The sequence below is a fragment of the Vombatus ursinus genome, unplaced genomic scaffold (assembly GCF_900497805.2).
Source record: "Vombatus ursinus unplaced genomic scaffold, bare-nosed wombat genome assembly UNPS02005236.1, whole genome shotgun sequence".
In the NCBI taxonomy this organism is placed as follows: domain Eukaryota; kingdom Metazoa; phylum Chordata; class Mammalia; order Diprotodontia; family Vombatidae; genus Vombatus; species Vombatus ursinus.
Genome location: NW_020945014.1, coordinates 2042285 through 2186463, shown reverse-complemented (window position 1 = coordinate 2186463; position 144179 = coordinate 2042285). Strand labels below are relative to the sequence as shown.

At 37.6% G+C, this 144179-nt stretch overlaps 1 pseudogene; it reads right to left on the bottom strand.

Annotated features, from left to right (window-relative positions):
- Nucleotides 1-52085: 52085 nt before the first annotated feature.
- LOC114030404 lies at nucleotides 52086-114763 on the bottom strand (annotated as a pseudogene).
- Between the last annotated feature and the right edge of the window lie 29416 nt (nucleotides 114764-144179).

Genomic DNA, 144179 nt, shown 5'->3' with positions numbered 1-144179 from the left:
CTCTGTTTCTTAGAATCCCTCATTTCCTCCAAAGTTATACACTGGTGCTACTTCCTACATGAGGTCTTTGCCCCCACTCCCAGTATAATTACCTTATGTTTATCTTATGTGTTATTTGTATAGAAAGGCAACAGGCTGCAGAGAACAGGCAGCAGACATATGAAGCAGTAAGATCTGGGTTCAAGTTTTCCTCTAACACTTACAGGTTATGTAACCCTGGGCAGCTCAACTAACCTCTCAGGATCCCCAGGCAACTTTCTAAGATTCTAGGTTATAGAAAAAATGCTGAATTGAATTGGAAAAGGGCATTCTCTCACCTGTAGTTCCTTATACTGATGAAACTTTTAAAAAACTTTATGAATATATGTTTATCTAAAAGTTATACACACAGACACACGGGTGTGTGTGTGTGTGTGTGTGTGTGTGTGTGTGTGTGTGTGTTATCTTCCTCTATAAAATGTAAGCTTCTTGAGGCCAGGAGTCGTTTCCTTTTGGTCTCAAGGAGCTAGCACATAATAGATACTTAATAAATATTTGTTGACTGATTGATTGATGTAGTCATCTCCAGCAATTGCCCAATCTGGTGATTCTTAAGAGGACCTGGCCTCCATCCACATAATTAAAACTCCACAGATCTTTAAAAGTCCTGATTTAAGGTAATAAATGACCACCCACCACAAGAAGACTCCAAACCAGCCCCTGATTTATCAGTCCACTAATAGAAGTTCCCTGGTTGCTTGTGTTAACCTTTAGTAATACATGTTCTTAGAATAACAGTCCCTCTCATTCCCAGAGTACCTTTATTTTCTCACAATGCTTCACCTTCCATTTTCTTTTCCATTTTGAGATAACCACCCCAGAACACATTAGAGTATAGTGGGACAAGCATGGCCTTGAAATTAAGAAGTTCCATTTTTAGTCCTGGCCCTGCCTTTACCCCACAGTGTGACATTGAACAAATCACTTTTCTCTGATCCTCGGTTTCCTTCTTTTGTTAAATGAATCAGTTGGGAAGCTCTAATTATTATTGAGTTTTCTTTATATTAAGCTGGAATCACAAAGCTCACAGACTGTCAGAGTGGGAAGGGACCTTGGAGGTCATTTATGAAAAGTTCATTTTACAAAGGAGAAAACTGAGACCCAAAAAATGAAAGTGATTTACTAAAAGCCATATAGTGAATAAGGGTTGAACCAGAATCTAAACCTTTAGGCTCCTACTTCAACTCATCTTCCATTACATCTCTGCAATCATTTATTAAAATAGATGTTTATTGATATGCTTTGTTTTTATAATACCTACATTTCCTACTTTATCTCCAATTCCTTCACCATCCTGGTAGTCTTTTTCTGGATCTTCTCCATGGCATCCAGGATGGGGCCCAACCTCCCAAATGGGATCTTGCAGGGACAGATGAACTATCACTGTGTTTCTCCCAAGGCAGACTAAAGTCAAGGGTTTTTGTTGTTGTTGTTGTTGTTTGTTTGTTTGTTTTTTTGGCTGTCATGTCACATTATTGACTCCTATTGAGCTTGGAGTCTATTAATGTCCCCTTGTCTTTTCACATGAACTCCTTCTTAGCCAGAATAATCAGAGTTCAGCTCTACTCTCATGTCCCTGGCCATGAAAAATTGAGACTTTACATTTTCTGGGAAAAATGTTTCCCTAATCCACAGAGGTCCAGAAAATGGCCCCAGGATTTGAAGGAGATCCACAGTCAGGGGGCTGTTATGTGATTGCCTGGGAACAGAGAAACACTGCTGCCTATATTTACTACAGCCATATTCTGTGTTTAATGCATTCGTAAGTTCTCTTGCTAGACTTTGGGAGTTTTATCATAGTTTATATTTCCCCTCTTTGCTTGCTTAAAATAAACACCTACCCTGAAGGTGAACTCAAGAAATCCACAACTTGATTATATGCGAATAGAACACCAGGAAATAGGTGCCATTACAGTGGGAATCTATGACCCAGTTTGCACCCTCATAGACTATGCTTGAGGAATGGAGAAGTTCACACAATATTTCAGTGGCCAGAGGGATTTGAGCCTATTACTTTGAAGCACTAGGGGAAAGAGTATCAAGCTTTGAATGACTTAGGGGCCCTGGGTTTGATTATCAGCATTTCCTTATTACCTGTGTGCAACTCCAAGTGAATTAAGAGAGACATTGTTTTCAGGAATAGAGGTGATAGTCTACACTGCTCTACTCTGGTCTGACCACATATTCTGAAGAATTAGGTTCAATTCTGAGTGCCACAATTGAAGAAAAACATCTTAAAGCTAGAGAGTATCCTGAGGAGGGAAACCAGCATGATGAATGACCTTGTATCTATAAGAAGACTGATTGAAGGAACTCATAAAACACTCTCTAATACAAATACCTTTTCAGGCTGTCTATGGCTCTCTATTTGGATAAAATCCAAAGTCCTTTTCCTTCAAAATGTTGCCTCATTCCCCCTTTCACGCAGATTTTCTTTCATGTTTTGTACTTCCAGGTCCATTGGACTATGTTCTGTGGGCAGTGGAGAAGCTAGAGATGGAGATACACGTTTAAGAGACTGGACAACATATGTTCAAGAAATGTGTCCCAGTACTTAGCAGAGTACCTCGTGCATAGTAGGTATTTTATAAATGTGTTTTTTATTTTAATTATTAAATTGAAAAGGATATTCCTCGGACTTGTTTTCTTTGTTAAATGAATCAATTGATCAACTTATAGGAATTGATTGTTGTGCTAGGTATCACGCTAGGTATCAGAGATACAAAAACAAGAACAAAACAGTCCCTGGTCTCAAGGACCTTACATTCTTTAGGGGAAGACATTATGCACATGTACTAATATATTTACATATATATGTAATATATGTGTATGTATGTATGTATGTATGTATATGTATATGTGTGTGTGTGTGTGTGTGTAAGTGTTTATACACTCAGAATATACGAAATACAGAAATTTAATGGGAAGGTCATAGCAGCAAAAGTGACCAGGTAAGGCTACATGTACATTTAGAAAGGGATTTTTAAGCAAATTAAGAGAAGGAAGAAGAAAAGAAATAAACATTTATAGAGTACGTGCTATGAGCTAGGCACTGTGTTAAGTATTTTGCAAATATTATTTCATTTGATTCTCACAACAATCCTGTGATGTAGGTGCTATTAATATCCCATTTTACAGGTGAGGAAACTGAGACAAAGGAGGTCAAATGACTCACCCAGGATCACACAGCTAGTAAGTATTCAAGGGTATATTGGAACTCAGGCCTTCCTGACTCCACACCCAGCTGCCTCCAATTAAGGATTCAGAAAGGTTAAGGAAAGGAGGGAGTACATTGCATTTGTTGGGGAATTGCCTGTGTAAAGACATGGAGAAGGGAGATGAAATGTTGGAAGTTAAAAACAGAAAGAAGCCCAATTTGTTGGGACTTGAGTGTGTAGAGAGGAATAATGTGTAATAAGGCTAGAAAGGTAAGTTGGAGGGAATTTGTAAAAAGTTTTAAATACTGAATAGAGGAGTTTGTATTTGATTTTAGGATTACTAGGGAGCTAATAGAGTGTATTAAGCAGGGGAGTAATATAGTTCCCATCTTACTCCCTTGTAATGTGCTTCTTTCTCCTTAATGTCTCAACATCTCATGACTTAAAGTTGTGTGTGGAAAGCAGAAAGCAGAATTTAACCACAGGATTCACTCCTATAGATGAGGATATCCCTGCTTCCCACTTTCAGCTTTATGTTTCATCTCAACTATGAGCCCCTTTTTTCACATATGGGGCAGCACGTTTCAGTGGAAAGACTGCTGTGTTTCTTCTTTTTCCTAAAATCTTGGGTGGTTTTAGTCTTATTTTCCTCACATTGTTCTATGACTGAGTTTTTAATTCCTTCATCTTTGATGGTAGGCTTATCCCAGTGGCTGGACCTCAAAGTCACCTCAGTCTCCTGTCTCCTTGAGGAATTTACTTTTCACTAACCTGAGGCCACATCTCAAATAGCTTATGAGGGGACTGAACTAGCTCCAACTGGATTCCAGTGCCCTTTCTATCAGGCCTGTTGCAGCTTTGAATGCTGGCCCCTCTCTCAATGTTCTCTGTTCTTTAGTTCTCTCAGGTTGATTCAATGTCTACCACTTTTACAATCTTGGTGTAGGGTGGAATTGGTAATCTAGGCAGTTTCCACTACCTTGTGCCTTGTGGTGCCCTAAGTTAAGGGGTGCCTGGGGCAGAAGGATAGCCTGTTCTCTCTATAGATAAGTTTCATACTGAGAGAGAGAGAGAGAGAGAGAGAGAGAGAGAGAGAGAGAGAGAGAGAGAGAGGCAGAGAGAGAGAGAGAGGGAGAGAGAGAGAGAGAGAGAGAGAGAGAGAGTTAGTTGAGGTTCACTCTTTATTGAAATAGGGTGCTAGAGTAAGGGCAAGGGTGTGGAGGGCTGACAGAGATTGCAGCAGGAGGGAAATCCCTTAGTAATTCCCAAAACACAAGTCTATATACCCTGTTAACATGTGGAGGCTGGTGGGGGAGGGCTGCTGAGTGAAAGAATTTAGGATTAGCATTCCCCACTATTAATTTATAAGGCTGTTACCTTGTTGAGCTTCTTGATTTTTCATCCTGTGGAAAAAGCTGTCATTGTTTAACCTCTATTTTTTAAAATTATATTGGGGCCTGGAGAAAATATTTATTCCTTTATCTTGTTGGTCATATGACATGTAATCATACTATTATTTTATTGTATAAATTATTCTCCTAGTTCTGTTCACTTCACTGCATATTTGAAATGTGTGTTGAGGTACCAAGAACTTCTTGTATACATAAAAGAAATGTATAACCACAATTTGATTAGTTTGTCTGGGACTATAGTTTTTATATCAGCCACAGATATAAACAAAAAAAAAAAGAGTTAATAATAACCTGTTGGTGTAATGGCTGAGTTTTTTGGCTAATGTAGTGAGGTGCAGTGGATTGGTGCCTCAGCTATGGTCTAAAAGTGTTGTCATGCTTAACTTCTCAAGGAGACATTGTCTAGTGGTCTCTTAACTGGAGTAGATCAGAGTTAAAGATGCCTCAGATGGAAAATGAAATGCTTCTTGGAGAGAGGACATACAAAATTCAGCACATGAATTGAATAATAGGGAGGAAAGAAGGAAGGAAGAAAGGAAGGAAAGAAGGAAAGAAGGGGAAAACCCACTGTGGTAAGTGCCAAGGATACAAATAGAAGGGGGAGGGGCAGAGTCAAGATAGCAGAGTAAAAGCAATGACATGCTTGAGCTCTTCCCTAAAACCCTCCAAATACCTGTAAAAATGGCTCTAAACAAATTCGAGAGCAGCAGAACCCATAAAAAGACAGAGTGAAACAAATTTCCAGCCTGAGACAAGCTGGATGGTTGATTAGAAGGGTCTATCACACCAGGCTGAGAGAGGAATGCAGTTCAGCATGGGTGCATAGGCTAAACAGGACTCAGTGAACCCAGAGCAGGCCTCAGAGGACTGAATCACAGACAGCTGTGGCAGTTTCCAGATTTCTCAACCCATGAACACCGAAGAGAACTTAGAAGGTCAGTAGGAAAAATCTGTGACCCTGGTGAGAGAGAAATTCGGTCCCAGCCCCAGTCCCGGCACAACTCCTTGGGCAGCATCTGGCCCCTGAGCTTCCAGCCCACAGACTGAGGGGGAATCTAGTGGCTGATTGGAAGGAGATTTCAGGGATCTCTTTGCTGGTGCTGAGGCAGGATTCTCTTGCTTTGCCTGTGCTTGGACCTGGGTCACAATTCTGGGTGGCAGTCCTGGTGTAAGGAGGAGTGCTGGCCTGGGGGGAGCTTGTGGCAGTGGTGGAGAGGGAATCCTTCTCACAGTTCCAAGGCAGAAAATAGTGCTTGTGGTCACTCATGGACCAGAGCAAAGGCCAGGAAAGGAGTAAATACGTCACCCTTGATCATAGCACCTTGGAAGAACTGAAAATTTACAGGTCCCTAGAAGTATCTCTGAAAACAGCTGCACAAAACCCCCAAAGCCAGGAACAGTACATTCTCCACACTGGAAGCAGACCCCTACTTTAACAAAGAATTTATAACTCAAGTAATCAGCTGGGATCATGAACAAACTGTGCAAAAAAAAAAGGCAAGACCATAGAATCTTTCTTTGGTGACAAAGAAGATCAAAATATACAACCAGAAAAAGACAAAAAAGTCAAAGCTCCTACATCCAAAGCCTCCAAGAAAAAATATGAGTCAGTCCCATGCCATCAAAGATCAAAGAAGATTTTGAGAAGCAAGTAAGAGAAATAGAGGAAAAAATGGGAAGAGAAATGAAAGTGATGCAAGAAAATCATGACAAACAAGTCAACAGCTTGCTAAAGGAGACCCAAAAATACTGAAGAAAATAATACCTTAAAAAATAGACTAACCCAAATGGCAAAAGAGGTCCAAAAAGCCAATGAGGAGAAGAATGCCCTAAAAAGCAAAATTGGCCAAATGGAAAAGGAAGTCCAAAAGCTCACTGAAGAAAATACTTCTTTAAAAAATTATAATGGAGCAAATGAAAGCTAATGACTTCATGAGAAATCAAGAAACTGTAAAACAAAAACAAAAGAATAAAAAAATATAGAAGACAATGTGAAATATCTAATTGGAAAAACAACTGACCTAAAAAATAGATCTAGGGGAGATAATTTAAAAATTATTGGACTACCTGAAAGCCATAATCAAAAAAAGAGCCTAGACATCATCCTTCAAGAAATTATCAAGGAAAATTGCCCTGATATTCTAGAAACAGAGGGTAAAATGTAAAGAATCCACTAATCACCTCCTGAGATTCCCAAAGGAAAACCCCTAGGAATATTATAGCCAAATTCCAGAGTTCCCAAATCCAGGAGAAAATATTGCAAGCAGCCAGAAAGAAACAATTCAAGTATTGTGTAAACACAATCAGGATAACACAAGATTTATCAGCTTCTGCATTAAGGGACCAGAGGACTTGGAATTTGATATTCTGGAGAGGAAAGGAGATAGAATTACAACCAAGAATCACCTACCCAGCAAAACTGAGTATAATCCTTCAAGGGAAAAATGGATATTCAGAGAAATAGAGGACTTTCAAGCATTCTTGATGGAAAGACTAGAGCTGAATAGAAAATTTGACTTTCAAATACAAGACTCAAAAGAAGCATGAAAAAGTAAACAGGAAAGAGAAATCATAAGGGACTTATTAAAGTTGAACTGTTTACATTTTTACATGGAAAGATGATATTTGTAACTCATGGGACCTTTGTCAGTATTAGGGTAGTTGGAAGGAAATTAGATAGATAGATAGATAGATAGATAGATAGATAGATAGATAGATAGATAGATAGATAGATAGATAGATAGAGGGCATAGGGTGAGTTGAAGATGAACGGGTGGTATCTAAAAATAAAATTAAGGGGTGAAAGATGATTATACTGGGAGAACGAGAAAGGGAGAGGCAGAATGGGTAAAATTATCTCACATAAAACAGACAAGAAAAAGCTTTTACAGTAGAGGGGAAGCAAGGGAAGGTGAGAGGTAATGAGTGAATGTTATTCTCATCAGTTTTAGCTTAAGGAGAGAATAACATACACACTCAATTGGTTATGGAAATCTATCTCACCCTACAGGAAATCAGGAGGGAAGGGGATAACAGAGCAGGGGAATGACAGAAGGGGGGGACAGATTATTAGAGGGGTAATCTGAAGCAAACACTTCTGTGGAGGGACAGGGTTAAAAGAGAGAATAGAATAAATGGGGAGCAGGATAGGATGAAGGGAAATACAGTTAGTTTTTCACATCATAACTACTATGGAAGTGCTTTGCGTGACTACACATGCATAACCTGTATTGAGTGGCTTGCCTTCTCAATGACGGTGGGTGGGGAGGGAGGAAGGGAGAAAATTAGAAACCCAAAGTTTTAAAAACAAATGTTAAAAACTGTTTTCACATGCAACTGGGAAATAAGATATACAGGCAATGGGTTGTAGAAATATATCCTGCCTTTCAAAAAATTGAAGGAAAGGGGAAGGGGATAAGAGAAGGGGGAGTAGAAGGGAGGGTAGATTAAGAGAAGGGGTATTCAAAATGCATGCCATCCTGGGGTAGGGGTGAGACAAGATGGAGAGAAAATTTGGAACTCGAAATTCTGTGTAAGTGAATGTTGAAAACTAAAAATAAATAAATTTTTTAAGAAGTGCTAAAAAAAATTCACTTAAGGCATAGAAAACAAACAAACAACAACAACAAAAAACAAATAGAAGGGGCAAAAGCAGCCCCTGCTTTGAAAGAGCTCAAATTCAATTTTGGAGATTCAACACATATAAGAAAATTCAGCTGCAGGGTGAATGGAAAAAGCCAGAAGTCTATCCTGAACATTTTTTGTTTGTTTGTTTGCGTTAGTAGGTGATATGGAAGTGCCAGGAGAATCTTAGGAGTATACCAGGAGGGTAGATGGAAGACTTGATGGTTCTTCATTTCCCTAGAAGGAAGTTTGTGAGTCTTAGCTTATCCAAGTATTAGGAAGTCATATTCATCTTCTGTATAAGTTCTGGGCAACTAGGGGTTGGAGAAGGGGGAAAACAAAAGAACAGAGGAATGACACCTCTGATGACTTCTTTCCTGGTCCTTTGGTCAACATACAACAGAAAGGATATTCCCAACAAAAATGATGTTCCCAGTATAGAAGATACTTCCATTGTAAAGACACAATACCCAACAAAGAGCTGGTGTGTATACACACACACACACACATACATATACATATACACACATGTATACATACACATATACATATACATATACACATACATATACATATACATATGTATATGTATTCATATACATTTATATGTATGTATGTATGTATCCTGTGTATGTTCATTCCATGAGTGTACCCTGACCACATAGAATTCAAGGATATAGGTGGCAGGGTTTAATTCAGGTTGGTCCCTAGATACTTTAGGTATGAAATTAAAACATGAGACACACATAGTTCACCTAATGATTAATAAAAGAGATAATTTTTGTCCTAAGGATTGGTTTGTTTCTTAAAAAAAATTTTGGTATGTTTATTCATTGCTGTTATTATCTTTAATGAAATTATTGATCATTTCTATGATTTGTCCTTTGACTCACCAATTCTTTTAAGTTAAGTTTTTATTGTTGTTGGAGTGGAGGTCAGTATTTGGCTGATTTTAATACTTTCATTCTGTATTGTTAATACTTTCCCAGTTTAAAACATTATTTAATATGTTTTTTAATTGTGATCAATAAAAGATATCTATAGTATTCATGCTTTTCTGAATTTGTGAGGTTTTTTGTGTCCTAAGATATAATTAAGAGCCGAAAATGTTATATACTTGTTTTTTATTTCCATCCAATAATCACTTTAGGTCTATCATATCTACAATTTTTTTTTCTAAAATTCTATTGAGATATTTGGCTTTTTTTCTTGTTTATTTTTGGTTAGATTTACCTAGGGCTGATAGGAGTAAATTTGGGTCCTCTACTACTATAGTTTTACTAATTCTCCCTATAATTCATTTAGTTTTTCCTTTAAGTATTTAAATGCTATGTCACTTGGCAGACATATGTATTGGAACCAATTCATTGCCTATGCTACCATTGAGTAAAATGTAGCTTCCCTCCTTTATCTCTTGTAATTAAGCTTATATTTCCTGTGGCATTGTCAGAAACCATAACTGATCCCTCCTAATTTTTTTATGTTCAGCTAAAGAATAATAGGTTTTTCTTTAACCCCTTATTTTAATTCTGTACGTCTTTATGTTTCAAATGGGTTTCAAGGATGTAAATAACATCTTGTTGGATTTTTCTTTTTAATCAATGTTGCTAATCTCTGGTTTTATAGATGAGTTCATCCAATTCACATTCACAGTTATGATAGCTAAGTATTTACTATTTTCTTATACTTTTTCTTATTTCTATAATCCTCACTCCCTGTTTATTTCAAGTTGATACACTTTCCCCCTCTTTAATCTTCTCTTCACAACCATTTCCCCAAGGTTAGGGTTTATGCTCTTTATGATTACTTCCTTTCCCCTTCAGTACATATCACTTTTCTTTCCTCCTGTTCCTATCTGTATGCATGTTGAGTTGAATATATTCTTACACTAAATTTTGTATGTATGGTACACACACACACACACATGTAAATATATATAAAACTATAATATATAGTTATACTTATATAGAATTCTAGGTATATAAAGGTTACTATCCTTATGTTTTCCCTGTTTGGGCATGCTTCATGCATGTTCACTGGTCATAATAAAAGCTAGTCTTTGTATAGGACTTTGCAATTTACAAAGCCAAAGGGCTTTGTAATATACATATACATAATATATACATAAATATACATAAAGATGTATATTATCTCACTGATCCTTACAACAACCCTGGGAGACCAGTACTATTAACATTCACTTTATAGGTGAGGAAACTGAAGCTGAAAGAGATCAGGTGACTTATCCAGGATCATACAATTATGTGATGGAGGCAAGGTTCAAACTAGTTCTTCCAGCACTATGCCACCTAGCTTCTCATCTTTTTTCTACATGTTTACCCTTCCCCATTAGTGTGAGATGAGAACCTATTGGAAAATATACCTTAGTGTGCATGAGAAAATGTATTTTCTTATTTCTTTTTCATCTGTGCTATTGAATTCTTTTTTTGTTTTCAACTAATATTACTAGTCTTGTACCTCTGTAATAAAGTTAACCATATTAATAGTGACTTGTCAACTATGGTTGTGAGATTAGGGTAAATATTCTGGGGGGATTCAGGTTCTACAAGCACATGATAAGTTCATTAGATGGCAAGGTCCATGAGGATAGGAACTTTGTCATTTTTTATCTCTATATTCCCAGCCCTAAGCAAAGAGCCTATGTCTAGCAAACACTTAATAGATGGTTGTGGAAATAAATTGAATTAGGGCCAACTTCTTGTTTCTTCCCTTCTCAACCCAAATGGAAAATTGCCCATTTCCTGAAGCTATCTTGGAGCTATTCCAAAATGAAATGGGATACTCTAGTAGGAATGAGTTCCTTGTCACTAAAGATGTCTAGGCAGAAGTTAGATGGCAATTTGTTAGTGATGTCATAGAAGGCATTCATGCTTCAGGTAAGGATTAGACTCAATGACTTATGAGATTCCTTCAAGCTTAACACTGTATGATTCTATTGTATAATCTATATCAAATTACTTGCCCTCTCAAGGAGAGGGAAGGGAAGGAAGGAGAAAGTTTGAAACTCAATGTTTTTAAAAAATGAATGTTAAAATTTTTTAAAATGTAATTGAGAAAAAATAAAATTAAAATTAAATGTAAAAAAAAATCATATGATTCTATGCTCTCATTTCTTCAGTATCTCTATCTATTTCAGATGGAAAAAAAAATTCCTGCTGGCCAGCGCAACAAGGATATACTGCTTGGAAAATTGTCAACTGTGTTTACAATAGACCCAGCTCCACTGAACTATGGCACTAGTGGCAATATGCCTCTAGTTCTTGACATCTCCCCTGTTGTTTTTTCTTTCCCTTCAGACACCCTGGGTTCACCTTGCAATTACTCTCTCCCACACCTGATTTGAGTCTAGTTTCTGGAGAATGTCTGTCCTCAGGGTATAGTACATCTCCATGAGGTTGCTTCAGGAGAATTGTCATTTGAAAATTCATTTATGATAAAATAAAAATAGATTGTACTCCCATGAGAGAAATTCTAGTCAACTAATTCTTTTCTCCCTCCTTCCCTATTTTCTTTCATCTCTTCCTCCTTCTTTCCTCTATCTTCTTTCCTTTCCTCTTTTCTTTCTTTCTTTTTCTTTCTTTCTTTCTTTCTTTCTTTCTTTCTTTCTTTCTTTCTTTCTCTAAGTGTGTGGGAATGAAGACTCAGTTCATGTATTTGTAGACTGTTCAAATTGGAAACCACCTTAGAAAATAATGTCTTGGAACCTGTTCTTAAAGAGCACTAGAGGTCAAATAGTCCAATCCCTTCAATTTACAGAGGAGCAATATGAGACCTGGATTAGGACAGTGATTTAACCAAGGTCACATAGTGAGTCAAAATCAGAGCCAGAAAAAGAATTCGGGTCTCCTGATACCTAAGCCTGTTTCTCTGTCTACCACACTGGCAGCAGAAGAGTTATCACTTGAGCAGATGGTGTTTATACTTTAGATAGAAACAACACATGGTGTGGAGGGAGGTGAATGACAGGTCCAGTCCTCTGGATTCCCTGTGGCTCATTAAATATAACCTCTGGTGCAAGAGAGACAATAGTTGCCTGACCTTTTTGCCTGTGGCCAATGTCATAATAAATAGGGAGGCTGGATCTGAGAAATAGCCAATTCTGACCAAGCCCTGAGCTGTCCAGGGGTGCTTCCCAAATCCCTTCTTAGCTTATCCTTCATTTTGTCTTTCCTAGGTCAGACAGTGAGCTCCCTGAAGGCAGGGCCTGTGTCTTCTATGATTAGATTTTTAGAGATGCAAGGAACATAAAGAGGTTATCACCCAGATTTCTATCCTAGTGCTTGTTGCCAGTGGAGCCCCAATGATTAATGATTGACACATGCTGGGCTGCCGATAGTGGAAAAAAGAGATAATATTAACATAGCAGCTGAAATTCTATATGATTTTATTATTTTTGAAATATTTCTTAGCCAGGATCTTATTGGATCCTCATAACAATAATTCTGCAAGAACCATTATCCTTGTTTTAAGAGATGAGTCATCTGGAGCTCAGAGAAATCACATACATCTTCTAAAGTTTGTTAAGTGACCAAGCCAAAACTACAAGTCAGAACTAGAGACTCAGTCGATGATGTTTACCACTGTACCATACCACTTCTTATCACCCTTGGTACTATAAAAGCAACATTGACAAGACATTTTCCCCTACTCAAGGATAGTCTTCTTGAGAAGTTGAGTCATCAGCTCACAAAATAACTAAAGTCTGCAGCAAGGCGGCATAACTAAGCAACACCTGAGTGTATTGTATGCTTGAAACTAGAAGTACTCTAAGAATTCAGAGAATAATAATAACTTAGAGTTATATAAATGTGTCTCTTACAACACCCCTCTGAATTAGGTAGTGCTAATATCTCTAATTTATAGAGGAGTAACAGAAGCTCTGGGAGTTTCAGTAATTTGCCCATAGTTAAATATCTAATGAGAAAGATATACTTCAGACCCAGCTCTTTTTCCCTCTTTCTGCTTCACTAGTAGTGTCAAACTCAAATAGAAAAAGGAGGTACATTGACTTAGAAAATTACAAATTGACATCATATTGTATTATATTTTTATTTATTTTGTTAAACATTTCATTAAACATTTTGTTAACATTTGTTAAACATTAGATAAGATATACTACATCTAAGCAAGCGCATAGATGGCTGAGAATTCATTCTAAGATATCCTCAACAAATGGTCACAGAACCTGTTTGAAGTCTTCCAGTGATGGGTAATAAAATGTCTCCCAATGGTAAATCATTGATTATTAGAAAGTTCTCCCAATCCCACTCTTCACTTAAAACCAAAATCCCCCTCAATGAAAGTGAGTTCAAAGGTGAGTTCTATTTTCCATCAGCAGCTCTGCTTGGTTTCTACTCCAAGAAACAACATATCTCAATCAGGATAAGTTGATCATCTGAAATGTCTCACCATGCTTATTGTCTTAGTTTTAGATACTCAACACCTTCTCAGCTCTCTCAGTTGTCCCACATCTTTGATTAAAAGACTGGGGGGAGAGCACTAAAGTCCTCTTGAAACATTCTTTTATGGAAGACTGGAACCTGAAATTTCCAGATAACTTTCCATTTTCCATCAGCAACTTTGATTTTGAATCCAAGTAACATTATGGCCCCCTAGTGTTTACTCCTTCACCTCTTTTCAGCTTCCTTTTTGTGCATTGTTTTCCTGCAATACATTGGCCATAATTTTGACACTCCTGTAATTCATCATTATGACTCTAAAGAAGGGAGAGAGTAGAAGATAAGCTCCTTGAGGGCAAGGACTACTTTTTTTTCTTATTTGTTTCCACAGCACTCTTAGCACAGTGCCAACCTACATGGTAGGCATCTAATAAACGTTTGTTGAATTGAATCAAAGTAGAACTAATTTAATCCTTCTTTCAAATGATAGCCAATCAGGTCCTTGAAGATTATTATCATATCTCCTGCGAGTTTTCTCTTCTTTTTCCCTCCTTTTTATTAATTTATTTTTAATTTTCAACATTCACCCCCACAAGATTTTGAGTTTCAGTTTTTCTCCCCATCTCTCCCCTCCCCCACCCCCAAATGGCATGCATTGTGAATACCTCCTTGCCCTAATCTGCCCTCCCTTCTATCACCTCCCTTCTCTAATCCCCTTCCCCTTCTATTTTCCTATAGGGCAGGATAGATTTCTATACCCCATGGCCTGGATCTCGTATTTCCCAGTTGTGTGTAAAAACAATTTTTAATATTCATTTTTAAAACTTTGAATTCCAAATTATCTCCCTACCTCCCTCCCCACCCACCCTGATTGAGAAGGCAAGCAATTTGATATAGGTTATACATGTGTAGTCATGCAAAACAGCTCCATAATAGTCATGTTGTGAAAGACTAACTATATTTCCTTTCATCCTATCCCATCCCCCATTTATTCTATTCTCTCCTTTGACCCTGTCCCTCCTCAAAAGTGTTTGTTTCTGAGTCTTCTCTTCTTGATGCTATTCATCCCTAGTTCATTCAGCCAATCTTTAGATAACATGGCATTTTGTGTGAGGATGCCCTGGACAATGGGAATACATACACACAAAACAAATAAGCCCCCCAAAAAACTGTATTTGTAGTCATATGACCTGGATGCAAAACCCACCTGTTACTTACTGTACAACCTTAGGCAAATGATTTCCCTTCTCTGATCTTTGTACATTAAATGAGGGGGGAGTTGGATTAGATTAATGTCTCCATCTCTTTTTTTCACATAAGTTCCTTTCTAGAAAGAACAGCTAAAATTCAATGAAATTCAGCTATTCTCCTGTCACCATGGCCATGAGGAATGAGGCCTTTACATTTTGTGAGATCAGTGCACTAAGACCTTTTCCAACTTTAATTCTTAGAGGTCCACATCTCTAAACCTAAGTTTTCTCCTTTGTAAAACTGGGATAATGATACATGCACCACTTATTTCAAGACTTGCCATGAGGGAAGTATTTGTAAAGTTTAGTTCATGATAGAAATGAGAATGATTGTTATTCAATTGCTCCAGAATTTCTGGATATCATTCAAGTGCTTTCAGTATCACAGAATTCCTGAGCTAGAAAGGATCTCAGGGGTCATTTGGCCCAATCCATCCTTTAAAACAAATCTCTTCCACAGAATACTGGAGACTTGGTCAGAGCTGTAACTCAGATGAAGCAACTGGGGCTCTGACTCAGGGTGACAAAATGTGGTGAGAGTTAACAGCAATTATATACCTTCAATAGGTAGAAACAATTATGATTGACACATTGCTATTGAGATAAATTAGTTAAAATAGTTAATAGAATAGAATTCCTCCCTCTACCTTCAATCAGTAGCTATGTTCCAGGTGACTACTTCTCAGGCTCAAGGTCACCTTGCTCCCTACCTTGACAAGAGCCTTGTATGTAACATCATTGTCCGGCCCATTGGTTTGAAGACACAGGATCAGTGATGATAATAATAATGATAAAATAATGATGATAATAGCATTTTATAGCACCTACTACATGCTAGGTACTTTATAAATATTTTCTCATTTAATCCTGAGATGTAGGTGCCATTATTATACATTTTACATAGATGAGGAAACTGAAGCAAACAAATATTAAACGACTGGCCCAAGGTCATCTAGCTAGAAAGAGTTTTTTTTTTTTTTTCCCCAAATTAGTCATGTTGAGAAAGAAGAATCAGAACAAACGGGAAAAACCAGGAAAAAGAAAAAAAAAAAAAGAGAAAATAGTATGCTTTGTTCTACATTCAGACTCTGTAGTTCTTTCTCTGGATACGGATAGCATTTTCCATCATGAGTCTTTTGGAATTATGGTAGATCCTTGCATTGCTTCGAAGAGCTAAGTCTATCAAAGTTGGTCATCACACAGTGGTGCTGTTACTGTGTACAATGTTCTCGTGGTTCTGCTCACTTCACTCAGCATCAGTTCATGTAGGTCTTCCCAGGTTTTTCTGAAATGTGTCTGCTCATCATTTCTTATGGAACACTAGTATTCCATTATATTCATATATCATAACTTGTTCAGACATTCCCTAATTGATGGGCATCCCCTCTATTTCCAATTCTTTGCCATCATAAAAAGAGCTGCTATAAATATTTTTGTGCACGTGGGTTCCTTTCCCTATTTTATGACCTCTTTGGGGTATAGACCTGGTAGTACTATTGTTAGATCAAAGGGTATGCACAGTTTTATAGCCCTTTGGGCATAGTTCCAAATTGCTCTTCAGAATGGTTGGATCATTTCACAACTCTACCAACAATGCATTAGTTTTCCAATTTTCCCACATTGTCTCCAACATTTAACATTTTCCTTTTTTGTCATGTTAGCCAATCTGATGAGTGTGATGTGGTACCTCAGAGTTGTTTTAATTTGCATTACTCTAATCAATAGTGATTTAGAGCATTTTTTTTTCATGTGAGTATAGTTAGCTTTGATTTCTTCATCTGAAAACTGCCTGTTCATATCCTCTCCAATTTATCAATTGGTAAATGACTTATAGTCTTATAAATTTGACTCAGTTCTCTATATATTTTAGAAAATATGCCTTTATCAGAGACACTGGCAGTAAAAAATATTTCCCAGCTTTCTGTTTCCCTTCTAATCTTGATTGCATTGGTTTTGTTGTGCAAGAACTTTTGAATTTAATGTAATCAAAATTATCCATTTTGCATTTCATAATCTTCTCTGTCTCTTGTTTGTTCATAAATTCTTCTGTTCTCCATGGATCTAACAAGTAAATTATTCCTTGTTCTCCCAATTTACTTGTAGTCTCACCCTTTATGTCTAAATCATGTACCCATTTTGGCCTTATCTTAGATGTTGGCCTTAACATAGATGTTGGTCTATGCCTATGTTATTTTCCAGTTTTTCCAATAGATTTTGTCAAATAATGAGTTGTTATCCCTGAAGCTGGGGTGTTTGAGTTTATTAAACAGTAGCTTACTATAGTCATTGATTATTGTGTCTTGTGTGCCTAACCTATTCCACTGATCCATCACTCTATTTCTTAGCCAGTACCAAGTAGTTTTGATGTTTGCCACTTTATAATACAATTTTAGATCATGTAAGGTGAGGCCACCTTCCCTTGCATTTCTTTCATTAGTTCCCTGATATTCTGGACCTTTTGTTCTTCTAGATGAATTTTGCTACTTTTTATGGCTTTTTAAAATAAAATTTTGGTAGTTTGATTGGTATGGCACTGAATAAACAAATTAATTTAGGTAGAATTGTCATTTTTATTATATTAGCTCATCCTACCCATGAGCAACTGGTATTTTGCCAATTGTTTAGATCTGATTTTATTTGTGTGAAACATGTTTTATAATTGTCTGCATATAGTTTAATATTTTATATAGTTATATAGTTAAATATTTTATATTGTCTATAATTATTTTAAGTGGAATTTATCTTTCTATCTCTAGCTGCTGGGCTTTGTTAGTAATATATAGGCATGCCAATGATTTCCTTGGGTTTATTTTATATCTTTTTATTTTATAACTTTGTTAATGTTATTATTTCAAGTAGTTTTTTTAGTTGATTCTTTAGGATTCTCTAAGTATACCATCATATCATCTGCAAAGAGTGATAACTTTGTTTCTTCATTGGCTACTCTAATTCTTTCAATTTTCTTTTTTTCCCTTTTATTGCTAAAGCTAACATTTCCAGTACAATATTGAATAACAGTGGTGGTAATGGATATCCTTGTTTCATCCCTGATCTTATTAGAAATGCTTCAAGCTTAACCTCATTATATATAATGCTTGCTGATGGTTTTAGATAGATGTTACTTATCATTTTAAGGAAAACTCCATTTATTCTTATGTTCTCTAGCATTTTTAATTGGAATGGGTGCTGTATTTTGTCAAAAGCATTTTCTGCATCTATTGATATAATCATATGATTTCTGTTAATTTGTTATTGATATGGCCAACTGTGTGGATACTTTTCCTAATACTGAACCTGCCCTGCATCCCTAGCATAATTTCTACCTTATCATAGTGTAGTATCTTCATGATAAGTTGCTGTAATATCTTTGCTAATATTTTAAGTTTTTTGCATTTACATTCATTAGGGAAATTGGTCTATAATTTTCTTTCTCTGTTTTGTCTCTTCCTGGTTTAGGTATCAGCACCACATCTGTATCATAAAAAGAATTTGGTATAACTCCTTTTCCAAGTAATTTTCCAATTAGTTTCTATAGTTTTATAATTAATTGTTCTTTAAATGTTTGGTAGAATTCACTTGTAATCCATCTGGCCCTGGATATTTTTTTTTCTTAGGGAGTTTATTAATTGCTTGTTTAATTTATTTTTCTGAATGGGGTTATTTAAGGGTTTTTTTTCCTTTTCTGTTAATATGGCTAACAAGAGTTTAAGGCTGATTTTGGATGTATGTCTTCCTGTTTCCAGGCCCAGTACTGTATCCACTGTGCCACCTTTCTGATGTGGCACATCCCTCAGAAGTCATCTAGTTCAGTTTCTGCATTTTACAGGTGAGCAAACTGAGGCTTTGTTAGGTAAAATTTGAGGTCACATCATCAACCTAGGATCTTGTTGTCTCCTTCATCTGGCCTTTTTAGAAAGTCTAAGGTATCATCCAGAGTTCTTTTTGCTCCACTTGTTTTCTTCCTTTGACTGCTTTCCCTGGGCTCTTTTAATGGTATTTGCTTGTGTCCTAAGATAGTTGGATGCTGTTCTGCAATTAGTCATCCAGACTTTCCCTGAAGACCTTCAGTGAAACTGGTTGGATCTCTCTTAAGGCAGCCCAACCCCCGTTTGAATAGTAATATATGCCTGTTGGGACATATTCCATTTATGAAGAAATACTACCAGGGACCACTTTCCAGTATGAAATTGGCAATGAATAGGGTACAAAAGAAGAGTCAATTCCTCCAATTCGTTCATACACTATAACTCATTACCGCAAGAGTATGTCTACCCTTTACCCTTTGAATCAGTGGATTCTTTAACTGAAAAGTGAACACTTCTGACAGCTAAAAGATCAAACATCCCTGTGCACAAGGGAGGTCTCCAGAGGTCATTAGGAAGGTTAATTTCCTGGCCTTGGGGGTTTTCAGTTGGCAGAATATCTGAGACTTAATTTCATTTGTCATTGGGGATAAGCAACCAAATTAGATGTGAAAAGTTAATATATTCAATGATACATAAATTGATTGTGAGAATAAACACAGTGAGGAGAGACTTCTCTGCAGAAATTAGGTTTTAACCTACTCACTATTTCCACCAAGGACTGTCCAGTTTCCAAAGAGCTGCCTTTTTGGTCTTTTAAACTGGAAATGTCTCTGCTTAAATTATGCCTTTACTTTGGGGAATTTATCAGTGATTGTGGTCTCAGGTTATTAGAATATTATGTATCAATGAGGTCAATGTGAAAGGTGAATTCACAAAGTTTTAAGAACCTAATAAGGGAAAAAAACCCAGACTACAGTTATGATCTAATAACTAAACCTAGTCATAGGCAGAGTCTTAATCCTGATGAACAGATTAAAGCTGAATATGAATCCTGATCAGAGACTAAACCCTAAATCTGGTTACATCTTGAACACTGACCCTGACCATAGACTGAGGTGTAATCCTTGCTATTGATTGAAGTCTGGATAGAGGAGAAGAAGAAGAAGAAGAAGAAGAAGAAGAAGAAGAAGAAGAAGAAGAAACAAGAAATGAAACAAAATGATAGGGCAATATCATCTGTACAATCATAGGATTACAATTCAGAATTGGATGAGATTGTACAGGATGTTGAAGCCAACCCCCTCATAATTTACAGATTAAAAATGAGAGATGGAGAGGCAAAGTTAATTAACCATAGTCTCACAGATGATATATGTATCAAGGAATACTTGAACCAAGGTCTTTCTTCTTTTAAAATATTATATTGTTTCCAATTGCATGTAAAAAAATTAACTTTCTTTTTTTTAAATTTTGAGTGTCAAATTCTCTCCCTCTCTCCCTCCCTCTCCTCCCTTTTTATTGAGAAAGCAATTTATTGATCTAGCAGCTTCTACATTAAGGGACTGCAGGGCATGGAATATAATATTCTGGAGGGCAAAGGAGATATGATTACAACCAAGAATCACCTACCCAGCAAAACTGAGTATAATCCTTCAGGAGAAAAAATGGTCATTCAGTGAAATAGAGGACTTTCAAGCATTCTTGATGAAAAGACCAGAGCTGAATAGAAAATTTGACTTTCCAATACAAGACTCAAGTGGAACATGAAGAGGTAAACAGGAAACAGAAATCATAAGAGACTTATTAAGGTTGAACTGTTTACATTCCTGTATGGAAAGATGATACTTGTAACTGATGAGACCTTTGTCAGTATTAGGGTAGTTGGAAGGAAAAATCGTGTGTGTATATATATATATATATACAGAGAGAGAGAGAGAGAGAGAGAGAGAGAGAGAGAGAGAGAGAGAGAGAGGCACAGGGTGAGTTAAAGATGAAGGGGTCATACCTGGAGAATAAAATTAAGGGGTGAGAGAGTATTATACCAGGAGAAGGAGAAAGGGAGAGGTAGAAGAGGGTGAACTATCTCACAAAAAAACAGAAAAGAAAAGCCTCTTACAGTGGAGGAGAAACAGGGGAAGGTGAGAGGGAATGAGTGAATCTTATTCTCATAGGATTTGACTTAAGGAGAGAATAACATACACACTCAATTGGGTATGGAAATCTGTCTTACCCTACAGGAAAATAGGAGGGGAAGGGGAAAAGAGAGTAGGGGGATGATAGAAAGGAGGGCAGATTGGGAAAGGGGGTAATCAGAAACAAATACTTCAGAGGAGGAACAGGGTCAAAAGAAAGAATAGAATAAATGGGGGGGCAGGATAGGATTAAGGGAAATAGGGTTAGTTTTTCATAGCATGTCTACTATGGAAGTGTTTTGCATAACTGCACAGTATAACCTATATTGAGTTGCTTGCCTTTTCAATGAGGGTGGGTGGGGAGGGAGAAAGGGAGAAAATTTGGAACCCAAAGTTTTAAAAACACATGATTAAAAAAAATGTTTTCACATGCAACTGGGAAATAAGAAATACAGGAAATAGGTTACAGAAATCCATCCTGCCCTACAGGAAAATTGAAGGGGAAGGGGATAAGAGAAGGGTGGGGGAGAGATAGAAGGGAAGGCAGACTAGGGGAAGGAGTATTCAGAATGCATGCCTTCTTGGGGTGGGGGGTGGGGTGAGATGGTGTAAAAATTTGAAACTCAAAATCTTGTGGAAGTAAATGTTGAAAACTAAAAATAAATAAATTTATTAATAAAAAAAGAAAAAAGAGAAAGCAAACGATTTGATATAAATTATGCATGTTCAGTCATGAAAAATGTATTTCCATATTAATAATGTTGTGAAAGAAAACATAGATCAAAAAAGAAAGAAAAATAAAGAAAGGTTTTTTTTAAGTATGTTTGACCTGTAATTAGACTTCCTGAGTTCTTTTTCTGGAGGTAGATAGCATTTTTCATTGAGAATCTTTTGGAATTGTCTTGGATGATTGTATTACTGAGCATAGTAATGTCATTTACAGTTGATCATGACACAATATTGTTGTTACTATGTGCAATATTCTTTTGGTTCTTCCCACTTCATTTTGCATTAGTTCGTGTAAGTCTTTCTAGGTTTTTTTTTTCTGAAAGCATTCTGCTTGTCATTTCTTATAGCACAATAGTATTCCATCACAATTATATACCACAACTTATTCAGTCATTCCCCAGTTGATGGGCATCACCTCAGTTTTCAATTCTTTGCTACCACAAAAAGAGGTGTTATAAATATTTTTGTATATGTATATATATATATATATATGTATGTATATGTGTCTTTTTTCCTCTTTTTAAATCTCTTTGGAATACAGACCTAGTAGTGGTACTGAGTCAAATGGTAAGCATGGTTTTATAGCCCTTTGGGCACAGTTTCAAATTGGTCTCTAGAATGGTAGGATCAGTTTACAACTCTACCAACAGTGGATTAGTATCCCACTTTTCTCCTATCCCTTCCGATATTTGTCATTTTCCTTTTCAGTCATGCTAGCCAATCTAATAGGTGTGAAATAGTAACTCAGAGTTGTTTTAATTTGCATTTTTTAATCAAAAGTGATTTAGAGCATTTTTCTCTTTGGCTATAGGTAGCTTTAATTTATTCATCTGAAAACTAGCTGTTCATTTTTTTTATTATTATTTCTCCATTGGCGAATGACTTGCATTCTTATAAATTTCACTCAGTAGGAAATTAGTTCTTTATCAGAGAAACATGCTGTGAAATTTGTCCCCAGTTTCCTGCTTTCCTTTTAATCATTGCTGCATTGGTTTTATTTGGGCAAAACCTTTTTAATGGAATGCAATCAAAATTACTAATTTTACATACTATAATGCTCTCTATCTCTTGTTTTGTCATAAATCATTCACTTACCCATAGATCTGATGGATAAACTATACCATGTTCTTCTAATTTGCTTATGGTATGACACTTTATGCCTAAATCTTGTGCCAATTTTGACCTTATCTTGGTACATGGTGTAAGATGTTGGTCTATACCTAATTTCTGGGAAACTACTTTCCAGTTTTCCCAGCAGTTTTTTCTCAAACTGTCAGTTCTTATGCATAAAGCTTCATTCTTTTGTTTAGGAAACACAGGATCACTATGGTCATTTACTGCTGTGTTTTATGTAACTAATCTATTCCACTGAGCTACCACTTTATTTCTTAGCCTGTACCAGATTGTTTTGATGATTATTGCTTTGTGTTACAGTCTGAGAGCTGGTATGGTTAAATCAACTTCCTTCATATTTTTTAATTGATTCCCTTGACATTCTTGAACTGTTGTTCTTCCAGGTGGATTTTGTTATTATATTTTTCTAGCTCTATAAAGTAGTTTTGGTAGTTTGACTGATATGACACTGAATAAGTAAATTAATTTAGATAGAATTGTGATTTTTATTATGTTGGCTGGACCAATCCATGAACAATTAATATTTTCCCAATTATTTAGATCTGAATTTATTTGTATGGAAAGTGTCTTTGTAGTGTTCATATAGTTCCTGGGATTGTCTTGGCAGGTAGATTTCCAAATATTTTATATTGTCTACAATTATTTTAAATAGAATTTCTCTATCTCTTGCTACTGGACTTTGCTACTAATATGTAGAAAGGCTGATGATTTTTGTGGGTCAAGGCCTTTCTTGCTCCAAATTCAAGCCCTATCTATCCTACCATGCTTTCTTACGTGGGAACAAAGAAACAACAGGGGAGGGTGGAGCCAAGATGGCATAGAGAAGCCAGGAAGTTCCTTGAGCTCTCCCCAGTTTCCCTTTGAAACAACATTAAACCAAGCCCTTAAACAGATTCTGGAGCAACAAAACCTACAAAAAGATGGAGTAAAACAATTGTCCATCTTAAGATAACTTAAAAGTACTTCAGGGAGGTCTATCTCACTTGTATAAAAGAGGAGCATAGCCAGTGAAGACAGTGTCTGGGTAAGCCAGTGGGAGGATCCTAGCCACAACACAGATCAGCAACCAAAGCCCCTCAATCCTGGATGAGCAGACCTGTGGCACAGAAGGCCAGCTGTGTGACCTCCAGCCCCAGGGCAGAAGGCAAATTGTCAACCCTGGAAACCAGGCAATCACAGGCACTACTAGACTGGGCCATTCCAGCACAGAGAGCAAGATGAAAAAAGCCAGTGACCAAGCCCCTGGCCTCCAGCACAAAAAGCTTGAGACAATGCCCCTTGTGCTCCAGGAGGAAACTTCAATTTTAAAAGCCACAAAATAGGCCAATAAATGAGCAAGAAGCAAAAGAGAACCTTGACCATGGAGGGCTAATACAGTGATAGGGAAGACCAAAACACGAACTCAGAAGGGGCCAACAATGTCAAAATGTTTACATGTGAAACCTCAAAGGGGAATATGAATTGATCCCAAGCCTAAAAGATCCCAAGCTCTTGAAAGAGCTCAAAAAGGATTTTAAAAGTCAAATAAGAGAAGCAGAAAAAATGGGAGAAGAAATGAGAGGTATTCAAGAGAGTCAACAGCTTGGAAAAGGAGGACAAAAATTGACTGAAGAAAACAATTCCTTAAGATATACAATTGGCCAATTGGAAAAATAATCCACTAAAGAAAACAACTCCTTAAAAAGTAGAATTGGCCAAAAGGAAAATGTGATTAAAAAAAGCTAACTGAAGAAAATAATTCCCTCAAAATTAAAATTGGGCAAGGGGAAGCTAATGACTCTATGAGAAATAAAGAATCAGTAAAACAAAATCTAAAGACCCACATGTACAAAAATATAGCAACTCTTTATGGTAGCAAAGAATTAGAAATTGGGGGGTAGCTAGGTGGCACAGTGGATAAAGCACCGGCCCTTGAGTCAGGAGGACCTGAGTTCAAATCCAACCTCTGACACATAATACTTCCTAGCTGTGTGTCTCTGGGCAAGTCACTTAACCCCAATTGCCTCACTAAAAAAAAAAAAAAAGAATTGGAAATTGAGAGGATGCCCATCAATTGGGGAACAATTGAACAAGTTGTGGTATGTGAATGTAATGTAATACTATTGTGCTGTAAAAAATGATGAGAAGGTAGATTTCAGAAAAACATGGACTTAAATGAACTAATGCGGGGTGAAGTGAGCAGAACCAGGAGAACATTGCACATAGCAACAGTAACATTGTGTGATGATCAGCTTTGATAGACTTAGCTCTTCTCAGTAGTACAATGATCTAAGACATTTCCAAAAGACTCATAATGGAAAATACTGTCCACATACTATAGATTCTGAATCATATCAAAGCATTCTATTTTCACTTTTTTGTTTTTTTTTCCTTTCTCATGTTTTTTTTTTCTGGTGTTCTGATTCTTCTTTCACAACATGAATAATGTGGAAATATGTTTGATAAGATTATACACATATAACCTATATCAGATTGCTTGCTATCTTGATGATAGGGGAAGGGAGGAAGGGAGAGAGAAAAAAATTGGAGTTCAAAATCTTGTAGGGGTGAACACTGAAAGCTATCTTTACATGTAATTGAAAAAAAATAAATGCTACTACGTGGTGGAAACAAAGAAACATCAGACAACACAATGTACATATTTGTTTATAGAAATTGGAAGGATTTATGGTAGCAGAACCAGGACATTATCACAGAAAATTATAGAAGAGTTATCCTTAGACTTATAGATCAGTGCAGATTATTCAAGGAAAGAGTAGAAATTGCACAACATATCACTACAGATTGCAAAAATTTGGTACCTACCAAATAGCTAGAAAGAAACATTCAATCTCCAGAATTATATACCATAAACTTTCATATACTAATAGATGATAAATCCTTCCTTAAAGGCATAGATTCCCTCCATCCCAAATATCCTTGATAATTCAACAAATAAACTGTATTGAAACCAGAACTTTATCATGTCCTAAAGCTGACTTTAATCATACAGCTAGTAAATAGGGATGGAAGGAAGTAGAGGGAAGAATTTCTACTCAAGCCTTCCTGATTTCAAGTCCAGTATTCTATACACTAAACTACACTGCTTCTTAATAATTAAAACCTTCACTGATGTTAATTAACAATTCAACCAGCCAGAAACACTAGTGGAAACAGGGAGAGGGCTTGACATCCTTTCACTATGTTCATATGTATTCCATAATCTCTTGTCAGGGTCCAATTCAATCCAATAAACATTTATTAAGCACCTACTATATGCCAGGCACTAGGCTAAGCACTGGGAATACAATTAACAAAAAGAAAGACAGTCCCAGTCCTCAAGAAATTCATAATCTAATAGGGGAAGAAGCACACAAAAGGAGAAAAAAAGCAAGAGTGATTGTAGGATGCAACACAAAGTGATATCTAGAATGGGCCATTTTGTTCTGTGGAGTTAAAACCAGGCAAAGAAGTAGATGTAATATGGAGTGATCCAAGAGTCTGGTTTCTGTCCTCTGTAAAGGAAGGCATTGGAAAGAGTTTGGTACTTTACCAATCTAGCCCTCCAATCAGATGGAAAAGAAGGCTGAGGGAAGTGGTATCAACTGAGGTTTGAATTAGTAGCATAGTGTTGAAATGAAAGGTGCCCTGAGAGGGGCATCTTGTTCCTTGGAGTTGAAATCAAACAAAGCAACAGATGCAAAGTGGAGAGGTTTTTTTTTTTTATTTTATACAAAATTCATGCAGTGGCCTTCCTTGTTGATACTGTCTATCTGAGTTTCACCATCATGTACCGGGAGAGATATAGGTTCCTTAAGTCAGAGAAATGACATACTTATATATGTCCCAATAAATTGGTTGCTACTTTCATAAATATCTGGGGAATTAAGTGGCCAATTGTCATGTCATCATTGACACATGAAGATGACCATTTCTAGTCACACTGAAATGTGTCTCCTTCAGAGGAAATGAGCAATACAAGGTAATGCAGTCTCTTGGCCCTTCTCCTAGTAATGCATCTATTTGGCATCATATGCAAAATGCTAGACTAGGAATCAAGAAATCCTGAATTCAAATCCTGCCATAGATATTTACTATTTTATGACCTTGGACAAGTCATAAACCTTAAAATAATCATTACTATAATGCACGTTTGTAAAGCAGGTTGTGGGGCTAGGGCTAAATCTTTAGTCAATACAATAGAATAAATATGTATTAAGTAGCAACTGCCTAGAATTGAAAGAGTTAGAAGGTTCTGAGAAGACACAATAAAATATCTTCAGGAAGCTCAATTTAGAAAAAAAGAATTAGGCAGAAATTGATCATTCCAATATGAACAATTAGATCTGGAAGCCACGTTAAGTGTTATTCAATTCATGTTGCTGGTTTTGAAGTTGACAAAACTGATGCCCAGAGATATTAGGTGACTGGCCCAGGGTTACACAGCAGTAATTATCTGAGGCAGGATTCCAACTCAGGTCTTCCTAACTCAAAATCCAACATTCTAACCAATACACCAGTCAACCTCACAAGATAGGTGGAAAAGAAAAATGAAAACAAAATGCTATATGAAGTATTAAAAGAAAGGGAAAGTATGAGTGAGGGGAAAAGGCAGAGGCAGAGGGGACCAGGCAGCCTTTGAGTTGAATGCTAAAGTATAGCTAGGAACTGAAGAGGTAAAGGGAAGACATCCTAGTCTTAAGTGAAAGGACATTTGGTGCCTTGATTTGGAAAGACACAAGTAGGCTCTACTTAAGGGAGCCCAAAGATCACATAAATAAAATGGAGAAAAGGATAAAAACTAACAGCACATTTCTTGTAAAGGAAGAGTATGTTGTGAGCTAATACCTTTTGAATGGGCTTTGTGAAAAGTGTGGGTTTGGGGATGGACCTTAAAGGACAATTAGAATGTTAGGTAAAGAGAGAGATTAGGGGCATTCTAGGCTGTGGGGAAAAGGCTGAAGGTACTTCAGGAACAAAGTCAGCAAGAGGGAATGAAGAAATCCCTAGCCTCCTGGACAGGAGAAAGTAAAGCCCCAGGCCCCAGTTCCACAGGGAAATCTGATTTCTTTTTCCTGGAAAGAAGGTGCCCCATTAGTTACCCTATTATTTGTAATCTTTCTGTGGATTTTCTACCCTGGTGAAGGCTTCCTATCAAAGCCAATTGAAATTCTCCTCACAAAGCTAAGAACTGGCAGTGTGAAATGGTTTATTAAAATCTAATTAGCCAAATGGATAAATAATCACACGCAAGCTTAACTCCTTCCTCTGTTAGAGGGAAACACTGCCATTTATTTGGACTGGTTAGTTCAACCATTTTTTTCCTTATCGGAAGTTCTGCCAAAATTGTTTGCAGCAAAGGGGATTGAGGATCAATTTGAATAAAATCAACAACCCACCTGACTAGGACTCAGAAGAGGCAGATTTCGCTTTCAGCATTATCACTTTCTGTAGTGATCTTGAAATCATTACTACCCTTCTTTGGGCTTTTGTTTCCTTATTTTAAAAAAGAAGACTGGATCTCATCCAGCTCTAACATTTAATGAACAAACATTATCTTATCCTCCTCCTTCTCCTCCTCATCCTCTTCTTCTTCTTCTTCTTCTTCTTCCTCTTTCTTCCCTACTGTGGGAACTTCCTCCATCTTTCCAACAAAGTTTGGCTAGTCCATTTTAATTTACAGTCAGAGAACTGCCTATGGTTCTGAGAGGTTAAATACTGCTTATCCATAATGGCACAGTTAGTGCATGTCAGAGACAGTCTTGTCTTGACTTCAAGACTGGCCCTCTATCCATTATGCTATTCTTCTTGAAAATTTATTAAACACCTCTTATGTGCAAAACACTACGGTTAGCATAGGGGATACAAAGCCCTAGATCCTGCCCTAAAGGAAAATGAGCTATATCCACCAATAACTATAATGTATGTAATGATAGATGTAGAATAGAAGTTGAAACAGAGAAGGATTAGAATCTCAATGATGTGAGAGATTACGTGGATAGCTTGGAGAAGAGATGATAATCAGGGAAAGCTTCACTGGGGAGATGGTATCTAAGCCGCATGTACAACTGTTTCTACATGTAATTAATTCTTTTCTCTGAACTCAGATTCAATGAGGGATAAAAGGAACTAGAGATCAGCTTTCTCCATGGACGATAAAGACTTAGCTCTTGCCTCCTACATAAGCTAGGTTCTATACCTTCATCCCAAATTTGTTTACATAAGTCCTACACACACACACACACACACACACACACACACACACACACTTAGACATAAATGAATGGAAGGATTGCAATAGACGTTCTCTAAGGTCTCTTTCAGCTCTGCAATTGCATGTGTAAAGAAATGTATCTACACACAGGACCTCATCGTTTTATATTAGCTCTAAGAGAAGTGGTTGGGTAGCCATTCAAGGAGCCACTAGAAAGTGTTCCACACCCTGAGCATACAGACCATGCATGTCACTGAACAAGTGTGGATGAAAAGCAGCAGGCCTCTGTCCTGAGCTCCTTTTAATTTGTCTGCATATGCGTGGACAAGACCTGGTTGGTCCAAATGTCTTCCTAGCTTTCCCTTTTTAATGTTAAGCTGGGTTTTGTGTCAGAGTGTGAATATTTCCAACCCTGATTTATAATTTATCAAATCATTCTAGTACCCATTCCCACAGGATACTAATCTCTTTCCCACAACAACATAATCAACAAAGGATTTCTCATTCACATATAAATTAAATGACATCTTTATTAGAGGAAAGTGAAGGTAAATGAAAGGACAGTTTTGGAACGGAAATGTGGATAAAACAACTCCTGAGAAGACAATTCTCAACCCCTATGCCTTTCTCTTCTGTGCTGGAATTTCCAAGAGGGAATCCAAAGACCTTTTCAAGGTTTTTTGTTTTTGTTTTTGTTTTGATTTTTTTTAACTATGTGGTGCTTTCAGTATCACTTCAAGATTATATGGAAGTTACAGGCGGGGAGAAGAAGAAAAATCTCAATAAGTTCTAGCTCCATTTGTCCCTTGAAATGGCCAGAGTATATGATCTTCATCTTATAGCCAGAATACTAGAAGACATGTACCTTCCTCTTGAAGCATATGGCGTTTGACACTTTCTCTAGCTGTCCGATGTCCAGCCATCATCTCCAAGTACATGACCAGTGAAACTAAGAAATTTTTCTTGGTTTCCATCATGAAGTACCTCTATTATCTGAATTCTTGTCTTCAGAATTTCTTGTCTATTTCAAAGCACAAGATTTCTCTTTTTAAGTACCCCAGTAGTAGCCTGAAACAAAACAATCTCAGACAAATTTGTGTTGACTAAATGGTCTTCCTTCTCCTTTCTCTGCCCCTGACTTTCCAGATTTCAACACTGTGCTTCAGCTGCAGTCTCACCCTCCGATTTCCTTCAACCTAATGCGTCCTTATGCTGGAAAACTCATCCATCCCTGTGGTCTTTTCACCTGGAACATAGCTTCATCTTGCCATCCTTCTTTTCCCATTGAAGTGTTCCTCCTGAAAATTCCATTTGAGGGATGCCCAGTCTGGTTCATTGAAGGCTCAGGACTACTCAGGGCTCAAGCTTATATAGATTTCTTAGACAAAAAGCTGATAAGGCATTAATAAGAGATTCTCCAGTCGGCAGTGAAATGAAGCAATGGAGTGGTTCAGGCCACTGAGGTGAGAGAATTCTTTGAGTTGTCCAGGAAGGAATGAGGATCAGAAAACCAGGAAGCTTAATTCTAATTGATCCATATCAACCAAGTAGATGGAGATGTGTGGGGAGGACAGATGGGTCAATTCCTAGTCACTAGATAAGTTAAGTCTTAGCATACAAGCACCATGAACTGTCCTTTGGAAGGAAGCCCAACTAATCAAATCAGTTTTCACTGGCTCAATAAGCCTTGACTTATCACCTCACATCAAGATACAATCCCATATATTTCTTCTATTTCACTGCAAGATTCCTAAATAGCAGTAGCCACAGTTGATTTCTTTATTTCTTTACTGCCCACTCACTTTTGACTGTGTAATCTGGTTTCCTGAATCCACCATTCATTTGACCCTGCTTTCTCCAAAGTTAACAATGATCTCTAATTTCTGAACCAAATGACCTTTTCTTAATTCATATCCTTTTAAACCAATATTCAGCTTTTGACATGTTGATCACTCACTCCTGGATACTCTTTCCTATTTTGTCTTCTATGACACTGAAAATTTTCTGTCTTCTCAGTTCCCTTTGGCACATGGCTCAAAGACTGTCTGGGAATTTCTTTTCTTCTGTAATTACAATCTCTGTCACGGTAATATCACCTCCCATGGCTTCAATACATAGAAAATTCCAAAATCTATATGCCCAGCTCCAATCTCTTCCCTGAATTTTCATCAGAATGCAGCAACTGCCCGCTGAATTTCTTCATATCTCCTCCTGGATTATCTGCAGACAACTCAAACACAATAAGCACAATACAGAAATTATCATCCCCCTTCCCAGATCTGTGAAATTCTCATTTTTTCTATTAAGGACACCACCATTTTCCAAGGCATGTGAGTTCCTAACCTTAGACTCATCTTTGATTTATGAATCTCTCTTTTACCACCACCCCCAAGCAATGAGTTGTTAAGTCTTGTCAATACTACCCCCATATCCCTATCACTCAAATCACTTATGTGCACTCTCTCTCTCTTTATTTTTTTTCTTTCTTTCTTTTTTTTTTTTTGGTGAGACAATTGGGTTTAAGCAACTTGCCCAGGGTCACACAGCTAGTAAGTGTCAAGTGTTTGGTCTGAGACCAGATTTGAACTCAGATCCTCCTGACTCCAGGTCCAACACTCTATCCACTGAGCCACCTAGCTGCCCCCCACCATTTTTTTAATTAAAACTTTCAATATATCTTTCCTCTAAAACTCTACATTACAGGACAACTAGGCTACCTACTCTTCCCTGGACTCAACACACTATTTCCAGTCTATAGTAATTCATAAGAGAATGTACTTATCTCTACTCATCAGAATTCTTTTCTTCCTTTAAGGTTAAACTCAGGTGCAAATTTTCTGTGGAGCCTTTCTGTACATTGCTGCTTTTCCCTCGGCCCACTCATTAGTACTTTCTGTCTTATTCATTTATTTTTGCTTATTTATGTACATGTTATATGGTCAAATAGAATGAAAGTCCCTTGAAGACAGGGTATCTTTATATTATTTTTATTAATTTATTTTAAGTTTAAATACACAATAAGAAAGACAAAGAAACATTATACACTTGAATACTAAAACTTGAATACAAAATAAGAAAAGAAAAAGAAAACATTGCCACATGTACAGCAGAATGTAAGAAAGGATTCAAAATATACAGCAACAAATTTCCATTTCAAGAAAACCTACATAATAAATACTAAACATGGTGTTCTGAACTGTCCATCTTTTCTTTGTTTCCTTGTAAGTTTTCTTTTGTTCTTTGCTGTACACTTTTTACTTCATTCTTTTTTCCTCCTTCCTTCCCCACCTCTCTTTAGAAAGCTACAATTAAGCATACACACATACAGGTATGTATGTGCATGTGTATGTATATGTGTATACACATACATACATATATACATACAAATGTGTATATATGCATACAGACACAAACATACACTAACATACACATACATATATTTAGACATCTATAATAAAACTCATATATAGACATATACATTCATATGCATCTATGTAAGACCATACTATACCTATTTATCCTGTTTCTCTGAGGGTGGACAGCTTTTTCCTTCAGAAGTCCAAGTCTTTCCACATTTTTCTAAGTCCACCAATTCATCATTTCCTACACCACAGCAATATTCCAACTTTATACTATCTAGTTATTTTATATAGCCTAAAACAATATTGATTAATATGGTTGACATATAGTGTAGTTTCTCTATTTTTCTCTTTTGATTAAATCTCTTTTAGCTTTAACTTTGCCTGAGATCATGATTACTGCCCCTGCTTTTTTTCCTAATAAATTCTACTCCTGATCTTTATTTTGTTTGTGTGTGTCTCTTATTTCCTTTCCCTCCTAAATCTTCTACTTTCCTTCTACCCTCTACCATGCCCTTTTATTACTTAATCTGCCCTCTTTCAAAGATCACTCCTTTATCTTCTCCTCCCCACCCTTTCCACTTACCTTCTTGTTTCTATCTGAATTTAGAAGACTTTTACAGCCTTCTAAATATATCTGTTATTATCTTTATATTCATCATTCCTAGAACAGTGCCTTGCCCTTACTAGGTGTTCCACAACTGTTTACTGAATTGAATATTATGGTTACTCCTATGCTTCAATGGAATTGTGATTTTATCCATATGAGTTTTTTATGTCTTTAAATCCTTTCCAGTTCTCATCTCATGGGGTGTAAGGAGTGTTCAGGGAGGACTAGCACTTCTGTTGTGAGGGTTTGCTTAGCCCTTTTCAGTGTTGCTCATCCACATCTGATGTCCACCTTTCACCTAACTCTTGGCTTTGACTCCAAGAAGCTGTAGCATGCACAATGGTCACACCCTGGTAAAAAAAAAAATTGTCTTGGGAGATAGGCTAAATCAGGTTAAGGGTAACCAAAAGGCCTCAAACCTATTGGTGAGTTAGGGAGATGTCTACCTCAAGCATGGGAAGACTTCTCCTGATGGAATGGATGGCTGAAAACAATTTGTTCTAATGGCCATGAAGGCAACTAAAGCAAGCATTGTGGACCACTTAGAGTTTGGTCAGACATTGAAGATACCAAGATCATCTACTGCATCCTGGGCCATCACTAGTCATCCCGACTTTTTTCTTTTTTTCTTTTTTTTTTTTTAGGCAATTGGGGTTAAGTGACTTGCCCAGGGTCACACAGCTATTAAGTGACAAATGTTTGGTCTGAGGCCAGATTTGAACTCAGGTCCTCCTGATTTCAGGGCCAGTGCTCTATCCACTGTGCCACATAGCTGCCCCTCTGACCTTTTTCTTGATACTGGACTTTGATGACTCTGGAAGAGAGAGTGAGGCCAGTGACTTTGCACAACTCTGCCTCATTTAAACCCATTCATGTGCAAATCAATACACCACCCAGGGATGTCATTGGTCCTATTCAAAAACAAACAATGAACAGTAACAGCCACACTGTGCAATGATTTTGTTAGACTTGGCTCTTCTCAACAATGCAAGGATCTAAGACAACTCCAATGATGGAAAATGCTATCCACATCCTGAGAGAGGACTAAGGAGTCTGAATGCATATGGAAACATACTATTTGCTCTCCTTTTCCTTTGTTGTTTTATTTTATTGCTTCATTCTTATGGTTCCTCCCATTAGTTCTAATCCTTCTTTACATCATGACTAATGGGAAAATATGCTTAATATGAATGTATAAATAGAGTCTGTATCAGATTGCACACCATTTTGGCGGGGGGGGGAGGAGAAGGAAGGGGAGAAAATTTAAAACTCAAAATCTTATGGAAGTGAATGTTGAAAGCTAAAAATAAATTAATTAATTATTAAAAACAAACAAATGATGAACAACATTCTGTTTTCTGTGTCCTGGGGTCCATTTCATCTCTGAAACTTTTGGAATAATAGAATCTCAGAGTTGGGTGCCAACAGCCATTTAGTAGTTCAAATTTTACTCAAAATGAATGTTGTCAACATTGCACACAAGAGAGTATCCCATCTCTGTTTAAAAAAAAATGAGAAGGTACCTAGTTTCAATAAAGTCACTGTTTGAGAAAAATGAGAAGATACCTAATCCCATTAAAGGTGACCTATTTTCATTTTGGATAAGTGCAATTGTTTTTTTTTTTTTTCCCTATCACCAAATATAAATTTGCTCTCCACAAGTATCAAATAGCGGGCTTAGTCCTACCCTCTGGAGCCAAACGAAATATGTCTAATCTATCTTCCACAAGCATGTCCTTCAAATATTTGAAAGATTGTCATGTGTCTCCTAAGTAATTTCTTCTCTATGTTAAACATGTCCAGTTCCTTCAACTAATCCTCATATGACATTGACTCAAGACCTTTCATTGTCTTGGTTGTCTTCTTCTGAATATTCCCCAGTTTATCAATGTCCTACTCTAAATTGCAATAACTAAAACTGAGTACAATTGATGTCATCTGCCCAAGACAGAATGTAGCAGCTATATTAACTTCTTATTCCTGGAAGCTATGACTCTCTCATTGCAGCCCAAAGTCACAGTAGATAGTTTTTACTGTTGTTTTTGATCACTGTTTTACAGAGATGACTCATATTGAGCTGGTAATCAACTAAAACTCTCAGAACTTTTTAAAATCACCAGCTGTCTACTCGTGTCTTTTTCATTGTGTGTTTATAAAGTCTTTGAACCCAGGTTCATGACCTTACATTTATCCTTATTGAATTTCTGATTATTAAATTCAGCCCAAGGATCAAGTCTTTTGGTTCTAGATATATTTGGATCCTATCATCCATCTTGTTAACTATACCTTCTAATTTAGTGTTATTTGCCAACTTGGTAATCATAAAATCTATGTCTTTATATTAGTCATTGATTAAAAAAAAAATCTTAAACCACACAGAACCAAAGAAAGATTACTGAGATACTGTGTTGGAGATATCTCTCAAAGTTGAAATTGAACCATTAATGACTGTTTTTTGACATATGGTAATTCAGTTACTTATAAATGCACATGAATATAATATTTAATCTATGTCTTTTCATGTCTAAAATAGCATGAGATACTTTATCAAGTATTTTATTAAAGTCTTAGATAAGCCATATCATTAATATTCCCTTGGCTTAGCAGTTTAGTCATCCTGTCAAAAAAAAAATATGAAGAAATAAGGTTAGGCTCACATGACCTGTTCTTGCTGAGGTCATGTTCACTCTTTGTGATTCTTATATCCTTTTCAAAATATACAGTAACTATTTCTTTAATAATATGCTGTATGAAAAAAATAAAAAAATAATATGCTATGTGATTCCCCTCCCCTCCGAAATTGAAGTCACGAGCTCACTATTCTGTGATTTGTAACTACTATTCTCTTCCCTCTTTTGAAAACTGGAACATCTATCTTTTCCAGTCCTGTGGTGCGGCTCTCATTCTCCATGATTTTTAAAATATCATTGGTAATGACTAAGCAATTCCATCTGCCAGTTTAGTTTTGTTCTGTTTTCAGAATCAGCAAATGTAGAGCATCTGGGCCAGGTGACTTGAAGTCATTAAGGACTGGTAAATGCTTTCTTACTATCACCTTATTTAATTTAAATATTAACTCCTTATTTGACATTTTTTATCCTATCCTTTCTAGTCCAAAAGTCATTTTTCTTGGTAGAGATCTTTTTATTTTCATTCTTTTGGATTTGTTTTACAGTGTCTTGATTTCTCATAAAGTCACTAGCTTCCAATTGCTCTATTCTAATTTTTAAGGAAGTATTTTCTTCAGTAATCTTTTGGACTTCCTTTTCCATTTGTCCAATTTTGCTTTTTAGGGCATTCTTCTCCTCACTGGCTTTTAGACCTCTTTTGCCATTTGGGTTAGGCTATTTTTTAAGGTGTTATTTTCTTCAGTATTTTTTTGGGTCTCCTTTAGCAAGTTATTGACTTGTTTTTCATGATTTTCTTGCATCACTCTCAGTTTTTCCACTACTTCACTTACTTGCTTCTCAAAATCCCTTTTGAGCTCTTCCAAGGCCTGGGACTGGTTCACATTTTTCTTGGAGGCTTTGGATGTAGGAACTTTGACTTTGTTGTCTTCTTCTGGTTGTATGTTTTGATCTTCTTTGTCACCAAAGTAAGATAATATAGTCTGACTCTTTTTGTGCTGCTTGCTCATGATCCCAACCAATTACTTGAGTTTTAAATCTTTAAGGTAAGAGTCTGCTTCCAATGCTTGGAGAATGTACTGTCCCACACTTCAGGGATTTATATAACTGTTTTCAGAGATACTTCTAGGGACCTATAAATTTTCAGTTCTTCCAAGGTGGTATGATAAGGGGTTAGATGTTTCCTCTCCACCACCACAACAAGCTCCGCCATGCCAGCACTCCTCCTTGCCCCAGGACTGCCCCTCAGAACTGTGACCCAGATTCAAACACGGGCAGAGCAACAGATTCCTGCCTCAGCACTGGCAAAGAGATCTCTGCAATCCCCTTCTGAACAGCCACTCGATTCCCCCACAGTCTGTGGGCTGGAAGCTAAGGAGGCAGCCACTGCCCCGGGGGGCAGCTGAGATCTAGCTTCTACCTCTCACCGCAGTCACAGACTTTTCCCACTGACCTTCTAAGTTGTCTTTGGCTTTCATGGGTTGAGAAGTCTGGTAACCACCACAGCTGCCTGTGATTCAGTCCTCTGAGGCCTGCTCCAGGTTCTCTGTGGCCTGTGTGCCCACACCACACTGCGCTCCTCTCCCCGCCCGGCACAATATACCTTTCAGATCAACCATCCAGGTTGTCTTAGGCTGGAAATTTGTTTCACTCTGTCTTTTTGTGGGTTCTGCTGGTTTAGAATTTGTTTAGAGCCATTTTTTACAGGTATTTGGAGGGGTTTGGGGGAGATCTCAAGCAAGTCACTGCTTTCCCTCTGCCATCTTGGCTCTGCCCCTCTTGGTAGAGATGTTAAACAAGGTTTAAGCAATACTATCTTCTTTTTGTTGTGAGTTATTTATTCCATTGGCTCCAAGCAATGATCCTCTGCCTTTTCTGATTCTACTCTTTCTCACAATATACTCAATACTCAAATGGGTCTGGAATCTCATTGATTTGGAAGCTTCCTCCAATAATGCAGATCCCAACACATCCACATCTATCCTGTGTGACCCTTATCCATGTTCTTCCCATAAGTTTGTCACAGGAAAACCACCCAATATCCTAAAGGCTTCCTCACTTTCTCCTGCTATCATAAGGGTACCAAGAGAGGACTCTGGCTACTCAGCTGTCATCTTTCATCCTCACCATGTGAACAGTCCATCTCCTCTTACTGTCACACAGATCCTTCTCTTCATGCTTTACCTCTGCTCTTTGGAATTCTATATTAGTTACATATTGCTACTTTCCCCAATTCAGCTCAAATAAAACAAAACAAAGCAGCACCAACAATAATAATAACAATACAACAACAACAAACCTCTCGTTTTTAGTTTTCCTCACCAGCCTCAGCTCATTCTGAGCTTTAGCCCAGCCTTTAACCAACCTTACACTACCATATGACATATTAAAAAATACAATTGGACAAATGGAAAAAAAAAGTCCACTAAATAAAATAACTCCTTAAAAAATAGAATTGGCTAAATGGAAAATGAGATAAAAAAAGCTAACTGCAGAAAATAATTCCTTAGAAATTATAATTGGGCAAGTATAAGCTAATGACTCCATGAGACATAAAGAATCAGTAAAACAAAATCAAAAGAATGAAAAGAATAGAAGAAAATGTAAAATGCCTCATTAAAAAAACAACAGAACTGAAAAAATAGATCCAGGAGACATAATTTAAGAATTATTAGATTACCTGAGAGCCATGATCAAAAAAGAGCCTAAACAGCATTTTTCTTCCTTTTTTACTGTCTATAGTTATTTTATTTTTTCCTTAATAGAATTTTATTTTTTCCAATTACATGTAAAGATAGTTTTCAATATTCATTTTGTAAAATTTTGAGTTCCAAATTTTTCTCCCTCCTTTCCTTCCCTTTCACCTCTGCAACACAACAAGCAATCTGATATGTTACACATATAAAATCATATTAAACATAGTTCCACATTAGTCATGTTGTGAAAGAAGGATCAGACCTGGATGGTTGAAAGTAAATGTCTGTTGCACCAGGCTGCGAGAGGAGCGCAGTCTAGAACAGGCTAAGCAGGCACAGACCAGGCCCCAGCGAACCCAGAACAGGCATCAAGGGACTGAATCACTGGAAACTGTGGTAGTTTCCAGACTTTTCAACCCACCAACACCAAAGACAACTTAGAAGGTCAGTAGAAAAGGTCTGTTGGATCTGGGTGAAAGAGGAGTGCCAGCCAACCCCAGCCCTAGCACAGTCCCATGGTGGCAGCAGTGGCAGCAGTGGCAGCAGTAGCTGCTTCCAGAGATCCAGTGGCAGACAGTAAGGGGGTCAAGCAACTTATCAGAAAGAGATTACAGGGATTACTTTGCTGGCACTGAGGCAGGATTATGTTGCTTTGCTCATACTTGGATCTGGGTCACAGTCCTGGGTAGAAATACTGGGGCCAGGAGGAGCACTGGCATAGCACAGCTTGTGGCAGTTGTGGAGAGGGAATCCTCCTTACAGTTCCAGGGCAGAAAAGAGTGTTTGTGGTCATTCACAGACTAGAACACAGTACAGGGGAAGAGTAAACACTTTTTATGTATCACCCTTTATGTCTAAATCATGTAACCCCTTTGGCCTTGCCTTGGTATAGAGTGTGAGATGTTGGTCTATGCCTAGTTTCAGCCATACTGTGTTTCAATTTTCCCAGCAGCTTTTGTCAAATGGTGAGTTCTTATCCCAGAAGCTGGAGTCTTTGGGTTTATCAAGCAGTAGCTTACTATAGTCATTTACTACTGTGTCGTGTGTACATAACATATCGCACTGGTCTGCCACTCCATTTCTCAAGAAAACTGCACTGATATCCAGAACTAGAGGGTAAAATAGTCATTGAAAGAATCCACTGATCACCTCATGAAAGTGATCCCAAAACAAAAACTCTAAGGAATATAGTAGCCAAATTCTAGAATTATAAAGTCAAGGAGAAAATACCAAAAAGAGCCAGAAACAAACAATTCAAATACCAAAGAGCCACAGTCAGGACTACACAGGACTTAGCATCTTCTACTTTAAAGAATCAGAGGGCTTGGAATATGATATTCTGGAGAGCAATGGAGCTTGGATCACAACCAAGAATCAACTACTCAGCTAAATTTATCATAATCTTTTGGGAGAAAAGATGGAAATTCAATAAAATAGGGGGCTTTCAAACTTTCCTGATGAAAAGACCAGAGCTAAACAGAAAATTTGATTTTTAAATACAAGACTCAAGAGAGGCATGAAAAGGTAAATTGGAAAGAAAAAGTGATATTTAATATAATTTAAACTGCTTTCCCTTCACAGGAAGATGATACTTATAACTCTTGAGAATTGTATCCCTATTAAGGAAGTTAGAAGGAATATACATAAACAGAGGGTATGTGTATAAGTCGAATTTGATGTGATGATATAAAAACAATTAAGGGGAGAAGAAAAGGATTGTTCTGGGAGAAAAGGAAAGGCAGAAGAAGAATAGGGTAAATTACATCACATGAAAAGGCACAAAAAGCCTATTATATTAGAGGGAAAGAAGGGCGGGGGTGGACATTGTTTGAACCTTACTCTAATCAGATTTGGCTTAATGAAGGAATGATATGCACATTTAGTTGGGTATAGAAGTTTATCTTACCCTATAGGGAAGTAGGAGAGAAAAGGGAAAAGGGGAAAGAAAAGCAAAAGGGAGGGGGTGCTGATAGAAGGGAGGGCAGAAAAAGCAGGGGAAAGGGGAATAAGGAGGGGCTGATAGAAGGGAGGCAGATTGAGGGACATGGTGGTCAGAAGCAAAATTGTGGTGAGGAGGGACAGGGTGAAAGGAGAGAGAAAAATATAAACAGGGTTAAAAATAGGATGGAGGGAAATGCACAGTTAGTAATAATAATTGTGAATATGAATGGAATGAACTCTCCCATTAAACAGAAGTGGATAGCAGAGTGGATTAAAAACCATAATCCTGCAATACATTGTTTACAAGAAACATATTTAAAGCAGACAGATACACACACAGTAAAGGTAAAAGTCTGGCAGAAAAGTATGGTTCAGCTAAAGTTAATAAAAAAAAAGGAAGCAGGGGTAGCAATCCTGATCTCAGAGAAAACAAAAGCAAAAATAAATCAAATTAAAATAGATAAGAAAGGAAATTATATCTTGCTAAAAGGCACCATAGATAATGAAATGATATCAATACTAAACATATATGCACCAAATGGTATAGTATCCACATTTTTGGAGGAGTTCAGTAAATTAAAGGATGAAATAGACAGCAAAACTATACTAGTGGGCAACCTCAATCTCCCCCTCTCAGAACAAGAGAAATCTAACCACAAAATGAACAAGAAAGAGGTTAAGGAGGTGAATAGAATTTTAGAAAAGTTAAAATTTGAGACAAAAAAGTTAGAAAATTGAATGGGGATAGAAAGGAATATATCTTTTTCTCAGTGATACATGAACCTACACAAAAATTGACCATATCTTGGGGAATAAAAACCTCACAATCCAATGCAGAAAGGCAGAAATATTAAATGTATCCTTTTTCAGATCATGATGCAATAAAAATTACAAGTAATAATGGGCCATGGAAAGACAGACTAAAAATTATTTGGAAACTAAATAATCTAATCCTAAAGAATGAATGGATCAAACAAAAAATCATAGAAACAATCAATAATTTCATCAAAGAGAACAACAATAATGAGGCAACATACCAAATCTCATGGGCTGCAGCCAAAACAATTCTTTGGGGAAATTTTATATCTCTAAATGTTTACATGAATAAAGTAGACAAAGAGGAGAAAAATAAATTGGGCATGCAACTAAAAAAGGCTAGGAAAAGAACAAATTTAAAATCCCCACTTAAATACCATATTAGAAATTCTAAAAATCAAAAGAGAGATTAATAAAATTGAAAGTAAGACAAATATTGAACTAATAAATAAAACTAAGAACTGGTTTAGTGAAAAATAAACCTTTGGTTAATTTGATTTAAAAAAAAAGAAAGAAAATCAAATTGCCAGCATCAAAAATGAGAAGGGTAAATTCCCCAGCAATGAAGAGGAAATTAAAGCAATAATTAGGAGCTATTTTGCCCAACTGTATGCCAATAAATCTGACAATCTAAGTGAAATGGATGAATATTTACAAAAATATAAATTGCCCAGATTAACAAAAGAGGAAATAAAATACTTAAATAACCCTATTTCAAGAAGAGAAATTGAATAAACCATCAATGAACTCCCTATGAAAAAATCTTCAGGGACAGATGGATTTACAAGTGAATTCTACTAAACATTTAAAGAACAATTAATTCTAATACCATATAAACTATTTTGAAAAATAGTGGAAGAAGGAGTCCTACCAAATTCCTTTTATGACATAAATATGGTACTGATATTTAAATTGGTAAAAACCAAGACAGAGAAAGAAATTATATACCAATTTCCCTAATGAATATTGGTGCAAAATTTTTAAATAAAATATTATCAAAGAGATTACAGCAATTTATCACCAAGATAATACACTATGACCAGGTGGAATCTATACCAGGAAAGCAGGGCTGGTTCAATGTTAGGGAAACTATCAGCATAATTGACAATATCAATAACAAAACAGAGATGATATGATTATCTTAATAGATGCAGAAAAAGCTTTTGACACAATATAGCACCCATTCCTATTAAAAAAAAATTAGAGAATATAGAAATAAATGGAGTTTTCCTTAAAATGATAAGTTGAATCTATCTAAAACTATCAGCAAGCATTATATGTAATGGGGATAAAACAGGGGTGAAACAAGGATGGCCATTATCACCACTATTATTCAATATTGTACTAGAAATGTTAGCTTTAGCAATAAGAGAAGAAAAAAATGAAGGAATTAGAATAGGCAATAAGGAAACAAAATTATCATTCTTTGCAGATTATATGATTCTATACTTAAAGAATTCAAGGAATCAACTAAAAACTACTTGAAATAATTAACTTTAGCAAAGTTTCAGAATATAAAATAAACCCACCCACATCATCAGCATTTCTATATGTTGCTAACAAAACCCAGCAACAAGAAATAGAGATTTCATTTAAAATGATGGTAGAAAATATAAAAATATTTGGAAGTCTACCTACCAAGACAAACTCAGGAACTATATGAAGACAGTTACAAAATACTTTTCACACAAATAACATTAGTTCTAAACAAATGAAAAAAATATCAATTGCTCATGGTAGGCTAAGCTAATATAATAAAAATGACAATTCTACCTAAATTAATTTGCTTATGCCATACCAATCACTCTATGAAAAATATTTTATGGAGCTAGAAAAAATAACAAAATTCATCTGGAAGAACAAAAGGGTAAGAATATCATATCAAGGGAATTAATGAAAAAATGCAAAGGAAAGTGATATATCCATACCTAAAACTATAAAAAATAAATTATAAAGCAGCAATCATCAAAAACTATTTGGTACTGGCTAAGAAATAGAGTGCTAGATCAGTGGAATAGGTTATGTACACAAGACACAGTAATCAATCACTATAGTAAGCTACAGTTTGATAAACCCAAAGACTCCAGCTTGTGGGATAGGAACTCACTATTTGACAAAAACTGCTGGGAAAATTGGAAAATAGTATGCCTGAAACTAGGAATAGACCAACATCTCACACTCTATACCAAAATAAGGTCAAAGTGGGTACATGATTTAGACATAAAGGGTGATACTATATGCAATTTGGGAGAACAAGGAATAGTTTACATGTCAGACCTATGAAGAATGGAAGAATTTATGACCAAATAACAGGCACAGAACACTATAAAATGCAAAATGGATAATTTTGATTACATTAAATTAAAAAGGTTTTGTGCAAACAAAGCCAATGCAACCAAGGTTAGAAGGGAAGCAGAAAGCCAGGGAACAATTTTTACTGCCAGTATTTCTGATAAAGATCTCATTTCTAAAATATATAGAGAACTGAGTCAAATTTATAAGAATACCAGTCATTCCCCAATTGATAAATGGTCAAAGGATATGAATGGACAGTTTTCAGATAAAGAAATTAAAACTATCTATAATCATATATAAAAAATGCTCTAAATCACTGTTGATCAGAGAAATGCAAATTAAAATAGCTCTGAGGTACCACCTCATGCCTATCAGATTGTCTAATATGACAAAATAGGAAAAATGTTGGAGAAGATGTGGGAAAATTGGAATACTAATGCATTGATGGTGGAGTTGTGAACTAATCCAACTGTTCTGGAGAGTAATTTGAACTATACCCAAAGGACAATCAAACTATGCATGCCCTTTGATCCAGCAATACCACTACTAGGTGTGTATCCCAAAGAGATCATTAAAAAAGAAAAAAAAAACACATGTACAAACATATTTATAGCAGCTCTTTGTGTGGTGGCAAAGACTTGGAAATTGAGAGGATGCCCATCATTTGGGGAAAGGTTGAACAAACTGTGGTGTATGAATATAATGTATTACTATTGTGCTATAAGAAATAATGAGCAGGTGGATTTCAGAAAAACCTGGAAAGACTGACATGAACTAATACGGAGTGAAATGAGCAGAACCAGGAGAGCATTGCATGCAGCAGCAGTAACATTGTGCAATGATTGACTATGATAGGCTTAGCTCTTCTCAGAAATACAATGATCCAAGACAATTCCAAAATCCTTGTGATGAAAAATGCTAACTCCCTCCAGAGAAAGAACTATGGGGTCTGAATATAGATTGAAGTATACAATTTTCACTTTTTTTTTGCTTCCTTATGGTTTTTCCCTTTTGTTCTGATTCTTCTTTCACAACATGACTAATGTGGAAACATGTTTAGCATTATTGTATATGTATAGCCTATATCAGATTGTTTGCTGTTTTGGGGAGAGGGAATGGGAGGGAAGGAGAAAAAAATTAAACTCAAAATCTTATAAAAGTGAATGTTGAAAACAATCTTTGTATACAATTGGAAAAAATAAAATGCTATAATTGTGACCAAACCTTGTGATTCCTTTACAAAGTTGCCATGCCTTTAAAAGTGAGTCATAAAAAAAATAGGATTTAGTAAGCAAATAAATGGGGAGGGGGGATCCAAGATGGTAGAGTAAATGTGGGACTCACTTGAGCTCTCTTAATTTTTCTTCCAAACAACACTTAAAAAATGCCTCAAGGCTCAGATTCTTAAAATCTAGCCACTGCTTAGATTCTTATAATCTAACCACTGCTTACCCATGTTCAGACTCTTTAAGAGTCTGCCCAATATGAGGGATGTTCTAATAAACCTTGTCTTTGGCTGAAAGAAGGCTTGGGTTGAATTCTTTCGGGCAGGACCCACGTGTTGTGATTTTGGGGTCCCAGCACCCCAAACCCCTAAACTGCATCATTTTGGTGGCCCATATGGGGAAACTGCCTAACCCCAAGTCCTTCTCCAGCCACGACTGGAAGGTGTATAAGCCTCTTCTTCCTCCCTTTCTTGCTCTGCAGTTGGGGTTGCTCTCCAAGCACTAAGGCTTGGAGGTGCTTTTCAGGCAGACAGTTATGAGGCTGTCTTGTACTGGGTCTGATGCTCTCAGGCTCTCAGTCCACTGGGTTGGTTCAAGGCCATGGACCTGTGTACACCTTCTGCAGCATAGAGAACAAGGATGGACGTCCTATCTGGAAGTGTATCTGTGAATTCCCTCAGCGCTAGGGAATTGGGGAAAACTGCAGTTGCTTTTTGGTTCCCTGAAGCTTACTTACTCCCTTCCCTCTATGCCCCTGAATTCTCCTTCATGGAGGTTACAGGGGAAAGTTAGAACAGCTGAAAATATCTTGGCAGATTCTGGAGGTTTTGTGATTGATCATTAAGGAGTTTAGAACTCCTCCTTACAACCCTGGTTACTCTTTTCTTCCACTTCCTTCACTTGAGTACTTTTGATTTTGCCCTTCTCCACCTGTGGAAAAGGAAGGAGGGGGAAGGGGCAGCAGCTACAGCATGGGCCCCACTGGCAATGGCCTTGGGCCATAGGGCAACCTTTGCCTGGAAGCACCACCCAGGTTCAGCACATCCTGCTCAAGGTAATGAAGTTAGCCTCCAAACTTGGGTAAGCATGCTCTTTTAAATTTGTAGTTTTAACTGTTAACGATGAGATGCTGATTCTCTGTGTAAAGTAATTTGGAAGTGCATTTAACAACACTGAAGTCACCTGATTGGTAATGGGTTTGTTTCAAGTTTCAAATTGATGAACTTTCTGTATCAGTTATGTCAAGAAACTTTTCATAATTTGGTTACCGCTAAAATAATTTAGCTATTGTTGGTTATTGTTTTAATGTGTAAACTAGCCAAAAAGTTTGTTTGGCTTATGTATAGCTTGCTGAGAATTTGCAAGTGCATAGAAATCTCTCATGATTGGCTTTTTACACCAGGACAAATTTAAGTTTGAGACGTAAATCTTGGGAAAGTTTTTCCTAAGCTGTGATTGGTAAAACTTGCTGTTTGAGGCAAAAGCTCATAGGATTTTATTTTGAGTTGTCTGATGGGTCACAATCCATCAATAATCAATAATCCAGCATTTGAGAAAAATGCCACAAGCTACTCAGAGAAGGTGATACTGGTGGGAAGTAAGCATTGGGAAAAGCTGAGAGGACAATTTCAGCCTCAGTCTAAGATGGGATCCTCCTGGCTCAGTTTCCCCATTATCTTCCTTTAAAAAGTAATGTTACCCACCTGGCTATTCCTGAGTCTGGCTATGAGGTGAATTTGATACAGCATGGTTGGAAAACTGAATTATCTGAATCCAAATAGAGCTAAGGATGTTTTATTCCCTCATTTGGGCCCTAAATTTAGTCCCTGTTTTATATCTGGGCTCTGCAATCTTTTCTGTCAGATTTGTGTCTTCCAGACTACAGGCCATTTACCTACAGTTGGTAACACCGAGTACCAGCCAATATCCCCCCATTGTTCCCTGGATGCAGCCTGTGCTTGGTCCAGTCAACCTCCTCTTTGGAACCCCCTTGAGGCAGGGACAGCTCTACACCCCTCGCCAGCAGGAAGCAGTTTCAGAAGCCGACACCTTCGCCCCTTACACCAAAAGAATTTGGGTTCCTATTTGTTTGAGGGGGGAATGATGGGGTTGGAATCTGGGCCCCAGAAAGGAAAAATCCTGGACTTTCCCCCCACCAACAAAGTATTAGTGTTTCAATTTTCCCACATCTTCTCCAACATTTATCATTGTCCTGTTTTGTCATGTTAGCCAATCTGATAGGTGTGATGTGGTACCCATTTGGAGTTTTCTTGGCAAAGACAGTGGAATGGTTTGCATTTCCTTCTCCAGCTTATTTTACAAATGAGGAAACTGAGGCAAACAGGGTTAAGTGCCTTGCCCAGGGTGACATAGCTACTAAGTGTCTGTGGCTGGATTTAAACTCGGGTCTTCCTGACTTTCCCACATGGCCAAGTCTCTGGGCATTTGCCTGAGGCTATAATCAACTGGTCTTTACACCCAATCTCCCCTCCATTGTCTTGCCTCCCTATGGCCCCAGGCCACTTCCCACCCTTGGTCCCACCTAGGCTCTATTTCCCACTCTTGGTAATTCTATTACCTCATGGACTACTTGGCCACTCCCAGATCCCTCCCACAATCTTTCCATTCTCCCTTGGCCATGGGGTCCAGGTCCCAGGAGTTCTGTTCACCCCAGCTTACTAGCCACTCCCATCCAGATCTCCTTAGGCCCTTCCGTCACCCCAAACTACTTGGCCACTCCTAGATCCCTCCCACAGTCTTTCTGTATATAAGGTCCATCTTGTCTCCATTAAGATGCTCAGATTCTTAAAATCTAGCCACTGCTCAGATTCTTATAATCTAACCACTGTTTACCCATGTTCAGACTCCTTAAGAGTCTGCCCAATATGAGGGATGTTCTAATAAGCCTTGTCTTTGGCTGAAAAAAAAAATGCCTCAAAATGAAAAGGGGGGTGGAATTCACATGATAATTTTATTATATATTTAAAAGGAATAGCAAGTTGTATGTAATAGATTTGCAGTTTCATGTGCAATCATCTTTTTAATTATACTATGTTATAGAAATGCTTGTTTTATTAATAAATTTAAAATAAATAAAAATTTTAAAAATGAATTCTGGGACAGCAGAATCAACAAAAGAACAAGGTGAACAATTTTCCAGCCCAAGACAACTTAGAAGGTTAGCAGGAAAGATCCGATTCACTGGGGTGAGAGTGGAGCACAGTCTAGCAGCCAGGAAGCCAGCAGCAGACCTTGGGGGTACCTGAATCAGTGGTGGCCTTCATAGTTCTCAGACCACAGATTGTAACGGGATCAGACAACTTGTCAGAAGGAGATTAGAGGGGACCCTTTGCTGGTACTGGAAGTAGGACTCTGTTGCATTGCACATACATGATTCTGGGTCACAGTCCACTAGGAGGAGTGGGAGCTCTGGTCCCAGGAGATGGAGGAAGTCCATGCCCCTACATTCCAGGGGAGGATAAAGATGCTGATACAGGACATGCTGAGAGGAAGGTGACTGTGATCATCCACCAGGAGCAGCTCTCTGACACCAGCCAGTACACATGTTATTTCCATGCAGGCCTCCTTTATAATGAAACCAGGTTTGACCTTCAGGTAGCAGAACACCAGAAAGAAATATTCTTAGTGATTGGCCCCGCTCAGCTCATTCCGGTCAAACAAGGGGTAAGACATCACACTCTCCTGTGAATTCTCCCCTAAGATAGTTGCCCAAGACATGACTGTGAACTGGTTCAGAAACCAGATCCTCATGCTCAGGTACCCCAATGGGAAGAAGCTAGAGGAATCTCAGGGCACTGAGTTCCAGGGGAGGATGGAGCTACTGAAACATGACATGGCTGAGAGGAAGGTGACCTTGAGGATCCAGCAGGTCCGGGTCTCTGACTCTGGTTGATATACTTGCCATGTCCAGTCACCTAATAATTTTGAGGAAGCCCACATTGAACTATAGGTGGCAGAGGATCTCCCCACATCTCAGAAGACACTTGCTGTAATCATCATTGCTATATTCTGGGTGGTCTTCACTGGCTCCTTAGTGATTTGTTCCTTCTGCCAAGCAAAATTACAGAGGACAAGAGGTATGGATTGGACTTTCCCTCATCTGAGTGTTTGTTATCTGGTTAATTCAAGCAGCCTGGTCCCAGATGCCAGCTCTTCCTAGCCTCCTGGCAAGCCTGCTGCCTGTCACTGCCTCCTGGGCTCCCTCTCCTCTGTCCTAAGTTAGGCAGCCTCCTCCCCATGCTCCTACCCCTGGTAAACTGAGGCCTGAGTCTGAGGGGCAATAGCTGGGGCTTCCTACAAGAAGGCAGTAGAATATCTACTTGGAACTCAGGTAGGGACCCAAAGATCTCCTGTTGGTCACCTGTTGCCTTAGGCTTTGTCCTTTCGGTTGTCAGACATTCTACACTCAAGTATGCCAGTAAGACCATTATTTGTCTAGTTGAATTGGGTCTTTTTAATTCAATGCAAGGGTAGCTAGGTGGTCTTCCTGAGTTCAGATCTGGCCTCAGACACTTAGCACATGTGTGATCCTGTGCAGGTCACTTGGCCCTGTCTGCCTCAGTTTCTCAAATTGAGTTGGAGAGGAAAGTGGCAAAGCACTCCAGTATGTTTGCCAAGGAACTCCAAATGAGATAGCAAAGAGTCAGACATGACTAAAAAGATTGAACAACAATTCAATTCATATTTGTTTTAATAAAGAACTGATTTGTATTTTAAAATGTATTTTCTTAACATCTTATTCATTTATGTCATTTTTGTTAATCTTCTCTCTAATCTGGTTCTTATGGATCCTTTTCCATTTTTATTTTCACACATCCTGGCTGTGTCACTTGGGATATGCATACTGTTACCTCCTTAAGCCAAATTCTATGAGAATAGGATTCACTCATTCCGTCTCACCTTCTCCCATTTCCCTTCCACTATAAAAGCCATTTCTCGTCTGTTTCATGTGAGGTAATTTACCCCATTCTACTTCTTCCTTTCTCTTTCTCCCAGTATAATCCTCTGTCACCCCTTAACTTTATTTTCCAGATATCACCCCTTCATCTTCAACTCACCCTGTGCTCTCTATCTATCTATCTATCTATCTATCTATCTATACATACATATATATAATTTTTCCCTCCCACTACCCTAATACTGACAAAGGATTCATGAGTTACAAATATCATCTTTCCCTGCAGGAATGTAAACAGTTCAACCTTAATAAGTCTCTTATGATTTATCTTTCCTGTTTACCTCTTCCATGTTTCTCTTGAGTCTTGTATTTGAAAGTCAAATTTTCTATTCAGCTCTGGTCTTTTCCTCAAGAATGCTTTAAAGTCCCCTATTTCATTGAATGATCATTTTTTACCCTGAAAGATTATACTCAGTTTTGCTGGGTAGGTGATTCTTGGTTGTAGTCCTGTTTCCTTTGCCCTCTGGAATATCATACTCCATGCCCTCCAGATCCTTAATGTGGAAGCTGCTAAGTTTTGTGTTATCCTGATTGTGTTTCCACACTACTTGAATTGTTTCTTTCTGGGCTTGCAATATTTTCTTCTTGACCAGGGAATTCTGGAATTTGGCTACAATATTCCTAGGAGTTTTCCTTTGGGGATCTCTTTCAGGAGGTGATTGGTAGATTCTTTCAATTTCTATTTTGCCCTCCGGTTCTAAAATATCAGGGCAGTTTTCCTTGATAATTTCTTGAAAGATGATGTCTAGGCTCTTTTTTGGATCATGGCTTTCAGATGGTCCAATAATTTTTAAGTTCTCTCTCCTGGATCTATTTTCCAGGTCAGTTGTTTTTCCAATGAGATATTTCATACTCTCTTCTATTTTTTTTCATTCTTTTGAATTAGTTTACAGTGCCTTGATTTCTCAAATTGTCACTAACTTCCAATTTCTCCATTCTCATTTTTAAGGAAGTATATTCTTCAGTAAGCTTTTGGACTTCCTTTTCCATTTGACCAATTTTGCTTTTTAGGGTATTCTTCTCCTCATTGGCTTTTTGGACCTCTTTTGCCATTTGGGTTAGGCTATTTTTTAAGGGGTTATTTTCTTCAGTATTTTTTTGGGTCTCCTTTAGCATCACTCTCAGTTTTTCCTCTACTTCTCTTACTTGCTTCTCAAAATCCTTTTTGAGCTCTTCCATGGCCTGGGACCAATTCATATTTTTCTTGGAAGCTTTGGATGTAGGAACTTTGGCTTCTTTGCTTTCCTCTGGTTGTATGTTTTGATCTTCTTTGTCACCAAAGTAAGATAATATAGTCTGACTCCTTTTGTGCTGCTTGCTCACAATCCCAGCCAATTACTTGAGTTATAAACTCTTTATTAAGGTAGGGGTTTTTTTCCAGTGTGGAGAATGTACTGTCCCAAGCTTCAGGGGTTTTGTGCAGCTGTTTTCAGAGATACTTCTAGGGACCTATAAATTTTCAGTTCTTCCAAGGTGCTATGATCAAGGGTAAGGTGTTTACTCCTTTCCTGGCCTATGCTCTGGTCTATGAGTGACCACAAGCACTCTTTTCTGTCTTGAAACTGTGAGGATTTCCTCTCCACAGCCACTACAAGCTCCACCATGCCAGCGCTCCTCCTTGCCCCAGGACTGCCACCCAAAACTGTGACCCAGATCCAAGCATAGGCAAAGCAAGAGAATTATGCACCAGTAGAGAAGTCCCTGCAATCTCCCTCTGATCAGCTACTCAATTTCCCCCTCAGTCTTTGGGCCAGAAGCTCAGGAGGCAGCCACCACCCTGGCACCAAGCTTGGCAAATGGGGCTGGAACCCCACTGTGCTTCTCTCTCTCATCACTGCAGAAACAGACTTTTCCCACTGACCTTCTAAGTTGTCTTTGACGTTCGTGGGTTGAGAAGTCTGGAAACCACCACAACTGCCCTCGATTCAGTCCTCTGAGGCCTGCTCCAGATTTGTTGCGGCCTATGCGCCCATGCCAAACTGCACTCCTCACCCTTCCTGGCATGATATACCTTTCTGATCAACCATCCAGGTTATCTTGGGCTGGAAATTTGTTTCACTCTGTCTTTTTGTGGGTTCTGCTTCTTTAAAATTTGTTTAGAGCCATTTTTATATGTATTTGGAGGGGTTTGGGGGATAGCTCAAGAAAGTCACTGCTTTTACTCTGCCATCTTGGCTCCACCTTCAACTTGACATCTTGCCACTGGACTCTGATGACACTGGAAGAGAAAGTGAGGCTGACAACTTTAGAAACTCTGCCTGGATTACATTCAATTTATGCCTGAGTCAAAAGATAGCACCCATACCACTTTAACATTTTTATCTACCAAAGTCCTGTGGCGACTGGAAAATGACAAAGTAACAGATAGTCACGACCTTACACATAGGAGGCCTAGCTTTAAAGTCATCTTCTCACTGGACTGTGGCAGCAGTGGAATTTGGCAGCCTCCTGGGAGTATAAAAATTCCAAATCTATTGCTTTTTCTATCGTATCACGGTGCTTTCAAAATGAGTCCTTTTTTTCAGACTGAAATCATCTTCTCCTTCAGCACTAGTCTTTCTCCTTTACATTTTCCTCAAGGTTTTTTTTTTTTAGTAGCTGCAAGCTTTATTTAACACAAATAAAAATATGCAAATTATTTTACTCATTTTCTTCACTCCCCAGTCTAGCATTTGGATTGGTAATCTTGATGGCTAGCTGAGCTGCTCTCTCAACAATGACTTTCCGATTCTTGGAGGACACATTGTGGGCAATCTTAGCACAGTAAGATTTGTTGCACATCAGAAGCACTTCTAACTCTTTGACATTGTGTACCAAAAACTTCCTGAATCTATTCGGGAACATGTCTTCTTATTGCTTCCATAACCAATATTGGGCATCAAGATCTGGCCCTTGAATTGTCTTTGCACTTTGTTGCCAGTGCCTCTTGGTTTACACCAGTTTCTCTTGATCTTGACGTATCTGTCAGACTGGTGCCAGATGAACTTCTTGGTCCTCTTCTTGATGATTTTAGGCTTTATGAGAGAGGGTAGGCATGGTGCCAGTGGAGAAATAGGAGTCCCTCTAAGGGAATTGCTGACAGAAAATCATTTTCCTCGTTTTCACAAATGTATGAGTTGTCTCCAAATGTTAAGCTCTTGGACTCTAGTGCTCCTTCTAGCTCTGAAATTCTGCGTTAAGTCCCTTCCAGTTCTTACATTCTATGATTCTTAGATTTAATAGCAATGGTTCCCATCTTTACCTCACTATTTATGCATAATTTTCCAATGTATATGACCATAAGCTTCCTCTTTCTTAAACCTTTTGGCATCCTTGGGAAATGAGAAAAATAAGGATTGTTTTACCCACCAAACAGGCAAAGAATCCAAAATCCTAGGTGTTTGAGTGAAAGCAAGTCATTGTCTACAACCCATATTTCTTAACTTCAAATTCAGTGCTCTGTCTAGGATTACTGTAGCTTTTAGACATACCTTTCGAGTGCTCTGGAGAACCTTGGGACCTGGATCCTGATAGCTACCTTAATGGGTAGTGATTTTTTCATCACTGAACCTCTTCATGCAGGGGCTGTATGGTTCTTTGTAGGGACCTCTTGGGTTATTTAGAGCTCTTAAATGCTCTAATTCTACAAATTTTCCAAAGGACTTTTTTCCTCCTGGGTAGAATAATATGACTGGCTCATTTCCATTTCTTTATGTAGGGTGACCATACATTAAGTCCAGAGGGATACAAATGACTAAAGTTGTTATTTTCTCTTAATTCAGCATTAATTAGTTCTTTAAACTTATTTATTGACTTCAAGTATCTTTGTACTCAGATGTGAACTACATAGTTATTAGGACTCATTAACCTTTTTTTAATTAATCAAATGGCACTTAAACCATAATGTGTTCTAGCATATGTAAATTAAGTGGCATCACTTGTGTATGTAGAAGGGTTGGCCTTTGTGTGAGACATGGGTGAAGGAGGGGATGGTTGCCAGAAGGTATTTTTGTGATAGAAAAAGAAGGGGGAGGGAAGAGGGAGACCTTGTTCTCATGTTGCTTCATTCTATCCAGTTCAATCTAGAGAAGAAACTTTCAAAATATTAAGAGTTTATTACCTATACATAATTAGCTCAAAGTAAAGGTATTCACCAAGCCTGCTGTGTTTGATCCAAATATACATGAGGGACTACATCTCCGCAATTCAACTCTCAAACTTCAGGGCTAATTCTCTCTTTTCATCTTACATCTCTTTTTCATATCAAAATAGAGCACATTTCTTTTTATTTTGTTAAATTAAATAATTTATTTTTAGTTTTCAACATTCACTTCCATAACCTTTTGAGATTTAAATTTTCTCCACTTCCCTCCTCCACTTCCCGAAGACAGCTTGGAATCTGATATTGGCTCTACATATACATTCTTATTAAGCATATTTTCACATTAGTCATGTTGTAAACAAGAATTAGAACAAATGGGAGAAACAACAAGAAAGAAAAAAGCAAACAAACAAAAAAGAGAGATCAAATACTGTGCTTCTATCTGCATTCAAACTCCATAGTTCTTTCTCTGGATGTGGATAGCATTTTCCATCATGAGTTTTTTGGAGATGTCTTAGATGCTTGCATTGCTAAGAAGAGCCAAAACCATCAAAGTTAGTCATCACACAATGTGGTGTCACTGTCTACAATGTTCTCCTGGTTCTGCTCACTTCACTCAGTATCAATTCATATAAGTCTTTCCAGGTTTTTCTGAAGTATGCCTGCTCATCATTTCTTATAGCACAATAGTATTCCATTACATTAATACACCACATCTTGTTCAACCATTCCCCAATTGATGGGCATCCCCTCCATTTCTAATTCTTGGCCACCACAAAAAGAGCTGCTATAAATACTTTTGTACATGTAAGTCCTTTTTCTGTTTTTATGATCTCTTTGGAATATAGCCCTAGAAGTGTTATTGCTGGATCAAGGGTATGCACAGTTTTATAGCCCTTTGGACAGAGTTCCAAATTGCTCTCCAGAATGGTTGGGTCAGTTCACAACTCCACAAACAATGCATTAGTATTCCAATTTTCCCACATCTTCTCCAACTTTTATAATTTTCCTATTTTGGCATGTTAGCCAATCTGACAGGTATGACTCTGGTACCTCAGAGTTATTTTGATTTGCATTTCTCTAATCAATAGTGATTTAGAACATTTTTTTCATATGATTATAAATAGCTTTAATTTCTTCATCTGAAAACTAGTCATCTCTTTTCTCTACCACTATTATTCTTACTCTGTGGAGTTGCTTCCTTCCTAGAATGCTGCTCCTTTCTCTGTCTGTGTGCCAATCCAGTTTGTATCTCTGCTCACTGCTAGATGTATCTCAACTGTGCCCCAAACTCTCTCTCAATGTCTTGATGGCTAGATTCAGTATCCCCTACTGAGTGAGTAGAGCATTCCTATGTCCCATAGTCCATGGCATGGGGTTGAGGGATAAGGAGATTAGGAAATCTTCCTACCCCTCTGCTTTACTCTGATAAAGGCCTAAAGATAAGTCACACTTCACAAGATTGTTCCCTTCCTCAAAAGCCTTGAAATTCCCAACTGTGTGGATTTGGCTGAAGGAACATCCAGGGCTTGTCAGGCTTACTTTGTTAAGAACCTCCAGAATTGTGGCCAATCTTCACCCAGCCGATGGCCAGCTGACCTTCCAATTCAGAGGACTTCACACCTTGCAAAGGAATGGCAGTGTGTGGAACTGCGTACGTATTTTATAAGTATATTGAATACCTTGCTTTCTCTGTTATGTTATCTGTCCTTTATTTTCTGTGATTACACAAGCTATAGGAGAAATCAAATCTCCATAGTTCTTCATTAAACAAGAAAAGTACATAAATGATTATATTCTTTGATCCAGCTACCCTACTTTTGGTTGTATATCTGCAAATCAAAGATAGGAACAAAGAATTAATATAAACCAAAATATTCGCAGAAACATCTTTGTGATGAATAACAGGAAACACATTTGATTCCCATCTACTGGGAGAAAATATGAGAAAAATGTGCTATATGAATATAATGGAATATTATGACACAGCAAAAAAATTAAAAGTGTAAGGAATTCTGAGAACTAGGAAAAGATTTGTATGAAATGATACAAAATGAAATAAGCAAATACAAAAATGTAAATAATTGTTACAGAAATTTAAATGAAAACATCACTAAAAGGACCCTACATTTAAGTAAATTTGGTGTGTATGTGTGTGTGTGTGTGTGTGTGTGTGTGTGTGTGCATGCATGTGTGTAAGATAGTTTTGGAGAACAGATAATTTAATTTATGTCTTCCTCACAGTCTAGAGTAGAGGACTACCATGAATGAATGTGGCATGTGTTATCCATAACGGTTGCTATATCAAATGTGGTTTGTTTGCTTTTTTTTCCTTTTGTCACAAAAGAGGGTCCCATTTAGAGGGATTTTTTTCTTTTTCAGAAATAAGAGTAAAAGAGTTCCTTCTCACCCATCAACAAAAATATAGGTAACATTTTTTTCTGAGTGGGAGAACGTATGTTGGAATAGGGGGTTTAAAGACATAAAACATGTTTTGTGATAGCTGCTGTAATATGTGCAAGAGAGTCAATTAGGAAAAATAAAGACTTGCTCTGCAGCAAAAAGGTCCAAGTTGAGATTTAGGTGAATAAAATTTTAGTGGGCATCATCTACGAAAATGATTGAATGGGCTGCCTCATTTGGTAGTCCTCAAAGTGTGATGTCCTTCAGAATCATTCAGTGGCATGAAAAGAAAAGTGCAGGATAATGGTGGGAGCAACCCAGGGGTAAAGTCGGGCAAGGCATGGCCATTGGAAGTCCAAGGGGACTTCCAATAAAGAAGAGAGAAGAGTTATACTGGGAAATACAGAGAAGGGAGGAAAGTGAGTACAGAGAATAGGTAGGGGTTGAGATGCTAACATTGAGAGTTATAAATGACCTCTAAGATGCTGTTTTAGAAATGATGGAAAGGAATTAATATTTATAAAAATAATAATGCTAGTTATTGACAGCCATGTAGTATTTTAAGCTTAACCAATTATTTTCCTCCAAAGAATATCATGAGGATTTTAATCATCAACTATGTGAAGGATTATCTTGTGGAAAAGGGAGTAGGCTTATTCTGTGTGGCCCCAGAGGGCAAAATGAGAATGAAAAAGGGGGAAATTGCTAATCATTGAGTTAGATATCTCAGTTGTCCTATAGTTATAAAACAAGTCAGTGATTAGAATGCACATTTTCTGACCCCAAGACCAATGTGCCTAACCAATTTAAGAATCTCTTTTGTAGCATCTTGGATAAGTGTCATGCATCCTCTGCTTGAATACCCCCGGTGACTGAGAGCTTGCTTCCATTGAGACAACTCATTTCATCATGAGGCATCTGATTGTTATTAGCAAGAATAATTTTACAAAAGCCCATATTCAAATAGGGCTTTCAGGTTTATTCTATGCTTTCCTCATAACAGCTTTGTGAGAAAGGGAATACAAATATGATCAGTCTATTTTACAAATGAGGAAACTGAGGCTCAGAGAAATGAAGTGGCATGTGCATGATCACAGCTAGTAAGGGCCCAAACTGGAATGCTGGGGTCTCCTGATTCCTAGTCCAAGTAATCTTTCCTTGGTTCTCTCAATTGCTTACCAAAACCCACCTCCTTGTCAAGGATCCATAATTTTATCCATGAGGGTATTCCTCCCATCATTAATGATCAAAACTCCTCATTGCTTTAATAGGTGGCTGGAAGGAGAATCCACAGGGGCTAAAGCCTAAGTGATTATCTTTCTCCAAAATCAGCCAGTCTGGTCCTTGGGTAGCAGATACAACATCCAATATTGGGCTCATACTCAGTGGTTCTATAGTTTGGTGGGCTCTGACAAAACCTATAATTCATTGGCATAGTTTTTAAGACTATGTCTAGATCACTGCCCCTACCAAGACGAGTTATCATAGGAAGATTTCAGTGAAAGACTATTGGAAGGTCTTTCCCAACCATAAGTTTTAGCTATTGAGATACTTGGAGGCAGTTGTGTTTTTAAAGCTATAAAAAGTACAAGGGATTTTCTGTGTATTGGGGGGAAAGGTACATAGCTGTAGGTAAGAAGTTCACTCACTCAGCTGCAGGATTCATTGTTACTCTAGAACATGGGTTCTTAACATGGGTGCATTAATTTATTTTAAAATATTTTGATAATACAAAGTAACACTTTGGTGGGATGGAATGCACACTCATTAAGTGCCTACTATATGCCAGGTACTGTGCCAATATCACCTCATTTTGATCACAGGATCACAGCTCTAGAAATAGAAGGGGTTTCAGAGTTTGGATCACTGCCTTGTCATGGCAAAGGGACTTGAATAGCTCAATGAAAGTATAAGCTATGCTATGCAGGGTTACACAAGACAGACAGGTCATAGTGAAGAGTTCTGACAAAAGGTGACCCACTGGAAAAGGAAATGGCAAACCACTCCAGCATCTTTGCCAAGAAACAAACCCATGAAGAGTATTAAAATGATGAAAGAGATGACATCAGAAGATGATCCCCTCAGGATAGGCCTGAGTTCAAATCCTGACTGACAAATACCCCTGACTGTGAACCCCCTGACCAAGCTATTTAATGTCTCACTGTTCTAGTTAAATTTTCAAAGACTATAAGTTTCAAAGAAGTCATTGAACTTATGTGGTAAAAGAAATTTCCTCATCTGGAGTCAGTCACTATCCCTATATGTCTACTACTAAATATACTAAAGTTTTTCAAAAGAAATATATTTTTTTCAAAAAGATGTAATCCAGATAAAAAAGTTTTTGTTCTAGAAGCAATGAGGAGCCACTGGACTTTATTGAATCGAGAAGTGATATGGATAGATGTGCACTTTAGGGAAATTGTTTTAGCAGACTGGAGCAAGAAGAGGCTTGAGACACAGAGATCAATTAGGGTCTATTGCTGTGGACCAAGTGAGAGAAGGCAAGGGTTTGAACCAAGGCGGTGACAACGTGAATGAAGAAACAGAGACAGATAAGAAAGATTGTGTGACAATAGAAATGACCAGATTTGAAGAGTGGACTGCTTATGTGGAATGAGTGAGAGTGAAGATTTCAGTATCACTCTAAGACTGAAAGGTCTGGGTGACTGGGAGGCTGGTAATGATCAGGGAGAGGAGTAGGTTTAGGGAGAAAGCAGATCCTAACCTATCTATCCTATCCATATTTGTCCATCCTGTTTGACTCACTCTGTTCCACCAAAAAAAAAAAATAAGGAGGTTTTTTTTACCCATGAGTCGCTGTCTTGATATTCAGAGCCGGCTCTCTAAAGGGTGCCTACTGCGGACACAACGTGGTCTTGTGGAGCAGGGGGAGGGGGACACTACGCTGAGTATGGTGAAAGGATCTTCCTAGCGGCACTAGCACAGCTATGTCTGTGGGACCCCTCAGAGTGGTTAGGTAACAACTGACTTTGGGACAATGCCAGACTCAGAGAGAGAAACATCGGGAGCTTGAACAGTGGAGGTAGTGAAGGGCCGCAAGATATGACTGGGCTGGAGACGAGACCTACATTTGGATATTGTGAAAAGGTGAGATGTGAGGAAGAGGAGATGGATGGATCACTGACCCCTTATAGTCAGACCACAACCCCAGGAGAACTCAGCCTCACTCTGAAGACCACTGCCTTAAACAATAAAGTGTACAACCTAGACTGTCAAAGCTACATGGAAATGTACAGTAGAAGATCAAAGATTGGCAGATCCAGGATTTTTTTTAGCAGGAAATGACCCACAACACCATCTAAGCCAACTCTTTATTTTACATAAGAAGAAACTGACACAGTGAGAATTGTTTCCTTGTTCATAACAATTTAGGATTGAATCTCTAACCAAATTTAAAACCAATGGCTGAGACAAGCATCTCAAACCACACTTCTTGTGAACATTTTCATCATTAATGACTCACATATTCTCTTGACCAAGGCTGATACTGAGTCTAGGAAAGACTTCCATGCCCAGGTCTGGGTGTGTGTGCACCTTACATTGAAGACAGGCAAACAAGCAACCCTTAAACATTCAGACTTACCAACCAGATAAAAGGCAATGGTGTTGCATGCTGCTAAAGGATTCCCTATTGGGTAATTGTTGTTTACATTAGAGAACTGCCCAATGCATTGGGGCGTATCATAGTATCACAGCACCTCAGAACTAGAAAAGATCTTAGAGAACATCTAGGCCACCTTCCTACCTAAAGCAAAAAATCACAATGATATCTTTGACAGCTTGTATCCAGCCCCTGCTGAAATAAGACTTGTGACTAGAAGTTTACTATATACTGTTATAATTATTCTTCTATGGGACAGCTTGGATTGTCAGACCCAACCTGCTAGTGCTAATACGAGATAGGAGAGTGCTAAAATTCTTAAGAGTTTATAAAAACCCTCTTTTTTAAACCACTTACATTAGGCTAAAATCTATCTCCTTTTATTGTCCTCAGAAAAATGATTGGAAAATCCTAGAAGTGAGATTGAATGAGACAGACAGACAGAGAGAGAGAGAGAGAGAGAGAGAACAATTGACAATATTAACTAGCATTTGTATAGCACTTAAAGGTTTACAAAGCACTTTAAAAATATCTCATTTCATCCTCACAACAAATCTGGGAAGTAGGTGTTATTATTATTCCCATTTTACAGATGATGAAACTTAAGTAGAAAGAGGTTAAATGTTCGAGGCTGGATTTGAAATCATGTGTTCCTTGACTCTGAGTCCAGTACTCCATCCAGTACACCATCGAACTCTGACAAAAATTAGTGCTGTCCTTGATTGGAATGAGCTACCTTAGGAGGTAGAGAATCTCTTGTTCCTCCAGGTGCTTGAGGTCATAGATTTAGAGGTGTAAGGGCTCTTAGAATACTCCATGGTATTTGCACATTATCACACCAGAGTGCTTTGAGATCATCAGTCATGCAGAGAGTCAGCAATGGGTTTTGCTATAGAAATGCTATCCAGTGAAATGCAGCCCTAATGCACTTTAGGAGCCCAGAAGGGAATGCTTGCTATTACAGGAAACTGCCAAGGACCAAAATAGGTCCAAATCCAACAAGGCGTATGCCTAATGGTTCTTCCAAATGCAGGCCTTCCACGGAACATGTCAGAGTATCAGAGTTCCAGCTGTTCAGCACATCTGCTCCCTGAAAACAGCTGGTAGTATAGGGAGAATGGAAACAAAGCCTCAGTTTCTATTTGTTTTGCCTTTCTCCAATAGTCTGAGATTTGGGTTTCTTGTGTGAATCTAATTCTCTTGTCTTCTCAACTATAAACATGCCCTGAGAGAGAGAAAGACTAAAAGATGCATTCAAAAACTCCCAGACAGAGAATGGAGAGTCCATGGGCTCCAGTGGGAGAAGTCAAGAGGTCTGAATTCCAAATCCAGGTTGGTCCTGAGCTTGTCATGTGACCTTGTATGTCATTTTCCCTTTTTGAGCCTCAGTTTTCTCCTCTATAAAATGAATACTATAAAGCTTACATTCCTCTGGCAAGGGATATGGTGAGGAAAAATGACATGAAGGTGCTTTGAAAAATGTAATAAGCTATCAAAACACTAGCAATTTAAATAATAATGCCTAACTTAATAATAATAATAATAATAATAATAGCAATAATAATAATACATGTTGTGGATATTTAAAAAATGGATTTGGCACCAGGACAATTCAAGTTCAAATCCTACTTCTAGCAATGTCTGTGTGACAATTACAATGGATAATCAGAAAAGCCCTCTCTGTTTTAGGTAAGTACCTAAGGCTATAATTTATAAACTATCTACATTGGGCATTGGTGGAGGGAGTCTTCGTGATAAAGGAACTCTTGGAGTTCCTACATCGATCCTACAGAGATCCTTGATATACTTATGCACCTAGTGAACTCAGGGATCTGAGATCACTCTGGGATCAGGGATAGGATTCACCCTGGGATCAGAATCAAGTTTTCGTATATGACATGTGCTAGGAATCAGTCTATTGTTACGGTTACCACTCAATCAATCAAGGCATTTATTAAGTGCCTACTACGTGTCAAGCACTGTTCTCAACTCTGGGGAAAGTGAAATAGTCCCTGCCCTCCAGCAACTTACATTCTAATGAAGGAAACAAATATACATCTTCATCTCCATCTTTATTATCTCTGTTTTTATATCTATCTCATTCTTAATGTCTTGTTGTTCAGTTGTTTTTCAGTCATGTCTGACTTTGTGACCCAATTTCAGTTTTTTTGTTTGTTTATGGCATGGATATTGGAGTGGTTTGCATTTCCTTCTTCAGTTCATTTTACAGATGAGGAAACTGAAGCAAACAGGATTAAATGACTTGTCCAGGGTTACTCAGCTAGTAAGTGTCTGAGGCCTGATTTGAACTCAGGAAGATAAGTCTTCCTGACTCCAGGCCCAGCACTCTATCTACTGCGTCACCTATCTGCCCTTATCTTAGTATCTATCTATCTCTATCTACCTCTCCACCTTAATCTCTATCATCTCTATCTCCATCTCCACCTTAATCTCTATCATCTCTATCTCTATCCCCATCCTAATCTCAATCTCTATGTTCTCTATGTTTCTATTTCTATGTCAGCATATAAATATACACATAAAATGAATAGAAGGTAGTTTGGGAGCAAGGACATTTTGTACTTGGAGAAGATCAGGAAAAGCTAGAAGATGATACTTGAGTTAAGTATTTATTAAATTGTTTACTTTGTGCCATAGTAGTACCTTAGGTGCTAGAAATACAAAGAAAATACTCAAATGGCCCCTACTCTCAAGGAGTAAGCATGAATACACTAAATACAAGATGGAAACATGCACACATGCATACTCTATATACAATATGGGGCAGGGCAGGCACTAGCAACTAAAGGGACCAGGAAAGTCTTCGTGTAGAAGATTACATTTGTTCTGAACTTTAAAGAAAATTAGAGGTTCCAAGAGATATGGTGATATTATTGTCTAAGAGATAATGCTGAAACAAGTATGTGTTGCAGTGGATAGGTCACTGGACCAGGAAGAGTTGAGTTCAAATCCTGACTCAGACACTTCCAAGCTATGTGAACTTGATCAATTCACTTTACATCTGTCTCTATTGCCTTATCTGTAAAATGGGTATCCACCTCCCTGGGTTATTGTGGGGATCAAATGAGACAATATTTTTCAGGTGCTTTGCAAACCTTAAAGCACCATGTAAGTACTAGCCTTTATTATTTTAGATAGAGCTGATTTGTCATGACATTTTAGGCAATGGGGTACCTACAGCTAATGAGAAAAAATGAGAGACAGAATGTCCCGTAGGAAAGATAGTAAAAGGTCATTTGTATAGAATATAGAGTGTTTCAAGGAGAAAAACCTATAATCAGACCATAAAGGTAGCTTGTAGGTAGGTGGTCAAGAGAGTTTAATGACAAAAGAAGGAATTCCTATTTGTTCTTAGAAGTACTAGGGAACCACTGGGGTTTCCTGAGCAGGGGTGACATGAACAGACCTGTGCTTTAGGAAAAATCACTTTGGCAGCTGTGGAGAATAGAATGCCGAGGAGGCAGGCAGATCAAGAAGGAAGCTATTGCAACATTCCAGACTTAATTGTGTGAGTAGAGAGTTTTGAAGGGAACCAAGGAATGAAGATAGAGTTAGGGAATGCTTCCCTTAGCAGACTGGGGACTTCTTAAGGCAGGGAACTAGAAGAGAGAAGATTTTGGGTGGGATGTTCTAGCTGTCCTCTGAATATCCAAAGGCCTGTCACATAAAAAGGTGGTGTTTAGTGTGGTGCCAGAGGGCAGAACCAGGAGTTTTGAGTGAAAATCCTATCAAGTCAGATTTAGGCTGGATATAAAACTATTCTTTCTAGGGGCAGCTAGGTGGTGCAGTGGATAGAGCACTGGCCCTGAATTCAGGAGTTCCTAAGTTCAAATCTGGCCTCAGACCAAACACTTGACACTTACAGTGTGACCCTGGGCAAGTCATTTAATGCCAACTGCCTAAAAAAAAATTTTTTAAAAATAAAACTATTCTTTCGAATGATTAGAGCTGGCTGACCCAAAATGGAGTGGCTTTCCTCCATTTACTAGAGTACCTCAAGCAGAGACTTTGTCTCCCCTTTAGGACCAGTGCTCCTGGGGAGCTGTGGGTGCTGTGCCTTTTCTCTGCATTCAATTCAGCGCAGCAAGCATTTTCTTAAGGGCCCACAATGTTCAGGGAACTGTGCCAGGGAGTCAGTGGATAAAGATAAAAATGAAAAACAGTCCCTCTTCTTCTCAGTTTCAGTTTCCTCATCTGTAAAATGGGAGATGATAATAGTACCTATTTTATAGGGTTGTGGTGAGGTGATATATTTTAAGTGGTTTCCAAGCCTTAATGCAGTACATAAATGTTATTATTATTATTGATTACTATTATTAGTTATGAAAGCAAACAGGTAAAATACATGATCATTTGGAAAGGAGGGAAAGAGTGCTAACAACTAGAGAATACCAGGAGACACAGAAAGGTCTGTATTTTTATTAATTAATTTAGCTTTCATTTTCAACAATCACTTTCATAAGCTTTTGATTTTTAAATTTTCTCCTCCTCCGTCCCCGCCTCCCTCCCCAAGATGGCATGGAATCTGATATAGGTTATACATATCATTCCTATCAAATATATTTTCACATTAGTCATGTTGTAAAGAAGAATTAGAACCAACAGGAGGAACCACAAGAAGAAGAAACAAAACAAAACAGAAGGGAAAAAAAGAGCAATAGTATGTTTCAATCTGCATTCAAACCCCACAGTTCTTTCTTTGGGTATGGATAGCATTTTCCATCATGAGGCCTTTGGAGATGTCTTAGATCCTTGTGAGAAGGGTTAAGTCTATCAATATTAGCCATCGTACAACGTGGCAATTACTGTGTACAACTTTCTCCTGGTTCTGCTCACTTTATTCAGCATCAGACCATATGAGTCTTTCCAGATTTTTCTGAAGTCAGCCTATTCATCATTTCTCATAGCACAATAGTATTCCATTACATTCATATACCACAACTTGTTCAGCCATTCCCCAATTGATGGACATCCTCTCAATTTCCAATTTTTTGCCACCACAAAAAGAGCTGCTATAAATATTTTTGTATATGTGAGTCTTTTTCCCACTTGCGTGATTTCTCTGGGATATAGCCCTAGAAGTGCTACTGTTGGGTCAAATGGTAGGCACATTTTATAGCCCTTTGGGCATAGTTACAAATTGCTCTCCAAAATGGTTGGATCATTTCACAACTCCACCAACAATACATTAATGTTCCAATTTTCCCACATCTTCTCCAACATTTGTCATTTCCCTGTTTTGTCATGTTGGCCAATCTGATAGGTGTGATGTGGTACCTCAGAGTTGTTTTGATTTGCGTTTCTCTAATCAATAGTGATTTAGTTGCTCATCATTTCTTATAGAACAATAGTATTCCATTATATTTGTATACTACATCTTGTTCAGCCATTCCCTAATTGATGTGTATCCCCTCAATTTCTAATTTTTTGCCTCCATAGAAAAAGCCTCTATAAATATTTTTGCACATGTAGGTCCTTTTACCATTTTGTATGATCTCTTTGGGATACAGACCTAGAAGTTGTATTGCTGGGTCAAAGAGTATGCATAGTTTTATAGACCTTTGGCCATAGTTCCAAACTGTTATCTAGAATGGTTGGATCAGTTCACAACTCCATCAACAATGCATTAGTGTTCCAGTTTTCCCACATCTTCTCCATCATTTTTCATTGTCATATTTTGTCATGTTAGCCAATGTGATAGATGTGATTTGGTACCTCAGAGTTGTTTTGATTTGCATTTCTCCAATCAATAGTGATTTAGAGCATTTAGAAAGGTCTGTATTGAAGATGGGCCTTCGAGGAAGCCTTGGAGGAAGTCAAGCAAATTGCAAGTTTCCATAGCTCATAGAACATGTGTATGTGCCAAGTTATGTCCCATGGATGCCTGGTGAATAATTCATCAATCCAGAATATGAACCTCAACTTGTCCTTGAAGTAGCCTAAGCTATTGCAAATGGCCTAGGACATAGAGGTCCTGACTCCTGATTTCTCCTGTACTCACAAAAAGTGTCAACAGGGCAGGGTCCTGACCTCCACTAGGCCATAACTTTATATATTTGTGCCCTCTGTGGGAGTCCAATAGGGTAGGCTTCTCCTTTCTTATAATCTAGAAGCTGCCTGGCACCTTAACCATGAGCTCTCATCCTTAGCTCAGACTAATTCAAAGGATGGACTAGTCAAGCAGGAAAGCCCAGTATCTGAAATCTGTATTCCTCATCCTGCCTGGTCAGTTTCCCTAATGGAATTTCATTGATTAGCCGAGCAGCCAAACAGAACAGCCAATTTCACCCCATGTCACCCAAGTGATCCATACCCCCCAACCCAAGCTTGTTTAATATCATCAGAACTTGATTTAACAAAAATGTTGAGGGGTGGAGAGGGGAGGGAGGAAGAGGGAGAGAGGTGAATCAGGCAGCCAGCAGGGATCCTGTTTTAGGTATCTTGATAATAGAAGAAAAATACATATTTTAAAAGCATTTGGTCTACATCCCAACTCGGTTGGCTGCTTTCAAGGAATGGAGGGCAGAGCCAGATCTAAAAAGCCTGACTGGTGAAGTATCAAAGGGCATAAAGCATAACAGCTTAGAACTGAATCAACAAGGTATATTGTAGTGTTAGAAATGGAGTTAGAAGCCCTAGGTTCAAATCCTGATTTTGCCTTTTACTACCTACAGGAGCAGCTGAGATGGCTCAGTGGATAGAGTGCTGACTTTAGAGTCAGGAGAACTTGAGTTCAAATCTAGCCTCAGACACTTACCAGCTATGTGACCCCAGGTAAATCATTTGACATCCATCTGCCTCAGTTACCTCATTTGTAAAATGAGGATAATAAGAGCACCTTCCTCCCAGGGCTGTTGGGAGGATCAAATGAGAAAATATTTGTAAAACATTTGATAACCTTAAAGCACTATGTAAGTACTATGTGTTCTAGGAAGTGTATCTATGTGGTCTGAAGCAGGTCATTCAACTATTCCTGGGCCTCCATTTGCTCATCTATAAAATGGAAGGAATAGAATTAGCATTTATATAACATATATATGCTATACTTTGCCAGGCTCTGCCAGGTGTGCCGGAACAGCTAGGTAGCACAGCAGATGGAGTGCCAGACCTGGAGTCACAAAGTCTCATTTTTCTGAGTTCAAAACTGGCCTTAGATACTTACTAGCTGTGTGACCACTTAACTCTGCATCAATTTCGTCATGTATAAAATGAGCTGAAGAAGGAAATGGAAAGCCACTCCAGTATCTTTGCCAAGAAAACCCCAAATGGTCATGAAGAGTCAGACATGACTAAACAAAAATATAGTATGCCTGGCACCATGATAAGCACTTTACAAATGTTATCAACGATTCTGTGAAGTGGTTGCTGTTATTATCCCCATTTTACAGTTGAGGAAACTGAGGCAAATGGGGAGTGATGTGACTTGCCCAGGTTCACACAGCTAATAAGTACCTAAGTCTGGATTTGAACTCAGGGCTTCTTGATTCCAGAGCCAGGGCCCTATCCCCTGAGCCGCCTAGCTTCCTCCTGAGCTAAATAAATAAAGTTCCTTCCTGCTCCAGATCTATGCTACTCCCTACCTCTGTGATTTTTGGTCAAGTTGCTTATAACCTCTGGGTTCCTTTTAAGGATAATGAGGAGGCTAGTTTTTGTTGACTTCTAAAATCTCTTTGAGTTCTAAATCTGTGCTAGTATGAATGGAGTACAAAGGCAATCAGATCTGAAAGGAATTATAGAATCAAGAACTTCGACCATCAGAGCTAGAAGGGGACATAGAATATGGAATATCAGAGTTAGAAGGGGCTGTAAATGTAAATGTAGGCTGTTAGAATCCAAAAGGTCTTTCAAATATTGAGCAAAGGACGTAAGAGTTAGAAGGAGTTTTAGAGACAATTTTGCCCATCTCTCTCCCTCCCTCCCATTGCCCTCCCTCAGTGGTACAGAAAAGTAAATGGATCCTCAGAGAGAAGCGACTGCCCATTATCACACAGGAAGCAATGGTAGAATCAGTCCAGGGCAGAGAAACAAAGCCCTCACTATGGATTAACAGGAAGGGGCAGCTAGGGGAGAGGCGGCAACCTTTGGGGACCTTTCTACCCGCCCTACTTCACCTTACCACAAGCCTTTCGGGACTACAGTCCTGGCAGTGGGATCTATTAGAAGGAACGTTTCTTTTCTTCCCTTTTCAAGTAGTTGGTTAAGTGTCTGAGAAAATACTATCAACCCACTGGAGGAAACACCTTAATTGCTAGCACTTCTATAACCCCTCAGTGTTTGCAAAGTGCCTCATATATGGTCTTATTTGATCCTCACAACAAAGGGAGGTTGGTGTTACTGTTCTCACCATTTTAGAGATGTGGAAACTGAGGCTCAGAAAAGTGATTTGTCCAAGGTGACAGAGCTTTGTAACTAAGGTAGGATTCAGACTCGTGTCTTCATGAGGGTTTCTGCATAGAATTGGTTATCTGTACAATATCTATGCTAATTTCCAAAATCTTTCCGGATCCCCCAGCTACTAATGCCTTTGTCCTAAAATTAGCTTGTCTCTAATTTGCATACACCAATATATTTGCACATTGTCTTCCCCAGCTAGATTATAAATTCCTTAAGGGAAGGAGCAATTTCATTTTTATCTTTGTAACTCTAGTACCTAGTGCAGTGCTGGGCAGCCAGCAGGCACTTAACAGAGGCTTGTTGATTGATTGATTGGTCGATGAGAGTGGGTGCTAAAGTTTTTCTTTAAGACCAGGGGGTACCAGAGTTCAAGACACTGGGGAGCAGGAGCTCCCTCATGTCCTCCCTCTGTCTTTCCTTCCACAGGGTTAAATATAGGCAAGAGCCACTCAATCGATACCTGAGACTGGTAGATGGTCAGACAGCCCGGCAGAATGACGGACACAGCCTTTGACAACTATATTGGTCAGAATGCCTTGCCAGAATTGGACTCTGATGAGTGATCTCTGGAGCCGTGCCTCCCAGGCTGCTGAACAAACAGGCCGAAGACAGTGATGCTTCTTTTTTTAAAGAAGAAAACATTGCTCACTCAATGGGAAAAGCAACACAATCATTTATTTTAGCTTCTCAGTAAAGGGCCAAATGAGTCTATTTCTCACTGACAGTTTGTCTGAAAAAAGAGAGACTAATGATAGTCGTCTGTGAAAGGAGAACATTCCAACCTTACTCGTGAAACCATAGATCAGGAGAAGGAAACAGCCTGAAAGGTGGAAGTTATAGAAAAGCAGATTGAGGCTTGGTATAGGGAAAGTCTTACCTCTTAACAAAAGTGGAATGGGCTACCTCAACTGGTAGGAAGTTCTCCTTCACTGAGGGCCTTCAAGCAATGTTTGAATTACTATATGTAGTCTATAAATAAATGAATGAGTGAATGAATTAATAAAATAAAATAAACATATTACAAGTGCTCACTATATGCCACATACTATGCTAAGTTTTGGGGATACAAAAAAAAATTAAAACAATCCCTATCCTAAAAAATGTCACCCTATAATTGGGGTCAACAACATATTTAAAAAAAATGATATGGGTTGACTCCATGGTATCTGAGGGCACTCCCAATGGTGAAATATTGTGATTCTCAAGTGTTGAAGTGAAATTTCAGTGATGGCAACAAACAGGTAAGGGGATGATCTGAAGATATTTGAGAGAGGATTTCTGTCCATATGTGAACTATACTTCAGCCTTAAGAAGCTCTCTTTATAATTCTGAGATTCCTTGAGGCCAGAGTTCCTCCCTTTTCCTGATAGGATCAGGTGAGTTATTTGTACAGGGCTTAATTCCTTTCAGACACTTTGTCATTCACTAGGCCATTCAAGCTCCACAACAGCCAGGTGAGACAGGGCTAGATAGGAAGCAGGGGTAGGATTAATTATCCCTATTTTCACAGATGAAGAAACTGAGGCTCAGAGGGCCTCTTTCCTACTGACTCCTAATGTGACTATGAGTCAGTCTCGCCATCAAAGGGGTTTGCCCATAGTAGGTGCTCTCTAAGTGTTTACAGGATGACTGAAGAACATCCAACATCACTCTAACATCATGAGGTAGATGATATAATCATTTTGTCCATTTTACAGATGGCAATGCATTCACTTGGAGCTAGAAAAGGCCTTAGAAATCTACTCCCACTTCCTCGCCTTACAGATGCAAAATCTGAGGCACCAAGAAAGATAGTTGTTCAAGGATACAAGGCTACACCCAGTACCTGATGCTGTTTAGTGTTCTTAGTGCCACACACTACCCTCTTTCTTTATGTGTCCCCAGCCTCTTTGAGGCTCAGTGATGGAACTGTCACACAGCTATACAACTAAAACAACCTGGAAATTGAATTCTAGTCTACCAATTCCCAGCTCAGTGACCCTTCTATGACCCTGCCAAAACTATCTGTGAATAGGTGGGCTTCTTGTGGGCAGACACTACCTTACATAGCTCTTTGCAAATTTAAAAAGTGTTTGTTGAATCACATTGAATTAAAATTAGAGTATAGGAATAATTGGTCTTTAAAGTTTCTTCTAGCATTGAATCCTATGATCCAAACTTAGGGCTTGCCTAGATTTTCAGCAAGAGACTGAAGGGTCCCGACTTCATCTTCCCTCCACTGGTATAAAAGTATCACAGTATAGATTTCTCTAAACGTTGAATTCCCAAATGATTTGTAACTTTCCGGGGCCCAGAGAAAGTATAATTATTAATACCCTTGAGTCTTCAACTCATTTCTTTGAGTCCAGGACACAAATTGAGCTGCAATAAGGGACTTGAACAAGTCCAAGATGAAAAACAAATTTGTCATTCTCCATGTCTTAAGTAAATACTCCTGAATCCTTGTCAGAACAGGTACTCAGGTGATTTCTCTGGTCGCAGAGGTAGGCTTTGACTACTTATTCATACCCATATCATCATTGGACTAACTAATGAAAATATTAAAACAATAGAAGGCAATTCATGATAGACACTGAATGAAGAGTGAAAACCATCACTGCTATCAGTATTCACCTTTCTAATTCCCAGTTCTCTTACATCTGCAAAATGGGAATATTAATTTTATTAATTATTATCATAGACAATATTAGCACTACAAAAGGTGACTGGATTATGTTTCTGTCTTTTTCTAAAGTTAGAGCTCATTCCAGAGTTAGGACTCGATGTATGATAGAGATTGTAGAATCACAAGAGTTGGAAAGCACTATACAATTCATCCATGCAATGCCTACCTCAAACATGATAGTAAGGGTGGAATTAATATTCCATTTTGCAGATGTGGAAGCTGAGGCATAAGGAGGCTATCACTGATAGCACTATTAGTTTTTACTCCTCGTTCAACAGTTCTTTTGTATTATTTGTTATGTTTTCATTAGCAAGGTCTTATTTCCCCTAAGACTACAGACTCTTTGAGATCATGGATTATGTTTTATCCATCCTGCTATTTTCCAACATGTCTAGCTCTCTGTGTTGTTTACAGTAACTACACAATGAAGCTTTGTTAAATAATTTACCAAACCAAGATGAGATTCCATCCTACTGTCCTGATTCACTATATGATGGAAGCACTGAAGGTTGTCTTCTATGCTTCTGCTTTCTGTTGGGCTTCAGGGCCTTACTTGTGGTGTTTAACAAAAGGTTGGAGAACCTTCCTACCTGCCTACAATTGTAGCTTTTTGGAGCTTGAAGGGACCCAAGGGAAATCATCTAGTAAAATTTAGACATGATGAAGTCAAAACAGTCTCAGTCTTGTCTTTGCTCCCCTAGTGCTCAGCATGGTCCCAGGCACATTGTAAGTGCTTAAGAAAGATTGATTGATTGCCTGATTTGTACATCTTTTGCTGCCTCTGCCCTTCCATTGTGACAATTGAATTTTTCATTGATCCTATTACTTTATTCAGATTTTCCATCACTTTTGTGATGTTGTCTTTTGCTATAATTTGTCTGTTTTTAACCAATAAAGTTCTTACTATGAATCTTCTTTTTTTTTTTTACTGACATGAGGCCCTATTTAATTTACTTTCAACTGTTTATTGAGTTTTATGTGTCCTGTGTCATATTTGTTCACTGCGTAGGATTTTTTTTCCTTTAGTGTTACATATTCATTTCTTTGTTCTTGTCCTTTTTCTTGTCTGGGGGTGGCTCATTCAACATATCTGTGCCATTATTTCTTTTTTTTTTCTCTTACTTTTTATGAATCCATTCGTTTGTTTGGAGGTAGGGGCATGATTTTCTGTTCAACTGTGCATGTAGGGGATGAGGGGTAGATAAAGGCTAGTGAGCTATAATCTTCTGTCCCATCTCTTACTCTACTATCTTGCTAGAACTCCCCCAGAACTCATTTTATAGATGATGAATGGACCAAAAGAGACTGACTCATTATTGGTGACATAGCAAATGGAAAACTAATGCAGAATCCTAGGTTTCTTCTTGTCTAATCCATCCTTTTTTAAACAGTACCACACTGCCTCATTGACTGCTCCTACCCCTGTTCAATCCATGTTTGATGATTCAATAATTTTAGAGTCCTCTTGAATATTCCTTTTCTTTTGGTGGTAGTGGATGAATCCATTGGAAGATAGTCAAGGAGGTCAGTGAGTCAGTTTCCAGTAATGGTTGTTGGTATGTACATAGCCAATGACAGAAGATAGGCAAGTCTGTCCTTGCAATATACCAGTGGTTAGAATTTATGACTGTGCCCAGCTGTCAAAGCACACAATGAGTCTTTGTAAGGAAGTAAAAGGAGGTATGGCTACCAAAAAGTTGCCAGGACAGAACATTTTCATGGATGAAATAGTTGCCTGAGATAAAGCTGTCATTGGATACTTCATACTTTTCAATCCATAGTGATTTTTCTAACTTGTTCTATACGATCCATTGCATTCTTCCCTGGTTTGGACCTGTTGGTCTGAATTCTCTTTAAAAATTCTAAACCTAGCCTCTTGGATTGATTATCTCAAGTTGTTTGACTCTAACTCTGACCCACCATCAACCATGCCTTTTTTTCTCTAAGGTGTGTGTTGCTTCCACTTTTCAGGTAAGAAAATTTGGACCTAGGGAAGTAAAATCATAGAGTCATCCATCTGGAGCTGGAAGGGAGTTCAGATGCTATCTAGTTTAAACCTCTGTTTTTACAGATGGAAAAAAATTAAGGTTCATTGAAGTTAAGTGACTTGCCCAGGATAAACAGATAGTAAGTTAGAAACATTCTCTGAACTCAGAGCTAGTCTTTTCATTTTCATTTCATCACTATTAGGTCCTTTTTCTACTTGTCTAACCTCTTTTCAGCCTCCTTTGCTGGATATTCCTCAAGGTCTTAACAGATAACCATGCCTGTTCCTTACGTTTCTATATTGGGTCCTCTCATCTCCTCCTGTAACTATTTCACTTGGTGATGATCTTATTAGTCCCCAAGGATTCAGTTATCATTCCTATGCTGATGATTCTCAGATCCATTTATCTAGCCTTAACAATCTCTGATTTCTAGTCTCTTCAAGTTTCTCATATCCAACTGCCAGCTGGACATCTTGAACTGGACATCTATAAACATTTAAAACTCACCATGTCCAAAAGTGAACTCATTATCTTTTCCCCAAAACCCTCCTCTTTTCCTCACTTTCTTATTACTGCTGAGGGCACTATCATTCTCCTAGTCACTCAGGCTCAAAACATAGATGTCATCTTTAACTTCTCATTCTCTCTCATACTCCATATATCCAATCAGACACCAAGTTCCATTGAGTTTGCCTTGGCAGTATTTCTTGTATATGTGCCCTTCTCTCCTCTTCCATGACTCTGCTACAGTCCCTCATCACCTTATACCTAGACTTGGTGCTCTTCCCACCTCAGGTCTCCCCCCACTCCAATCCATCCTCTATTTGGTTGTCAAAACAATATTGTTAAAATACAAATCTAACCACCATCACCACCACTACCACCATTTAATAAACACCAAAGGCTCCCTATTACCTCCTGCATCAAATATAAAATCCTCTGGCTTTTAAAGTTCTTCATAACCTGGCCCCTTTCTATCGTTCTAGCCTTATACCTTGTACCTCCACCACATACTCAATGATCCCGTGACATTGACTTCCTTGATGTTCCTTGAACAAGACATTGCTTCTCCTGACTGACAATTTATTCTTACAGTCTCTCATGCCTTTAACTTTGCCTCCTATTCTGTACTTTCTGGTTTCCTTGTTTTTTTTGCTATATTAAGTATATAAATCCTAGAAAGTGCTACACAGGGTCAAACCACCATCATATCTGGAATAGCATAATGTTTCTGTCAGGTAGCAGAGGGTGCTGTTAGAATGTAGTGATAACAGCAACAGGAAGTAGGAAGTAGTATGCTTGGAAGGTGGTAAACTTCCTTCAACTCTTAGCTAAAAGACCATTTTCTAGATGGTGATTATCCTTATCCCCCTTAGTTCTATTTCCTTCTCTGTGGTGATTATTTCCAACTTATCATGTATATTGCTTATGTGTTCATAATCATTTACAGATTGTCTCCCCATTAGACTGTAAATTCCTTGAAGGTACTATTTTTTGCCTTTCTTTGTATCCTCAGTGCTCAGCACAGTGCCTGACACATAGTAGGACCTCAATAAATACTTCTTGACTTTACTTGACCACAGAGATAGAATGGCTAGTGAAGGACAGATCAAGGAGTCAGCAAATTTAACAAGAATTTATTAAGTGCTTACTATGTGCCAGTCATTATGCTAGGCACCAGGGAGACAAACAAACAAACAAAAATTAAACAGTTATTGCCCTGAGATTTTTACATCTTATAGAATGTAATATGATGTCTCCTGATGGTAAGTCCTGTGGCCTTTCTTTTATGCCACATTGACTATAAGTTAACTATGTCACACTCACTACATCATTCATGCTGCTTCTGTTAATTGATTTATAAATTTTGCATCAGAAAAATTTGTGATGTAAAAAATCATGAGATACTTCCTTCCAAACGTACTACTTCCTGCTTCCTGTTGTTTTATCATTACATGCTAACAGCACCCTCTGCTGCCTGACAGAGACATTATGCTATTCCAGATATGATGGTGGTTTGACCCTGTGTAGCACTTTCTAGAACTTATATACTTAATATGGCAAAAAAACAAAAAACAAACAAACAAAAATAAAAAGCAAAACAGGGAGTTTTACTCCATTATTTACTCCATCAAATGAATGTATGAACTAAAACCACTGAATTAGGGAGTCAGAGAATGGATGGATGAAGAAAGTAATTAATAGCTTCTAATTTTAAATGGGAGAAAAATCTCAGACTGTATGAAGACTGTAGAGTACTAGGCACTACAGTTATGGGTGAAGGGAGGATGAGAAGGCAGCAATAGTAGGTGAGATTCACATAGCACTTAAAAAGTGTTAAGTGCTTTACAGATATGATCTCACTTAAGTCTTATAACAATTCCTGTGAGGTAAATACTATAGGTATTATGATTCCCATTTTATAGGCTAGGAAACTGATGCTCAGAGAGATTAAGTGACTCATCCATGATCACATAGCTAGTAAGTATCATGGGTGAGATTTGAACCCAGATTTTCCTGACTTCAAGACCATCACTCTAATTATTTTTTATTGTGTGAGGCTTGAGGTGAGGAAGTGGTAGGGATGAAAGGGAGGAGTAGCCTTTTAGTTTTTTTCTTTTTATAATTACAATTGTGTCTTCTATTCCTGACAAAAAAAATCTGGAATAGATTATAAAATGTGACAATCTAGGGGGGAAAAAGAAGTTTTAAACACTCAGAAACAGCTCGGTTTTATCAAGAGGAAGTCATCTCCTTTGGAGATAGGGTTGCAAAACTGATAAATCAGAGGAAAACTACAGACATAGTGTACCTAGTTTCATTATCCTTGTGAATAAAATGTTAAAACACGGCAGGATGGTAGTACAATGAAATAAATTATAACTGTTTGAATAAACCCTGAGTAGTCATTAAGGGTTTGGGGTATCTATTGGTGCACTTCAAGGATCTTTGTCTAATCGCATGCTTTTTAACATTTTTATCGTGGACTTGTACAAGAGAACATGTGGTATGAGATCAGTTTTTCAGATGACACAAATCTGGAAAGAATAGCTAACACATTTGAAAACAATAAGAATCCAAAAACATTTTAACTGGTTAGAATCATAATCCATGTTTAATTGGACTGAATTAATAAAATGTAAACCTACACTTGAGTTCAAAAAATCAATTTTAAAATGCCACATGATATGGCTATACAATAGTTCATGGAAGGGGCAGGGGTGGGGGGAACTAGGCAATTTAAGTGTGATGCAAGTTCAATATGATTCAACATTTTGAAGGGCAGCTCAAATAGCTAATACTATTCTGAGCATGGTGTCCATTACAAGAAAGGTGACAGCTTTTTCTATCCTGCCAAGGTCAGACTACATATAGAGAGCTGTTTGTAGTTCTGGGCACCAGATTTTAGGAACAACATTGGAAAACTGCAGAGCATTGAAAGTAATTCAACCTGGATAGTAAGAAAATACAGAATAAAATGAAACTAAAGCCATGCTACATGGAAAATTAGTGAAGGCCTTGGAATTGTTTTGCCTAGAGAAGAGAAGATCTGGGCAGAAGGAGATGAAATAGAGCTGGCTTGATGTATCTAAAAGTGCTAGCATTTGGAAGGAAGCTTAGATTGAGGCAGAATTGAAGTCATCAGTTGATCACAAAAGGCTTAGACTTTCATGTGATTCCTTCAGGGTCAAAAAGAAGTTAACATAAGGGCAGCAATCTGTAGAAAGGAAAATGCACTAGATTTGGAGTAAAAGGACTTGAAATTGAATCTTTCTCCTAACCCTTACCAGTTATGAAATCATGGACAATTCATTTCATGTCTCTGAGTCTCAGTTACCTCCTCTATGAAATGGGAATAACAAGTGAACTCCTTACTTTACAGGGATATTGTGAGTCAAGTGTTTTGTAAAATTTAAAATGCTTTTTAAAAATATCCACTATTCTTGCCATTTTTGGACAAGAAGAAAGGAAGGAAAAAAGTAGGGAAAGAAGGAAAGAAGGAAGGAAGGAAGCAAGGAAGGAAGGAAAGAAGGAGGGAAGGAAGGAGGGAGGGAAGGAAGGAAGGAAGGAGGGAAGGAAGGAGGAGAGGGAGGAAGGAAGGAGGGAAGGAAGGAGGAGAGGGAGGAAGGGAGGGAGGGAGGAAAACAATATAAATGTTAAAGAAAAACAATGAAAATATTTAGTAACAATGGTATAAATTTCAAACCATCTCTCAGGCATGGAATATGGTTCCACCTTCTGGCTAGAGAACTTGTAGAATTGGCAATGAAAGGTCATATGATTCAAACATCACAGACTCCAGAGCTGTTAGCATAAATCACAATCTATTCTTCCCCAAACCAAAGCTCTTACTGTTAATGTGGTCCTTATTCTCTTACATATGGAAAAGAAAGATTTTTAGACAGAGGCCCAGTGGGTGACGTATGACTCTTCTCTCATTTAAACCTGTGTCATTTTGTTTCTCTGAGGCTCATTTTGCCCATTGCTGATATTAGGGGAGTGAACTAGAAAATCTCTAAGGTTTCTTCCAGCCCTGAATTTATGATTCTATTATACTTATTCCAACCCTGTTAGGTTTTAAGCTGCTTGAGAGGACCTATGTCCTATCTATCTTACTATTCTTTTTGCTTAGTATAGGGTTTTGAAAATAAAAGATTTTTAATAAATGTTGATTGAATTAAATGGAATTAAAATGAAATGGAAGTGGATTCATTCTACAACTCATAGTTCGAGGTAGACTTCTCTATTAACATTTACCGACATTTAAGCTAGCAATGTGGATAGAACATTAGGCCTCAAGTCAGGATGACCCAAGTTCAAATCTGGCCTCAGACATTTACTAGCTTTTGACCCTTGGCAAGTCACTTCACTTTGGTTTGCCTCAGTTTCTACATCTGTAAAGTGTGGATAATGATAATAGCACCTACCTCCCAGGGTTGTTTAGAGAATCGAAAGAACTGATAATTATAAATCTCTTAACGCAGTGCCTGGCATATAATAATATAGTAAGATATATATATACACACACACACACACATACATACACACATACATATACACACATATACATACATATACATATACATATACATGTACATATATAAAATTTGGCCTCAGACACTTATTAGTCATTTGACCTTGGACAACTTACTTAACCTCTATCTGCTTCAGTTTTCTCACTTGTAAAATAGGGGATATTAATAATTTCTACATCATCAAATAAGATAATCTTTGCAAAGTGCTTACCACAGTTCTTGGTATATAGATAGGTTCTTAATATAAAAACTTCTTCCTTTTCCACCTGTCTCTGATGGGGGGGGGTTAATTACATGAAGAGCAGTCAATCAACACCATCATGGGCCCTTGTGAGTGGATTCCACCATTGTGTGGTGCAGTGATGAGTGTGACCTCCCCACTAAGGATCAGGAATTCCTTGTTGCCAAGGTCTGCTGCTTCTCATTTTCCTCTCTCCCTAACAATGCCCACCCCATGCCTGGGTATACTGTAAATGCTCAACAAACATGCAACCCCCTTTTTCTTTTACAAAACTAAAACCTAGTTGCTTGGTTCTTCTGCACATTCTAAAAAGTTGCCTCAAGATTGGCTGGAGATGTGTAAAAACATTTTTACATTGGAAGTAATTAAAAAATCATTATGAGAAATCTCCTGCCTCAAAGGAGAACATCACCTAAAGTGTCCCAAATAGCAGCCATCCTTCTTATGTCCAGGCCCTTCTGTGGAAGGAGGTAAAACAGTCATTTTTTCTTAATCCAGTACACAGCCTACAAGGCTGTTGATATGCAGGTGGTATAGAATTCTGACTGTTTCCCATTCTGAACAGCTTCCCTGTCTCCAAATTCACCATTTGAGGGGGTTGGTTTTGACTCTTTTCTGCAGTTTTGAAAGCTATTCTAATGTTGACAAACCCAGTGATCCTAAGATTGAACCAGTAGGAATCCAGAAAACAGCAGGTCAGCCAAATTGGATGTGATTGAAGGACACAAGAGAACAGAGAGACCAGAATGACATAGAGACCAGGCAGGACTTGAGAATCTACAGAGCAAAAACATTGCTGCTTCTAGGGGGTAAAACAGAGAGTTCTCTCCATTGAGGACTCTCCAAAGTTGCAGCCTAGAGGAACTTTCATAATATAGTTCACTTTTCCCTCCTATTTGTCAAGTAGTCTAGATTCATAGAATGTTTAAAAAAAAGGCTATCCAAGTTGTAAAGGACCTTAGAATGGGGAACAGATATGTTAGAGCCAAAAGGGATTTTTGGACATAGAACTTAGAATTCAAAGCTGGGAGGAAACTTGAGAAAATTAAATGTCAAAGCTGGAAGTAATAATGACAACCAAGTCACACAACTGCTTCATTTTATAGAAGAGAAAGCCGAAAAATTAAAGACCAAGCAATTGATATAACTTGCTCACACTGATTTAATGATAAAGACAATGTTAGAATTCAGGAGGCCCAAACCCAAGGCCTTTCATAGCTAACCTGTGATCTAAAATAATAATGATCATAGCAGTTACACAGCACCTACTATGCTCCACACACTGCACTAAGCACTTCCTAATTATAATCTCATTTGATCCTCACAACAACCCTGGGAGGTAGGTTCTAATATTATCCCCATTTTACTATTGTGGAAACTGAGGCAGGCAATGATTAAGTGACTTGCCAAGAATCACATAGCTAGTCAGTGTATGAGGCTGGATTTGAATTCAGGCCTTCTTGACTCCAGACCCAGTGCTCTATCTACTACATCCTTACCTCTTCCCTCCCAAAATGAATACTTGTCTTTGGAATTCATTATGATTTAGTGGGGTCAAAATAATATATTCAAGATTATGAATTCAGTCTCACATCCTGATCCTTAATCTCAACTTCAGATATATCCCTGAACCTGCTACATATTGATCAAGAGAGACTGGGATAGAAGATCTTGATACTTTAGGTCAGCCCATTTCCATAACTGAAGACACAACTCTTGTCCTACTGATGATATGTGAAGGACAGAAGATTAGATTAGGGATGCCAGTGGAACCAACTCAGAATATATTTGAATAAAAATAGACTGCCTTTAACCCATCCTGTGAGTGAGACAGAGGACGTCCAGCATCTTCTGTCCCAGTGTCCCACAGGGGGCGAAAGAGGCGTGAAATTATGGTAATTTAAAAATCCAATTAGCTCGATCAACTCTGAGACTTGAAGACACAGAGGGCAATAGAATCTTTAATCATGGAAGCGCTGACTTTGGGGAGCTGGGATGGCTGAGTAGAATCAGACAGGAAATAGTCCCCCAATCCCACTTTCTGTGGTCCTCAGCCTGACCCCCTTTGCCCTTTAAAGCATATCAAGTAACCTGTTTGTTCTGCACCACTTAAACTTCATAAGGGCATGGACTTAAGTATTCATTAACTTCCAAGGCTTTTGGACCCCATTGATTTTTGTTTCAGGTTTTCCGTTGGATCTGGTACACTTATTCTGGTTTGATAGCATTAAGTATTTTGAATAATTAATGTGGTAATTTAACCTGAATGGAATGAACAAATGTTACCTTCTACTTGGGGAAGGGATAAAAAAAAGTTCCCCTAAGTCAGTTTTCCCAAATCGTTTAATGTTACTTCAGGACTTGAGAGAAAGGCTAAGGTCTTAATATTATTCTGTCTTGTGTATCTCCATATCCCGTCATAGGAAAGAATCACAAAATCACTAAATTTCAGCATTGGAAGTAGCCATGGAGTCCAACTTATACATGAAAAGGAATTCCCACGATAACATTATACCGGTGAGTGCTCATTGAGCCTTTTCTTGAAGATCTCCAAGGAAAGTGAACCCACCATTTCTCAAGGCCATTCATTCCACTTTTGGACAGCTCCAATTGATAGGAAGCATTTCCTTAACTTGAGCCTAAATTTGTCCCTTTGTCAATTCCACCAATTGCTTATGATTCTGCCCTCTGGAGTCACAAAGAACAAGGCTAATCATTCATCCATGATAGCTCTTTAAATACTTGAAGACAGCTATCATGCCCCTTCCCATCCTGAGTCTTCTCTACTCTAGGATAAATATTCCCAGTTCTTTCAACTGATCTTTATGTGACATAGAATCAAAGCCCTTCACCATTATGATTTCTCTACTTCAGATTCTCTCCAACTTTATCAATATCCTTCTTAAACTGTGGCACTCAAAACTGAATACAATATTTCAGTTGAGATATGACAAAGACAGAGTACAGTAGAACCATAACCTCAATGTTCCTGGAAACCATGCCCCTCTTAAAAGCAGCCTAAGAGTACATTGACTTTTTGATCTGACATATGACACTATTGACTCATATGGAACTTGCAATCCATTAAAACTCCGAAGATCCTTTTTCTTTCTGAATAACCTATCTATCCATGCTTCTCCCATCTTATAATTGTAAAGTTACCTTTTGTACCCAAGTACAAGCCTTTACATTTATTCCTATTGAATTTTGTCATATTATGTTCAACCCAATGTCCTAGTGCATTTATTTAACCTACTCCATTCCAAAAATAAGCATTATTAATTTTAAGTATAATGCCTACCTCCTCTGGAAATACTTCTCAACTCACACTTACATTGGTGCATGGGAACCCAGAGGTTAGTTGGCTGTTTCTCCCCTTAATGTTCTAGGGCTGTTTCTTGTGGTATAGCTCATGAACCACCATTTAGTGTGTTCCCCTCTAAATTGATTTTCAATTAGCCAGACATGGTGAATTAGCTTTTTAGAAAGGGGTGTTTACTGAGATAGTACAACAGGAACACTTAGTACAAAACATTACTCCCCACTCCAGAAATCTGGAACACACTCTCCCAAAATGTATCCTGAGCCCAGGGGAAATGAGCTCGATCTTAACCAACACATGTGACCAAAGTGTAATTCATAGCTTCTGATTGCCTGGAAGTCTTTTACTCTCTTTGTGGAGTCATCATGCATTTTCCCCTTTAGGTTGTATAAGTTCTCTGCCAGCATTCAAAATTCTATGATCTTGTAAATTCTTGAAGCTGTTTATCCTTAGGGTGCCTAGTTTTCTTTGGTTCCTGATGCAGAAACTGGTACCAGATCATCTCTTTTCCTTTCCCAAGTGATTCTTTCTCAGGGGCCTAACTGAAGCTGCTTCATTACTATGCTGGCTGATAAACAGAATGCCAGATGTTGAACTGCCTTGTTCTTTTTTCCAAGCCTCACAGGGTATGACTGGTTCTGTTTAACCAACCACAAGACATTTCCTTCATGCCATCATCTGCTTTCACTCAATTATTAGAGTACTACACTTCTTCCAAATTGATTAAATACTCGTTCATACCTAGTTTGTATGGCTGATTGATTGAATGACTCAAAAAAGGTGTCTAGGAATTGTTCAAACCTAGTTCACACTTTTGATGGCTTGATAGATTTTATAACTCAATAAAAGAGGCATCCTTAGCTGATATATATATTAGGTCATAGAGTATCTTGTGAGTTACATTAACTAGATGAGGTGGGACATCCCTCTTACATAAGGACATATTTTGAGAACAGATCATTAGATAGATGATTTTATGAGCACTTAGGAAGGGAAGTGGCAATCGCTAGGAACCAACATGGATTGACTACAAATAAGGAATGCCAGACTAACCTAATTTTTCCCTCTTTGGCAGGGTTAGGAGACTGGTAAGTTGGCATAATGCCATAGACATCATTTTGTGGATTTTAGCAAGCCAGGGACACTGATGATATGGAGTTCATCCAAAAGAATATCACCAGGATGGATAAAGAAATCAAACTTATGTCTTATCACGTTTGGTTGTTGAAATATGGGATGTTTACTTGGAGAAGAAAAAAAAATGGATGACCATGATCATTATCTTCAAATATCTGAAACATGTCACTGGGAAAAAGAAACAGACTTGATTGCATAAATACAAAGGGGAGATTTCAGCTCCATATAAAGAACTTCTTAATAAAGCTATAATAGAATTTGCCTTCTTCACTAAGAAGTGATACTGGAAAATATAGCATTGCTTTAATTTATTTTATAAAACCCAAGATCTTTATCAAAATAAAATTATTTTCTGGGTACAAGGAGTAATCATTTGTCACGTGTAATCTTCTACTGACCAGACAATATATTGCACCCTAACCTTATGGTTTCAAAGACTGGGAATAAGAAAGTTGAACAGCATTGAGTCCAAGAGGCAGGGATGGAGATGAGCTATACACACATACATACACACCTATAAAGATGTGTATTGTATATACACATATGTGTATGGAGAGTATATATGTGTATAATATACATTTATAGTATGTACATGTGTATGTGTGTGTGTGTGTGTGTGTGTGTGTGTGTGAGAGAGAGAGAGAGAGAGAGAGAGAGAGAGGTCTTTTGGAAAGAGTTACAAAAATATTCTGTCACAACAAATCATATTATCATAGATTTAGAACTGAAAGGGAACATTTCATCTTATCCAACTTTTTTATAGAAGAAAAATGATATACAAGGAAGAGAAGTGAGTTCCCTCACAAAGGTAGCAAAGAAAAGAGCTGGAATTTGAACTCAAGTTCTCACTCAAATCCAGTGCCTTTTCCGTTATACCCTACTGGATTGTCGTCATCTTAAGCACTTTGTTAAGAGAATAATTTTACTCAACTTTGTAGGTTAATTTTTTCTCCATAAGAACATGTTTCCAGTTCTATACTGGAAATAAGAATGAGAACAAAATCCACTTCAAAAAAACCCAACAACAACAAAAACCTTATGGGCAATCTTGGAAAGCACAGCTGTTTCTCTTCTAGACTGAGAAATCAGGGATTTTTTTGAAATCCAGAAGAGCCCTCCCCTTCTCGTTTTATAAGCGTATTTCCTCTAGCACTGCAGATGGACAATATTCCATTGAGTGGGACTGGCTAACATGTATCTTGTAGGTGGAATCAGGTCAAAATTCAGATACTGATAGAATTCAGTGAACTTCTTAAGGCTTAAACTGACCTCAGCTCCCTAAAGCCTATCCAAGGCCTACTGAATTCCAGTATTTGGAGAAGCCTGCCCAGAAACTCAGGTTTAACATCAGAGTCACTGTTAACCCTTTCCTTTCCTTCACCCCCTCTTCATAGGCAATCAATTACCAAGTCCTGTGAAATCTACTTCATGTACCTTTAGTGGATCCCTGTTTCTTCTAGGATAAAATATCAACTCTGTAGGCTAGAAATAAAGCCCTTCATGATTTACCTCCCAACTCCCTTTCTACATTGCTACCTCATTTCCTTGCTTTCCACATTCCAGCCAAATTGGGCAACCAACCCCAGTGAACATCAAGCCATTGCCCCTGACTATCAAGACAAACATTTTCATCTCTACTTTCCAGAATTTTATTTTACTTCAAGGCTCAGTTCAAGTACAGGTGCCATTTTTTGTGTTAGATTGTTAGATTAGGGTTAGTACACAGGTTTGTTGTTGCTTTTTTTTTAAAGGATAGGATTTTAAATACAGACAGACAAAACCAAGAGTGTTTTCTGAGAATTAACTGATCAGGATGATGATGTCATCATGTTTGTAGAATGGGAAGATGATTGTGGTAGCTATAGGAAGGGTGGGTGGGAGAGCAGATAACTGAAGGGAGTTAGGACAAGTTGATTAATAGTCCAGGAGAATAAAGATCACACACACATATACATGGATACATGCCTGTATATGCACACACATACATATATACACACAATGTATAATATTTGTATATGTATATGTTCCCAGACATACATAAATAATATATACATATGTATGTGCATAAAGATATAATTATATACACACATACATACAAGTATGCATACACAAATGTGGGTAGTGTTCCCTGATTGGTTGAAAACAAATTGTACCTTAAGAACATTGTTTGGGGAATTGGGTCTAATAATTCACTCAGTGGGACAAAGAAGATGGGCAAAGGTGAAGACATCCCTGCAGGGGCAACAAGAGAGATTTCCTTACCCTATTCATGTTGCTTTTGCTAATGGTTAATGAACAAATTAATAGCAGACTTAAAAAAAAAAGGAGTAAGAGATGAGGGCTAAAGGGTAAGGAATAAGGCAATCTGGTAGATAGAATAGCTGCAGTGGGGGAGGAGTCCAAAACTGCAGACCACTGAGCAGCAAAGAAATTTTACCAGTCCCTGGGGCATCCTTAGCTAGCTTTCTCAAGATGGATATATTCAGGGGTGCCTTGGAGGCTATTTACCCTAGATTGGTGCATTTATAAAAAGGCTGCACTGACCCTTCTTTCCTATAGCATAGAATACTCTAAGTCTCGATATTCAGTAACCACTCAAGGTAATCTATATTCTGGCAATGCTGACTGGCTCCTAGGCAGACCTCAAGTATGCATGTCCCAGATCAGGTAAAACAAGCAGGGAAGGGGAACATCAGAGTGGGTATGTTATAGATTGGCATATAGTCTTGCTGTGTCCTTTGCTTTAATATCAATAAAATATAACTAGACAAATCATGTGTGCAAGCTGAGCCTTTCTTCTTTAAATCCAAAGGGATCTTTACAGTGCAAAGGGATAACAGTATATGCTTGGGGTGTTAGAATCCTTCAAGAATAAATAGCATGGAATTATACTTGGGGGACTGGTGCTGATCCTCTCCTTCCATGGAGCACATGTCAAATGGCAAATAAAGTTGCATCGATTCCTTACATCATGAGTTGTCCCCTTTGCCCTTCATCCCTAGAAGCTATAGAAGTAGTGGAAGGCATAGGAAGGTAATCAGGGGTTCCTTCATGAAGCCTTCCCTGATGTCCCTCTCCCCTTCCCCCAGCTGAAAATGTACTTTTCCTCTCTCAAGTTTTCCAGAGCTATGGATTTCTTTTTCGTTGCTCACATCACTTCCCAATTCTCATTATATTTAATCTTTAGGTATTTACCTATACATAACTATATTTAGGCATGCATCTCAAACTCCCTCACCTCCAGTAGAATGTAAGCTCTTTGAGGATAAAGACTGTGTCATTTTTTTTTAATATATCTATTTCCAGTACCTAGAACAGTACCTTGAAAAAAGTAAGCACTTAAAAAATATTTGTTGAATGTTCTTTGAATGAATGGGGTTTGGAGAGGACTGATGGCATACTTTCTAAGGACAATATGATATGAGAATGGGTACTTAAGCATCATAGCACCCTAGGGCTAGAAGGAAGTTTATAGGTAGACTAATTCATTTTATATTTAAGGAGATTGAGTCCCAGGGAAGGAAATGATTTGCAAAGGGTCACATAACTAGCATGGGGCTTACCTTGGGGGGATTCAAATTTCTGGTGTAATAAGACATTGCACATTGGAAAAGACTGTGCATTTGGAGACTGAAGACCTGGGTTCAAATCCTGATCATTTATCTGTATGATTTTAGGCAAATAATTTGATCTCTCTGAGTCAGTTTCTTCATATGCAAAATAAGGAAGGTTGAATTTGATAACCCCTGAGGTCTCTTCTAAGTCTAAATCTATTAGAACAAGTTCAGTGTTCTTTCTCTCATTTTCATGCTCTGTCTCTGCCTGGCATGAGTACAGGATTTACACAGAAAGATAAATTAGAAAGGCTAATTGAGGCTGTGTTATCTAGGGCCTTGAAATGTTCAGATAAGGAGTTTTAACCTCAACCAATTGCATTATATGTATATGTGTATATGCATGTGCATGTGTGTGTATATACCTGTGCATCTATTGCATGTGTGTGCAACATGTGTGTATATGTATGTATTGTATATGAATACATATATACATTTGGGCACCATTACTTTATTTTGTTATTTTTTTTAAAAGTATGAGTAACTCCATTTTGCCCTTTATCCACCATTTGGTGAAGTTAAGTCTCATCTTCACGTAAGTCACCTGATTTTGGAGAAGTCACAAGATTATTTCCCCTCCCAACTATCACCAGACTTAAGGAAGGTCACAAAACTACCCCTCTCCCTCCTGCCTCAGTGTCTCCCAATCCCTTCCACCAATAAGAAATCAAGTGTCTCAATCTATAAATCTTATTTTTTTCCTGTTTTTCACTTCCTCCAAATTGTATATTAAATATGTAGAAACCAATGGTCAATGTCCTTGGCTACTGAGAACCTTGGATCCAATTTGTTTCTGCAACCACATGCATTGCTAAAGAAATTGCTGTCTGGATGTCACTATTCAGTTTCTTTATTCCACTGTAACAATTTACAATCTACTAAGTGGGCATATACATAAATGTATTCATGCACATGTAATCAGTGAATCACATAATATTAATAAGATTAACAAAACCCTATCTTGCATCCAAATACAACCTTAGGGTAACAAACAGTATTAGATCTTTCCAGATCTCAATGAATAATTTAATTAAATCCACAGATTTTACAAAGGAAGAAATCAGGGACCAATAGAATTGTCTGGATAAGTCTAGGCAGAAGCAGATGTCTAGACATCTAATCCCATGATCTTATCTTATAAATTAATGTATACTTAAATGCTTCAAGAATCTCTGTTTTCAATGGTATGAACATAAAATATATTGTGATAGGTTGTAATCCCTCTGTAATTTGGTAAGCAGTCAATGAGACTTTCTGTGGCTGAAAATATCAAGAAGTTGGGTTGTATAGTGGATAGAGCATTAGGCCTGGTATCATCAAGTCCTGAGTTCGATTCTGGCCTCAGACACTTGCTTGCTTGGGTGAGTCACTTCACTTCTGACTGCCTCAGTTTCCTCATCTGTAAAATGAATATTAATAAAAGCACTTTCTTCCCTGGATAGTTGTGAGGATCAAATGAGATAATAGTTGTAAACCACTTAGCAAAACTTAAAGTACTAACATATATACATGTGTATACTTATATATGTATATATATGCATACACACATGCATGCACCCATGTATGTGTATATGTATTTTTATATAAATATAATATAAAGTATATATGAATATATAAAAACAAAAATATAATATATAAGTATATACAAAACCAGGGATGGAATGGGGAGATGGGGCTCCCAGGATGTAGAGATGGCAAAAGATTTGATGAAAGTCAATAGTGAAACAAAGATAAAACCACAATCAGGATGGTGGTTTTGGCAACCAAGGAGGGAATGTGACTGGGATAGTTATGAGAGAGCCCACATCCTCAGGACTTGGTATATTGTTATATTGAGTTCTCATCACTCCCATTTTCAAGTACTGTCCCATGCATCATGGCAGCTCAGAGATTTGAGAGCATCATGTATTTTATAGGGACTGGTGAGGTCCTGCTTAGGTTGAAAGTAGGTTCTTTGAGGATGAAGGTTATTTCATTTTGTAGATATATATCTAACAGTTAGCACAGTTCCTGGATCATAGGAGATGCTTAATAAAAGTTTGTCACTTGGTTGATTTGTAACAACAGATGATCCATGGTGGTATGGAAGGATCAAAGTGGGGACCCCCTTTCCCAGTAATGGGCTCCTCAGCTCATACAGTCCTGGGTGAGTCTGTCCTATAAAGAGAGAGGAGTGAAGCTATTAAAACTAAGGCATGTTTCATGTCCAGGGTTATCCTCAAAGGAAGCAGAAATGTCTTCAAGGCATAATATAGATCAAGTATAAAATAGCTGTTCCTCTAAGGGCCTCAGGCATGCTCACTTTCACTCCACTCACTCTCAAAGGCTGTTCCACCTCCTCCCCAGTAACCTTGACTACCTGGAAATACCTCTGAGGCCTATGAGACTTGCTCTCCTGCTTAGTAAGTCTGCTATTTAATGACTAGATCTAGTCCTGCTCACTTCACAATTAGCTCAACTCAGTCCCCATATTACTTTCATCCTTCTTTGCAACCCCCTCTCAGCTACTTACAAACTCAACCAATCAATCAACATTTATTATGTAGGTATTTTGTGCAAGGCACTGTGCTAAGCACTAAGGACACAAAAAGAGACAAAACACACACCCTGACCTCAAGGAACTTACAATCTAATGAAGGAGACAACATTGTAAGACAACTATAATACAAGACTATATATAAGACAATTTGTAATATAAGACAACTATAGGGAGACAACTATAAGCAAAGCAAGATATGTATATATATGTGCATACATATATATATATATGATAAATAGGAGATGATTAACAGGGGGAAAGCATTGGAATTAAGAGGGGTTGAGGAAGGCTTCCTGTAGAAGATGGTATTTTAATTGGGACTTAAAGGAAAACAGGGGGGTCAGTAGTTGGATTGGAGGAAATAAAGCATTCCAGGCATAGGGGGGGCAGCCAGAGAAAATACCTAGAACCAAGAGATATCGTCTTGTCTAGGGAACAGTCAGGAGGTCCAGTGTCACTGAATCAAAGAGTATATGTTGGGGATTAAGGTGTAAAAACACTGGGAGGGTAGGAAGTGGCTAGGTTATGAAGAGCTTTGAATGCCAAACAGAGAATTTTGTATTTGCTCTTGGAGGCAACAGGAAGCTACTAGAGTTTACTGAGCAGAGAGGTGACATAATCAGACCTACTTTAGGAAAATCACTTTAGTGACTGAATGGAGGATGAATTGGAAAAATCAAGCTCCTTGGGATTAGGAACTGTCTTGTTTTCTTGTATTGGTATACCCAGTGCTTAGCACAGTGATTGGTACATAGCAAGTGCTCAATAAAGGCCATTTCTATCAAATGATGATGATGATGATGATGATAATTTGCATTTACATGGTACTTAAGGGTCTGTAAGATGCTCTATGAATATTAGCTTATTTTTTCTTCCTCAAAACCACAGGAAGTTGGTTTTTTCTTATTCCCCTTTTATAGATGAGGAAACTGAGTAAGAAAGAGTATGTCAGCCAAATAAGCCTTGATTCAGCATCTACCACATTTAGGTACTGTGCTAAGTGATTTTCCCAGGGTAACGTAGCTAGTAAGTGTCAGAGGTCGAATTTGAACTCAGGTCTTCCTGACTTGAGTCAAGCATTCTATCCACTGTGCAACCTAGCTGCCTCTGTCCATCTGTTCATCCATCCAACTATTGATTTATTTTCTCCATTCAAAATAAGAGCACAAAATGCAAAAGATTCAGAAGAATACATTGACAAAGTCAATGAGCACACTAACCCATAATTCCTACTATGTTCTCCCTGGAAGTTGATACTTAAAACATTAAACATGTGGGGTTTTAGTAGGATTGAGGAACAGCTACTTCACTTTCACCTTGATTTCATACTACCTGAAGAATTCCCTCCAAATCCATGTCCTCTGTCAAGCCAGGACCTGACTTGATCTCATCCTGTAGATGCTTCTCTTTTTTGAGAAGTGACAGTTTAAAAAATATTTCCTGTTGCTAGGCATCTTTTACTGCAGAAACTAGAACCTCCCAGAGGCAACTGGTAGTTCAATGTAGAACACTGGGCCCGGAGTTAGGAAGACCTGAGTTTAAAGCCAGGTCAGACACATCTGGAGTATTCTGTGAAGTTCTAGGTACCATAATGATCAACTGGAGATGAACTAACAAAGGACAATCAGCTCGGTAAATGAAAGGCCTGGAGATCATGCAATATCAGCATCAGATGGGGGGAAGGCGGCTTCCTTAGTCCACAGAGAAGGAAGTCTTAGGAGAATATGACGGTAATAGCTATGTGATCATGGTCAAGTCACCTTTTTTGAGCCTTCACTTCCTCATCTGTAAAATGCCTGGTATACAGTAAGCACTATGTAAATGCTTATTCTCTTCCCTTCCCTTTCCTACTCCTGAGACAGCTACTTCTAAAAGGCTGAAACTCAGGATACATTATCTATACTCAGAGAAAGGAGCACTAGCATAAGTGTACCCAGAGATGAACGTGTAGGCTATGCTTGACTGAGCAACATATGTGCCCACTCTCAAAGCTGCTACTGAATAGTATTATACCCATTTTATAGATGAAATATCTTATAGATTAAGCTGTGGAAAAGACATGGGTGGGGATCCGGTAGTCGACTGAACAATCAATAGAAACAAAGAATGGCCTAAGGGTTTCATCCTACATCAAGAAAGGCCTTGCTTGGGGCAGCTAGGTGGTGCAGCGGGTAGAGCACCGGCCCTAAAATCAGGAGGACTTGAGTTCAAATCCGGCCTCAGACCAAACACTTGACACTTACTAGCTGTGTGACCCTGGGCAAGTCACTTAACCCCAATTGCCTAAAAAAAAAAAAAAAGAAAAGAAAAGAAAAGAAAGGCCTTGCTCCCTGGAATAAGGAAATGGCCCAGTTGTCCTACACATGTGGAGTATTCTGTGACATTCTAGGCAACATAATGATCAACCAGAAGTGAACCAAAAGAGGACAACCAGCATGGTAAATGAGGGACCTTGAGATAATGCCATATCAGTGTCAGCTGAAGGGAAGGGGGCTTCATTAGCCCAAAAAAAATGAAGTCTTAGAGGAACATGATAAGCAAAATGTCTGTCCTCAGGTATTTGAAAGGCTGTCATGTAAAAAGAGGACTGTTTTTTTTTTCCTTTTTTTTTCTTTTTTTCTCTGTTTGGCCATAGAGAAATTAAGAAGTTAAAGAGAAGTAAATTCAAGGTGACAATTAACCCTGAATTGTCAGGAAAAGTGTCAGGAAAACATTTCTTAAAAATTAGAGCCATCTGTGGCTAGGGGAAGAGGTCATAACCCAACACTGAAGTAATAGAGAGAAATATCTGAGATAAAAGGGATAATTGTGATTATACTTACATATGTATGTATATATGCACATCCGTGTATATGCGTATGTATCTATAGATATATATATACATACACATGCATACATACATACATATATACATTTGCCACCAAAATCACTAAACAGGCCGTACCCTGTGCTCAACAATATCATTACGTGACTTATAAATGCCAACAGATCATAGTAGGTGCTACAAAAATGTTCGTTCCTTTTCCTCTCCATGGGAAATGACAAAATGGACAGTGTCAAAGGAAAATTTGAAGATCTCTATGAACTGATGCAGATTAAAGTGAAGAAAACTGGGAGAACCAACATGATGACATTATAAAGAAAAACAACTTTGAAATAAATTACGACTGTGATCAACGCAACAACTAACCACAATTCCAGAGTACTAGAGATGAAGCACATCACTCACATTCTCATAGGGAGCTGATGGCTTGAAAAAGAAGCATGAGATATATATTTTCAGACATGGCCATTGTGGGAAATTGTTTTGCTAGACTATTTGCATTTGTCATTGGGATTTTCTTTTTCCTTATTTTTGTAATTTTTCAATTGAGGGATGATGTGGGAAAAAGAGCAAATAAATGATTACTAAAATATTGTTAAATTAAAAAGTAAAATAAGTGGTAATATTAAATGTTTCTGTCTGTCTGTCTTTCTCTCTTTATACACACACAAACACACATTCACATATACATGTACATATGTGTGTGTATTCATCTTCACTTTACCTCTGTCTATCTCATTTTCCTTTATGGTAAAATTGGGATAATTATAGAACCTACTTCACAGAGCTGTTGTGAGGACAAAATCATAAAATTTATATAAAAAAGCTTTGTAAGCCTTTTAAAACACTATATAAATGTTATTCATTATTATTAGTCAAGATACTCAAGGAAATAAAGAAAGAAAGAAGGAAGGAAGGAAGGAAGGAATAAAGGAAGGAAGGAAGGATAGAAGGAAGAAAAGAAAGAAAGAAAGAAAGTAGGAAAGAAAGAAAGAAAGAAAGTAGGAAAGACAGAAGAAAGGAAGGTTATCATAGACAAGAGAAAGAAAGAAAAAACTGACCTGGGCAAGCTTGTCCCCACTTTGGCAAGCTAGTGCCTCTGCCCCTCATCATATCAATGTCAAATTTAGTTTGTACAACCTATTAGCATATCCCATTGCAACTATTCAAGAGATCCATCAGACTCAACCTTCCTGATGCCTGAGATCACAAGAATAGGCCACCCATTCCCAGCAATTTTTACAGTTTGCCCCCTGACCACTATCATTCTTCCAAAATAAAATAATTACAACTATCCAAAAATAGAAAGTTCTGCTTTTGAAGGTAGGAGTTATCTCCACATTGGAGGTGTTCTAGCAAGACCTGCCTATCCTTCTATCTGTTATGATGTAGATGGGATTTTTGTTCAGGTACAGGTATGAATAGGAGTCCTTTAAAGTTTTTTACAACTCAGAGATTCTGGCATATTAGTGAGATGAAGTGACTTCAGAATACAAATTCAAATGATAATAATGATAAATTATAATAGCTTCAATCATAACAGATCTCTACAATTTATAAAACACTTCCCTTATGACAATCCTATCAGGGTCTTATGACATGCAGATATGATCTACATTTGTAGATGAAGAAAATAAGGCCTCAGAGAGAAGAAGTGACTTACATAAAATCACACAGCTGGTATCTGAAAGAGTTCAGATTTAAACTGAAGCTTCCCAACTCCAAATCTAGTGTAGTTTCCAATATATGGAACTGCCACATTTCTTGATTTCTGGGGCCCACAGACTCCCTCCTCTACTCTGCCTTCAGCCAAGCATGGTCTGTGTATATCACCGGCCACTCTGTGTTTGACAGTTGTGACTTTAGCCTATGAAATATAAACCAATTCTCCTAAAATATGTAAGTCACCCAAAATAAATTGTATGGTTACCTGTGAAATATAGTCGCATGGCTCTAACAGCCCGCTTGCTCCTGATATCATAATTCCAATACCCAACCAGCAGAGATCATGGTTGACATCAAACAGTGAAAACGTGGTAGGCAGAAAGGACCAGAGGGAAAAAGAAGAAACCCATAGAATAAATGTCATTTATCAAAATGAAGAACCTTTTTTGTATCACCATTTATTTGGGAGATCCTTCATCGTCAGTGAAACAGAACATGGAGAAACTTGGGTGTAGGGGCCAAAGGGAAGAAGAAGACGATTTATAATCATGGTGGAGCTGAGACGGCATCATCTCATCCCCTTCCCCCTCAGTATCCTGAGGGTTTTCCGTGATGAATCACACTAGTTTGTGATTTATACCCTGGACGCTGGACTGCAACTCAGCTCAAGTGCCAGAGTGACCTTGATTTGGTATCCAAATGTTCATCCCGTGTTCTAGCAGGACATTCTAGCAGGGGAAGACCTTGGACCAGACATCAAAAATCCTGATTTTGGATTCCATTTTTGCTACTAACTCACTGAGTAAACTGGGAAAAATCTCATCCCCTATCTGGGCCTCAGTTTCCTCTTTTATGCAATGAACAGTTTATCCATTCTAGCTCAGATTTCCCAACTCTTTCATCCCATTCTAACCTTCCTCTTCTACCACAATCCTTTTGTTCACCCAATCCACCACAACTGGTTAAGATACCAATTTCATTGGCTTCAGAGAGGTGAATGGTAGTGGTAAGACTTAATTTCAACTCACTGCTCTTCCACTTGCTAGCTGTGTGATTTCTGGAAAGTCACTTGGGAAAGTCTCGGAGAATCAGTAAAATTAAATGATTGGGCTAGATGCTCTCTAAAGTCCTTTTCAACTTTAAATCTCTAATCCTGATCTTGTGAGCTATAAAATGGAAATGATAATAAATATTGTTTATTTAACCCTGCCTACCTCCTGGGGTTATGAAAATCAAAAGTGTAAGTGCTCTGTAGCTGGAAGGCATAGATTAAATATAAACTACGATAATTTCCTTCAAGTACCACAGACAACATGGATTCTCCCACCCCTGATGCAAACTGCGAACCTCTATACCTTTAGGATATGGCCTTCATTATCAGCTACAGCCAAAATAGCTCATCCCTTAGTAGCTGACCTGCTGTTGATGAGTGAATAAGCCTGGTCCATGCATGACACATGCAGTTGGTATGCCCTACCCAAACTTGCACTCTGTTGGAATAGCATGAGAGAATAGAGGATCATCTTCTATTGTAAGGAAGAATCAGAGCATTCTATTGGAGGAGATAATAATAATAGCATTTATAATAGGAAGAAACATAGTACAGTGGAAAGATCAGTGGCTCCAGAGTCAGAGGACCTGGATTTGAATTTCACCTCTCATGCTTAACTGCCTGGTTGTCCTTAGGTAAGTCACTTAACTACTCTGGGTCTCAGTTTCTTCATTTATAAAATGAGAGCATTAGACTGTGTCTATACCTATAATCCTAATCCTCCACCTTCGTTTTCCACCAATACCCCACTGTGGCATAGATGTGACCATGGGCTCTCTCAGGCTACACCAGTGAATGTAAACTTTAACAGATCCTTCATGCTTGAGGTTGAAGATTCCAGTAAAAGAAGAATGACTTTGAACCCAAGGCTCTATGGAGCTGCCAATTGTCAATTGATCCCTGGATCTTTCCCTGAGACCATTTAAAGTCATCAAGAAGCAGCTTTAGAGATGGTAAGGATCATGGAATGTTGCAAATTGTTCTGCATAGGGTGTATGGGATGTTTAGGGAGGACTAGTACTTCTAGTGTGAGGGTTTGCTGAGCCCCTTTCAGGTCTGCTCATCTAGCTTTGATGTCTACCTTCACCCAATTCTCACCTGTGCCTTCAAGAAACTGTAGCATGCACAGTGGCCACACCCTAGAAAACCATCCAGGTTGAGGGTAATCAACAGGTCTCAAACCCAATGGTGAGTTAGAGGGATATCTACCTCAAGTATATGAAGCCTTGCCCTGGGGGAGTGGGTGGGTGAGAACAATTTGTTCCAATGGCTGTGAAAGTGGCAAAAGCAGATTTTTGTGGAGCACTTAGAGCTTGGTCAGACAAAAAAAATACAACAAAGTCATCCACTACATCGTGGGCCATCACTGGTCATCCTGACTTTTGTCTTGATACTGGACTTGGATAACTCTGAAAGAGAGAGTGAGGCTGATAACTTTGTGCAACTTTGCCTCACTTAAATTCAATTCACAAGCAAATCAAAACATCACCAGAGATGTTATCAGTCCTTTTCAATGATGAAATATTAAGAACAACAAGGTGGTTCAATGGATAGAGTACTGGACTTGGAGTTAAATCTATCTTCAAGCACTAGCTATGTGACCACTTAACCTCTTTTTGCCTCTGTTTCCTCTACTGTAAAATGAGTATAATAATTTGAAGTGTCTGGTGCATAGTAGAAACTGGGTAAGTGTTTAGTCCCTTCCCTTCTCTCCTGTGTAGGATAAATGGAGGAGTATGGACAGAGTTTCCACCGGAGGGAGTATATGTTTAAAGAGTCTGGTTGGCAGAAGGAGGAGTTGTGTTGAGTGCTTGGGAGTTCAGCGAGTCAGTGCACCTGAGAGAGAGAACAGAAGTATGAACAAAACTTGGAAGTATTGAGGTATGTAATTATAATAATTGTCTTTGTTATAATTATATTTACCAGAGTAATAGCTTTGTGGTACAATAGTCCCATGCTGAGTGCTCTACTAGGCATTCTTTTAAATACGTATCACCAGAATCTTATGTAGTAGCATAGCCCACTCTGTATGTAAGACACAATGCTATGCACACAGAGAGGATTAAAAAAAAATGAATGGCACATCCTTCCTGATTTCAAAGCGCTCATCATTCAGTTGTGATTAAAAGAGTCTATCTAGGAAAAGGTAACTTTTTAGATAGATCACACATTGGCAATTCTTAAGGTTTCCAAAACCTTTCTCCACAGCATTACTATAATCTAAGTAGTGACTATGTTTTTATCCCCATTCCTACACTTGGGAAAACTGAGGGTCAGAGAAGTTACAGAGATTTGGGATGGGACTCACCCCATATCATACAGTCAAATGAGTGAATGAACCTAGACTTGAAACAAGGTTTTTTGAATCTCATGTCCTTTGAAACTCAGTTTAATGCTTTTTCCTCTATACTGGCTTGACTCCCAAGGCATATAACCAGCCGGTGAACAGAACAATAACAATTAACAATAGTTATTAGTACTATTAGTATTTATACATAAGTTTATATTTATATACTATATATTTAGATGTATAATTTAGATAGATAGGAGTATATATTATATATAGTGTGTATATATATTTATATAGTATATTAGTATTTATATTTGTATAATCAGTATTAATACAGATTGTAAAGAATTTTACAAATATTATCTTATTTAATTCTCACAACAACTCTGAGAGGTAAGTCTCCATTTTATAGATGAGGAAACTAAGGTAGATAGAAGTTAACTGACTTGCACAGTCACACAGCTAGTAAGTATCTGAGGCTGGATCTGAACTTAGGCCTTCATGACTCCAGGTCTAGTGCTCCATCCACAGTGACACTAAGCTGACAATGTTATAGATACCATATAGGACAAAAATCACCATTTTCTAGAAGGCTTCCCTGGCAATTTATGATCTCCAGGAGAACAGAGACCAAATCTTATTTCAGAAACAAACTAACCCAATGTGTATTGAATATTGACTCTGTGATTCTGCGGTCAGATCACAGTACTGGACAGTGGGAAAATGGAAAGGCTTAAACCTCACAGAGCACATGTTTTAGTAAGGAGATATGACACATGTTAAAAATTATGTCACAGAATAATATATCACAAGTGCTTTAGGAAGATCTACACAAAGTATAATATAAAGTCCAGGGATGAAGAGGTTGTTACCCAAAGTGAGAATCAGTTAGTTAATAAGCATTTGTTAAGCAATTAATATGTGCTGGAAATATAAAGGAAAACAAAAAACAGTTCCTGCCCTCAAGGAGTATTTATTCTTATGTAGGAAACAACATATAAATTCCTAGGTACATAGATGATATATACAGGGCAGATAGAAGGTAATCAGAAAGGGCAGACATTAGAAACTCAGGGAACTGGAAAAGACTATTAAAAGAAAGAAACAATTGAGGGGAATTTTGAAGAAAGTCAGAAATACATGGAGGAGATGGCATTGGAGTTCAGCTTTAGAGGATGGATCAAAGTTAACTCTGCCAATAATGTCTCCTTTCCTACTCTTTGCCTGTTGAGCAAGGTGGTAGGAACCTATATGGGGAATATAAGGAATGGAATCATCCAATTTGAGTGAAGCAAAATGTGCATTCTTAGGAATAATAAAAAAAATAAGCTTAAAGAGGAAGAATGATGTCAGGGGTGGGGGAGAAAGTAGAAGAAAGATCTATTTAGAGGCTATTGCAATAGGATGACTTCATGTGCAGACCTCTTCCAGGATAGTTATAGAGAGAATGGACAGGAGAGAACAGATGCAAGTGATGATATGGAGATGAAATCAATGAGACACAGTAATTAATCAGATATATGAAATACAAGAGAAGGGAGAGCCTGACCTATTTAGTCTTTGCATCTTTCCTGGCCCAGAGCACCAAAATCTACCTCTAGTCATTGCTAAATGTGTGTGGTTGCTCTTGAAGCAGAACTAGACTTCTGCCTTGAAGAATGGATATGCATAGGTGGAAAGGAAAGGAAGAAGGGAGAAAGTTCCCAAGGTCTAGTGGTGGGAACGTGCAAGGCATGATGTAGGGGTAGTACAGAGACCTGCCCTGTTCTTACAGAAGTCATTTGTGAGAGGATAGATGTAGACACTGCAATTTGGAGAAAATTTGGGGCCAGAAGGTGGGGAGACCTTGGTCCCAGAACATGACTTTAAGGGGTCACACAGACATAACTAATCAGTTAGGTAACTTTAACAAATCACCTTACCTCTCTGGGCCAATTTTCCAGACTGTCAAATGAGAGACCTTACTTTGCTTAGCTCAAAAAAGGGTCAGAAAGATCAAATAAAAAGAATCATAGTACAGCGAGGGTGAGGGAAGGAAAAGCACTGGAACTAGAATTAAACAACCTGGGTCCAAAATCCTAACTCCGCTATTTGCAATCTTGGTGACACTGGGTGAGTAACTCAGCCCCACGCCAACTTGAACCAGTTTTCTTATCTTTAAAATCAGGATATTAGAATCTGGAAGCTGGATAACTGTATCAGTGTAGGGGAAAGAAGCCCTTCTTGGACCACCTCCTTGGGGGAGGAGGACATTGCCATAGGACCTATTTATTATTGATGCAGTAATCTCCTTAGGGATGGTTTGGTCACCCTACTGCTACTGGTTACATTTTCTCAAAGACGACTCTTTGTTCATGGTTAAATAATGCACAAAGTTCAATAAGGAAACTTGGAACTATTTGGAGGAATACCTGGTAGAAGTGTGCTCCACATCTGGAGAGACCTTAAGACTGACATCTAGCACACTGCACTGGACAGTCCTAAATCAGAGCTAAGAAAGTGTTCTGTAAGCAAACTTCAGCTACCATCAAGACAATGGATGATGTGGCTAGAAATTTCCATAGTATATAGCCATTGCTAGCACCTATTAAGAGTAGGGATCCCAATAACAAGCACTGCTTTCACATGGCCCAGTTCCCTTGCTGTCCTTAGATGGCTGGCAGGACAGCTGCCCCTAAGTTTTCCCTCCCACCCACATTCCCAACTCAGCTCTACCCCTCTACTATTGACTCCTCCCTTCCCAAGAAGGCTGGGTCCCAATTGCCTCAGATCAGACAGTCCAATGCTCACTCTCAGAAGGCTCTGGGTTAATAAAAAATACTAGTTATGGCTCTAACATGATCAGTTGCCTTGACTTTCCCTTAACCAAAGATGTTTAGAGGATAAACATTCATTCTAATAATAGTAGCTGACATTCATTTGTAACTTGCTTCAAAATTTGAAAAATGTCTTATGTGTCTTATCCTCACTTTCTCAGTGAGTCAATAAATATTTGTTAAGTATTTACTAAGTGCCAGGCACTGTGCTAAGCCCTGGAGAGAGCAAGAAAAATAAGACAGTTCCTGCACTTGAGGAGTTTACAATCTAATGGGTAAGACAACATGCAAATAACAACGCATTAAAATGCTATATAAAGGATAAATTGGAAATAAGCAATGGTGGGGGGAAGGTACTAAAATAGAGGCTATTACAATGGCATACTGCTTAGTATCTCTGCTTCAAGTAACTCCCCACTGTAGTCCATCTTCCACTCAGCTGTCGAACTGCTCTTAAAAATAACTCAGGTCTAATCATGTCACCCTCCTCCCCATTCAATGAACTCCAGTTGTTCAGTATTACCTCTAGTATTAGATATAAAATCCTGTATTTGTCTTTTTTTAAAATCTATCACTATCTGCCCCCTTTCTACCTTTCCAGTAATCTTATATCTTACTCTAGTCCATATACTGTTCCATGTAGTAACACTAGTCTCCTTGCTTGTTCCTCACACAGGACACTTCATTTCCCAATTCCAAGCATTTTCTCTGGCTATCCCCAATTCCTGGAATCCTTTCCTTTCTCACCTTGATCTCCTGGCTTCCTTTAAGTCTCAAAAAATGTTCAACCTTCTATAAGATTCCTTACCAAATCATTCTTAATCTTTGTGACTTCTCTCTGAAATTATCTCCAATTCCTCATCTTCGTTATCATCATCATCATCATCATTATCATCTTTCTCTCTCTCTCTCTCTCTCTCTCTCTCTCTCACACACACACACACACACACACACACACACACAAATACAAGTACATGGTTGTTTATATGTTGTCTCCCCATTAGAATGTGAACTCCTTCAAGACAGGGAATGTACTTCATTATTTGGCTTCCCAGCATTTAGCATGGTTTTGCCATATAGAAAATGCCTAATAAATGCTTATTGACTTTAATTAAATGCCAGGCAGAGGAATTTTTAACTTATTTTGGTAGTAATAGGAAACTACTGAAAATTTTTGAGCAGAAAAGTGGCTGGACCAGACTTAAGCAAAAGCATGCTTATTCTGGCAGCAACATAAAATATAATTTGGGCCAAAGAGGGGATATAAATAACAATGAAGGGATATTTTTATAATAGTCCAGGAAAATAGTAATGAGAGCCCCAACTAAAATAGTTGCAATGGATATAGACAGCAAGGAATGGTTATGGGAGAAAGTGAATGAGGTAGAAGCCACCTACAAGATAGAAACTTATTGAATACAAAATAAAATGGGCAGGAAAAATGTACCATGACACCATATAACAAATGTGTTTTGCAGCCAATGAAGGATTGGTCAGACAGGCGGTATGAACATGTACAAGGAAGGATGATCCAAGAAACCGATCATCCCCTTTGAACTTGTGGGGAATAGATATGCAAATCCACACCCTTGGAAAGGGCTTCTTGTGCAAAGTGCTGATCCCCAAGTTTCTTTGTAGTTTTTGTACATGCAATACAGGGGGACACACATGGATAAGTGGCTAGAATTAGAACAATTGTGATCTGCATGGAATCCACTGTCATAATGTGCTAATTACATGAGTAAGGAGGACTGTTTCTCCACTAAATGTAAGATGACATGACAACTCTCTGACTTAGCAGCCTGGCATATAGGGCAGCTTGATACAGTGGACAAATGCATTGGTATAAAAGGAAGAGACTTGATTCCTGTCTTATCTGCACTACTGATTCTGTTTCACATTGAAACCCCCCCCCCCCACCAAGCTGGTAACACCAACAGACTGTAGAGAGTTAAGAAGAGAGTAAGAGAAAAAATGGAGGGAACCATTGGAAATGACCTTCTCAAGAAGTTTAGCTACAGTGGGCAGAAGAGATACAAGACAATAGTTGGCAGGGATGGATAGTGATCATTTTCTGAGGATGAAAGACACACAGGCATATCTGTAGATAGTACAGAAGCATCCAGTTGATAGGGAGAAATTAAGGATAAGTGAGAAAGTGAAAAAAGATAAGATAGATGGAGTAATCTGCTGCAGAGGACAGGATGAAATAGGATCACTTTCACAAGTAAAGGGGCAAGGAGAAGGGTCACCTCATTATGTGAAACAGGGTTAAAGGAGTAGGTGGCTTAGTAATGTGAGATGAGGCAGAGGGGGAGAAGAGGGAACTCTCAGTAACTGACCTCAATTTTTTTACATATCCAATGCTTAATCAATGCTAATTGACTTGAATCAAATTCCAGGCGGAGGAATGTTTAACTTATTTGGGTGGTAGTAGGGAACTACTGAAGATTTTTGAGCAAAAAATTGGCAGGATAAGTTTTATTCAATGTTCTCAGTTGGGGGAATTAGGTGGAATCATGAGACATTTGACATGGGATGAAAAGGTTGAGAAGATATGCTGCAGATAATGGGATAGTGAGTTAATTTGGGAAATATACAAGTCTTGCCTTACAGCAGTGAGGGCCTAGTTAAAGTTATGTAACATAAATTTGTAGTGGATCCCATTTGCTTGGTTTCATGCTTTTTTCCACTCTCACGTGGAGTAGTTATAAAATATAAGGAAGATTTTAACCTCACTCTCTTCCCTTCTCAGTCTTAATCTTATTGTTAACTTCTACCTTTAAATACCTTGCCCCGTTGTCCTATAGTTACTTAGGACTTGCCATACAAGCCTGAATTATCACCAAATTGTTTTCTATCTGTCCCTATAGGACTTTCAAAGCATTTTTGTATTTCAACCTCAAGTGGGCTCTGATGGCTACTCACCAACTCTTTCCTCATTGACTATTGTACGCTATATGGCAGATGCTCTAAATCTTCTTTTTTAACTTGAGACATCCTCTTAACTAATCAATGATTGACATGCATTTAAGTGCCTGTAATGCCTCTCTTAGAAATGAAAACTTAGAAAACTGCAACTTTCTTATCTTTTTTTTTAAACTGCAACTTTCTTAAGAAAATAGAGGCTGGGGCAGCTAGGTGGCACAGTGGATAGAGCACTGGCCCTGAAGTCAGGAGGACCTGAGTTCAAATCCGGCCTCAGACCAAACACTTGACACATATTAGCTGTGTGACCTTGGGCAAATCACTTAACCCTGATTGCCTCACTAAAAAAAAAAAAGAAAAAAGAAAAAAGAAAATAGAGGCTACACGTCTTCAACTCCTAGCTTCCAGATGTATAATCACATGCAGGGAGAGTCAAAGATTGTGCTACTATTCTACCACTTGGTACTTTCTTGTTTTACATCTTAAGGGTTCTCTTTATCACCCTTTCCACCATTTTTTCCTTCTTTGGTCCAGTCTTTGATGAAGAGATGTCCTTTGCTCATGAAAGGCACAGCTTATCTCCCTCTCTAGAAAAAGAAAGCCTGACCAATGATAACTTAAGCTATGCAAAAGTGGAATGGTCTGCCTGGAAAGAAAGTGAGTTCCTCTTCACTGGATGTCTTCATGCAAAAAAAAATAACGTGTTAAATTTGCTGTAATAGTTACCTAGATACAGGCTAGACAATATTGCATTCTGCGATTATATGGTACTAATTACCTGTGTAACACTGTGAAAATCACTTTGCTTTTCTCTACCTAAGTTTTTTTTTATTTGTAAAGTAAGCACATAAAACTCAGCAGTCCAATAAATCATTTTGCATATTATAAAGCAATGTACAAATGTAACTTCTTAATAATGTGATAATTGTGTAAATCTGATGAACCTTCATCCCAATGTGTAGGGTTGGTCCTTAATAGTCAAAACTGCCCCAATTAATTGAATTCAATCTAATAAACATTTATTAAATGCCTACTATGTACCAGGTACTATGTTATAGACTGGAGATCATTGTCCTGTCTGTGCCCTCTAGTTTTGTGCCTGGTGTCTGGTTTCTCTTCCATCTACTATATGCTTCCTTCTATACTATACCCTCACCCCTAACAGGTTACTCTCTGTCATGTCCTAAAATAAACTCCTGAGTGAAAGAATATAGCATCTTTAATTGAGATAATAAGGTAGCAAAATCACTACTCTGGTGGATGTCCCAGCAGGAGACTAGCAAGAAAGGTTTTATACTTTTAGGAGAAAATGGGGAGGAGGTAGTATGAAGTAGCAAGACCTGGTCATGAGACCCCCTTCACCCTTGGCAATCTGGGAAAGAACACCCACTTATTCTGGTTAATTTACCCTTAATGACCTAACTTGCCATAAATCTCAATGAACAGGACAAAGACATTAAGAGCTGAGAGAGGACCCAAGCTAGATTCCTTTACCAGGTAAAATCTCAGAGAAGGGACTTAGGGTATGGCTAACCCCCATTTAATCAAGAGTAAATATTTTAAGAGTAAGAATACTAGGATATTACTAGAATTATAACATTACTAGGATTATTAAGAAAAGTGGCAGGTAATAGGTAATATTATATTTGGTATTAATAATATTCCTGTCATCTTCATGGACTGTTGTCCATCTTTGAAATTATGCTGGCCCTTTCTCTCCCATCAACACTTCTATCTATTTCCCATATTCCCGATAAAGGAAAGCCTTTAATAAATGAATTAACTGACACTGACTTCATATACCCTTAGGAGTGGGGATTGTATTTAAAAGAGATTATCATTATCTTTCTGTCCATGAAATGAATGGTGGAGTGTTCAAGACTTTTGTAGCCCCTGAGGGAGTTATATTACATCCTATGTATCCAATTCTATATGACTTTCAGGCTTAAAGAACACTTTCTCCACAACAATGCTTTTAGGCAGTTAATACAAATGTTATTATCTCCATTTTACAGAGGAAACCGAAGTTTGGAAAACACAAATAAATTACCCATGATCAAAGAGAGAGCAGGTCCTGGATTTAGACTCAGGTTTTTTGATTAAGTATCAGGTTCTTCCTACTTTAGCAAGTTGCTTCCCAAAGGCATTATAATTCTTCCTTTGTATGCATGTCCTTGAGCTTCCAGATATATAATCAAATGCAGGGAGAATCAAAGATTGTGCTACTATTCTACCATTTGGGAGCGCTGGCAAGTGGCTGACTACTAAGGGATGTATTCATCTATTTAATCAACATCTTTAACCACCTACTGTGTGTAAAGTATCCTTCTAGTCACTGAGCAAGAGATAGATATTAAATAATATGTGATCTCTGACCTTATGGAAGATCTTAGAGGATAGTGAAGAAAAGAAGTAAATACTTATACAAAACTTCAGAATCTATGGTTTTGTAAGTATGGGCACTCCATGCATCAATGCAGATTATAATCCCTGTATGTTGTACAAGATGTATTCATTATAGTAAAAAAAAAATCATTACATTGCAACCTAGGATGGCTTTCCCAGACAAAATACATACAGTCCACCATGGGCTCATGCTTACCTAATAGAAATTGAAATAGCTTGTGATCTAGCAGCATTACATTCAACATGTCATCACCATTACAATTGAAGGGGTACTATGATGGGACACACATAGATAATTATAATATACATTCTTATAAGAATGATACATCAGAAAGGCACAAAATGAAGTGCTATATGAGTTCTGAGGGAGTAGCTTGCTACCAGCTTGAGTGTAAGAGAAAGATTATTGGAAGATGTGATGTTTCAGTTGAGCATAAAAAGATAAGGAGGAATTCAACAGGTAAAAAGGAAGAGAGAAGGGATGCTAGGTAATGAAGAAAAGTTCTCATTATAATAACTAATTTAGAACCAGTCCTTTATGAGATAGAATTTATAATGGATGATTTTTATACTCAGTTGAATTTTCTATTGATAGGTAAATATCGAGTTTAAGAACACTGTTATCTTCTGCATGATCATTTAAGCCTATTGTTCTGGGAATGATTCCAGATTACCCAGATCACCATGAATACTTTTACCTAGAAATTAGATCCCAGGAAGTCCAAATCTCAACAGCACATTCAGCATGACCCCACCATGGACCACTTTTCTCATAGAAGACATAGTGAAAGTTCTCTCTTGACAGGGTCTTGAAAATTCTCTCTCAAGGTCAAAGTGCTAAGAGTAGTAATCTTCTGAAATTATTTATTTATCTGAAGCATATAAATAACAAGGAAGTTGCCAAGAATGAAAAGAGTATCAATGATGGCATTTATGTGTGTGCATGTGCATGTATATGTGTGTATATATACATATATGTAGTATGTGTATATGTATGTATATAATGTGTATACATTTGTTTGTTATGCATAAGAATGCCTAAAACATGAGCAGAGTATGTCAGCATACCTTGGCAAGTATTAGCATTGGCCCTCCTGAGAAGAAGTGGAAGAGTCAATGGTAATGCTTGCCCCAGGGTCTGCCAGCACACCCAGGCATATCTTGACTAAGCACAACTATGTAACTATCCTGCAGGGATTATTCAATTCAATAAACATCAATTCACTAGTTATTTAATACAGAGGTACCTAAGTGTCATAGTAGAAAAAGCTGGAGAGGATGGACCTGGAGTCCAAATTTTATTTTAGACACTTAGTTGTGCAGTCCTGGTCAAGTCACTTAACCTCTGCCAGACTCAGTTTCTTAATCTGTAAAATGTGAATAGTAATAGCACTTATCCTTAGGATTGTTATGAGAATAAACTGAGATAATATAATTGTAAAGCACTTTGTAAACTTTAAAACACTACATAAATGCCAGTTTTTATTATTATTATTATTATAATCATGATTATATTATACTAAGCACTGGGTAAGACACCTAGTTTAGATAAGGTACAGTCATTTACCTAATGGAGGTTACAATTTGGAAGCATATTGTAAATAGAGCACAACCTCTCTATGTTCCATATATGGTCTTCATGAGTTGTTGTGTCTGTAAAAATCCAGCCTAGATAGCTAAATTTCTAGTGACGAGTCTTCCTGCACTTAGCTAAGCTGGTCCTTGGTTGAGAGATATAGCAACTATTATCATGTCCATACCCAAAGACTTTGAAGCTTGTTGAGAACTTCTAGACTTTTTCTTCCATTTGGTACAGTTTTCAAGAACCTGGACGCATATTCATTTTGTGGTAAGGCTTTGCAGGTGGACCTCAGAGGAGGGACACATATAAAAATCATTATAAAATTAAAATAATTCAAGCTAAGTTCATAAGCAGTGTGCAAACAAAATTCTGTGTGAAGTCTGAGGGGGGATCAATGAAAGCTTACTGGAAGAAGTGATATTTGAGTTAGGATTTAAAAGATTGCTAAGAAATCGACATGTAGGGTTGTTGGAAGTGGATAAGGGCATTCCAGGTATAAGGAATAGTATGAGTAAATGCAAAGGCAGTCAAAAACAAGACATACATTGTAAGGGATGCTTACTTTATCCTAAAGCATAAAGTTCCTGGAGGGGAGTAATATGAAAAAAGGTTAGAAAGATAATATATCACCCAATTGTGGAAAGAATTGCATGCCAGGAAAAGGAGTTTTAACTATTTCTTGGACAAGTGAGAATCAAAAACTAAAAATTAGGTGGAAGTAGCACCTAAACATCATAGCCATGGCACTGGTCATATGGGAGAAATCTACCCTTTTACTCCAGCCAGGTGGAACACAGCCCTAATCAAATGCTTCATGGCACCACCATGTCAGCACAGAAGTCAAAATCAAGGACATCCCTCAGTCACCTCTACAATTTGTACTGCAATCATTATGAATCTGAACTTCATTGGTTAGTACTAATATCAACAGTATCATGGTTTCATATTAGAGGTCTCCAGGCAGAAATGTTTTCTGTTCAGAAAATTCTGCTCCCTCTACTTTTTGGTAAATTTAGCTAGCCACCTGCTCTCTGACCCTCTCTCACAGCTGAGCCTTCCACTAGCATCTTTCCAGCAGTGAAGCCTGGAAAGTAGAACCAGTCTCTAAAGTGAGTTCCCCTTCTCTACCATGACTCCCTTCTGTCCAGATGCAGGCAACAATTCAGCACTATAGACAAGTAATCTCTTTACAGGCTGTTTCATCATGAATCAGCACCAGACAACTATTAATCTTCAATCATACTTTTATCAAGTGTTTATTTTCTCCATCTCTCTCTCTCTCTTCCCAAGACTGGGGATATCAATATAGCAGCTGTCATGGGTTGTTACCAACTGCATTTTCCCCACTATTACAGCAAAATAAAGCCAGATAGCAAGTGACTCGAAATGCAGTACAATCGACAGCTTATCTGAGAATGAGAAGGGAGCTGTCCACAGGAATGATATTGGATTGTCAAATCTGTGTATGTATCTCTTTGGTGCACAATGGCAAAGAGTAAATATAGCAACTGAGATTCCATCATCCTACATCTATGCTGCACCAAATTGACCTACTCCCAGTATCCCAGGCAAATAAAAGATCTCAACCAAAGTGATGAATAATGACACCCAGACTCAGTAGAGGGATATGAGAGGTAAGGGGAGAGAACATTAGGGCCAATGGAAGAGGAAGGAATCAGGACTCTAGAGTTCTTTGTGCAACTGGCAAATTCAAAAAGAGAACATCAATTCTGTGAAATAGAGCATACATGATGGTGGTTCACACACACATGGTAGACACGGTAAGGTTATGCAAATGATCTACTAAAACAAAGGAGACTTCTTCAATCCATAAAGAAGTATGAGAGAATATTTGATAAATGTCTATAAAGTAATGAAGGGTATAATGAGTGGGTCCATAAATTTATTATCCAAATCTTGGTCATTAATCCCTGCTGGAGCAATTTGAGCAAACTATGCCCCTTCCCTTAAAGAGAGGATGGGAGCTAGAGATAGATAGATTGATAGATAGATAATGAAATTGCAAGACTGACTGATGAGATGATAAGGGGAACCATGATGAAAGAAAAAAATTTGGTCACCTCCCTTAGAGCTTACCCATCTAGATTACTCATGATGTGTATATATAAAGATGCCTGGGGTCTGCTTTCTCTAAATTGGTGCTTTTGTAAAGGGTCCTGATGTCCTTTGCCATCCTGAGTCTAAAATAGAGTAATCCCCCAATGTAAAGGAGGTACTCAAATGTGCCTATGGCCTTGAAAGACCTGAGCAGTTCTTATACATTACATATATTCTATCATAACTCTCATCAGGACAAAAAGGACCCAAGGGGTCTTATCAAGATTGGCACATAATATTGCCATATTTTTCATCTTAGCATCACATTCCATCTAGATAAATTCCCTGTATATGAGAGTTGACTTTGTTTCTTAGATCCTGATGGATGATTAAACTCTCCATTGAGATAAAATGGGCTAGTTATAGGAGAAATAAAAGGAGGCTTCTTACATAGAAGGAAGTAGCTGCAGAGTACATGAATGGTGATAAGCACCTAAAATACGTTTTGTCACAGGGGGAGAGAAATCTCTACTTACAAGGTACCCTAACAATTTGCTGAAGGGAAGTTTGGATGATGGTCTTTTCTTACTCTCTGAAAACGGTGTAGGGCATGGTGAATATGGACTCCCCAACACTAGCCACTTATGATTTTTTTTCTTGGCTAGGACTGTCTCAAATGTTTCTTTGTTATTTCTTGTGTTATTATTGGGACAGGGAGTAGAATGAAAATTAGAGTAGTGACAATAGCTGGGTACATATATATATGTATGTGTATATATATATATGTCTTTGTGTACGTGTGTATATATGCATATATGTATGCATGCATAAAAAGTTATAGTTATAATTATATATATATAGTTCATATATATATATACATATATATGTAGTTATATGCTCTTTGAAGTTATAGTTTGAATGGGCTACATTTTTGTGAAGTCAAGACTCCACAATAGACACCATCTGGTAAAATATAGGAGGGTTATGTACTCGATTCTTTTCTTTGTCCTGATGTACTGGCATCCATCCTGTTGACCTAATCAGAAGGACTTAATTGGTCAGTAATATTGGCAGAGCTCATCATTGACATTTCATAATTTGTCATATTCTTATCCAACCTGCTGTAAATGAATGTTAGGGTCACCATAGAACACATTGGTAACAATTACTCAAATATAAGGTGTCCATGAGTGGTTACTGTCTAGTCAGTGACAAGATAGCACCTAAAGGACAAGCAAGTGACTTCAGTGAGCTGATAAAAAAGAAGCTCTGAGATTACTTTAGTAGGGGAGAGGAATCAATAATGCTCTTAGATTTAACCATATCTCTACAATGGTTTATTTTAGAAATAAAAATAAAAATGTTGCTGACTTTTTGCAGAAACTATAGTTACTAAATATTCATAAACAATAACAAATTTCTGTAGTAATGGACATATTATACATAAATGATGTCTATAGACAAAAAGTTTACCTTAGTTATTGACTCTCACCAATATACTAGATGAACCTATAAACCATCACTGAAAAGGGAATCTGGTGGCAGCCTCTTCTCTCTTCTATGAACCTTTGTTGAATAGTTCTTTTTAGACTTCTTTTCTCCTTTAAGATTGCCCTGAGTGCTCATCATATCACCTCTTCCTATTCAATAAACTCCAGTTTCAATAAATTCCTAGCATTAGGATCAAATATAAAATCCTCTGACTTTTAAGACCTTCATAATTTGGTCCTTTTTTTTATATTTCTAGACTTTTTATATCTAACTCCCTTCCATATTCTCTTTAATTCAGTGCCACTGGCTTCATTTCTGATCCTCATACCTGACATTCCATCTCCCAACCCCAACTACTTTCACTAGCTCTCTCCCATGCCTAGAATTCTCTCCTTCCTCATCTCCAACTCATGGCTTCCCTCACTTCCTCCAAGTGTTAGCTAAAATTCCACCTTCTGTAAGGAGCCTTTCCTACCACTCCTGAATATTAATTCCTTACCTCTAAGAATATTCCACATTTATCTTCTTTATGTATATGTATATATAGACAAATGAGATAGAGATAGCAGTAGAGATTAGAGATAAATAATTATATATTATATAAAACATGTAATATGTAATATTTATCCATATCTACATCTGTATCAATTGTACATAGTTACTTACATGTTGTCTCCATTAGGCTATAAGCTCTTTGGGGGCAGGGACTATTTTATCTTTATTTTCTTGCTGTCGTTTTTGTTCTGTTTTGTCTTTCTTTGTGTTACCAGCATACAGCACAGTTCATGACGCATGTTGTTGTTCAGCAGTGTCCAACTCTTTGTGACCCCATAGGGGGTTTTCTTGGCAGCAAAGATATTGGAGTGGTTTGTTATCTCCTTGTCCAGCGGATTAAAGCAAAAAGAGGTTAAATTACTTGCCCGAGGTCACATAACTAGTGAGTATCCGAGGCCAGATTTGAATTCAGATCTTCCTGACTCCAGGCCCATACTCTATCCACTGATCCATCTAACTACAGCACAGTTCCTAGAACATAGCAGATGCTTAATAATTTCTAACCGCCTGACTCATATAAACTCATTAGGAGATGAAGGTAGCAAATTTACAGTGTGTTCCCACTACATGTGTACATCCATTCACTAGATTAAATCATCATCATCATCATCATTATTAAACATGTGAAAGATACTATGCAAATTCTGCTAAATCCTTTGCTGGTCCAATTCACTACAAAACTGTACTTGATGAAGCAAGCCTTGGTCCAAATTCTAGATCTGCCACTTAGTTATTTAACCTGAGGCAAGTCATTTCACTTCCCAAAAGCTCATTTTCCTCACCTAAAAAAATAATATTGATAAAGGTCCTTTCTATCTCTAAAACATTCCTACGAACTAGCCCTCCTTTCTTTTATTCCCTTTATTTCTCAAGGGATCTAAAAGAAAGAGCACAAGCCTGGGCGCTAGAAAAAGTTGGCTCAATTGCAGCCTTGACTTTTACTAGCTGTTTGACAAATCATTCTACCTCTCTGATCTTAAGCTTTACCATTTACAAAATGGAAATGATGAAAATATTCACCACCTACCTCTAAGTGGGGTTTGAAGAAGCTACTTTATATGGCTTAAATTATTCTATTCAACTCAACTTCACAAGTTCTTATAATAAACCTAAGCCAGTAATATTCATGTCTAAATCTGTTTTCTTCCTTTCTGACATTAGAGACAATGGAGAATGTGAGGATATCATCCTTTGAATATTAAGTCTTTGCAGACAATGTCTATTTCTATAAGGTACCCCAAATCCAGAATTTGGAAACATCTGGATGGTGGCTTCCATTTTTTACTTTCCAAATGATGCTTATCCATAGAAGGTCCAGTGCCCTACTAATAAACTAGTTCCTATGTCCTTAATTTTTCATCCTTTTAAGGATGTTGTCACACAACAAACATTAATTGAGAAAGGTAGTTTGTTGAACCAGTACATAGTACCACAGACAGTAACAAAAACTATCTGATGTATAAGAACACAATAAACATTATGGCTATGAGCAGCATTTTTCTCTGGCACTAAATATGTGCTTTCTGTAGGGAAGCATCACCCAGGAAACTACAGACATTGAGGTCTTTGTCCTCAAAAGCTGCATCTGGTTGTGAGGATAACTTCTAACAATATTGTTCCTTAAGGTGTATAGAATACTTGCCTCATAATATTGATGTTGGAAGAGAAAAATTAATCTCTTTTTTTAACAGAAGAGGAAACTGAGCTCCAGGGAAGCCAAATGATTTCTGGAGGGTTACAGAGCTAGTGAGTCAGAGCCAGGCTTTAGACCCAAATTCCCTAGATACCAGTCCAGTGTTCTTTCAACTGCACCACAGTGGATGGTGATGATGTTGCTAATATTGCTAACAATCAGAATGGCTATCAAGAGGCATTATTATCACTTGTAGATTACTCAGCCTGGGAATGTGCCTAACTGCACAAAATCCTGAGTTGGGAGGGGATTTCAAGATCAATAGTAATTTCCACTACATTGGACCTGATTGGAAAGGAGGGGGCAATCTTCCAGCTTCACAGAATCATAGAAGTAAAAAAAAAAAAGAAAGCGAGAGACCAAAGGTCATATAAGAAGAGCTAGCTTTTATATGACACTTTAAAGTTGATAGAGCACGTTACAAATATGATCTCATTTGACCCTCACCACAACCCTGGGAAGTAGGTGCTATTATTGTTCCCATTTTAAGATTGAGAAAACTGAGGCAGGCAGAAGATAAGTAGCCGATCTGTCACACAGCTGGAAAGTTTCTGAAGCAGTATTTGAACTCAGATCTTTCTTTATCTGCTATGACTCCATATGCTCAAAGACACCCAGTGACAGGAAACTGTAATTACTAAGGCAGCCTATTCTACTCTTGGACACTGCTGATCATTAGGAAACTTTCCTTATATCAAACTAAAAACATTTGCATCTCTGCAACCTCAACCTATCCTTATATGACACAGTATTCAAAAGACCAGGATTTAGTATGGTGGGTAGAAATTATTTTTGGGATAACAACAAAATTTTAAAATACAATGTAGTACATAAGTACTGAAGAAAATTATTGTAAAGGAGTAGTCTGTGTCTGGTGCCCTTGTATGGGAGAAGGATACACAAGAGAATATACTTGTACTTCAATATCACCTTTAAGGGTAAAAAATGTTTTCTTCAAAACTGTTTGAAGTAAAAAAAAATGATAACATCATCTCCATTTTATAGGTAAGTAAACAGAGACCTAAAGAAATGATGCAACTTATTTATTTTCCACTGCAATCTTAACCATGCTTCAAAAGATTTACGATTTCATTTTTAGGACACTCTCTATTACAACATAAATCACACCCCTTCCATACCTTAGCAAATGAGCTTCTTGAGTTATTGGGGTCAAAAGTTTCCTTTCCCACTGACCAACATCTTTTTGGTTTAGGTAGGTTGGTTCTCAGGTGAAAGACACATTGCCCAAACCTTGCTTGAAACCTTCTCAGTTTGGTTAGACCTGCCAAAGCTCATGAAGCATTAGAGCAATGATATTTCCAAGGTTCTCTTCTAGGTCATAGAGATCCTAGATCTGGAAATGTAACGGGCCCATGAGGCTTTCTAATCCAATCCTCTCACTTTACAGATAAGGAAACAGAGGCTTAGGCAGATTAAATGACTTGCCCAAAGTCACAGGAAGGCAGAATTAGAACCCAGGTCCTCTCTAAATCCAATGCTGTTTTCATGCCCCCACACCCAGAGTCTGCAGTTAGATAGAATGCTTTTTAGAAGACATGGGCTTTCAGCCATGTCTCAAAGAACAATCAATGCAATTTTTCAGAAATAGGAAATGTGCCCCATCTGAGTTATTTTCCTCAGATCCTCCCTTGTCTGCTGAATTACAAACATATTCTCCGTCTTGAGACTTAATGGGATTGATGGACCCCAATCCCAAGGCCCTCCTCCACTCCACTCCCCTGTATCTCACACCACCTTCCCCTGCCTGCCAGCTGAATATGTTCCCTTCTACCCCACTGGCTGCTAATAACTCCAGTTAAACTTTAATTAACACAATTACAGTACATCCCCATGCAAATCAAACATTAATGTGGTCATTCCTAGCTCATAACCAGCTGGTATCTCTCCTGCATCTTGCCGGAGGCAGGGATGAGATAGATGTAACAGAAAGTGAAAACATCACAGACAACAGAAAGCAGACAGAAGCAACTCAGAGAAAGCAAAGAACTTGCTACCCACAATCCCCCCACCCCTTTCCCCCTGGCCTTCCATCAACAACCTGTCTCCCTCTCAACAAACAACTCTAGGTCTTGTGTCTAGATGAAATATACGGTTGCCTTAATGGTGCTGGGAAGGGCCCCCAGCCCGGAAAACATCCACACCTCAGTTTTCCTTGATCCCTAAAATTGTAAATTTAGCCAATTCCTTCTGTTTTTTCCTGGCTATCTAAACTGGATTTGCATTCCTGTCTACTCAAATAAATGTTCCAAGCCCTCATTCCTCTCAGTTTCTGTCCCATGACCAACCACTATTTTAATCATATGATATCACATTATTGTAGTAGAAAAATATGATTTACTTAAAATAGAACTGCAGGATAAAAGATAAGGGAAATGCATTAATAGCAAACACTTGCATCTGCTATTTCCCCAAACAGATCACATTGCAGCCCCTAGGGATGACAGCTTATAGTCAGCTTGGCCCTATGGTGGTAAAAGCTTGCCGTGGGAACATTGCAACCCTAGTGCCTGGAAGCTGCTGCTGCTGCTGCTGCCTGTAGACATACTGATTCTCTGGGAATCTGCAGCCAGAGGGAGCAAGTTATGTCTAAGATTGGTAGTACACGATTGGGTCAAATCCAGAGCCCTGCCAGCATCCACCCCAATGAAGCTACAGCAATGTTTGTTACATTGATGCCTGAGGTCTAGCATCAATAAAGAGGGGCATAGAAGCCTTGATCGTCTATGGATCCTGACAGGACACCGAGCAGCTCGGGTGGAGGCAGGGAGGAGTCCCTCAGTTCAACAGCAGCTTCCTTCTCTAACATCATTCCTCTCCTCCCTAGCTTCTCAAAAGGTTCTTGAAAATCTCCTACCTCTGAGATATCCCCATACATGCCCTTGAGGGACAAACAGAGCCTCACTTATCCCAAAACCTTGTGGGAATGTGGCAGCCTCTTTAAATCAAAATCGATTTTATTTTAGGGATAATTTTTGCATTGTGGTCAAAAATTGACTTCTTCCTGTCCAAGAACATATTAAAGTATTATGGTCATCCATTAAGATCATGTGTCTTTGTTAAACTGATTGGATTGTTTTGAATTTATCTCAGTGCTCACCTGATTGATGATATGAAAAAAGGATGATATGTTTGTGAGGGATGGGGGTAGAAGATTAAAGGCTTGTTTGAGCAACAAGGAATTGAGCAGGGTGTCATGATAGAGCAGGGTAACTGTTCTCAGCAAGTGACAGAAGATGAAGAGGAATAAGAAAAAACATGGGGCGAGGGGGAGAGACGAAAGGGTAGGGTCATAGTACAACCATCTTTAACCAGGCTTACTCAAAGAAGAACAAAGGATTCAGAGGGTGATGCCAAGGGTACAGCTTGTGCTGACTTTGTGACAGAATCATCATCACTCTTCCCTTCTGTTTTCTTTTCCTGACTTCTATGTGCCCTTCTCTCCACTCCTTCAGTAGGTCAGATAGAGAAGTAAAAGAAGAAGGTAGAAAAGAAAAAGGGGAGAAGTAGCAGGAATACAAATCCTGGACTAGGTATCAGGAGACATGGGTTCAAGCCATACAGGCACTCCAGTTAGTTGCTGTTGAGGTAACAATGCTCAAATAATTTCCCCTCTGGGCCATCTGTAAAACATAAAACAAGGCAAATTTGAGAGTTGGAAGGGGCCTCAGTTGTCATTTAGTTTAGCACATGCTCCCCAAAGTATCCCTACTATAACATACCTAATTAGTGGTCATCCAACTTCTGCTTAAGGAAGGGGTGTGGGGGGGGAACCATTACCTCCCAATGCAACACATCCCACTTTTAGCCAACTCTATTTATTCAAAAATTTTTTCTTACATTAAACCTAGCTCTCTGTTCTCTCTCTCTCTCTCTCTCTCTCTCTCTCTCTCTCTCTCTCTCTCTCTCTCCATATATATATATATATATATATATATATATATATATATATATATGTAGATGGATGGACATCTTTGCTTCTGTCTCTCCTTTCTTTGTTTCTGTCTTTATCTCTCTCTTTCCTCTCTCTGTCTCTGTGCGTGTATACACACACATACACAGACACATACATGTGTCTTTCTTTGTCGGTCTCTCTGTTTGTCTCCCCTCTCTGTCTCTGTCTCTCTCCCTCTCCCTTTGACCCACTGTTCCTTGTTTATCTCTCTAGAGCCAAGCAAAACAAATCTAATCAGCCTTGCACATGAGAGCCCTTCAAATACTTGAAGAGTTCAATCATGAATCAGTCTTTTCTTCTCCAGATTAAAAGTTCTCAACTCATTCAACTGAGCCTCATAGTGATTGGATCCACTGTCCATTCACTTTATCCTTCTCCAGATACTCTCCAAGGGCTTATTAATTACCTTCCTAATTTGGGCCACCCAGAATTGAACATGATGGAGGGGCTGGACTCCATTTTCTCTAATGTCCTTTAGAGCTCAGTCATTCAGTGCTCAAGTATTTCATGTCCTATGTTCACAGGTCCATTCTAAGTCTCCAATTCTACCTTCCGTATTTCCAGGCAGGGCCTTACATGCTCTATTTATTTGTTTTTGTACTATAATCTGTTCTATCATTAACATTAATTCTTCCACAGCAGCTGTCACATTTATCTCCTTCCCTCTGCTAATATAACCATCCTCCCAGTTCAGACCTTTATCACCTCTTGCTTGGACTATCATAATGATCTCCTCATTGATTTCCCCGCCTCCAATCCCCTTCTCCTCTACTCCATCATCTACAGAACTGACATGTTGATTTTTTATTTTCTTTTTTTTAAACCACACCTATGACTTCATTATTATATGGAATTATTGTTATTGTTTAGTCATTTCAGTTATGTCCAACTCTTTGTAACCTCTTTTGGAGTTTTCTTGGCAATGATACTAGAGTGGTTGACCATTTCCTTTTCCAGTTCTTTTTATAGATGAGGAAACTGAGGCAAACAGGGTGAAGTGATTTGCCCAGGGTCATTCAGCTATATCTATCTAAGGCTAGATTTGAACTCAGGAAGATGAGACCTGGTGCTCTCTCCACTGTTCCACCTACCTGCTCCACTAGAACTGCCAGTAAGGAATTCTGTTTATTAGTGCAAATCAGCCCTTCTTTGCAAAATGTTACCTGGGACACTGACAGGTTAAATGACTAGATGAGTAGGCATTAAGTGACGATCATGCATCCAATATCTCAGAGGCAGCACTGAAATCCAAGCAGGCTTACTATCTACTATGCCAGGTGCTCTTTCCTAAAGGTGGTTATCCTAAACTGTAAATTTGACCAAGTTACTCTACTACTTCATAAACTCTAGTGGCTTCCTATTATTTCTAGAACCAAATATTAAACCCCTCTGTTTAGCAATTAAAATCCTTTGCAACTCATCTCTAAGCCTCATTTTCAGTCATATTACTCTCTTTTAAGCACATTACAATCCATCCAAGTTGGTCTTCTTATTGTTCCTCATTAATGACCTACCCTCTCCCACCTCCATTCCTTTCCATTGACTGGAATTCATTCTCTTAGAATGACTATAATCATTCAGGGCTCAGAAAAAGTTCAGTTTTTGACATGAAATATTGCCCTAGCCTCTCAGTTTCTAATGACCTTGTGCCCATTCTCTGTGTTTACATAGTCCAAGGGCTCCTTCAAGTGCTAAATCAGTGATCCTATAATTCCATCTTGCTTCCCCTGCTAAAATGTAAGCTTTTCAAGGGCAGGGACTGTGTCAATTTTGTCTTTGTATCTCCACAGCCTAGCACAATGTGTGGCATATGATGTGAGCTTAATACATATTTCTTGATTGGTTCTGTCAAGAAAAGAGTATCTGTGGATGAAGGGAAAGATTACTGGGAATAAAGAAAGGAAAGATTAAAGAGAAAGGGGAAGAAAAACAGAAAAGGGTGAAGAAGGGAGAAAATGTATGTTGATTGGGTTTGGGGTTAGGGTGGTGGTAAGGTAGAGAACCCTTTGTGGGCAAAATCATTGCTCCAGACTTGAGGTAAGATGTGAATAGGAAAACTCAAGAGACTGGGTGAATGATCCTTTTTAACTTTTTAATTCTGCATCCATGATCTCCTGTGATCCAGTGATTGAAGTAATCAAAGGAATCTGTATCTAGAATCCATGGTTAGCTCAGCAGAAGAAGCACTGACTTGGGAGTCAGAACCCAAAGACCAAAGTTCAAATTCTGGCTCTGCTACCTATTACCTGAATGCCCTTAGACAAATCCCTTCTCCCTCTTTGGAGATCCATTTCTTACTCTATAAAATAAGTATGTTGAACTAGACCAAGGATTCCTAACTTTTTTGTGACATGGAACCCTTTGGTGAAGCCTATAGACTCCTTAGAATATTTTTAAGTGCATGAAATAACATACAAGGAAACCAATTACAATGAAATATAAATATAATATATAAAACATGCATATGTCCCTATAACACATATCCATATGTATGTGTGTACATGTGCATATACACATTCATATACATACAATCAAACATAGACATACGTGTGTGTGTGTAATACATGTACACGCATATACATACACATATACATATACCAAGTTCATTACCTCAGGATAAAAACCTCAGGTAAATGATCTCCAAAGTCTCTTACACTCCCAAAATTCATGAACATCTGAAAATGAGAAGAAATAGTACCCAGGCCCAAGAGACAAATGTAGAAGCCTCACCTGTTGGCCTGAGTCTCCCTGAAGAACAGATAGGGTGACAATCCCATATCCAGTAAAGCAACAGCTGTTGTTCTTTATTGTGCTTTAATGATTAAAAAATCAAGCACTGTATCAAAACGTTAACTTGGATTAATCATTCATAAGGGCCTAGAGGTAATTAATTGGGAATTTAGATTCCAAGGTACCCAGAGCACAGATTACAGGTTGCTAGAAATGTCTGTGCATACATTCATGCTGGGGATGGAGGAGAAGGGAAGGAGAGGAGAGGATGTTGATGGGATAAGAATAGAAGTTTCCCTTTAAAAAGTAGTTGATGCTTCCATTTGGCAAATCACAAGATATTCAAACAGGTAGATGCTAGAGAATAAGAGAAGTGACCCATGACTGGAGAAGGGTAAATGTTGTTCTGATATTTAAAAAAAAATTAAAAAGTAGAATCAGCAAACTATAAGTCAGTGAACAGGAAAGGAAGCATAAAGGAAAGCTAAGGAGAAGCTAATCTGAGAGGGGGACAGGCACACAGTTAGGGACCTGTAAGTGAAATATGGATCTAAAGAGTCTCATATGGCAGCCAAAAGAGCTCATGTGATGTTAGGAAACATTAAGAACTAACATTATCTACAAAAGACCTGTAAAGGAAGAGGCTATCCACCTTCAGAGAAAGAACTGATGAATAGAAGTATGCACAGTATGATGGGTATGTGTGTGTATACACATGCATGTGTGTATATGTATATGTATGTATATATGTATATGTGTGCTATGCGTGCATATGTTTCATTTATGTACACATGTACGTGTGTTATATGCTTATAGACGCATGTGTGTTCTGTATGTATATGCATGTATTATGTGTGTGGATATATGCCCATGTGTATGTATATACACCTGTATTTATGTGTTTATGTGCTCATATGTATACATGTACAAATGTCTGTGCATGTATGAGTGTGTATCTGTGTTAAATGATGGCCTTCTGTAGTGCTTGGGTGGGGATGGAGGGAAGCGGACAGTTTGGAATTTAAAATGTAACAAAAAATAATTTATTTTTTCAATTAAAAAAGTATTAATATCATGTTCAGGATTAGGTAGTGACAAATTCCTTGGTACTCTCCCTGGAACAGTTTGTTCATTTCTGAGTACTACATTTTAAGAAGGACATCGATAAAACAGAGAAGGCAACCAATGTGATGAGGAACCTCCAGGTAATGGAAACTAAAGAGCATTTGGAGGGGCTGAGTACAATTGACCAGAGAAGAGAAGACTTAGAGAAGATATTAGCTGTCTTCCAGTATTTGAACAGCTCTTGTCAGGAAGAGGGATTAGCCTTGTTTTCTTTGGTCCCAGAGGGAAGAAGCAGGAGAAATAGGTAAAAATTACTGAGAGATAGTTTTAGGCTTAGTGTGTATATGAGGAGGGAGGAGACAACTCCATAATTAGAGCTGTGAATTAAGTGGAATTTGCTGCCTGGGGAAGAAGTGGATTTTCCCTCAATAAAGATCTTTAAAGGAAGGTTGAATGTTCAGTTGGTGAGTATGTTGTAGAAACAATTGCTATTCAGAAAAAGCTTAGGCTAGATGGTTTCTGAAATCTCTTTCAACCATGATGGTCTGTGATAACTTCCCTGTACATCCGTATCAGTATCCTGACAATTTACTTCCTTTTCCTCCTCTTCTTTCCAGAAGTGTGTCTTTTTGTGCCTGGCATTTTGTTCTTAAGAGCTGCCAATGCCTCTGGGGCTGACTTCTCTGAAAAATTTTAGGCTATAAGATCTTATGTATCCTTTCTTTGAACATTTGAAAATTTCCTTCACCATAATCTGGGATGAAAACTGGACTATGTCTGGCTTCTTTCTTCTCTGTTAGGAATTCTAAGATGATTTCCAAGATTCTAAGATTCTAAGATTTCTTATGATTTCTACCTAAGTAGACAGTTCTTCCTTGTTGGCTAGAATTGAGTCTAAAATAATGGGTCCTGTCATTGATTATTCCAACTTTTGAAAGATGAAATTAATGATATGAAAAGTTATTAACTATTAATATTAGCCCCAACTTATTAGCCTCAAGAAATTATTAGTTATTCTGCTTTGGAAGGTTGAGAGATAGGGGAGATACCCAGATCATGGAAGTCTCTGATTACTACTATGTTCTGTTTCTGCAATAACTTCATGATGTTTCCTGATCTTCTCACACATTTCTTCCCATTTCATGAAGAACATTCATAAGGTAGAGAGCATCCAGTAGAGGATGACTAGTAGAGTAAAAATGCCAGAGGACATGCCATAAGAAACCAGTAAAGAAACTGAGAAGATTCAAGCCAGAGAATAAAAGACTTGAGGGCTAGGAAGCATGATAGTTCTTTTCAAGTATTTGAAGTACTGCTATATGAAAGAAATACTTGGGGCAGAATTATATACACACACGCACATATATACATATAGTATAAGAATTTGCCTGTGTATATTATATATATATATATATGTATGTGTGTATGTGCATTGTGTTGTATGTGTGCATGCATATACATTGCATATAATGTATTCATATGTGTTCACCCATGTGTACATATGCATGTGCACACATATAGATTTTGTTCTATTGTGTTATATATGTATGTATATTCATATGTATATTGTATATTTATATGGGTATGTTTCTGAATGTGTGTGTATGTGCATATAAATGTGTACATATAGTATGTGTGTGATCTATATGTATGCACGTGCATCTGTAATGCACACACATATTACATGTGCATTACATGTATGTGTACCATACATGTGTATATTGTATTGTATTGTGCCTTTATATGCAAATGCATAGATATGTGTATCTGTATATTGTATAAGTATGAGTCTGTGTATGTGTATATGCACATGTTTCTGTATATATTACATGTTTATAGTGTGTATGCATTGTATAGGCATGTGTATGCATATATGTGTGTCTATGAGTATATATGTGTATGTGTGTATTATGTTGGCTCTGCCTAAGCCTTCATTTATTTTAGTTTGACTATTTGCATTTTAAACTGTCATCCAAAAACAAAACAAAATAAAACAAAGTCCGAAGACACTATCATCTTTTATTTCTAAAAGTATTTTTTTAAATTTTCTGTTCCAGGTTCTCTCCTTCCCTTCACTCCCTCCTCCACCTTTTGAGAAGACAAGCAATATGATGTCCATTATACCTGTCATGTCATTCAAAACTTGTTTCCATTATTAGCCATGTTACAAAAAGAAAAAGGAAAGAAAAGACAGGTAAAGAAAGTGAAAAATATGTTTCAACATGAATTTAGAAATCATCAGTTCTCTCTCTGGAGGTGAATAACATTTTTCATCATAAGTCCTTTGGAATTGTGTTTGAGCATTGTGTTGATTAGAGTAGCTATGTCTTTCACAGTTGATTATCATTACAATATTGCTGATGCTGAGTACAACATTCTTCTGGTGTTGTTCACTTTACTTTGTATCAGTTCATGTAATTCTCAGTTGTTGTCTTTTTCTGAAACTATCCCTTCTGTAAGTTCTTACAGCAAATTAGTATTTCATCACAATCAAAAACCACTAATTAACCATTCCTTGATCAATGATAATCCCCTCAATTAACAATTCTTTGCCACAACAAAGAGAATTGCCGTGAATATTTTTGTATGGATGGATCCTTTTCCTTTTCCTTTGATATTTCTGGAATACAGAACTAGTAGTGGTATTTCTTCTTCAAAGGACATTCACATTTTTATATCCCTTTGGTCATAGTTCCAAATTATTCTCCAGAATGGTTGGACCAGTTCACAACTCCAACAACATTGCATTAGTGTCCCTGTTTTTCCATATCTCTTCCAGCATGTTGTCATTTGCCTTCTATGTTATGTTAGCCAATGTGGTAGGTGGTATCTCAGAATTGTTTTAATTTGTTTTATCCATTTCTTAGTGATTTAGGGTATGTTGTCATATGGCTATTAATAGGTTTGATTTCTTCTTATTCTATCTCTTCTCACTGAATTTTGTGGGTAATATATAAAAATGCTGATGATTTATGTAGATTTATTTTATATCTTTCAACTTTGTTAAAATTGTTCATTCTTTCAAATAGTTTTTAGTTGATTCTCTAGGGTTCTCTAAGTATTCCATCATATCATCTGCAAAGAGTGATAACTTTGTGTCCTTGTTGTCTATTTTTATTCCTTCAGTTTCTTTTTTCTTGTCTTATTGCTATAGCTAAGTATTCTAGTAACATATTGAATAATAATGCTGATAATGAACATACTTATCGTATTGGGCAGACTTATTTATTCCCATTACAATCTGTTTATTCCCATTACCGATAATAGCTATCTTATCATTTTAAGAAAAGTATCATTTATTCCTATGATTTCTTGTGTTTGTGGGTTTTTTTAATAAAAATAGGTGTTACATTTTATCAAAAGTTTTTTCTGCATTTATTGATATGAGTTACTATCATTTCCACCAACTTTTCACATCTCATATTTGTCTTACTAGGTTCTGAGCATATCATTTTATCAACTAGCCTATCCTAAAATTCATAATTTTAGATTTCATAATGTGTCAAACAACAAAAATAGGAAATACTTATAGGTTACATGAAGAGTAAAATTAAATTAGTTTAATTACATGATCTCTAAGATTCCCTTCAGTTCTGACAGTCCATGTTCCATGTTCTTAAATCCCTTCCACATGTAGCAATCCAAGGTTTATGATCTTCACAACTTCTTAATTCTCACATACTATATTCCATGTTCTAAAGTCTCTTTATATTCTAAAGTACTTTCCAATTTGGTGTGTGCTGGAACCAGCTCAAATTGTCTCAAGATATGATTGTTAATTCTCAGCATGATTATTTACACCTCAGAAATGAGCAAACACTACAAATCACGGCTTAACTTATTGTTTTGTTAATTTCTAGACTTAAGAAAGTGATAGAGAAAATGTCAATGATACAGATTAAACTTAAAAAATGTGTTGAGGGTACCTTTTTTTTTCTTGCCCAGAGGGCTGGTTATTAAATATTTACCACAACACCATCTTCCAATTCCACTATTTTGTGATCTAGGAGGGTGGGTCATCCCCATATCTAACACTTATTTTGGTTGGAAAAGTAGTGAGTGTCTAAGTTCTTCTTTCTCCTGATAATGTGAATATGAATTGAGTGTGTATGTATGTATGTATATGTGTATGTTTCAGATAAGCCAGTAATCCCATCAAAAGTATAGAGAGTCTAGATCAGGAGGTAGAAGATGCAAGGAAGGAGATTTACATTGTAGGGAGATTAGGAAATGAATAAGTCTAGGCAGACCTAGTAGATACTCTAAAGGCATCAAGTTGAGGAGGGAAGCACCAGGCTGACAGATTGTGCATCAAAGGCAAAATACCAACACTGGGAAGGATGGGCCTTAGAAGAAAAGTGGCCCTTCTGTATTGGATTAAGTATAAAGGTTAACTTCTCCTACTGCTCCATGTTGACCTAGAAGTGGCCCTAGACCTTCCACTAGCCTTCTTGACTGTGGGACTTTTATATCCTTCTGCTCCTCTGCCCTGAGGGTAGAGGAAAAGAAAAGTCAGCTGGAAGCAGTACTCCCATCACCTTCTGTGCTGTATCCTGCTCCAACCTCCTCTAAGAAGTGGTGCCTTCAGAAATTGATGGATGTCCATCAATTGGGGAATGGTTGAACAAGCTGTGGTATATGAATATAATGGAATACTATTGTGCTATAAGAAATGATGAGCAAGCAGACTTCAGAAAAACCTGGAAAGACTTATATGGACTGATGCTGAGTGAAGTGAGCAGAACCAGGAGAGCATTGTACACAGTAACAGCCACATGGTGTGATGGCTAACTTTGATAGACTTAGCTCTTCTCAGCAATGCAAGAATCTAAGACATCTCCAAAAGTCTTGTGATGGGAAATGCTATCCACATACAGAGAAAGAACTACAGAATTTGAATGCAGATCAAAGCATACTATTTGCTCTTTATTTCCTTCAGCTTTGTTTCTTCTTTCTTATGGTTCCTCCTATCAGTTCTAATTCTTCTTTACAACATGACTAATATGAAAATATGTTTGATAGGAATGTATGTGTAGAACCTATGTCAGACTGCATGCCATCCTGGGGAGGAAGGTGGGGAGAGAGGAGGAGAAAATGTAAAAATCAAAAGCTTATGGAAGTGATTGTTGAAAACTAAAAATAAATGAATTAATTAAAAAATTAAAAAAATTAAAAAAGAAGTGTTGCCTTCCATTCAGTGATGAACATACTCATACCTGGTCATACTCTACACATCCCAGTGATTCTAAACCCCCATAGGTCACCATGCAAACTTCACTGCCTATCCTCTACCACCTAATAATTTACTGCCATCCCCCTCAATCCTCCCACAACAAAATCCCAACCAAATTCTACACAACTCTTCCATTATGACCTTTGGAAAACCTGTTCCAACTCTTCTTCACCTTAAATCTTTTCCTCTCCCACTCTTTACATTTTCTAGCAGTCTGAAGTCTTGGGTACTGTCTGATATCATAGCCTCTCTAGTCACCCTTTTCAGTAATAAATGCATTTTCAGTCATTCCCTTCAGCTTACTGGTTGAGGGGGGAGTGGGTTGGAATACTCCTTGTTCCACATTGCCACTCCCAGGTTTTCCCCCATATCTCCATCACTCAGTACTGGTCCATCACCAATCTTCTAGACTTGTGTCTTACCACTGGACTCTGATGACTCTGGAGGAGTAAGACTGATGACTTTGCACAATCCTGCCTCACTTAAATCCAATTCACTTGCAAGTCAAAACATCACCCTCTTGATGTCATTGGTCCACTTTGAGAATGAAGAATGAGCAGAGAACAATAACTCAGTAATCTCTCCTCCTTTGAGGTTCATGCAATCTATATCTACCAACCAAATAACATCCACAACAAGTGATCTCCTTCTTTCCATAACAAGTTCAGTACTGATCTCACAATTATTTTCCTCCTCTCCAACTCTTTCCTCCATATTTCTTGTTCATTTTTTTTTCGGTTGTGTTCAACTCTTCATGACCCCACTTAGAGTTCTCTTGGCAAAGATACTGGAGTGCTTTGCCATTTCCTTTTCTAACTCACTTTACTGATGAGGAAACTGAGGCAAACAGGGGAAAGTGACTTGCCCAGGGTCACACAACTGGTAAGTGTCTGAGGCCACATTTTAACTCAGACAGATGAGTCTTCCTGACTCTAGGCCCAGTGCTCTATACATTGTGCCACCTTACTGCCCACCTCCACATTAGAAGACTCCAAAATGTATATTGACTCCCTCTCAAAGACCTTAACCACTCATTTCCTGAACCTCTTCACTTCCCATGATTTATTCTTCCACTTTACCTCACCCACACTCAAAGATGGTCAAACCCTTTATGTTGCCATCACCCACAAATGTACTTTTTCTAGATGTTTCCTTTGTCCCACCACATTTTATCTTGTGTATGTATTTGTGTACAAGTTACACACTCACTATTATATTTTAAGCCCTTTGAGGGCAAGGACAATGTTTTTTTCCCCATCTTTGGATCCAAATACCCAGCACATGAGGCAGCTAGATGGTTCAATGGATAGAAGGCTGGCTTTGGAGTCAGAAAGATCTGAATTTAAATGTTACCTTAGATATTTACTAGTTGCGTAATCCTTGGCAAGTCACTTAACCTCTGTTTGCCTTAATCCATTGCATAAGGAAATGGAAAACCACTCTAATATCTTTGCTAAGAAAAGCCCATGGACAGTATTGACCATGGGGTCACAAAGGTTTCAACAGGACTTAATGACTGAACAACAACAACCCAGCACATAGTAAAAATATCATAAATGTTAAGAAAATTAGTAATTACAGGATTCAGAAATAACGGGGATCTTAGAGATCATCCAGTCCATTCCCCTTATTTAACAAAGTAGTAAATTAGAGCTCACAGAAATAAAATGACCTAACTAGGGACATGTAGGTACAAAGTACTTAACTGAAATTTAATCTGTTAAGTATAGTGACAACAGGGAGAGATTAGCCTAATAAGAATAAAGTTCCATATTGAAAAACAGGGAGAGAAAGGGTTGAAGACATAGAGAATAATTTTGATGAGCCTTGAATAATGATGAGCCTTAGGACTTGATCTTGGTGATATTGGGAAGTCTTAGTAGATGCTTGCATGAGAAATGATATATTGAAAATAAACTAGACTCTAGAAGAATTTGATTGCAAACCTGAGAGATTTAGAGATTTCTCAAACAATGGGGCAATGGGGAGCTATTGAAGATGTCTGAGTAGGGGAACAAGTGACATCCTTATAGACAAAAACTCATAAATTTAGAGTAAGGAAGGTCCTTATAAGGAATCTATTCTGATCTGTCTCTCATTATACTACAGAGGAGGAAACTTGATGCATTGCTGAGATAAACTGGAGGTGAGTAATTGATCAGACACATGAAAACAAGAAGAAAGAAGAATCAGAGATAACTGAGATTTCAAACCTAGGTAATTGGATGCATGAAAATACCATCAACTAGAATAAGAAAATGGAGAGGAAGGTCAAATTTTGGAGAGAAGTTGACATCTTGAGCTTAGGACATTCTAATTTGAGGTGTAAGATGTCCAGATAGAGCTATCTAACAGACAGTTAGGATTACCACTTGGAGTTCAGAGATCTCTCTCCCTTGGTAGAGACATAAATAAAGGGATCATTAGTAATGGAGGTGGTCATTGTTGAATACTATATAGTGAGTAAAGACTTGAAAAGTACTTTACACATATCACTATATTTAAGCTTTAAAATAAGCCTAAAAGCTTCTGCTTCTGGAATCCAAGAGGTGGAGTAAGAAGTAAGTTGCTCTCACCCTCTTTTATTGATCTCTGAAAGCCCAGAAAATATCGACCCAGGAAAAACCCTGAGCAAGCAAAAAGACAGGGTGCTGCAGTCTTGTAGCCCAGAAAGCTCAAGTGATTGATGGGAAAGGCTCTTCTTGTTCTGGGGGAAGGGAAGTAGTATAGGACAAGAGACATCCCAGCAATCCAGGGGCAAGCCCCACCTCAGGATACCAGGGGGAGATCCTGAGACACAGGTTGGTGGAGAAAACAAGTGACAACACTAGGACTCCCTCACCCCAGAGCCTTAATACAGGCAGGGGAACCAGTAGACACCATGGGCAACGGCATTCTCTAGCAGTCAAATAACCGGGTACCTCAACACAACTCCGCGAAGCACAACTCCAGGAGGCAAAACTCCAGACTGACAGACATCTACCAGCAGCAAAACATCCCCATCCAAGGCCCAGGTGAGCAGGAGTCAAACATTCAAGGGCAAGGCCCAGATAAGCAGGGAAAAAAAACTTGAGTAAGTGCCCTCTTTCGTCCAGCAGCAGAGCTCAACTTTTTGTTTTAAGTCAGGAAATAGGCAAACACAATGCACAAAAAGCAGAAACAGACAATGACCATAGATTCTTATGCGGAAAGGAAAAATCAAGACACAAATTCAGAAGAGGACAACAATGTCCACATCTGAAATCTCAAAGGGGAATATGAACTGGTCTCAAGCCCAAAAAGCCTTCTTGGAAGAGCTCAAGAAGGATTTTAAAAGTCAGATGAGAGAGGTAGAAGAAAAGTTGGGAAAATAAATGAGAGGGATGCAAGAGAAAGTCAATAGCTTAGAAAATGAAGGACAAAAAGTAACTGTAGAAAACAAGTCCTTAAAAAGTAGAATTGGGGGCAGCAAGGTGGTGCAGTGGATAGCACACTGGCCTTGAAGTCAGGAGGACCTGAGTTCAAATCTGACCTCAGAACAAACACTTGACACTTACTAGCTGTTTGACCCTGGGCAAGTCACTTAACCCCAATTGCCTAAAAAAAAAAAAAGAAAGAAAAGAAAAGAAAAGAAAGGAAGAAAGAAAAAAATAGAATTGGTCAAATGGATAAGGAGGCACAAAAACTCCTTAAAGAAGAACTCCTTAAAAAGTAAAATGGGCCAAATGGAAAAGGAGATACAAAATCTAATAGAAGAAAACAACTCATTAAAAATAGAATGGGGCAAGTAGAAGCTAATGATTCTATGAGAGAACAAGAATCAGTCAAACAAAAACAAAAGAATGAAAAAAATAGAAGAAAATGTAAAATACCTCACTGGTAAAACAACTAGCCTGGAAAAGAGATCCAGGACAGACAATTTAAAAATTATTGGTCTACCTGAAAACCATGATGAAAAAAAAAGAGCCTGGACAACATCCTTCAGGAAATCATCAAAGAAAATTGCCCTGAAGTCCTAGAACCAGAAGGTAAATTAGCCATTGAAAAAATCCACCAATCACCTCCTGAAAGAGATCCCAAATTGAAAGAGCCAAGGAATATTGCAGCCAAATTGCAAAATTACCAGGTCAAAGAGGAAATACTGAAAGCAGCCAGAAACAATTGAAATATCATGGAACCATAGTCAGTATTACACAGGACTGTGCAGCTTCTACAATAAAAGATAAGAGGATGAGGAATATAATATTCCATAAAGCAAAGGAGCTTGGATTACAATCAAAGATCAACTACCCAGTGAAACTGAGCATAATCTTTCATAACCTTCAAATTCAGAACTAGATAAATCTAACCACAAAAGAAAAAAAGAAAAAAGGGAAAGAGATGAACAGAATTTTAGAAAATTTTAATATGAATGACCTCTGGAGAAAACTGAATGGGGACAGAAAGGAATACATTTTTTTTTCTCGATAGTACCTGGCACCTACACAAAAACTGACCATCCCCTAGGGCATCAAAACTTCACAATCTAATGCAGAAAGGCAGAAATATTAAATGTATCCTCTTCAGATCATGATGCAATAAAGATTACCTATAATAAAGTGCCATGGAAAGATAAACTAAAAATTATTTGGAAATTAAATAATCTAATCCTAAAGAATGAGTGGGTCAAACAACAAACCATAGAAACAATGAATACCTTCATCCAAGAAAATGACAATAATGAGACAACATACCAAAATTTATGGGATGCAGCAAAAGTGGTTCTTAGGGGAAGCTTTATGTCTCTAAATGCTTACATAAATAAAACAGAGAAAGAAGAGATCAATGAATTGGGCATTCAACTAAAAAAGCTAGGAAAAGAAAAATTCAAAAATCCTCAGTTAAATACCAAATTAGAAACTCTGAAAACCAAAGGAGAGATTAACAAAATTGAAATTAAGAAAATTATTGAACTAATAAATAAAACTAAGAGCTGGTTTTATGAAAAAAAAAACAATAAAATAGATAAACCTTTGGTTAATTAGATTTAAAAAAAAGAAAGAAGACAACCAAATTACCAATATCAAAAATGAAAAAGGTGAATTCACCACCAATGAAGAAGAAATTAAAACAGTAACTAAAAACAACAATTAGGAGCTATTTTGCCAAGCTATATGCCAATAAATTTGACAATCTTAGTGAAATGGATGAATATTTACAAAAATATAAATTGCCCAATTAATGGAAGAGGAAATAAAATACTTAGCCCCTTTTCAGGAAAAGAAATTGAACAAGCCATCAATGAATTTCCTAAGAAAAAATCTGCAGGCCAGATGGATTTACAAGTGAATTCTATCAAACATTTAAAAACAATTAATTCTAATACTATATAAACTATCTGGGAAAATAGGTGAAAAAAAAGTCCTACAAAATTCTTTTTGTTATGCAATTATGGTGCTGATACCTAAACTGGGAAGAGCCAAAACAGAGAAAGAAATTTATAGACCAATCTTCCTAATGAATATAGATGCAAAGATTTTAAATAAAATATTAGCAAAGGGACTACAACAACTTATCTCAAAGATAATACACTATGACAAGGTGGGATTCATACCAGGAATGCAGAACTAGTTCAATATTAGGAAAACTATCAGCATAATTGACCATATCAACAACAAAACTAACAAAAATCATATGACTATATCAATAGATGCAGAAAAAAATCAACAAAATAAACACCCATTTCTATTAAAAAACACTAGAGAGCATAGGAATAAATACAGTCTTCCTTAAAATGACAGATAATATCTATCAAAAACTATCAACAAGCATTATATATAATGGGGATAAAATAGAAACATTTCCAATAAGATCAAGGGTGAAACAAAGATCACCACTGTTTTTCAATATTGTGCTACAAATGTTAGCTGTAGCAGTTAAAGAAGAAGAAGAAATTGAAGAAATTAGAACAGGCAAAGAAGAAACAAAGCTATCACTCTTTGCAGATAATATGATGGTACACTTAGAGAACCCTAGAGAATCAAGTAAAAAATTATTTGAAATAATGAACAACTTTAGCAAAGTTGCAGGATATAAAATAAACCCACACAAATCATCGGCATTTTTATATATTACTAACAAAGCCCAACAGCAAGAGATAGAAAGAGAAATCCCATTTAAAATTACTGTAGACATTATAGAACCAGGAACTATATGAACACAATTACAAAACACTTTTCACACAAATAAAGTCAGATCTAAATAATTGGAAAAATATCAGTTGCTCATGCTTAGGCCAAGCTAATATAATAAAAATGACATTTCTACTTAAATTAATTAATTTATACAGCAGCATACCAATCAAACTACCAACAAAATTACTTTATAGAGCTAGAGAAACAATAACAAAATTCATCTGGAAGAACAAAAGGTCCAGAATATCAAGGAAACTAATGAAAAGAAATGCAAGGGAAGGCGGCCTAGCCGTACCAGATCTTAAATTGTATTATAAAGCAGCAGTCATCAAAACTACCTGGTACTAGCTAAGAAATACAGTGGTGGATCAGTGGAAAAGGTTAGTTATGCAAGACACAACAGGCAATGACTGTGCTCATCTACTATTTAATAAATACAAAGACTCCAGCTTCTGAAATAAGAAATCACTATTTAACAAAAACTGTTGGGAAAACTGGAAAATAGTATGGTAGACACTGGGCATAGACCAACATCTTACACCCTATACCAAGATAAAATCAAAATGGGTACAAGATTTAGGTATAAAGACTAAGACTACAAGCAAACTAGGAGAGCAAGGAATAGTTTACCTTTCATATCTATGGAGAAGGGAAGAATTTATAACCAAACAAGAGATTGAGAACATTATGAAATGCAAAATGGAAAATTTTGATAACATTAAATTGAGAAGTTTTGCACAAACAAAATCAATGCATTCAAGATTAAGAGGGAATCAGAAAACTGAGAAAGAATTTTTACAACTACTGTCTCTGACACTAGTTTCTGACACTGTCTCTGACACATTTCTAAAATATGTAGAGAAGAGAGTCAAATTTATAAGAATACAACTCATTCCCCAATTGATTAATGGTCAAAGGATATGAACAGGCAGTTTTCAGAAGAAGAAATTAAAGCTATCTATAGTCATATGAAAAAATGTTCTAAATCACTATTGATTAGAGAAATGCAAATCAAAACAACTCTGAGGTACCACATCACACTTAATCAAATTACGTAACATGCCAAAACAAGACAATGATAAATGTTGGAGAAGATGTGGGAAAATTGGAACACTAATTCATTGTTGGTGGAGTTGTGAACTGATCCAACCATTCTGGAGAGGAATTTGGAGCTATGCCCAAAGGGCTATGAAAAATATGCACACCCTTTGACCCAGCAATACCACTTCTAGGTCTGTATCCCAAGGAGATCATAAAAATCAGAAAAGGGCCCACATGTACAAAAATTATTTATAGCAGCTCTTTTTGTGGTGGCAAAGAATTGGAAATTAAAGGGATGCCCATCAATTGGGGAATGGCCAAACAAGTTGTGGTATATGAATGTAATGGAATACTCTTGTGCTATAAGAAACGCTGAGGGGCAGCTAGGTGGCACAGTGGATAGAGCAGTGGCCCTGAATTCAGGAGGACCTGAGTTCAAATCTGGCCTCAGACACATAACACTTACTAGCTGTGTGACTCTGCGCAAGTCACTTAACCCCATTGCCTAGCTCCCCCCCCCAAAAAAAAATGCTGAGCAAACAGACTTCAGAAAAACCTGGAAAGACTTGTATGGACTGATGCTGAGTGAAATGAACAACTCCAGGAAAACATTGTAGACAGTAACAGCCACACTGTGCAATGACTGACTTTGACAGACTTGGCTCTTCTCAGCAATTTAAGGATCTAAGAAAACTCCAAAAGACTCACAATGGAAAATGCTATCCACATCCAGAGAAAGAAATATGGAGTCTGAATGCTGATGGAGGTATACTATTTGCTCTCCTTTTCCTTTGTTGTTTTGTACTATTGCTTCATTCCCGTAGTTCCTCCCATTAGTTCTAATTTTTCTTTACATCATGACTAATGAGAAAATATCCTTAATTTGAATGTATATCTAGAGTCTATATCAGATCATATGCCATCTTGGGGAGGGGGGAGGAGAGGAAAGGGGAGAAAATTTAAAACTCAAAATCTTATGGAAGTGAATGTTAAAAACTAAAAATAAATTAATTATTAAAAATAAAATAAGCCTAAGAGATAAATAAAATAGTATTTTACTTTTTTTTTAATCCAGACAAATAATTTCCTCAGTGTGGAAAGGATGGCAATGTACCACATAGAGCCAGTAGTTTCAGAGACTTCCTAAGCCCTGCTTCAATCCAGAGATAACTATAGCTGTTCATAAATGAAGGAAAAGTTACAGTAGCTCTATAATCTAAGCAGAGACAGTTTATTACAGACTTTCCCCTCCTACCTCCATCTTTCATCACATACAAGTTAACTAAAGACAGCATCAATGACCTGAAGGTCACCAAGGTGGGTGCCAATCACTTAACCTAGAATTCAATCAAGGTGAGTTATTTCTGAGAGACAAACTTTGCATCAGCATCTGAGTTCTTAGGGAACTTAAGCTTTCTTGCCCCATTGGGGTCACTTTCTGGAATAAGATTCCCATGAGCCCAAAGGGTTCTGAAAGAGACAAGATGAAGCAAGGAGAAGAGCTGGTTAAAATGCCAAGGTATGAAAGGAGCTATAGATCCAGTCCCTTGCAGTCCACCTGTTGTTTGTGGCAACTGCTTCCATCATCCAGAGACAGCCAACAATGACCTGAAAAGACAATTTCTTCTATTTGGAAGGCAGAGGATGTAGCCTATTCAAAATATCTGTCACTGCAGAGAGCAATCTGTCTAGAAATTACAGACTCCCAGAATTCAGGAATCTTAGGATCATTGACTCTCCTGGCTTCCCATTCTCCTTGACCTCTCTCATTTGCTTTTGACACTCTTAACATGCCTCTCTTTGTTGAGCCTCTTTCTGGCTTTGCCTCTGTGATAGTATACTACCCTGGCTCTGCTTCTACCTTTCTGCCCACAGCTAGGCCATCTTTGCTGGCTTCTCTTAACTCCTCCTGACTCCTCTCAGTACAGTCTTAGGTTCATAATCTTTCTTTTTGTGTCTTTCTAGTTATCCTGACACTCAGAGATGTCATTCATTCTCACAGTGTCACTTCTTTGTAGATGGTGAATAAATTCACAACTCTAGTCTTGGTCTCTGGATATCTACCCACTGCCTCTCAGGATTTCATTGTAGAGTGCTGGGTTCATGTCCAGTGGCACCATTTCAGGAAGAAGATTGAAGGGCTGGGATGGGTCTAAAGTAGTGTGAAAAGAATGAGAGAGAACTGGAGAAAAAAAGTGGTTGAAGGAACTAAGGTTCTTTAACCTAGGGCAAAAAAGACTTATAGGGGAATAGAATAATAATGATAACAACAACAATAGCAACAAGCATTTTAGTGCTTTTAGGTTTACAAAATGTTTTACAAATATTTTCTCATTTTTTCCTCATAGCATCCCTCAGAGGTAGGTGTTATTATCTCCATGTCACAATTGAAAAAACAGAGGCAGAGAGAGGTTAAGTGACTTGCCCAGGATCACATAGCTAGTATGTGTGTAGTAGTGCCCAAGGAAAGATTTGAACTTGTCTTCTCAACTCTGTATCTAGCTCTCTCACCACAGCTTCACAAAGCTGCCTCAATATATATACATACATACATACATACATACATATACATATATATATATGTGCCTCAATATATAATGGCTATCTTTAAACATATGAAACATTTAAACATTTGACTTGTAAAAGAGGTATTAGATTTGTTCTGTTTAGCCCCTGAGAACAACACTAGAAGAAACCAGATGAAGGGGTAAAAGGGAGTTGGTGATTTCAATTCACTCTTTCCTAGCTTTCACAGCCCTCCACAATCTGGCCCTATCCTTTCTCTTCAGCTCTATCTAATACTACTCTCCTACCCTTCAGTCAAACAGGAAAAAGCTCCAATGTCCAAATGTGTCCTATACTTTCCTGTCTTTGTACCTTTGGTCAGGGTGCTCCATATGTTTGAGAAATCTACACACACACACACACACACCCCTTTTCTTCAATTTTCCAATTCCTACCCATCCTTTAAATCCCACCTTAAATGTTATCTCCTCCACAATGCTTTGAATAATCTCTATAACCCCTCCAGTTGGTGAGTGCATATAATGAATGAATGAAAAAGCATTTTGTAAGCACTTACTATGTGCTGAGCACTGAACTAAATACTAATTGTATTAAAAAAATGCTCCTTTCTTCAAGCATTTTATATTCTAATGAAGGACCAATACATATTAAGTTATTTATATATGTGTTTCCCTTTACTAAACTGCAGTTTTCCTAAGGTCCCTTCAAACTGTTTTCTGTCTTAACAGAATCTAATACAGTGCTCTGCATACAGCAGGTACATAATAAATGTTTGCTGAGTCAGCGAATCATTAACAATCAGAGCCAGTTACATAGAATGTGATGTTTCATAAACAGTATGTTCCCTATGACTGAGCACCTTCAAACAGAGCTCAGTGACAACTTGTCAGAGATGTTATAGGGGAGATGGATGCATGATTGAGATATGGTTTAGACTAGTTAATAGACAGTGTGGTATAGCAGAAAGTGATCTGACCTGAGAGTCAGGAAATCTGACTTACTATTTCCTGTTTCTGCTACTAATTTTCTGTGATACTGGTCAGATAATTTCAGCTCTCCAGGCTTACATGTCATCCTCTGTAAAAAGATGGATTTAGATTTGATGACTGTAAGGAACCTCCCAGATCAAACCCTATCATCTCTCTGACATCCACAGGCTTACAAAGGGTAGGCCCCCATACTATTCATTTCCATAGTGACATATGATGTCCCTTCCATCACTGAAATTATGTGATACTAAGATTCCAGGTCATATTGGATTTAAAAAAAGTCTCTCCTCCCCGTCCTTTCCTGCTTTCCCTGGCTTCCATCTGTCACAGCCACTAGTGGTCTATTTGTCTGTACTGATCTTTGTTAATGGGATGTTGATGATATTTTCACTTACTCTTCTGTTCCTCTCCCTTCTTTGCAAAAGACATAACAGAATGATAGTTGGCAATCACATATGTATGCCTCTACATCAACATCGTGAACTCCTATCTTTTTTCCAATCAATAGGGAGTCATTCCCTCCTCTCAAAGGGTAGTGGAACCTTCCCACTCTTAAGAAGACTTTCACTGCTCAATATGGTGTTTACTAGCAATTTAAAAATAATGGTCCCCTCAATGAGCATCACTTTTACAATCTGATTCTTATATAGAACTTAGAGTTACAAACCAGGAACTGTTTTCTAAAAGGGCCAGAAGCACTTTTTGGAACAAACTATTTTAAACAGTCACTTAAAAAGAAATTTTCACAGGGCTCTTAAAGTTACACAGGAGTTTTACCATACGTTCTGAAAAAACCTCTGTTCGAGGGAGTTGATCTTCATAGAATCCTACATCTCAATCTGGAAGGTATTTTGTAAATCAATATATACTTACTGACTCTTTTGATATGTGAGGAAACAGAGACTAAGTGGGGTTAAGTGACATTCCCAAAGTGATACTGGTAGTAAACATCAGAAGTAGGATTTGAACCTAGGTCCTCTGATTCCAGTGTTGTATCACTATCTTTTTAAGGAAGAGAGATGGAAAGAAACTTAGATATATCTAGACTATTTCAACCCATGACCTGATACAGGACTATCCTCTACAGAAGCAATTCTCAAAGTATGAGCCTCTGAGTTCCTTCCAGGGGGTCCATGAGATACAAACAATTTTAATAATAATAATGCTTCCATTTCCAATGTAAATATTAATAAAAATGATCCACATAAACAAAAGTTCTTGATGGGTAGTTCTCAATACTTTTGAATTGTATAAAGGGGTCCTGAGACCAAAAAGTTTGAAAATTATGACTAACCTTTCTTTGACAGGAAACATGATTAAACACTCTCAACAATAGGTTGCTTCCTACTACTTAAAAACATACACCAATAAGCAGCAACACAGAACCACTTCCTGGAATGACTAAGACATAATGATGATCCATAAAATTTAAGAACAAGTTTTAACAGATGATACCATAATGAAGATTTAATCTCCAAATTTTATGGAATTACAAGCCAAAATATAGTCACCAAACTGAAGAAATTAAGATGGTGTGAGGATAGGATGGCATATATATCATTCCTGTCACTCTGTTTACTATTGGGGTCCTAATGATATGTTTACTAAATCTTGAGAAGATGAGCTCACATCCAAATACTGTTATTCAATTATACAAAGCAGACAATTTATGCAATTAAGCAAAGCTCCACAGAATATTAAATATGAAAGGATAATTGGAAGATAACTACTTACTTGAGCTTGGGTCATTTCTGTCTGAACTCTAAAATTATGAGATAAACAAGACAACAACAAGTTGGATCAAACAAGAAACAGACAACTTAAACCCAACTAATATGATGAATGACATAAAAGTTGCATCAAGGGTATGAAAAAAAATACTCTAACTTTTCTATAAAACTGGAAAGTGGTAGATAATGGTCAGATCCATATTTATTGGCTTAAATGTTTCACAGTGGCATGTGAAGTATTATCAGTCATTTTACTGGCTTCCTTTCAAATAAAATCCTAATCTTATACTTTATTTTTACAATTAAATTTCATTTTACTTTCAATGTACTCTCCCTCTTATTTCCCCACTTCATTTCTCCTTTTCCCTTCCTTTTTCCATCTCAAGTAAACTATTTCAGTAATTATTTTTGCCCTGATTGTATCTTTATTATTTTGCCTCTTTCACTAATGGTTCCATGGTATTTTCTTTCTTCCTTTTATCAATTCAGATGAGAGTGAAGTTGAAACATTACCTACTTCTTCATCAAATCCTTCCTCTTACTTTATGCAGACTTCTACTTTTGTACCCTAATTACATGAAATAAGTTTCCCTAACCACCTTTTCCCTCTCTATCCCCCAGTGTATTCTTCTTCTATTCCCTTTGCATTATTGGTTTAAGATCATCAAAACATAATAGAACCACTTCCAGGCCATCTGTCTAATGAAACTCCCTCTATGACCCCTGATGATGATAGATATCTGAGGGGATACACAAATCACCTTCCCATAATAGGATGCAAACAGGTATTTTGTTTTTGTTTTTGTTTTTGTTCTTTTAGTTCTTCATGTTTACTTTTATAAGTTTCTCTTAACTGTTACGTTTGTACTTCAAAATTTTTACTCAGCTCTGGTATTTTCATCAGTAATATTTAGAAATTCTCTATTCCAATAAAAATCCATTTTCCCCTATAGGATTTAATTTTTTGAGGTAAGTTATTCTTGGTTGTAAGCCTATGTCTTTTGTCTTGTGGAATTTCATATTCCAAGCTCCCTACTTCTCTAGAGTGGTGACTGATAAATCTTGTGTGGTACTGACTGTGGTTCCTTGGTAATTGATCTTTGTTGTTGTTGTTGTTGCTTGTATTTTTTCTCTGACCTTAAAGCTCTGGATTTTGGCCAAAATATTTTGGGAGTTTTTATTTTGGAGTTTCTTTCAGGAGGTGAGCAGTATTTTCTTTCTATTTCTATGTTTTTCTCAGTTTCTGAAAGAGATCAAGACAATTTTATTTTGATACATCTTCAAATATGGTTTCTAGGCCCTTTTTTTTTCATGGCTTTCAGGTAATTCAGTGGTTCTTAAATTAGTTCTCCTAGATCATTTTTCCATGCCATTTTGTTTGTTTCTTTGTTGGTTGCTTTTTTTATGAGATACCTTCTATTTTCTTCTATTTTTAAAGTATTTTAACTTCGTTATAACATTTCTTATTGTCTCATAAAGTCTTAGCTCCTATTTGGTCAGTTCTAATTTTTATGGAGATTTCCCCCCCTTGGTTAATGTTTTGCATTCCTTATTCCAAGGTGTTTATTCCCTTTTAAAATATTTATTCCACGGTTTTAATTTATTTTCCATTAATTCTTTACCACTCTCCTATGTTTTTTAAATCATTTTAGCTCTTTAAAATTTTTTTAAAAAAAACCTCTTGCTTCATTATTTCCAGTAATTATGGTTGGACTTAAATCCAAGCTATGTTTTCCTTTGAGGTTTTGCTTTTAGATGTTTTTGAATCATTCTCTTCTATTGAGTTTGTGTCTCAAACATCTCTTTCACTATAATAGGTCTTAAGGTGGAACTTTTGTTTATTTTCTCATTCTTTTAGTCTATTTGATGACTTCAGATTTTATGTTAGGGCTGGGATCTGCATACTTCTAGGGATAATTTTCAGTTGAGTTTTTACCCCTGGCTCCTTCTGCTGCTTCTTGTGGTATTGATTATGGTGCTATTCCAGGACCTCAGGGCCTGCTCAGGCTAAGAACCCATAAGCTTTCAGTGCTCCCAAAACTGTCTGGGTTGTCCGACCCAGGATAAAATTTTATCCCCAGTCTGCTGGTCTAATCTCTGCAAGTTTTTCACCAGAGTTTGGGTTTGCCCAACTTTTCTGTTTTGCCCTTGGTTGGAAGCCCCAGCAAACTATTGCTAGTAATTCAGACACTATCAGACAATTTAAAAGTTCTACTGGTTCAGAGTAGAAGAATTAGAGGCTACATTTTGGTCTGAGGTTCCTGCTATGGTTATTCCATTGCAGGCTTAAGAATGAGCTGGAAGCATGTGCTGAGATCCTAATTTGCTCCTTTAAGAGACACATAGCTGTTTGCTTCTGAAGTTGTTCCTAGCTAAGTACACAATCTCGGGTCCACAGATGCTCCTCAGTCTGGAATGCCACCTTTAGGCACAGGTCCTCTCCTCAGTTCACCCTGGATCTGTGACTTAGAATGGGTAGGGAACAACAGAATCACCCATTGGCACCTGTTCCCACATCCTGCAAGGAGTTGAGGTACCCCTTTTTGGGTCTGGGACCTCATCTTTCCCTAGTGCACAGACTCTGTGTTCTTTCAGTCCACGTGTGACTGATTCTCAATGTCCACAGACATCTCTGTCTCCCTGTGCTGACCTGAATTTTAAAAATGAGTCACTGTGATTTTGTTCTTGGATTTCCTGGTTATGACTTGGTCTAGTGCCTTTTCTAGATCTTTATGAGAGGTTGGCTATTCCTTTTTTTTTTTTTTTTTGTCTAGGCAATGGGGTTAAGTGACTTACCCAGGGTCACACAGCTAGTAAGTGTTACATGTCTGAGGCCGAATTTGAACTCAGGTCCTCCTGAATCCAGGGCCAGTGCTCTATCCAATGCACCACCTAGCTGCCCCAGAGGTTGGATATTCTTCCTGTTACTCCACCATTTTGGCTCCAACTCCACCCCCTCAAATATTGGCCAGCTGCTTTTTTGTGTACTTTATGCAGAGCATTCACAGTTTGTATCACAAAAAAAAAATCTATCGCTCATTATAAAAAAGAAATGTGTTGAATAAAGCAAAATTTGTGTACTAAATAAGTCCAATTGGTCATTCTTGACCAAGTCACCTGAAAATACTGTAACAGCAAGGCTGCCATTATTGATTGTTGCAAGCCTTTGACTCAGTCTGTACTCATGGTTCAGTCATTTACTACAAAAGAGAACTCTAAAATTACAAAAACACTAGAGTATTTTATGACCAATTGGAAAACTGGTATCTACTTAAAACATAATTATGTCATAAACAATGGATATAAAACATGACATTTATCAGGGAGTTAGTTAAATCCTTTTTAGCTATGCCTTTCCCTAAATCCACTATCATCTCTCCTAAACAGAAGTAAGTATGGCTTACAAGTCAAAAGGAATCAAACTAAAATATCTTATCATATACTTGATGTATGTAGATGTCATGAAAGTTTAAAGTTCTAGTGGGGGGAAAGCACATTAAACAGTTCTTCCATCTTGTAGAATCTTTTCCCAATGATATTAAAATGCCATTTTAACTCAATAAGTATAAAATTCTTACTGTAGAGACTAAATGCTTTGAGTTTTAATACAGAGAATAAATTGAACCAACAGAAAAAGGCAATATTTACAATTATGTTGTTCTCCCATTATATCTCCCATATAGAGAGATATCTAGGAGTAAGCCATAGATGAGTTTAAGAAACTTATTGGCATCTTGAAATCAAAGATGAGTGGGAAAAATATAATTAAAGTAATTTATACCTATATAATACCAGGCTCAATGTACACTTTTAAGACCATAAAATGAACTATAATAGTTCTGGAAAGCATTCCAACAAAAATCCATACAGTAAGTAGATATAGTGCCCATTACACTAAGGCAGCTGTAGACAGATTAGCACTTCTTTTAGTTGAAATAATTAACAACTTTAGCAAAGTTGCAGGATATAAAATAAACCCCCATAAATCATCAGCATTTCTATATATTACCATCAAAGTCCAACAGCAAGTAGAAATTCCATTTAAAATAACTGCAAACAATATAAAATACTGTGGAGTCTATCTGTCAAGACAAACCCAGGAACTATATGAATACAATTACAAAACACTTTTCACACAAATGAAGTCAAATCTAAACAATAGAAAAAAATATGAATTGCTCATTGGTAAGACAAGCCAATATAATAAAAATGACAATTCTATCTAAAATAAATTACTTATTCAGCACCATACTAATCAAAGTACCAAAGAATTATTTTATAGAGCTAGAAAAATATAATAACAAACTTCATCTAAAAGAACAAGAGGTCAAAAACATAAAGGCAATCAATGAAAAAGAAATGTGAAGGAAGGTGGCTTAGGCATACCAGATCTCAAACTGTATTATATGGTGGTGATCACCAAAACAATTTGGTACTGGCTAAGAAATAAAGTAGCAGATCAATGAAATAGATTAGGTATATAATACACAATAGTAAATGACCATAATAATCCAATGTTTGAAAAACCAAAAGATCCAAGCTTTTGGAACAAGAACTTACAATTTAACAAAAACTACTGGGAAAACTGGAAAATAGTTTGGCAAAGAAGTGGGCATTGACCAATTTTTCACACGATATACCAAGATAAGGTCAAAATGGGTACTTGATTTAGACACAAAGTGTGATATCATAAGCAAATTAGGGGAGCATGGAATAGTTTACCTGTCAGATCTATGAATAAAAAAAAAGAATTATGACCAAACAAAAGATAGAGGAGATCATGAGATGTAAAATGGATCATTCTGATTACATTAAATTAAAAAGGTTTTACACAAACAAAACTAATACTGCCAAGTTTAGAAGGAAAGCAGAAAACTAGGAAAACAAATTTTAAAGCAAGTTTCTCTGATGAAAGTCTCATTTCTCAAATGTATAGAAGACTGAGTCAAATTTATAAAAAATACAAATCATTCTCCAATTGATAAATTGTGAAAGGATAGGAACAGGCAGTTTTCAGATAAAGTAGTCAAAGCTATCCATAGTCATATAAAAATGCTCTAAATCACAATTGATTAGAAAAAAATGCAAATCGAAACAACTCTGAGGTATCATCTCACATCTATCAGATTAGCTAATGTGACAAAAAAAAGGAAAACGACAAGTATTGGAGAGGATATGGGAAAATTGGAACACTAATGCACTGTTGGTGGAGTTGTGAACTGATCAACAGTCTGGAGAGCAAGTTGGAACTATGCCCAAAGAGCTATAGAATCATTCATACCCTTTGGCCCAGAAACACCACTACTGGGTCTTCATTCCAAAAATAATTTTATTAAATGAAAAGTACCTATATGTACAAAAATATAACACTTCTTTTGGTGGTGGCAAAAAACCTGAAATTGAGGGGATATCCATCAGTTGGGGAATGGTTAAACAAGTTGTTGTATACGATTGTGATGGAATGCTATTGTGCTAGAAGAAATGATGAGCAGGATGCTTTCAGAAAAACCTGGAAAGACTTATATGAATTGATGCAAACTGAAGTGAACAGAACCATAATATTGTACACAGTAACAACAACATTGTATAATGATCAACTGTGAATGACTTAGCTATTCTCAATGACCCAAGACAATTCCAAAAGAGTAATGATGAAAAATACTACCTACCTCCAGAGAAAGAATCAGTTGAATTAGAGTGTATATCGAAGCATACTTTTTTTTAAACTTTATTTTCCTTAGTGTTTTTTTAGGGGGAGGTCTGTGTTTTCTTTTACAACATGACTAATATGGAAATGTGTTTTGCATGACTTCACATGTATAACTTGTATAAAATTGCTTGCCTTCTCAGTAGGAAGAAGGGGAAGTAGGAATGGTGGAAGAGAATTTGGAACTCAAAATTAAAAAAAAAACAAATGTTAAAAATTATTTTTACACATGATTGGAAAAATAAAAGATTACAAAAAAGTAATTGGGCAAGCCATCAATGAGCTCCTTGAGAAAAAATACCCAGGACCAGAGGGATTCACAAGTGAATTCTACCAAACATTTAAGAAACAATTAATCCCAATAATATGTAAGCCAGGGGTGGGAGGCCTGCATCCTCAAGGCCACATGTGGCTCTCTAGGTCCTTAAATGTGGCCCTTTGCCTGAATCCAAACTTCACAGAACAAATCCCCTTAATGAAAGGATTTGTTCTGTAAAACTTGGACTCAGTCAAAAGACCACACCCAAGTACCTAGAAGGCCATGTATGTGGCCTCAAGACCACAAGTTCCCTACCCCTGATGTAAAATATTTGAAAAAAAAAATAGACAAAGGAGTCTTACTGAATTCCTTTTATGACATAAATATGGTTTTGATGTCCAAATCATGGAAAGCAAAAACAGAGAAAGAAAACTATAGTCCAGTTTCCTTAAGGAATATTGGTGCAAAAATTTTAAATAAAATAATAGCAGGGATGTTACAGCAATATATCACAAAAACCATACATTATGAATAGATGGGATTTATACCAGGAATGCAAGGCTGATTCCGTATTAGGAATACTATCATCATAATTGACTATATCAACAACAATAAGAAAAAAATCATATGATTATATCAATAGATGCAGAAAAAGCCTTTGACAAAATACAACACTCACTCCTATTAAAAAATACTAGAAAGCATAGGGATAAATGGAGCTTCTCCTAAAATGAAAGGTAGTATCTACCTAAAATCAAGAGCAAGCATTATATGTAACAAGGATAAACTTGAAACTTTCTCAATAAGATCAGGAGTGAAGCAAGGATGTTCATTATCACTATTACTCAATATTGTATTAGAAATGCTAGCTATAGTAATAAGACAAGAAAAACAAGTTGAAGGACTA